This window comes from Hevea brasiliensis, chromosome 12 (assembly GCF_030052815.1).
Source record: "Hevea brasiliensis isolate MT/VB/25A 57/8 chromosome 12, ASM3005281v1, whole genome shotgun sequence".
Lineage (NCBI taxonomy): Eukaryota > Viridiplantae > Streptophyta > Magnoliopsida > Malpighiales > Euphorbiaceae > Hevea > Hevea brasiliensis.
This window is the reverse complement of record NC_079504.1, coordinates 25,757,964-25,902,142: the sequence shown is the minus strand read 5'-3', so window position 1 is coordinate 25,902,142 and position 144,179 is coordinate 25,757,964. Positions and strand designations below refer to the sequence as shown.

General features: G+C 28.9%; 12 protein-coding genes and 2 long non-coding RNA genes across 23 annotated transcripts in view; 8 read left to right on the top strand and 6 right to left on the bottom strand.

Moving 5' to 3' along the window:
* Positions 1-17,095: 17,095 nt before the first annotated feature.
* On the bottom strand, positions 17,096-18,023 carry LOC110652312 (uncharacterized). The gene has a single exon (XM_021807880.2). The coding sequence runs from the start codon at positions 17,919-17,921 to the stop codon at positions 17,310-17,312; it is 612 nt and encodes a 203-aa protein (XP_021663572.2). The 5' UTR covers positions 17,922-18,023; the 3' UTR covers positions 17,096-17,309.
* Positions 18,024-49,334: 31,311 nt separating this feature from the next.
* LOC110646387 (ABC transporter G family member 25) lies at positions 49,335-57,658 on the top strand. The gene is made up of 3 exons (XM_021799806.2): positions 49,335-49,814; positions 49,939-50,791; positions 56,301-57,658. Exons 1-3 carry the CDS (start codon positions 49,677-49,679, stop codon positions 57,320-57,322), a joined length of 2,013 nt encoding a protein of 670 aa, XP_021655498.1. The 5' UTR covers positions 49,335-49,676; the 3' UTR covers positions 57,323-57,658.
* Positions 57,659-59,942: 2,284 nt separating this feature from the next.
* LOC110646389 (uncharacterized) lies at positions 59,943-69,051 on the top strand. The gene is made up of 9 exons (XM_021799809.2): positions 59,943-60,297; positions 60,395-60,516; positions 63,362-63,569; positions 63,649-64,177; positions 64,259-64,510; positions 64,613-64,804; positions 64,892-64,966; positions 65,089-67,599; positions 68,255-69,051. Exons 1-9 carry the CDS (start codon positions 60,113-60,115, stop codon positions 68,555-68,557), a joined length of 4,377 nt encoding a protein of 1,458 aa, XP_021655501.2. The 5' UTR covers positions 59,943-60,112; the 3' UTR covers positions 68,558-69,051.
* Positions 69,052-70,024: 973 nt separating this feature from the next.
* On the top strand, positions 70,025-71,938 carry LOC110646403 (subtilisin-like protease SBT3.11). Its single transcript, XM_021799823.2, has 3 exons — positions 70,025-70,428; positions 70,555-70,652; positions 71,583-71,938. The coding sequence occupies exons 1-3, from the start codon at positions 70,217-70,219 to the stop codon at positions 71,696-71,698; spliced, it is 426 nt and encodes a 141-aa protein (XP_021655515.2). The 5' UTR covers positions 70,025-70,216; the 3' UTR covers positions 71,699-71,938.
* A 2,856-nt stretch (positions 71,939-74,794) lies between these two features.
* On the top strand, positions 74,795-79,561 carry LOC110646390 (calcium-dependent protein kinase 11). The gene is made up of 7 exons (XM_021799810.2): positions 74,795-75,501; positions 76,615-76,758; positions 76,884-77,036; positions 77,125-77,240; positions 77,983-78,150; positions 78,278-78,502; positions 79,022-79,561. The coding sequence occupies exons 1-7, from the start codon at positions 74,946-74,948 to the stop codon at positions 79,166-79,168; spliced, it is 1,509 nt and encodes a 502-aa protein (XP_021655502.2). The 5' UTR covers positions 74,795-74,945; the 3' UTR covers positions 79,169-79,561.
* Positions 79,562-80,776: 1,215 nt separating this feature from the next.
* LOC110646400 (uncharacterized membrane protein At4g09580) lies at positions 80,777-86,825 on the bottom strand. Its single transcript, XM_021799819.2, has 4 exons — positions 86,157-86,825; positions 84,900-85,170; positions 84,610-84,780; positions 80,777-81,336 (listed from the first exon to the last, which is right to left on the bottom strand). Exons 1-4 carry the CDS (start codon positions 86,420-86,422, stop codon positions 81,205-81,207), a joined length of 840 nt encoding a protein of 279 aa, XP_021655511.2. The 5' UTR covers positions 86,423-86,825; the 3' UTR covers positions 80,777-81,204.
* A 3,192-nt stretch (positions 86,826-90,017) lies between these two features.
* On the bottom strand, positions 90,018-94,235 carry LOC110646388 (NAC domain-containing protein 30). The gene is made up of 4 exons (XM_021799807.2): positions 94,045-94,235; positions 92,547-92,727; positions 91,859-92,130; positions 90,018-91,064 (listed from the first exon to the last, which is right to left on the bottom strand). The coding sequence occupies exons 2-4, from the start codon at positions 92,704-92,706 to the stop codon at positions 90,543-90,545; spliced, it is 954 nt and encodes a 317-aa protein (XP_021655499.2). The 5' UTR covers positions 92,707-92,727; positions 94,045-94,235; the 3' UTR covers positions 90,018-90,542.
* A 10,295-nt stretch (positions 94,236-104,530) lies between these two features.
* LOC110646405 (uncharacterized) lies at positions 104,531-109,194 on the bottom strand. Of its 7 annotated transcripts, XR_009142074.1 has the most exons (8): positions 108,786-109,089; positions 108,228-108,585; positions 107,837-108,137; positions 106,037-106,090; positions 105,897-105,944; positions 104,952-105,013; positions 104,709-104,805; positions 104,531-104,601 (listed from the first exon to the last, which is right to left on the bottom strand). It is a non-coding gene; the product is annotated as an uncharacterized LOC110646405 (long non-coding RNA). The 7 variants fall into 7 exon arrangements; XR_009142073.1 differs by having other exon boundaries at positions 104,709-104,801; positions 104,952-105,944; positions 108,786-109,192; XR_009142069.1 differs by having other exon boundaries at positions 104,952-105,944; positions 108,786-109,170.
* Positions 109,195-110,381: 1,187 nt separating this feature from the next.
* On the top strand, positions 110,382-112,132 carry LOC110646396 (ubiquitin-conjugating enzyme E2 30). 2 transcript variants are annotated; one of them, XM_058131354.1, is made up of 5 exons: positions 110,382-110,526; positions 111,113-111,217; positions 111,307-111,434; positions 111,565-111,669; positions 111,845-112,132. In XM_058131354.1, exons 2-5 carry the CDS (start codon positions 111,148-111,150, stop codon positions 111,986-111,988), a joined length of 447 nt encoding a protein of 148 aa, XP_057987337.1. In that variant the 5' UTR covers positions 110,382-110,526; positions 111,113-111,147; the 3' UTR covers positions 111,989-112,132. The 2 variants fall into 2 exon arrangements, with proteins under 2 accessions (XP_057987337.1, XP_057987338.1); XM_058131355.1 differs by having other exon boundaries at positions 110,388-110,526; positions 111,138-111,217.
* A 54-nt stretch (positions 112,133-112,186) lies between these two features.
* Positions 112,187-114,835, top strand: LOC110646398 (gibberellin-regulated protein 9). 2 transcript variants are annotated; one of them, XM_021799817.2, is made up of 5 exons: positions 112,187-113,691; positions 113,816-113,863; positions 113,958-114,008; positions 114,183-114,240; positions 114,393-114,835. In XM_021799817.2, the coding sequence occupies exons 2-5, from the start codon at positions 113,819-113,821 to the stop codon at positions 114,572-114,574; spliced, it is 336 nt and encodes a 111-aa protein (XP_021655509.2). In that variant the 5' UTR covers positions 112,187-113,691; positions 113,816-113,818; the 3' UTR covers positions 114,575-114,835. The 2 variants fall into 2 exon arrangements, with proteins under 2 accessions (XP_021655509.2, XP_021655508.2); XM_021799816.2 differs by lacking the exon at positions 112,187-113,691 and having other exon boundaries at positions 113,702-113,863.
* A 63-nt stretch (positions 114,836-114,898) lies between these two features.
* Positions 114,899-116,177, bottom strand: LOC110646399 (cypmaclein). Its single transcript, XM_021799818.2, has 3 exons — positions 115,972-116,177; positions 115,456-115,489; positions 114,899-115,355 (listed from the first exon to the last, which is right to left on the bottom strand). Exons 1-3 carry the CDS (start codon positions 116,029-116,031, stop codon positions 115,174-115,176), a joined length of 276 nt encoding a protein of 91 aa, XP_021655510.2. The 5' UTR covers positions 116,032-116,177; the 3' UTR covers positions 114,899-115,173.
* Positions 116,178-117,431: 1,254 nt separating this feature from the next.
* Positions 117,432-119,431, top strand: LOC131171084 (uncharacterized). The gene is made up of 3 exons (XR_009141823.1): positions 117,432-117,909; positions 118,653-118,709; positions 119,283-119,431. It is a non-coding gene; the product is annotated as an uncharacterized LOC131171084 (long non-coding RNA).
* Positions 119,432-127,573: 8,142 nt separating this feature from the next.
* Positions 127,574-134,159, bottom strand: LOC110646404 (uncharacterized). The gene is made up of 3 exons (XM_058130615.1): positions 134,099-134,159; positions 129,099-129,169; positions 127,574-128,155 (listed from the first exon to the last, which is right to left on the bottom strand). The coding sequence occupies exons 1-3, from the start codon at positions 134,157-134,159 to the stop codon at positions 127,574-127,576; spliced, it is 714 nt and encodes a 237-aa protein (XP_057986598.1).
* A 3,714-nt stretch (positions 134,160-137,873) lies between these two features.
* LOC110646392 (uncharacterized) overlaps positions 137,874-144,179 on the top strand; it is a 7,426-nt gene continuing 1,120 nt past the window's right edge. The window contains exons 1-5 of one of the 2 annotated variants that reach the window (XM_058131353.1): positions 137,874-138,417; positions 139,169-139,975; positions 140,435-140,787; positions 142,660-142,871; positions 144,012-144,179. The exon at positions 144,012-144,179 is cut by the window's right edge and continues 89 nt beyond it. In XM_058131353.1, coding sequence (XP_057987336.1) covers positions 138,180-138,417; positions 139,169-139,975; positions 140,435-140,787; positions 142,660-142,871; positions 144,012-144,179 — 1,778 coding nt within the window. In that variant the 5' untranslated portion in view covers positions 137,874-138,179. The remainder of the gene's footprint in view (positions 138,418-139,168; positions 139,976-140,434; positions 140,788-142,659; positions 142,872-144,011) is intronic. The other variant, XM_021799812.2, reaches the window with a different exon arrangement.

The window sequence follows — 144,179 nt, the reverse complement described above, 5'->3', positions numbered from 1 at the left end:
GTTATTTGAAACCTAAAATTTTAAGACAACACTCAATTTTGTTTAATTTTAATAATAAAATGCCCATATTGATATTAATTAATAAATTATAGTTTAATAAAATAAATATAAATTAATAATTTTTAATATATTTTAAATAAATATTAATTTATTATAAAATTAAAATTTAAAGAAAATTTTAGTTATACAATATATTGATTTAGTGTATAAAATTATAATTTTTATAAAATTCTCATAACAATCATATATTTTTTTATAATAAATTAATTTTAATATTATATTAACATGAAAGTGCATGTAATCGCTTTAGAATTCTTATTCTATTTGACATATTTCTATTATTCTAATTATTTAAAGAGATTCTAATGATTTTTATTTACTTTGCAACAAATATAAAATTATTCTAGCTAGCTAACTTATTTAATCATTATTTTAAAATCCTTTTTTTTTACTTTAAATTTAATTAAGGATAAATTACAATTTAATTCTTAGGTTTAATTAAATTTATAGTTTAATCTTTATAGTTTTAAAAACCAAATAATTACCTGATATTTTAATAAATCTACAAGTTAATTCATGCGGTTAGAATCTGAGTTAAATTACTACTAATTCTATTAAAAATACCAAAATACTCTTAACTATATATATATATATATATATATATATATATATATATATATATATATATATATATATATATATATATATATATATTATTTTTAACTTTTTATATTATTTTCAAAATTTAAAATAAAAAAAATTATATGTTTCTAATATAGCTTTATTATAATTTAACAAATAATATGAACATATTTTGAGAAAAAATAATATAAAAAATTTAAGAAAAACAAAAAGATATTATAGAAAACTAAAAAAATTTGCAGAAAATTATAGACTCTTGAATATATGTGTGATTGTAAATGTATAAGTATTTAAATCCAAGTGAAAAAATAAATAAATAAATCATAAAATCAGAAGAATTCATTCAATGTGTTTAACTTATCAGAATTAAAAAAATTATTCTTGTTCAAAGTTGGCTTTTTTTTTTTTTTTTCCAATTGTTCAAAGCTGACTTTACAATTTAACTTTATACTGATAAATATATATTATAGAATCCAGAAAATTTATCAGCCTATAAAATTTTTTATCTTTAGTATTATTATTATTAGTACCATTATTCAATAATTTAGAAAAATTATATTTTAATGGTATTTTAATATAATTTAATTTTATAATAGAATTTAATTATTATTAAAAAAATTTATATTTTATATTGTTATCATAAAATTAAACAAATTTAAAATAATTATATTTTGAATAAAATATTATGAATATAACAAATCACATGTTTTATAAAAATTATTAATCACATGCAACGCACATGCTAATACTACTAGTTAACTTAATTGTATATTTGTTTTTATTTGAGATATTTATTTTTTATTTTATTAATTTTTAATTTTTTATATTTTTTAATTTTAATAATTATTATTTTTAATCTTATATTATTATGTCATATAGTCTAAATATTTTGAGTTTCTTATGAATTTTATGCAAAAATTTGGCACAATAATTTGAAGTTATTAGTTTTAATAATTTGATTAATAATAATTAATTTATGATTATTTTTTATTAATAATAAATATATTTTATATTTTTAAAATAAAATTGATTATAACAATGTTTTTATTAAAATTTAGTTAATTAATAAAATAAAATATATGTTTTATTTTTTGAATTAGTTTGGCAACAACCAATAACAGAATGAATATTTTCAATTTTAATTGAATTTGATTTTCTCTTGATTTTAATTCGATTTGATTAATATTTTAGAATCAGTTAAAAAATAATTTGATAAAAAAATTAATTTAATTTAATTTTTAACCGAATGCATACTCTTAATTAATCCAAAGAAAATTTTCTAACTCTGCCTTGAATCAAACTTACGTACAAAATTCCCTAATGTAAAGAAGAAGCTCAAATATTTAATGAATGGAGATCAATCTCAAACCCATAAACAAGTCTAACCAAAACCTAATAGGTAGGTAAGGATCTGAGCCGATTTGGGAGGCTGGCCAATTTTATTTTAAGAAAATCATCAAATTAATTACCATGTTTTATAACATAACATTAGTTATTTATTTAATTAGAATAAAAATAGAAAATTAAACACTATTTGCACAAAAAAAAATTGAATTTATGAACTTTAAATATAATTAAAATACTATTACAGAGATTTTTTTTGGATCGACTGCTGCAATGAAATTGAATGTAATTAATTCACATAAATGGACTTCCTATCAATCTTTCAAAATGTCACCTTCTATTTTGACAAAAATGCTGCTTATGTCCTACCTTTTATATGAAAGAGCATTAATTATATAGAAAAGTCCAATATGAGCTACTAGTTGATTGAAGTTGAAGCTAAACAGACCCTCCTGCTAATTAATTTCTTCAAATTTAGTGGACCTTATTTTGAAATCTCACTTACTGCCAGTCTTAATTTTTCAACTAATGCTTTCTTTAATGTCTTTAATGCATTATTAATCAAGTGATTTAGAGTTCATATCTAAATGGTAGCTTATAATTATGTCCCAAGGTATAGTAAAATTCACATATCAGTATTTATTTTTTTTTTTAATAATGAGTTAAATTTTTAATTTAAATTTCATTAATAAATTAATCTTTGCCGTTTAGATAGACTGTTATTTTTTTTATTGGAAATAATTTATTCTCAAAAATTTTGTCTTATTAATAAAAAAGTTTCCACATTTAAATTTTATATTTAAATAATTATTTATTTTATAAAATATTAATTTTTATATTTATAATTATTAAAGTATAAAATAATAAAAATTATAAAATACAAATTTTAAATATAAGAACTATTTTATTAATAAAATAAAATTTTAAAAATTAAATTATTTTAAATTGAAAAAATTAATGAAATTTAAATTTAAAAATCAAATTGTTACTTAAAAAAATAAACTAGTGGCTAAGGTGTAGATTTGCTAAACTACAGGAACTTAATATTTTATTGAAAAATCCTAGAGTCATGTCAATAATTTAAAATCTTTAATGTGAAACTGATTTATATCGAACAGGGTATGGGATGAGAATAACCCCTACTCCCTTATTGGACCTCCATTATATATACTTCATTCACAAGCTTGCACAAACTTCTAATGAACTTCCTTTGCAATAATAATAATAATAATTTTTAGCTAGGCAGACAAAGAGAACAGTGAAAATAATAAGAACAAATCTTGTTTTCCATCCATAAGATACACACACAAATCACACAATCATAAGTATAGAAAAGAGAAGAAAAAGAATAACACAGGATTTAACGTGGTTCAACTATAAAGTCTACATCCACAGGCAAGACAAGAGAAAAAGTTCCACTATGATGAAAAGAGCAAATACAATCATTCAAAGTTCTCAAACCCTAACCCCAGTGTGTTTTTTTGAATATTTCACAACTCTACTGCAAAGGGCAAAATATTACAACTCTATCAGCTCGTGCCCTCGGCTACTACCACAGATCTCACTTTCTATCTCAATCGGGTCACAGCACGAAACTTTCAGGTCTAGTCACAATTCGGGTCTATGAAAGACATATCCAAAATTCAAGCCACATAAAAAAAAAAAAAACAATTCTTCCCCTTAGCTTGAATCCCCTCAATCATCAACAAAATAATCACAAAAAACACTCTATCTTGCGATATGCCCTCGCAAGGGCACTACTGAGCACTATGAACACCAACCAATGCCTAAACTTGTTAACTGAAACTCTCTTGGTCATCATATCTACTGGATTATTATGTGTAGAGACTTTCTGCACAACTACAGTCCCCTGAAATACAATGTCCCAAATAAAGTGATATCTAACATCAATGTGCTTAGTTCGCTCTTAGTACATATGATTCTTTATGAGATGTATTGCACTCTAACTGTCATAAAACATTGTTGACTTATTCTGTATCAACCCAAGATTACTCACCAAACCCTGTAACCATAAAGCTTCCTTTACTGCCTCTACTAAAGCCATATATTCAACCTCTGTGGTAGATAAAACAACTGTAGCTTGCCATATTGCCTTCCAACTGATAGCACTTCCAGAGAGAGTAAACAAATAAACTGTTAAAGATCTCCTCTTGTCTAAATCCCTTGCAAAATTTGAATCCACGTAGCCAACAACTGAATCACTCATCTTAGCCCTGTCAAATATTAGACCAATATCTGTAGTACCCTTTAAATACTTTAGAATCCATTTCACTGTCTGCCAATGCTCTTTCCAAGGACACGCCATGTATCTACTCATAGCACTAACTGCATGTGAAATATCAGGTCAGGTGCAAACCATAGCATACATGATGCTACCAATAGCACTAGAATAAGGAACATTAGACATATGCTCCATCTCCTCATCTGTTTTTGGTGACATGTCTGCAGATAACTTGAAATGGGCAGCAAACGAAACAATCATAGGCTTAGCATTATTCATGTTAAAACGCTTAAGCACTTTCTCAACATAGGCCTGCTGAGAGAAGAAAAGCTTCCCAACACTTCTATCTCTAGTAATTTCCATTTCCAAAATCTTCTTTGCAGCACCCAAATCCTTCATCTCAAACTCATCACTCAACTGCTTTTTCATAATGTTAATTTGTGACATGTTTTTAGCAGCAATAAGTATGTCATCCACATACAATAGCAAATAGACAAAGAAATCATCTGAAAGCTTCTTATGATATACACAATTGTCATATGAACTACGAATAAAGCCATTACAAACTATGAATGTATCAAATCTTATGTACCATTGCCTAAGGGATTGTTTCAGACCATATAAAGACTTCTTAAGCACGTAAACATGGTTTTTCATACTTTGAATGACAAATCCCTCAAGCTGACTCATATAAATTTTCTCCTCTAGCTCACCATGTAAAATTGTTGTCTTCATATCTAGTTGCTCAAGCTCTAGATCATGAAGAGCAACCACAGCAAGTAAGATCCTGATAGAACTGTGCTTCATAATTGGAGAAAACACTTCATTAAAGTTAATTCCCTCCCTCTGAGTAAAGCTTTTTGCTACCAATCGTGCTTTATATCGAGGTGTTTCAACCCCTACGGTGCCTTCCTTTTTTTTGATCACCCATTTGTAGCCTACTACTTTCTGTCCCTTAGGCAATGTTACAAGCTCTCAAGTTTGATTCTTGTGAAGAGATTCAATTTCTTCACCCATAGCACCGATCCACTGATTTGCATCTAAACAAGAAATAGCTTCTCTATAATTGTTGGGTTCATGCACATCAACTATCTCAGCAACTGATAAGGCAAATGCAACTAGATCTGTATATGCATATCTTTGCGAGGGTCTAATCTGTCTTCTCTCTCTACCAATTGCAATGCTATATGGTTCCTATTGCTGTTGCTCAGGTGCATCCTCTTGTTGATCAGGATCTTACACCTCATCCTTTGAATTGCTAGACTAAATTGCTGAAATATCAATGTCAAGCTTCACCTGTTCTCTGACACCATAATCTGACTCTGCTATTAACTTTTTCCTCTGACTATCCAATGAAGTAGACTCATTAAATGTCACATTCCTGCTAATAATTAATTCTAGAGACTTTGGATCATTACACCACAACCTGTAGCCTTCCACTCTAGATGCATACCCTAGAAATATGCATTTTCTTGCCCTTAGCTCACTTAGCTCAAGCTATCCCTCACATGAGCATAAGCAAGGCAACCAAATACTCTCAGTTAAGAGCAATCAGCAGGTGAACTGGACCAGATCTCAAAAGGAGTTTTACACTCAATAGCTATAGATGGAGATTTATTAACTAAGAAACAGGCTGTGTTAATTGCTTTAGCCCAGAAATCCTCTCCCAATCCTGAATGTGAGAGCATGCTTCGTATTTTGTCACAAAGCATTATATTCATGCGCTCTGCAATAGCATTCTGTTGTGGTGTCCTTGCACAAGTGCGGTGTCTCACTATTCCTTCATTGCTGCAGAATGCATTGAACTCACAATTGTAAAATTCTAACCCATTTTCAGTTTTAAGACGCTTGACCTTCTTTTCTGTCTGCTTCTCAATCATCATGTTCCACTTTACAAAGATTGAAAATACCTCATCTTTTGTTTTCAAAAATACACTCACACCATCCGAGAGTAATCATCAATCAAAGTCATGAAGTACCTTGCACCGCTCTTAGAAGGAATTCTGTTAGGGCCCCATAGATCTGAGTGAATATAATCCATCGTTCCTCTAGTTTTGTACACTGCCTTTTTATCAAACTTCACCTTAGTCTGTTTGCCAAACACACAGTGTTCACAAAAGTTCACAGATTCTATTTTCTGGTCGTTCAACAAATCCCGCTTGCTTAACATGGATAATTCTTTTTCACTCATATAACCAAGATGCAGATGTCATAATTGAGTCTGATTCTGATTATTACTTCTGAATGCTATTACAGCATCCCTTGAAACTGTACTGCCCTAAAGAAAATACAATTTTGAAATCAAACTGCTCTTCATGAGTACCATAGAGCCCTTGCACACTTTTAGAACTCCATTCTCTGCATGATATCTGAATCCATGAGAGTCAAGTGTCCCAAGAGAAATCAAGTTCCTCTTTAGTCCTAGAACATGCTAAAACTCTATAGTTCTGACAACGCCATCAAACATCTTCAATCTAATGTTACCAATTCCTTCCACAAATAATGCATGATCATTACCCAAAAACACCTTACCACTCATCTATTTGTAAGTGACAAACCAGTTTCTGTGTGGACAAATATTATAAGTAGCACCAGTATCAAGAATTTAGGAATTTTGTCCATGATCTGAACTCATGGATAAAATTTTCCCAGCACTATCATCACCATCAGAATCGATAAAACTATCAACCATATTCGTAGAACTTTCTGATTGCTTTCTCTTTTTATTTTTCAACTTAGGACAGTCTCTCCTATAGTGACCTTGCTCCCTGCACTCAAAACAGTTACCCTTTTTCATTCTCGACTTAGATCTGGCCCTAGATTTCTTCCTGCTGGAAGAACCCTCCCTTGAATGTGTTCTTCCCCTGCTCCTCAAACCTTCCCCCTCAAATCTTTCTCTATTATCTGGAAAATTCTTTTTCAACTTCTTCGATTTTAGAGAATTACTAACATCATCTAATGAAATACTATCTTTCCCATACAACAGAGTATCAACAAAGGTCTCAAAGGAGGGTACCAAAGAACATAACACAATAAGGGCCTGATCCTCACTATCTATATCAATATCAATATTTTTCAGGTCCATAATGATTGAATAAAATTCATCCAGATATTCTTTAATGGGCGTACCTTCCCTCATTCTCAGATTGTAAAGTCTTTTCTTCATATATAGGTGATTGGTCAGTGATTTAGCAGAGTATAATTCCTCCAATTTCTTCCACGCCGCAGACATTAAGCTTTCACTCACAATTTCGCATAGGACATTATCAGTTACACTCATGAAAATCACACTCAAGGCTCTCTCCTTCAGATCAGCCTTCTCCACCTCTTTCATACCTTCTGGAAAGTTATCCTCTATTGCCTTCCATAAACCTTGCACGATCAAGGAAGATTTGATTTTAATCTTCCACATACTAAAACTCGATCCACCATCAAACTTATCCATCTCATACTCTGTTGAAGACAACGCCATCTATAAACCCTAGGTTTTGCACACAAAGCTCTTATACCAGTTTGTTAAAATAGGCATGCAAATCTAAGGCACGCACACAAATTGCACAATCACACAGTACAGAAAAAGAAGAAGAATAACATAGAATTTAACGTGATTTAACCGTAAGGTCTATATTCCCGGGTAAGACAAGAAAAAAAGTTTCACTATGATGAAAAGAGCAAGATACAATCACTCAGAACTCTCAAATCCTAACTCTAGTGTGTTTTCCAAATATCTCAAAACTCTACCGCAAATGGCAAAATATTATAACTCTATAGGCCCGTGCCCTTCGCTACTACCGCAGATTTCACTTTTTATCCCAATCGGGTCGCATCGCTAAATTTTCAGGTCGGGTCACAATTCGAATCCATGAAAGACATGTCCAAAATTCAAGTTACATAGAAAAATAACATATATATATATATACTTTCTTCAATATTAAGCAAATGTTTCATTATGGCATTGGGTCCCCATTTCTTTTACATCTCCAAGAATTCTTTTTTACCAGTCGATGTCTGGACGGCTGAGTTGCTGCTTCTGGCTTCGGCTATGTGTTCCACTGCAATTAATTTTTCTTTCTTTCTTCTTTTATTTTTTCAATGGTGATGATTCAAAGACAAAGCCATGATGACCAACAATATGATAATGTTCAAAACTGATATATATATATATATATATATATATATATATATATATATATATATATATATATATATATATATATTAGAGAGATTCTTTGCTCTATTATAATGCATTATCCAATTAGATAAATAATTATTACCTACCACACGAGAGAAGGAACTAAGAAGCATCATCATGAAGCATCTAATTATAGAGTTTTAAAATAATCATCAACTCTCCAATAATATATATATATATATATATATATATATATAAAGATCTTCCTCAATGGGATCTTCGAATCTTTTCTTCGATCAATTTCCTCTCACCGCACGCTTCGATTACCATTAATCATAATTAATAAAAATAAAAATTGCACGACGCATTATTTTTTTTTTTTAATTTGTAAAAGAATATTTTCTATAGAGTGCTACCAAATATTAATTGTTGGAAATCAACTTATACTTTTTACATGTGTATATTAGAGTTTTTTTTATTAAATTTATCAATAGTTTAGGTATGTCAAATTTAATTCAATGTGCCTGTTTTAAGTTATGATATAACAATTTGATTTTTTATTATATTCAGTATAAGATGTTTAGCTTTAAAAGTAGTTGTAGAATATTTTGATTAAATTTATGAATTTGATCTGAATTTTTCCAGCTCAAAGAGACGTATAACATTTGTTCACCTATATATAATTTATAATATCAAAATTAAAAATTTAATTGATAATTAATACAAAAATTTATGGGATCCAATTTAAAATTAATCCATTTTGAGTTGATTGGATAAATTTAATTTTTTTTGAAACATTTAAATAAATAAAATTAATTTTAACAAATAAATTTCAATTATAATTTATAAATTAATTCAAAAAATTTATATATAATGATTTAATAAAAAATTTAAATTAAACCATAATTAAAAATGATTCTATTTAAATCTATTTAAAAAAACTTAAAATGCTTATAATTTAAAATAATATGAAACCAATTTCATTTGTCATCTATATAGATGTATTTTTTTTTTCTTTTGTATGACCAAATGTTTAAGTAAGGGGAGGCTATTAGTTCATATTCAGAGCATATCACTAACTTTATTAAGAGATTACAGTAGAGTTTACACATCACTTATCAAGAAAGGTGATATCAAAAAATTTAAAATGTTCTTGACAACATCTCTTTTGTGAAAAATAAATGTCTTTAAATAAAAATTTTCTAATCAAATATTATAAAGAGATGAGCATGATTCACACTTATACATTATTCCACACCTCAATAATAATGTTACATCTCCAAAATCTACATTTGATCCATTTTTCCAATTATTAAACTTAGTGAAATATACTTTATTAAGTTTTATTCCACAACTCAATAACTTGTTTGATATAAATATATTTTACTAAATTTTATAAAATTTATTTATAAATAAAGTATACACACTTATGTTCTTCATTTGTATATAAAATTTATATAGAATATTATTAATTTTATGATGATGGTTGGTAATTAATATATCAATACTAAACATGAGAATTTATTTTAATTTCTTATGAATTTCATCTAGTAAATAAAATAAGTGCAAACTTCATATATTGTTATTGTTATTGTTGTTTTTGTTTTTGTTTTGCACGTTAAAAGCTTTGAAAATATTTTTTTTAAAATTAAAATGCTGTTAAGATTTTGACAGAATTTTTAAATATAACAATAAAATTTTAAATTGGCTTTTTATTTTCGTTAAAAAAAAAAGAAAATTCTATAAAAATAAAAAAAAATCTAAAATTTTAAATAATTTTTAATTTTCTACTCGATTTCTCTCATCTGGACACATAGAATTTGAGGAACTTAGAAAAATAAAAGTTACTACTGTTAGTTTACAGAGATTTAAATATATATATTCTCTTTTTTATAAATAAATTAGGTTTCAATTTTTAACACGATCAAAATCAATATATTGCATCACGCTAAAAAGAAAAAAAAAAACGTAAATTAGCAATGAAATTTTTCGTTGTTAATCCATAAAAATATATTACTAAATGATTTAGTAACGGATTTATAGTCAATTTTTATCCGTTACAGTGAGTCTCATTGCTAATTTACTTAGCAATGGATATTAACTTCCATTGCAATTAATTACGGATAATTTTGTTGCTAATTTAATTAACTTAAAAAAATAGAAAAATGTATAAAAAAATAATCCGTTATTGTTTGTAATCGATTTAATAACATATTTGTATTGTTAATTACAACTAATTTATAATCATTGCTAATTTAATTGTTATTTAATATTATAATTTTTAATTTTAATATTAAAATTTAAAATTAAAATTTAATATTATAACCGATTTATAAATTTTAATTGATACATAAATTGTCACTAATAGTTGTTATAGGTACATTATAATGAGAGTAAAAGGTATTATTTCAAAAAAAAAAATTATGGTGAAAAAATAAATTAGGGAAAATTATATTAATGAAGATGGAAAGTAAAAGGTGAATAATAAAAGTGAAGAAAATATAAGAAAAAATAGAAAATGGGAGAAATAATAAGAGAAAATGAAAGAAAATGAGAGGAAAAGTAAGAAAATGATGAGAGAATTAGGAAGAAAAGGAAAGAAAATGAAAGAAAAGAGAAGAAATTAATAATAGAAAATGAAATAAAAAGAAAGAAAATGAAAGAAAAGTAAAAAAAAATAATTAGAGAGTTTGAAAGAAAATAAAAGAAGATAGAGAAAAATTAGAGATTTAGGAAGAAAATAAAATAAAAGGGAAGAAATTGATGATAGAAAATGAATATAAAGTAAAGAGAATGAAGGAAAGGGAAGAAAAAATTATAGAATTAGGAAGAAAACTGAAAGAACAGAGAAGAAAGATTGTAACGGAGGAAAGAAAATACGTAAATGAATAATATGAATAAATGAAATGAAAGATATGAAGAAATCTCTATATAAATTAGCAATGGATTTAAAATTCATTGCTAAATTTAAACATTCAAGTTTATTTTTTCTCTCAAAAAATAATAATAAATTCCAAAATCAGTTGTTAAATCAGTTGCTAGTTAGCAATGGGTTTTGAAATCCGTTGTTAAGTATAATTATATACATTTTTAAATTTTTATTGGTCGAATTTTTTATTTCAAAACCCATTGCTAATTATGATTTTATGAACTTTTGAAATGTTAATTGTGGAATTTTTGCCTCATAAAATTAGCAACAGTTTTTAAAATTCATTGCTAATTAGCAACGAATTTTATTCCGTTGCTAATTTGACAAAAAAATTTTAGTGATTACTAACAAGATTTATAAAATTATTATTTTTTATTTTATGAAAATAGCAACAAATTAGACCAACCGATGCTATTAAAAATAGATTTTATAAGTTTATTGCAGAATTAGCAATGGATTTCAAAACTGTTTTTGAATTTATATTACTAAATGATTTAGAAACGGATTTGTAATCAATTTCTATCCGTTATAGCGAGTCTCATTGCTAATTTATTTAGTAACGGATATTAACTTCCATTGTAATTAATAATGGATAATTTTGTTGCTAATAGTAATGGATAATGTTTTCGTTGCTAATTTAATTAACTTAAAAAAAATAGAAAAATTTATAAAAAAAATAATCTGTTGTTGTTTGTAATCAATTTAATAACATATTTTTATTTTTAATTACAACTAATTTATAATCATTGCTAATTTAATTGTTATTTAATATTATAATTTTTTAATTTTAATATTAAATTTTAATATTTAAAATTTAAAATTAAAATTTAATATTATAACCGATTTATAAATTTTAATTGATGCATAAATTGCCACTAATAGTTGTTATAGATACATTATAATGAGAGTAAAAGGTATTATTTAAAAAAAAAATTATGGTGAAAAAATAAATTGAGGGAAAATTATATTAATGAAGATGGAAAGTAAAAGGTGAATAATAAAAGTGAAGAAAATATAAGAAAAGTGAGAAAATGGGAGAAATAATAAAAGAAAATAATAAGAGAAAATGAAAGAAAATGAGAGGAAAAGTAAGAAAATGATGAGAGAATTAGGAAGAAAAGGAAAGAAAATGAAAGAAAAGAGAAGAAATTAATAATAGAAAATGAAATAAAAAGGAAGAAAATGAAAGAAAAGTAAAAAAAAAATTAGAGATTTTGAAAGAAAATAAAAGAAGGTGGAGAAAAATTAGAGATTTAGGAAGAAAATAAAATAAAAGGTAGAAATTGATGATAGAAAATGAATATAAAGTAAAGAGAATGAAGGAAAGGGAAGAAAAAATTATAGAATTAGGAAGAAAAATGAAAGAACAAAGAAGAAATATTATAACGGAGGGAAGAAAATACGTAAATGAATAATATGAATAAATGAAATGAAAGATATGAAGAAATCTCCATGCAAATTAGTAATGGATTTAAAATTTATTACTAAATTTAAACATTCAAATTTATTTTCTCTCTAAAAATAATAATGGATTCTAAAATCAGTTGATAAATTAGTTGCTAATTAGCAATGGATTTCGAAATCCGTTGTTAAGTATAATTATATACATTTTTAAATTTTTATTAGCCGAATTTTTTATTTCAAAACCCATTGCTAATTATAATTATATGAACTTTCGAAATTTTAATGGGGAAATTTTTTCCTCAAAAAATTAGCAACAATTTTTAAAATTCATTGCTAATTAGCAGCGGATTTTATTCTGTTGCTAATTTGACAAAAAAAATTTAGTGATTACTAAAAAAATTTATAAAATTACTTTTTTTAATTTTATAAAAATAGTAATAAATTAGACACTCCGTTGCTATTAGAAACGAATTTTATAAGTTTGTTGCAGAATTAGCAACGAATTTCAAAAATGGTTTTGAATTTATATTCAAATATTTTTATAATATTTTTTATTTTGTTGCTAAAGTGTTACTCCATGTAATTTTATTCCAAAATTATAATTAAATCATAAATCGATTACTAATCCATATTTTTTTTATAGTGTACAATAAATATTAAAATTAATAATAAAAATTTTACAGTACTATTAATTTTGCGATCTATAAAACTAAAATTATCAAAAATATGAATAATTACTATTAATAGTATATAAAAAAGATATAAAAATAATTATTATTATAATTAGAAATTTTTTATAATAATAATTATTACCGTCAATAATTTTTTTTATATAACAGTTATAATTTTATTATACAATACTTACCACCATAATATCATAAAAACAACATGCAACAACTTATATATTATCGCTATAAATTTATAACAATAAATTTTATACATTTAATAGTAAAAATCTTATACTAAACCTAACATTTACTAAAGTGCATTCTCATCAATCACATTTTAACTTTTTAAAATATTGTTGACATTATTATAATTAAAATTACAAATTCTAAAATTCAAATTTTCTTAATTAAAATATTATTTATTATCATTTTACTATATCTTTTTCAAAATTATTTTATAATTTAAACTGATTTATCAAACTCTAAATATAAGTAGCGATATTGTAAAATCTCATTTCAAAAATTTCTTTAGTTAAGAATATTTGAGCTAATGAAGTCTATAAGACACAATCAGCACTCCCATCTAATTAAAAATTTTGAATTTTACTTATATTTTTTTAAATAATATTATTAAAAAAAAGCCATCAAATAAAAAATGACTTTAAAAAGAACTTCACAAAATAACAGAATAAAGAAAAAAATTCTTTCTATTTCTATAATGGTCAATTCGGCCAACCATGGTACAACTTTTGGATTAAAGTTTATCTATTTTTTTCGCTTGTAATTATGATTTATGAACACAAGCTCTCCCACTTAGTTGAATTTTCCATTAAAAAAAGATGAGTAATATATAGTCTTTTATGGTGAAACTATGCTTAATCATTCCCTCTATGCCAACATAACCTTAGTGCTTTAGCAATTGACAAAAAGGAAAAATGCCTACATTAACTTTCATCATAAGGAACACAAAAGTTGAAGAAAAAGAAAAATATTGGACTTTGTCACCAACACAAGAGACCTAAAAGAAAATTACAAGACACCTTTAGAAACATATAATCCAAGAGAAGATTGCCATACCCTGTTCAAAGATTAAGCTTTGTTGAAATGGCTGTTAAGACAAATATTTTTTATTTAAATATATTAATTAGAGAACATTAAAATTAATAAAATAATATTTTTTAAATTATTTTTTTTAATATTTAAAATGAATTTTTTTATTTTAAAAAGTAGTTTTGATCTTTCAAATTATAATAACAAATAGATACTAAGATTAAGACTTATTTTTTAAGGAGATTAAGACTCTCGTTTTAATTAAAAGGAAAAAAAAAAAGATTTGTCATAAAATGTGAGAATATTCAACTTCATGATAAAATTTTGTCCATGTTAATTATGAGCATTGCTAGCTGGATATATTAATTAGACCACTTTATCAAATCGTGGATCTCTTTCATTAGAAAAACGATTAAAAAAGACTCCAAAGGAAGCATTAAAGAACTTGGTACGAGATTTGATCATTGAAAATCACTTCTGGATCATAGATAGCTCGACAAAAATAAAATCTTAAATACTTTAAATCTTCAATTAGAATTTTTTTTTTTTTTTTTTTATGGCTCACCGTAAGATACTTGAGATGATAAGTTATTTGATTTTAACACTAAACTGTAAGCAAGGTAAAATTTAAGGTCATAAATTTTAATTTAATTTATCAATTTGATCCGAATTTACTATCTTAAAATAATGTATAATTTCTCTATAAATCTCTTATTTTCACTATTTTTTTCTTTTTTGTTTTTTCATTTCTTCCCTTGACTCTTGTATTTGGATGATTATCAGAGGGTGCTTTCACCGTATATTCTTTTCTATTGGTGTTTTTATTTTTTTTAATAACTCGTATATTTATATCTGTTTAGAATAAATTTTAAAATTATCTTCTGAGAGATATTATTATTGATAGATTTTAAGTAAATAAATCTTTAAATCTATTATTGTTGATAAATCTTGAATTCTTGTAGTGTTTTCACTCCTTTAAAGGAGTTAGTATGTATTTTTATTATTGAGATATTTTATATATTTTTAGACAACTAATACTTTACAAAGTGTATATATTTTATTTTTCTTAAATAGGAGATTTAAATTTGAAAATTATCTTATGAAACTCGTAAAAACAATAAGTAGTTGAAAAGTGAAACACATAATTTACTTATCGACTAATCTATATGCACTGTAATATTATTGAATCTTTCAAATTCTTTACATTATTTTTTGTATTAATGGTTGGTTTATATATTGATTTATAATTCTCTTTTGTAGTCTACTTCTAATTATTGAAATATATGTGTATATATATATATATATGACTAATGGTTAGTTTATTATTTTTATTAAAAAATTGTTTTAATTTGTAAAAAATTTAAAATGACACGAATCCAAATGGCCTATAAAATTGAAAGTCAATCTATATGACTTGACTTATAAGTGACCCAGTAAACATAAATTTTAATCAAAAAATTAAATGATTAAAAATTTAATTTTTCTGAAAAATCATTTTAATTCGAAACGAGCTATAATCAAAATTTGATTAAAAATCAAGTAAATAAAATATAATTTTCTGAAAAATTAATATTTTGAATTGAAATAATATATAACTTATAAATTAATTAAAATTTAGAATAATTTATAAATAACTCATATTCACCTATAATTAAAATTAATAATTTTATTTTTCATAGCGTATTTAAAACAATTTCAATATGAGTAATGAAATTGAATAAAAGAATGTAATGGAAGGTTTTAAAAGGATTGATATACGCTAGTCTTATTTTTAAAAAAATAAAAGAAATTATTTTATGATTTTAATATGTGATATATGAATGATAAATTAAATAATTTTATTGCTATAAGTGAATTATAAATTTAAATTATAAGACTTAAAACTTAATTTCATTTTTATATTTATTGAAGAAGTTTAATTTAATTTTTTTTAATTTTTTATTCAAATTAGTTCAAATGTTTTAACTTAAACTTAATTTAACTCAAAAATTAAAAAAAAAACAATTGAACTTTTTAATTTTTTAGTTTAAATCAAAAAATTTAACACAAAAATAAAAAAAAAACTTTTTGAATTTTTATTTAAAATAAAAAATTAAGAAATTTAACTCATACATTTAATTTTTAAGATAAATTGAATTTAATTTAAATTTTTTAAAATAATTTAGATAAAAAATTAAAAATTGTTAAATTAAACGTCCTTTCTTTTGCCAAAAATAAGTATACCCTCTGGGGTGTATGATCTTAAAAAGCAAAGGGTATCAATTAAAATTGGTGTGATTAGGAACCTGCAGGACAGTAGAGTAGAATTCTTATAGGGCAAATGGTCGCTCAACAACCTTCATTTCGCATCCCAACACTCCAATAATGCAAGTGTCAAACTTGTAAATATAAAATTATGTAATTTCAAACCCTTCAAAGAAATATCAAATAACTGCAATAATTAAAATTAAACAAAGTCAAATTAAGCTGTCCTTGTCTTCTCGAGTGGTCCAGTGGAAGACCTAGCCCTCACATGGGGATAATGTAAGCTTCACTCATTATTCTCATTGCCCATCACATGAAATACAGCAAAGAATAGATACAAATCTTTTTAATTTGTAATTAACATCCACTATGTATGTTAAAACAGTGAAAATTTTAATTAATTGTTTCACTAATGGGACAAAAACCAGGCCACCAAATCTTAAATCTTTCAAGTTATATTAATATATTACAATAATTTATGCTTTGGGAACATAAGATTGCTAATATTGCCCTTGCATACCAATAAATTAAACAGAAAAAAAAAAGACCCAAGAAATTAAAACAAAAAAAAAAAAAAAGCAAATGGAAATACTTTAATTTGATTCACATAAGAACATCATGAACCCAAATCCCAGAAGATGATCTTAATTAATTTCAGCGAGACCGGCGAGTAATTAGATGATGATCATATGATGTTCTTGATGATCTTGGAAGGTATACTATTGACTCAGAAACATCAGAAGCTCCTTTACAGGAATTGTAAAGATTTATGAATCCAAACCTGTCACTGATGCTTCTTGACACCTTTGTAACATTCCAGAAGTTACTAACAGTAACAGATTCTTCATCATCATCATCACCCTTGGAACATTCAACTAATGCAGTGAAGAAAGGATCATTTCCAAAGCTTTCGTTAGAATTCTTCTTTCTGATTCCAACTTCCTCCAAGTTGAATCGTTTTGAGGTATGAGGAGGCAATGGAAGGACTTTCACTAATGTGGAGTCCTTTTTCTTTTGACTTGGTTTCTTGGGAATTCCTGGCGAATGTTCCCAAGAAAATGGAACGCCAGAAAATCGAAGCGGGTTGGAGGGACTAGGCGGGGAGTCGTCGGGAAAATATGAGGAAGAGCATGAAGAGAAGGAAGATGATGAAGAACAGGAATGAGTTCGAGGAGAGGGAGCCTGTTTGGTTGCCGGAATTTTAGTGTGGCATTCTTTCAGAACATTTTGGGCAAGGTGATCACTAAGAGCTGCTGAGAAATCCATAGTTTTAGAGGAAGAAAGGGGAGGCACTTAATTTCTGTGTTGTTGTGGAGATTCTTTTCAACCTTTTTCTCTTAATCTACATCGCTTCAATCTTATATATATATATATACATATATACAAAGACTAGAGGACGAGGGAGATAGTGGGAGAGTGGCATGCGCTGTTTGATGTCATTATTTTTGGAACATAGAAGGTTAGAAAAGAGATTGTGGACAAACAAAAAGGACCCCACAATATTGATGGCAAATGGGTAGGAGAGAGAAAAGGACTACAATGGCAAAATTGGAAACTAAAAAGGGTGGAGGTGGTGATAAGGCCACTTTCTTTACAAGGAGTGTTGATTTTTTTTTTTTTTTTTTAACTGTAAAAAATAGGACTCTTCAAGTGCAACAGTCATGATCTCTTTTGGTCCAAGCTCCACTTTTAGCAGTTGGTGTACTTACTCTATCCCAGTGAAGTGATTTACCACTAAATCTGAGATGAATTTCAAAATGTTAAAGAGTGTAAACAATTCACAATAAATTAATGGCCCACATATTATAGGTGGAGGCAATATCTAGTCATAACTTGTTTATATAAGGATTAAATTGAAATTGGATACATCCAACGTCAAAAGCTGCAAGTGTCACAATTCATCATATGAAAGATGATCCCAGCCAGCATGAGCCTAGTTAAACAAGTTCAGGTTCATAAAATGATAGGAATATTGGCTAGTTTTAGGGGTGAATACTATTTGATTTGAATTGAATAAATCGAATTAAATTGTCTTAATTCAGTAATTCAGTTTAGTTTTTAAAATAATTCGATTCGATTTGATTATGCTTTATGTTTAAAAAATTTTTATTATTTTGATTCGGTTTAATTTTGGAGAGAAAAAATTGATTAAACCAAATTGAACTAAATTAATTTATTAATTTTTAAATTACTTTATTTTTATAGAGAATATATATATATATATATATATAATTTTATGGATTAATGGTTATTAAGTTTAAATCAATGTTGAAATCAGACCAAATAACTTAAAAATTAAGTATAAATAAAAAAAATTCATCAAAGCCCAAACACCATTTAAATCTAATCAAACTGAATTAAGACAATTCATTTCAATTCAATTTTTCATATATTTGGGTTTAATTCGATTTCTAAAATATAATAACTCAACTCAACTCAACTCAACTAAGCCTTTATCCCAAAAATTTGGTGTCGGCTATATAAATTCTCTTTCTTCACTCTAAATGATTTTGGGTTAAATCATTGGAAATGTGTAATGCTTCTAGGTCATGTTGTACTACTTTTCTCCAAGTCAGTTTAGGTCTACCCCTTCTTTTCTTTTTATCCTCTAACCTAATGTGTTCTACTTGTCTAACTGGAGCATCCGTATGTCTATGCTTCACATGACTAAACTACCTCAATCTCCCTTCTCTCAACTTATCCTTAATTGGCACTACTCTTACATTTTCTCTAATATTCTCATTACAGACTTTATCTAGTCTAGTATGGCCATTCATCCACTTTAACATTCTCATCTCCATAACTCTTAGCTTAGACACATACGACTCCTTCAATGCCTAACACTCACTACCATATAACATGGCCAGTTGTATGACTGTACGGTAAAATTTTCCTTTCAACTTATTGGGAATATTGCGATCACATAAAACTCCCGTAACGCGTCTCCACTTCAACCATCCGGCTATAATCCTATGATTAATATCCTCCTCACATCCCTCATCTACTTGAAGGACTGAACCAAAATATTTAAAGTGATTACTTTGGGACAGTACCACTCCATCCAAACTAACTCCTTCCCTATCACCAGTTTGGCCTTCACTGAACTTGCAATGTATGTATTCTATCTTCGTTCTACTTAACTTAAATCTCTTTGACTGTAGAGTACTTCTCCAAAGCTCTAGTTTTCCATTGACTCCTTCTCTAGTCTCATCTATCAGAACTATATCATCCGCAAATATCATGCACCGAGGGACACTCTCTTGTATATGTTTCGTCAATTCATGTAAAACTAATATCAAAAGGTAAGAGCTAATAGCTGAACCTTGGTGTAATCCAACTGAGATAGAAAAATCTCTTGTGTCCCCTCCCACTGTGCGCACAATAGTAGTTGCTCCTTCATACATATCTTTCAACACTTGTATGTACCTAATAGATATCATCTTTTGTTCTAACACTCTCTATAAGACATATCTTGGAATACTATCATAAGCCTTTTCCAAATCGATAAAAACCATGTGTAGATCTTTCTTCCCATCTCTATATTTTTCCATCAAACTTTTAATGAGAAAGATCGCTTCCATAGTTGAATGACCGGGCATGATGCCAAATTGATTGGGAAAGATAGAAGTATCATGACGTAGTCGATGTTTCACAACTCTCTCCTATAACTTCATAGTATGGCTCATGAGTTTAATTTTCCTATAGTTTGAGCAACTTTATATGTCTCCCTTATTTTTAAAAATAGGTACTAAAATACTCCATCTCTATTTATCAAGCATTTTCTTTGAATTTAGAATTTTATTAAATAATTTAGTTAACCATGCCACTCCCATATCTCCCAAACATTTCCACACTTCAATTGGTATTCAATCAGGTCCACAGGCTTTACCCACTTTCATTCTCTTAAGTGTTTCCTTTACTTCTAAAAATATAATCCTTCTAGTATAATTCACATTCTTTTCTATTACTGTATAATTTATATTCACGTTATTACCATTTTGACTATTATTAAAGAGATCATCAAAATAATTTCTCCATCTTTCTTTAATGTCCTCATCTTTCACCAACACTTTTCCTTCTTTATTTTTAATGCACCTAACTTGATTGAGATCTTGACATTTCTTTTCTCTCCTCCTTGCTAATCTATAAATATCTTTCTCCCCTTCTTTAGTTTCAAGTTTCTCATATAACTTTTCAAATGTCTACGCTCTTGCTTAATTAACTGTCTTTTTTGCCTCTTTCTTTGTTATCTTGTACTGTTCATATGCCTCATTATTATCACACTTAGGTAATTTCTTATACCATTTCCTCTTTCTCTTCACTGCCTTTTGTACTTCCTCATTCCACCACCATCTCTCTTTTGAGTGTGGTCCATGTCCTCTAGACTCTCCAAGTACTTTTCTAGCTACTTCTCTAATCTTTGATGCCATCTGTATCTACATACCATTGGCCTCCATATCTAGCTTCCATGCTTCGGACTCGAGAAGTTCTTTTTTGAACTTTACTTGCTTTACTCCTTTAAACTCCCACCACTTTATTTGAGCTACATTATTTCTTTTAACCTTACTTGAATTGTTCCTAAACTTGACATCGAAGACTACTAACCGATGTTGACTTGTTAAAACCTCTCCCGGAATGACCTTGCAATCCTTGCATAGAGCTCTATTTGTCTTCCTGATTAAGAGGAAGTCAATTTGGCTTCTATGTTGTCCACTTTTGAAAATCACTAAATGTGACTCTCTTTTTATAAGGTAGGTATTTGCTAGTATTAGGTCGTATGCCATAGCAAAATCTATGATGCTTTTTCCCTCCTTATTTCGGCTGCCAAAACTAAAATCTCCATGAACATTCGCATAACTTTGCCTATCGCTTTCTATATGTCCATTCAAATATCCACCGGTGAAAATATTCTCTTCATTCGGTATGCTTTGCATTAGATCATTCACATCTTCCCAAAACTTTTATTTACTCTCACTATCTAGTCCTATTAGTGGAGCATAAGCACTAACTACATTTATTATTTCTCCTTCTAATACTAGCTTTACCAGTATAATTCTATCTCCTTCTGTTTTCAAAACTATTATAGTAACTTTCAATGTCCTGTTAATGATTATGCCCATTCCATTCTTGTTTCTCTCCTTTCTGGTAAACCACAGTTTGTATCCCGAATTACCCACTTTCTTGCTTTTCTCTCCTACATATTTAGTCTTCTGAATACAAGCAATATTCACTCTTCTCCTTTTCAAGATATCCACAAGCTTCATTAATTTTCCTGTAAGTGATCCAATATTCCAAGTACCAACCCTGATTCTCTTCTTATCCTATTCTTTCCTAATTGATCTTCTTCTATGATATCTTCTATTGTTCTCTATGCCTATCTTGTGTTCTATTCCACTATCTGTTCTACTATCTGTCCTATGGACTAACTTCTTTACCCACACCCGTCCATGATGTGGGAACCCTTGCTCATTTAACACCATACCCGGACGCCGGCATGGCGCGTCGCTTTCAGTGAATGCCTTACACCCTTACATATTTTTCACTACACCTGGGCTCCGATGTAGCATGTCGTAAATAGAAGACGCCCCAACGTTTATATCATTAGAATCCATATCATAAGGTGTGACGAAATTTTTATGCTAGTTGTCACCTACCGCAACCCTCCTCCTTTATCCGAGCCTAGGATCGACTAAGCGCAAACTACTTAGGCGGAGTTGATTTCTAAAATATAGTAATTCAATTAATTTAATTTTAATAATTTAATTTAATTCGATTTAAACCAAATGCTCAAGCCTAGCTGGTTTAGTACCAACACCTTTGTTTCATGCTCTAAGAGGGGCCTGTCCTCACCCTTTAGTCATCAAAGCATGCACTATAAAATGAGTTTTTTTTTTAATATATTCATTTTTCCCCTTCTTTTTCAAAAACAAAAAAATAGTAATATTTATAATGAATTGGACAGTAGGCACTTGGCATGCCAAGAAATAAATCATTAAAATTTTTACAGGCTAAATGTATCATTATGTATGCAATTAATATGATTTTTTCCGTTCAAAAAAATGATTTTTCCATAATAGAATGAAAGCAAATTTTTCTATATTTAAATATTATCATCTGATTATACACTTTCATTTATTATTTGAATTTATTTTTTTAATGCAATTATAAAAAAATATATTATTTATGTCGAAATTAAACATTTTAATTTCATATGAAAAAGGCTCGTTCTTAAAAAAAAAAAAAAAAAAAAAGTCAACTTAATTACTTATGGAACTCAACTTTCATAATATATAACTACTCCATATTGTCATATTCTAATCCTACTATAATTCTCATTTCAAATTTAACTTAATTTAATCCTATCCCACATTCTTAATTGTATTTATTTATATTAATTATATTTTATTAGTTGGATCAAAGTTTAAGTTGGATATAAAATAACTCCTATTTTAATTGGATTTAAGCTTCAGTTAGATAAAAATTATCCTTAATTCTTAAATGATAAAAGTATTTTAAAATTATATGACTTTAAAAATTAGATTATGATTTTTGAGAATTTATTTAATAGTTATATTATTTATAGTTTTAAATTTAAAGCTCTTTGTGAAAATATTATTTTTTGTATTTTATAGTATTTGAATTACTAAGAAAATTAATAAACAAAGAATATTTTCTTAATAAAAGAGAAAATTAAGTTATTTTTAATGACAATAACTTTCTCTTTTCAAAAAAAAAAATCATCTTCTAAACTTTAACAATTTTATTAAAATATGAAAATATTTATATGTACGTTATATAAATACATACATTTAGATTAATATTCCAACTAAATAATGAAAAAATATTTTTTTATAAAATAATTTTAATGGTAAATATTTTTCATATATAAGTTTTTTTTCACCAAATAAGCGTAATCTAAATAGGAAAATATTTAAGTATTAAAAAAATATATTAAAAGTAATAATTAAGAAGGATAGTATTTTATCAAATTTAAACTAAATAAAATCATAAATATAATTTAATTAAAGATATAATAATTTATAAATTAATAAATATTATTATAAATAAAATTAACTAAATTAATATTTTAATTTAATTAACTAAAATATTTTAATACACATGCTTGGTAAACTAGGATTATAAAAGTGTTATTAGAAGGAATAAATATATCCTTATTTAGAATTATCCAAAAACCAACTAATAATCAAGATTAATTTCTGCAAGATTATTTATGTTTTAGATAATTAAATCTTTTATTGTGGTGATGAAGAACAAGAACGTGCAAATAATTCTCTGACCTTAAATGTAAAGATTCAAAATCAAATTCATTAAAATAAAAATCCATGCGTATCACTCTCTTGCCTTAAAAAAATAAAATAAAAAAATAAAAAATAAAAAAAAATTAGAAGCCAATTGTACGTAATTTAACCAAAGAATTTTACATATTTTTTTATGTATATAAAAATTTTGGGAATTACAATAACTAGTGAGATAGTTTATATGCTCATTTTTTATTTATAAAAAAATTATTTAAGGGCATTTTAATCTTTTTATGAATTGTTTATTAAATTAGTTGTGACCCTAATAAATTAAGCCATAAGAATAATTATTTCCCTAATTTTGTATCCTTCCATATGTGAGATAGTCTATATGCTCCTCAATTTGTTGATTAATTATCAAAAAGGAGTTTATACGCTATAATAATAATAATAATAATAATAATAATAATAAATTATTTACTGAAATGAAAAAAAAATGATATATATAAAATTTTCAATATGTAATAATAATAGAGAAAAAAATTAAATATATCAAATAATAAAAATAATAATTCTCATTATTTTTTTAAATTTATAATTATACACTATATGAATATATTATTATAAATATTATATAAATTTAAAATATAGAACTGACCCAATTTATATTTTTTTATTAATTTCATTGAAATTTATTTATTAAAATTACTAAAAATATTTTATATAATATATCATTTTATATTTTTTTATAAAGTTGAGCGAATCAATTGATCATACTCATTGAAATGTGACTTTGTCATTGTGTTAGCCCATCTATTAGTAGATTAATTTTTCAGAATTTATATTCATTGTAACATATGAGTGTCGATTATATAAAAATAAGAATTTTATTAAAATTATTATAATTTTAATAATAATTTAATTTTATTCACTTATTTTATTTTTAAAAAAAATCAGATACTTATAATAGGTGAATTTCCTTCTCTTTCTCCTTAATGTAGCAAGTACTCCATAATTAATATAGCAAGTACAACTTCCCTGGCAGGAAAAAAAAAATGGTGTCAAAGCTAATTAATTATTTATTAAATAGCAAATATTATATATTTGTGGTAAATCTTGGCAATGCATTTTTCTAATTAATGTTCCAACACCCATACTTATAATTGGCGGTTGGATCCATTTTTTCAAGCACTAAATTAATGGTGAAGATTTAGCACACAATTATATAAATAATTTTTAAAAAAATTTTTTTTTTAAATATTGATTTTAAGTTAGCACAATAAAAAAATATTTAAAATTATCATTTAATTTCATATTTTAATAAAAAAATTTTAATATTTATATATATGGACTCATTTATATATACACTATTTGATAAAAATAGAAGGGGTAAATTTTAATCCAACTTGAATTTATTTGATTTAAAATAATCTATAATTTATTTTGATTTACGTAAAATTTAAAATGATTTGAACTCAAATAATTTATAAAATTAAAGTCAATGACTCGACTAGAAATTGACAAATTTAATTTAATCAATCTGATTTTTAACTCAAACATTAAATAAATAAAATTAATTTTAAAATATTTTATTATGAAATTACTTATAATTTTAGAATTTTTTTAGATAATAATTTAAGAAATAATTCAAATTAATTTATAAACTAAAATAATTAAATTAAACTTATTGAAAAAGGCAAGATATTTTTTAGATAATATTTAAAAAAAAAAAAAAAAAAAAAAAAAAAAAGATTGGCAAGATTTAAGATGAAGCAAACACAAACCCGCCCCAGTTGATGAACTCTGCGATTCCCTTTCTTCCATTTCAAAAGCATATCAGATTCACCGAGTAATTAAAGTCTTGAATTCAACTGGGCAAGGCTAGAGCTTTTCTTGGGTTAATTTCTATTTTTTTTTTATTTCTTTGTAGAAATTAATAATAATTTGATTTGATTCTTCAAAAAAAGAAATCGATTATTAAACAATATTATAATTATGAAAAAAAATTATACGATTAATTAGCAGAATCAATGATTTGATTGATATTTATATGAAAAAGTAATTCTTAATTTTTTTTTTATAAGTAAAAAATTTAGAATAATTCATGATTTATTTATAGCTTATCATATATACCGTATATTAATGTATCCATTTGACTTAACAATTGAATTTTAAATATTTAATTCTCTATTTTCATTGATTTTTAGACAGGGACAAATCAAAAAACCTTATTAAAAGCGATCGATCCTTTAAGTTATAAGAACTATGCATTCATATTTTTGTTAGTTGGAAATGTAAAGGCTCAATACAAGAAATTCATAAGTTGATCAACCATGCAGAAACGAGTCCCAGTTTTTCAATTTCATAATATTTAACACCAACTTTTTTATTAAAAAAAAATAAATTAAATTTCTTATGTTTAATAAAATGTGAGATAACGTATGATTTTCTGAGAGCCTGGGCTGGGAGGACCAGATCAGGTTTTGTCATTGCTGCAGACGGCAACAGCTAATAAAACATAATGAAAAAAAATAAAATAATAAATCAGTGGCTTAAGAATGGGTTCCCATATTTCTGTCTTAGGTCTGGGTTTTCTTGTCCTATTGTATAATTAATACATGCAAAACAGAGAGAAATAATTGAAGAGATTACGAAGAGATTATGGTATCAATTGTTAGTAGCAATAAATTGTCTTTACTACTAAATTAATTGCTACTAGTAGCATATTATTTTTTTTTAATTTGTTTACTTTTTAAAATTAATGAATTTAGTAATTAAAACTGTTGTTAATTATTATTTCTAATTAAATTTTTTATTGATAATCTATTATTGATAACAATAGAAACATTAATCGGTTATAAAGTAAATTAATAATCAGTCTCATTACAACTGATTGAATCAGTTGCATATATCATATAAATTTAAATTATTAATAAAATAAAAAAGAAAACTATGATATTGATTGAGGTAGAAATTTTCAAACAATAGAAAAAAATGCAGTGTTATCAAAGAATTTTAGGAGAAGATCAATATCATTGATTTTGGAGTTAAAACAATTTGTTATTATTAATGGCATGGGAGAATAATTTTATTATTATATTCTAGACTTAAGAGATAATTAATTTTATCATAAATATTATATTATTATTTATGAATAAAATTCAATTATTTCTTGCTCTAAAAAAGATAATTATAATAGAAATTGTAATTAGACCTTTACCATCAATAAACAATTTTTTTTTTCCTCTTAAATCTCTATTTCATATTAGTTGAGTCGAATTCAAGTAGTATAATTGGACTCAATATAATTTTTAATACCCTATTTGATAGAGCAGTGTAATTTATCAATATATTTTATGATATTGTATGGTATGTTTTTTGTTGTTAATATATTTAAAAGGATAGTATTGTAAAAAATGGTTTAATTATTTTTTTATTTGATTAGATAATATGATAAAATAAATATAAAAATTATTAAAATATTTTTTAATATTTAAAAAAATAAATAAATTTAAAATATTTATTTAAATAAAATATTAATTTACAAATAATATTATCATAAAAATAATTTAAATATATTTTTTTAATTAATCATTAAATATGTCTTATAAATATATTTACTTAATTTATTTTAAAAAGTAGAATATAATTTAAATTTTATAAATTATGTATGGGTAAAATGGAAATACAAAACATTTAAACTATTCCTACCCACCGACACTGCAACACATAATCAGTGTTACAATCGATTATTACAACAAAGTGAAAACGGCTGTCATTAACAACTTTAATTGATTTGTGGTTTTGATTTTTTTAGTAAAATAATTAATTTTAAAAATTTTAGCAATCAATTAAAAATTGATTGTTATTAGCAACTGATTTGTAATTGATTACTAAAATATACGATTAGTAACAAATTTTAAAATTACTTGTTATTAGTAACCGATTAGGAAATCGATTGCTAAAATTTGTTTCTAATAATAACTGATTTTAAAATTAGTTTCTAACAACAATCGATTTAAGAAATCGGTTACTAAATTAAAAAATTATTTTAATTGGCTTCAGAATTAGCAACCGATTTACAATCGATTGCTAAAATCAGTTGTTATTTACAACCAATTTCTTGTCGGTTGTTAATAATAGATTGCAAATGACAACTAATTTTTGCTACAAATTGTAAATTGGTTGCTAAATTTTTTCCATAAAAAATTCTCGCACATTTTTTTTTTTAATTTACAATCAATTTGTGAATCGGTTACTAACAATAACTAATTTTTACAACTAATTTTTCCTCCAAAAATTTCTCACCCAATTTTTTTTTAATGATTTGCAATCAATTTTTATAACCGATTAAAATTGATTGCTATTAACAACCGATTTTGCAACCTTTTTTTTTCAAGAATTTCCTACCTAATTTTTGTTTTTTTTTCTTTTTTATGTGTAATCGATTTGTGAATCGGTTATTAATAGCAATCGATTTTTGAAACAAATTAAAATTTACAGTTAATTTTTTCTCCAAAAAAATTTCCGCCCATGTTTTTTTATTTTGATTTGCAATTGATTTACAAATCAGTTGTCAATAATAGTCGATTTTTACAACCGATTAAAATCGATTACTATTAATAATCAATTTTACAACTAATTGTGAATCGGTTAAAAATCCCCCCCCCCCAAAAAAAAAAAAATTTCCCATTTAATTTTTTTTTAAAAAATTAATAACCGATTGCTAATTCACTTATATAAGTTACTACTCATTTTCTTTTCTCACTACACTTTTTTTTTCTCACTATTCTTTTTTTTTTTTCTCTTTCTTCCATTTTATCTCATTTTCTTCATATTCTTTTTCTTTCTAATCTTTTTTATTTAACATCTTTTTTTTAACATATTTTTTTCATTATTTTTTTTCTCATATATGTTCTTCATTTTTTTCTCATCTATTTTCATTTTTCATCTTTTTTCTTTCTCATATATTTTCTTTTTCATTATCTTTTTTTTATCTATCTTTTATTATTTTTTCTTTATCATCTTTTTTTTCTCATCTATTTTCTTTATTATCTTTTTCTTTCTCATCTTTTTCTTTCTTATCTTCTTTTTCTTTCTTATCTTCTTTATTTAATTTAGTTTTCTTTTGCATGAAATAAAATTTTTTTTATAAATATATTTATTATTAGTAAATTATTTGTAGTATTAATTTTTAATAATTTTTTGTTATAATATATATATATATCTATATTGTGTGCGTAGTGGGGGGGGAGGGGGGGAATTTTTTAATAATTTAACTTATAATATGTTTTATCTTTAATTTTTTGTTAATATTTTAATAATAGTTATTATTAGTAATTTTTATAATATCTTTATATTATTTTTAGTACTAAATTTCATTAATAATTTATTATTTCAGTAATTTTGAAATTTTTAATATTTTAATTTTTATTTAAAATTTTAAATTTTTTGGTAATTTTTTTAAAATTATTAACTGACTTTTCAATTACTAAATTAGTTATAAATTGCAATCGATTTATAAAATGACTACAAAATTATAAAATTAAAGACATCAAATTTTTTTACAACTAATTATATTTCGATTATTATTAGCAATCGATTTTGGTTGCTAAATCGGTTGCTATATCGGTTGCTAAATCGGTTGCTACTAGCGACCGATAGTTTTTTACCAAAAATTTTATTTTTTTAAGTTTAATTAATTTAGTAACCGATTTAGTGTTGATTGCTATTTGCAGCCAATTTGATTATCGTTTAATATTTGCAGTCAGGCTCATTGCAACCGACTGAATCAGTTGCTAAATCAATTAGCAACCAATTCAGTCGGTTGCTAATTCTTTTTTTCTTTTTTAGTGCAAATTGATAGTTTGAAAATCTTTGGAGACCATCATTTTACAACCTAAAATTAACATTTTTTTAAAAGACAAAAAAAATTTTCAGACAATGAAAAAAACCATACCATGTATTATGAAACCATGATCCAAACTGAGATAAGAAGACAACTCAAGTACTACTCAACTAAAACTCACTTGTAGTTATTTTCTACTTGTCATGCAGCTGCAATGGCAGCTTGATATAACTCTTTTCATAACGTATTGGCACTTTGAATAGGAAATATCACATTTCTAATATATATACCAAAACAAAATATTTGGATAAATGAAAGTAAGTATATGTAGATATACAATTAGTGCTTGTTCAATATTGTGTTTGGAGAGTAAAAATTATTTTTTTGAATAAAAGCACCATTGAAAAAAATAATTTAGAAAAAGTTATTTTATTATCTTAATATTCTTTTGACTAAAACTTATCAAATTTAATTTTAAATTATTTCTTAATACTTTCTAATTAATATGTTTAAAAAAAGTGATTTTCTCAACAGTAGTTCTAACAGTAATATCAAAGAGGCCATTAATTATCCATCATGAATAAATGAATTAAACTTCAAATCTCAATATTAAAAATGCAATTCATTCTAGTAATCTAATTGATGGGATTTTTAACCTACTTTAAATCTTTTTAATTCATTTTGGAAATGAGGAGAAAACTATGGGAAGATATATAATAAAATAATTGGCACTTTCCAATCAACCTTGGAGTGAGTGAAATGTAATACAGCTTCTTATATGGGACATTTGTTTTGTGTAGCAGATCCTCTTCTGTCCCTTGTGTACCAAAGATGGTAATAGAATTTGCAACTTGTTAATTCGTTGTATTCACCCCAATATGTCATACATGCAATTGTTTGGTATACATCATACAATTGTTGTTGCAATATTGAACCTTCCCCACCAGTAGTCCCGAACCTTGGACAAACTTCTTTAGGTTGTAGAAGTTGTCCATTATAACATTATCAAATGGTAACAACTCTTTCACAAAATGACAGAGTTCACCAATGCATCTTTCGGACAAATAATGTTCTGACTTGGTGTTCAACATCCTTGAAATAGCAAATAATTGAGAATGCTTTTCATAACTCGTTCACAACTCTTGATTAACAACCATAAGCATGTCATACAATTTCTGAGTGAAATCATTAATATGTACCTAACAATGAGTATGTACTTTGAAATAGATAATTATTTATTTATTTTTTCACGTGGTGCCTATCATAGTACTTAGTCTTTGATAAAAATACGATAAGTAAACTTTTATTGATTTTAATAAATATTTAAATATTCCATGTTAGACATATTTGGACATTGAAATATCTAGACTTTTATTATTATTATTATTATTATTATTATTATTATTATTATTATTATTATTATTATTGTAATTTTTTAAATTTCTACTTCTTTAAATATCAAGAAGAAACTTTTTTTTTAATGCAATTATAAAAAAGTATATTATTTATGTCGAAATTAAACATTTTAATTTCATATGAAAAAGGCTCGTTCTTAAAAAAAAAAAAAAGTCAACTTAATTACTTATGGAACTCAACTTTCATAATATATAACTACTCCATATTGTCATTTTCTAATCCTACTATAATTCTCATTTCAAATTTAACTTAATTTAATCCTATCCCACATTCTTAATTGTATTTATTTATATTAATTATATTTTATTAGTTGGATCAAAGTTTAAGTTGGATATAAAATAACTCCTATTTTAATTGGATTTAAGCTTCAGTTAGATAAAAGTTATCCTTAATTCTTAAATGATAAAAGTATTTTAAAATTATATGACTTTAAAAATTAGATTGCTTTTATGATTTTTGAGAATTTATTTAATAGTTATATTATTTATAGTTTTAAATTTAAAGCTCTTTGTGAAAATATTATTTTTTGTATTTTATAGTATTTGAATTACTAAAAAAATGAATAAACAGAGAATATTTTCTTAATAAAAGAGAAAATTAAGTTATTTTTAATGACAATAACTTTCTCTTTTCAAAAGAAAAAAACATCTTCTAAACTTTAACAATTTTATTAAAATATGAAAATATTTATATGTATGTTATATAAATACATACATTTAGATTAATATTCCAACTAAATAATGAAAAACTATTTTTTTTATAAAATAATTTTAATGGTAAACATTTTTCATATATAAGTTATTTTTCGCCAAATAGGCGTAGTCTAAATAGGAAAATATTTAAGTATTAAAAAAATATATTAAAAAGTAATAAGAAGGATAGTATTTTATCAAATTTAAACTAAATAAAATAATAAATATAATTTAATTAAAGATATAATAATTTATAAATTAATAAATATTACTATAAATAAAATTAACTAAATTAATATTTTAATTTAATTAACCAAAATATTTTAATACACATGCAATACACATGCTTTGTAAACTAGTATTATAAAAGTGTTATTAGAAGGAATAAATATATCCTTATTTAGAATTATCCAAAAACCAACTAATAATCAAGATTAATTTCTGCAAGATTATTTATGTTTTAGATAATTAAATCTTTTCTTGTGGTGATGAAGACCAAGAACGTGCAAATAATTCTCTTACCTTAAATGTAAAGATTCAAAATCAAATTCATTAAAATAAAAATCCATGCGTATCACTCTCTTGCCTTAAAAAAAAATAAAAAATAAAAAAATTTAGAAGCCAATTGTAAGTAATTTAACTTAAGAATTTTACATATATTTTTTTTATGTATATATAAATTTTGGGAATTACAATAACTAGTGAGATAGTTTATATGCTCATTTTTTATTTATAAAAAAATTATTTAAGGGCATTTTAATCTTTTTATGAATTGTTTATTAAATTAGTTGTGACCCTAAAAAATTAAGCCATAGAAATAATTATTTCCCTAATTTTGTATCCTTCCATATGTGAGATAGTCTATATGCTCCTCATTTTGTTGATTAATTATCAAAAAGGAGTTTATAAGCTCTCTCTATATATATATAAAATAAATTATTTACTGAAATGAAAAAAATGATATATATAAAATTTTCAATATGTAATAATAATAGAGAAAAAAATTAAATATATGAAATAATAAAAATAATAATTCTCATTATTCTTTTAAATTTATAATTATGCACGATATAAAGGTATTATTATAAACATTATATAAATTTAAAATATAAAACTGACCCAATTTATATTTTTTTATTAATTTCATTGAAATTTATTTATTAAAATTATTAAAAATACTTTATATAATATTTCATTTTAAATTTTTTTATAAAGTTGAGTGAGTTAATTCTCTACACTCAATGTAATGTGACTCTGTCATTGTGTTAATCCATTTACTAGTAAATTAATTTTTCAAAATTTTATATCGATAGTAAAATATTAGCATCGGTTATATAAAAATAAGAGTTTTATTAAAATTATTATAATTTTAATAATAATTTATTTTATCACTAATATATGTATACCTATATTTTATTTTTTTAAAAAATCAGATAATTATAATAGGTGAATTTCCTTCTCTTTCTCCTTAATGTAGCAAGTACTCCATAATTAATATAGGAAGTACAACTTCCCTGGCAGGAAAAAAAAATGGTGTCAAAGCTAATTAATTATTTATTAAATAGCAAATATTATATATTTGTGGTAAATCTTGGTAATGCATTTTTCTAATTAATGTTCCAACACCCATACTTATAATTGGCGGTTGGATCCATTTTTTCAAGCACTAAATTAATGGTGAAGATTTAGCACACAATTATATAAATAATTAAAAAAAATTTTTTTTTTAAATATTGATTTTAAGTTAGCACAATAAAAAATATTTAAAATTATCATTTAATTTCATATTTTAATAAAAAAATTTTAATATTTATATATATGGACTCATTTATATATACACTATTTGATAAAAATAGAAGGGGTAAATTTTAATCCAACTTGAATTTATTTGATTTAAAATAATCTATAATTTATTTTGATTTACGTAAAATTTAAAATGATTTGAACTCAAATAATTTATAAAATTAAAGTCAATGACTCGACTAGAAATTGACAAATTTAATTTAATCAATCTGATTTTTAACTCAAACATTAAATAAATAAAATTAATTTTAAAATATTTTATTATGAAATTACTTATAATTTTAGAATTTTTTTAGATAATAATTTAAGAAATAATTCAAATTAATTTATAAACTAAAATAATTAAATTAAACTTATTGAAAAAGGCAAGATATTTTTTAGATCAGATTGAAAAAAAAAAAAAAAAAAAAAGAACAAGATTGGCAAGATTTAAGATGAAGCAAACACAAACCCGCCCCAGTTGATGAACTCTGCGATTCCCTTTCTTCCATTTCAAAAGCATATCAGATTCACCGATTAATTAAAGCCTTGAATTCAACTGGGCAAGGCTAGAGCTTTTCTTGGGTTAATTTCTATTTTTTTTTTATTTCTTTGTAGAAATTAATAATAATTTGATTTGATTCTTAAAAAAAAGAAATCGATTATTAAACAATATTATAATTATGAAAAAAAATTATACGATTAATTAGCAGAATCAATGATTTGATTGATATTTATATGAAAAAGTAATTCTTAATTTTTTTATAAGTAAAAAATTAAGAATAATTCATGATTTATTGATAGCTTATCATATATACCGTATATTAATGTATCCATTTGACTTAACAATTGAATTTTAAATATTTAATTCTCTATTGTCATTGATTTTTAGACAGGGACAAATCAAAAAACCTTATTAAAAGCGATCGATCCTTTAAGTTATAAGAGCTATGTATTCATATTTTTGTTAGCTGGAAATGTAAAGGCTCAACACAAGAAATTCATAAGTTGATCAACCATGCAGAAACGAGTCCCAGTTTTTCAATTTCATAATATTTAATACCAACTTTTTTATTAAAAAAAAATAAATTAAATTTCTTATGTTTAATAAAATGTGAGATAACGTATGATTTTCTGAGAGCCTGGGAGGACCAGATCAGGTTTTGTCATTTCTGCAGACAGCAACAGCTGATAAAATATAATGAGAAAAAATAAAATAATAAATCAGTGGCTTAAGAATGGGTTGGCTTAAGAATGGGTTCCCATATTTCTGTCTCAGCTCTGAGTTTTCTTGTCCTATTGTATAATTAATACATGCAAAACAGAGAGAAATAATTGAAGAGATTACGAAGAGATTGTGGTATCAATTGTTAATAGCAATAAATTATCGTTTATTAAATTAATTGCTACTAGTAGTATATTATTTTTTTTAATTAATGAATTTAGTAATTAAAAGTGTTATTAATTATTATTTTTAATTAAATTTTTTATTGATAATCTATTATTAATAACAACAATAATTAATCTCATTGCAACTGATTGAATCGATTACTCAATGGCAATAAGTATTAAAATATTAATGATGTGTGATATTTACTGTTTATTTAAATTTTATAATTCTATAAAATTCTTAAGGTTAATCTATTATATCATATAAATTTAAACTATTAATAAAATGAAAAAGAAAACTGTAATATTGACTGTGGTAGAAATTTTCAGACAATAGAAAAAATGCAGTGTTATCAAAGAATTTTAGGAGAAGATCAATATCATTGATTTTGGAGTTAAAACAATTTGTTATTATTAATGGCATGGGAGAATAATTTTATTATTATATTCTACATTTAAGAGATAATTAATTTTATCATAAATATTACGTTATTATTTATGAATAAAATTCAATTATTTCTTGCTCTAAAAAAGATAATTATAATAGAAATTGTAATTAGACCTTTACCACCAATAAACAATTTTTTTTTTCCCTCTTAGATCTCTATTTCATATTAGTTGAGTCGAATTCAAGTGATATAATTGGACTCAAGATAATTTTTAATACCCTATTTGATAGAGCAATGTAATTTATCAATATATTATATGATATTGTATGGTATGTTTTTCATTGTTAATATATTTAAAAGGATGGTATGGTAAAAAATGGTTTAATAATTTTTTTATTTGATTAGATAGTATGATAAAATAAATATAAAAATTATTAAAATATTTTTTATTATTTTTAAAAAAAATAATTTTAAAATATTTATTTAAATAAAATATTAATTTACAAATAATATTATCATAAAAATAAATTAAATATATTTTTTTTAATTAATCACTAAATATGTCTTATAAATATATTTACTTAATTTTTTTAAAAAATAGAATATAATTAAAATTTTATAAATTATATACGGGTAAAATGGAAATACAAAACGTTTAAACTATTCCAACCCACCAACACTGCAACACATAATCATTTTTACAATAGATTATTATAACAAACTGAAATCTGTTGTTATTAAGAATAAATTTTCTAATTGGTTTGTGATTTTGATTTTTTTTAGTAAAATAATTAATTTTAAAAAAATTTAGCAATCAATTAAAAATTGATTGTTATTAGCAACCGATTTGTAATTGATTACTAAATTATACGATTAACAATCAATTTTAAAATTAGTTGTTATTAGTAACTGATTAGGAAATTAATTGCTAAAATTTGTTTATAATGGTAACCGATTTTAAAATTAGTTCATAACAACAACCGATTTAGGGAATCGGTTACTAAATTAAAAACTTATTTTAATTGGCTTCAGAATTAGCAACCGATTTATAATCGATTATTAAAATCAGTTATTATTTGCAATCAGTAGCTAATAATAGATTGCAAATGGCAATTAATTTTTTTTATAAATTGTAAATCGGTTGCTAAATTTTTCTCATAAAAAATTCCTGCACAATTTTTTTTCTTTTTTTAATTTACAATCAATTTGTGAATCGGTTACTAACAGCAACTAATTTTTACAACTGATTTTTCCTCCAAAAAATTTTCACCCAAATTTTTTTATGATTTGCAATCAGTTTTTATAGTCGATTAAAATTAATTGCTATTAGCAACTGATTTTACAATCTTTTTTTTTTCAAAAATTTCCTACCTAATTTTTTTTTCTTTTTTATTTGTAATCGATTTGCGAATCGGTTACTAACAACAACCGATTTTTGAAATAGATTAAAATTTACAACTAATTTTTTCTCCAAAAAAATTTCCACCCATGTTTTATTTATTTTTTTTTTATTTTGATTTGCAACCGATTTACAAATCAGTTGTCAATAACAATCGATTTCTGCAACCGATTGAAATCGATTGCTATTGGTAATCAATTTTGCAACTAATTGTGAATTGGTTACAAATTTCCCACACCACCCCCCCCCCAAAAAAAAAAATTCTCATCCAATTTTTTTTAAAAAAAATTAATGATCGATAATCGGTTGCTAATTCACTTATATAAACTACTACAAATTTTCTTTCTTCACTACTCTTTCTTTTTCTCAGTATTCATTTTTTTTTCTCTTTTTTTCATTTTCTCTCATTTTATTCATCTTCTTTTTCTTTCTAATATTTTTTATTTAACATATTTTCTTTCTAAAATAGTTTTTGGTCATTTTTTTCTTTCTCATATATTTTCTTCGTTTTTTTCTCATCTATTTTCTTTTTTCATCTTTTTTCTTTCTCATATATGTTCTTCTTCATTATTCTTTTTTATCTATCTTTTATTATTTTTTTCTTTATCATCTATTTTCTTTATCATCTTTTTTTTTCTCATCTATTTTTTTTATTATTTTTCTCTTTCTCATCTTTTTTCTTTTTTTATCTTCTTTTTCTTTCTTATCTTTTTTATTTAATTTAGTTTTCTTTTGCATGAAATAAAAATTTTTGTATAAATATATTTATTGTTAGTAAATTATTTGTAGTATTAATTTTTAATAATTTTTTGTTATAATATATATATGTGTGTGTGTGTGGTGGGGGGGGGGGCAATTTTTTTAATAATTTATCTTATAAATATGTTTTATCTTTAATTTTTTGTTAATATTTTTAATAATAGTTATTATTAGTAATTTTTATAATATCTTTATATTATTTTTAGTATTAATTTTCATTAATAATTTATTATTTTAGTAATTTTGAAATTTTTATTTTTTTTATTTTTTATTTAAAATTTTAAATTTTTTTTATAATTTTTTTATAATTTTTTTAAAATTAGTAACTGACTTTTCAATTACTAAATTAGTTATAAATTGCAATCGATTTATAAAATGACTATAAAATTATAAAATTAAAGACATTAAATTTTTTACAACTAATTATATTTCAGTTACTATTAGCAACCGATTTCGGTTGCTAAATCGGTTGCTACTAGCGACCGATAGTTTTTTTATCAAAAATTTTATTTTTTTAAGTTTAATTAATTTAGTAACTGATTTGGTGTTAGTTGCTATTTGCAGCCGATTTGATTGTCGTTTAATATTTGCAGTCAGGCTCATTACAACCGACTGAATCAGTTGCTAAATCAATTAGCAACCAATTCAGTCAGTTGCTAATTCTTTTTTTCTTTCTTAGTGCAAATTGATAGTTTGAAAATCTTTTGGAAACCATCATTTTAAAACCTAAAATTAACATTTTTTTAAAAGACAAAAAAAAATTTCAGACAATGAAAAAAAACCATACCATGTATTATGAAACCATGATCCAAACTGAGATAAGAAGACAACTCAAGTACTACTCAACTAAAACTCACTTGTAGTTATTTTCTACTTGTCATGCAGCTGCAATGGCAGCTTGATATAACTCTTTCATAACGTATTGGCACTTTGAATAGGAAATATCACATTTCTAATATATATACCAAAACAAAATATTTGGATAAAATGAAACTAAGTATATGTAGATATACAATTAGTGCTTGTTCAATATTGTGTTTGGAGAGTAAAAATTATTTTTTTGAATAAAAGCACCGTTGAAAAAAATAATTTAGAAAAAGTTATTTTATTATCTTAATATTCTTTTGACTAAAACTTATCAAATTTAATTTTAAATTATTTCTTAATACTTTCTAACTAATATATTAAAAAAAATAATTTTCTCAACAATAGTTCTAACAGTAATATCAAAGAGGGCATTAATTATCCATCATGAATAAATGAATTAAACTTCAAATCTCAATATTGAAAATTCAATTCATTCTAGTAATCTAATTGATGGGATTTTTAACCTACTTTAAATCTTTTTAATTCATTTTGGAAATGAGGAGAAAACTATGGGAAGATATATAATAAAATAATTGGCACTTTCCAATCAACCAAGGGAGAGCTAGACCTTTTGTCACAACCAAAGATTTTGATATCTAAAGACATGCTTTTGAGTAGGAAGATGTTGTTTTCCATTGCACATCAATTATGGATATATTATAGAAATTATATGCTGATTTTGTTTTCTATAAATAAATATTTAATAATTAATTTAATTCATGATATAATATAAAATGCTTAAGGGTTAATCTCAAACACCATTAATCAAATCCAATTTGTAACAGATTAATTAGATGTGTATGAATATTATCAATCAGGCAATTGCACCCTTTTTGGGTTTTTTTTTTCATTATTTATAGGTTAGATTAAATTTAAGATTTGCCCCCTTAAATTTTATTTTCAAGGGATTCTCCTTTAAATTTATTATTCTTGATAATATTAAAGATATATATTATTAATACAAAATCTAATTATGAATTTTCAAATCAAATGTGATAAAAAAAAATAGTGATCATGCTGAGAAAATTGTAAAAATAAAAAAGTATATTTTGCATCTATTAGTTTATAAGCTTAAAATTTTGATTTAGATGTTATCTGTTGCAATTGCATTCATTAAAATTTTTTTATTTTTTTTATGAAAATTGTGAAAAATCTATTACGTAATAGAATTGAATATTAATGGATGATCAATCATTTGATCACCAACATTAAAAAATATTTTTTATAAAGTTGACAATGAAATTAATATGCAATATTTAAAGATATAAAAACTCGTAGAAAACAATTGTAATTCTACTTTTGCAATTTTTATCAATGTAAATATATTAGAAATATGTATATTAATTAGTTAATTTATTTTTTTCAAGCTTGAAATCCTTTTATTTTTATCAAAATATCAAAAATTTGTCCGTTTTAACATAGTGGACTTAGTATGCGTTTAAAATAATGAGATGTGAAAATCATTTATATTAAAAAAATTTCCAAGAACTCTCGCACACAAAACTTTTTTTAAAAATTGAGTTAAAGAATTTCCAATCAAATAAAAGTCGAAGATTATACTTATTTTTTATTGGTCAAAATATGATGTTGGTTTCGGTTTAATTCAGAGTCTGTTTAGGAATCGAAATTGAATCAAAGTTTATGTATAGTTTCAATTCGATTCTTCAGTATTTCAATTCTGATTGGATATTTTCTCAATTCTTCAATTTCGATTCGATTCGATACTATTCTGATTCAATTATCGGTTTTTAAAATAATTTTATATAATTATTTCTTTAAAAAGTTATAATTAATTAATATTTAAGTTTTAAATTAGGTTATTAACAAATAATGTATCATATAATATATTTTTTAATTATTTATAAATTATATAATCTCTAATTATAAAGTGTATATATATAATTAAAAATTAAGTATATTATATAACATAATAGTATAAGTATATCATATCATAGATATTTTAACTATTTATTAATTATGTAATATTTAACTAAGAAATAAATATAATTAAAAATTAACATGTATATATATTATAATAATATATTTATAGTTAAAAATTATAAGATAATTTAATATGTTTATAACTAAAATTATTAAGAAAATATAAAAAAATAAAATATATATAATATTAGGTTGTATTTAGTTCGTAATTATATATATATATATATATATATATATATTTTAAAAGTATATAAAATATATAAAAAAATATAAAAAATCATATATATAAATTTAATTTTTGATTTGATTTTGATTTTGTTCGATTTTAGTATGATTCTTATTAAAGAATAACAACCGAATCAAATTATTAAAATGACTTTAATTCGATATAATTTTTATCGATTTAATATAATTCTTTAATTTAATTCAATTCGATTCCCCTAAAAATCGTGCACAACCCTAAATTGGATTACCAAGACAACTATATATATCATCTTTACTTAAAAAAGATAGATAATAAATTAAAATAATAAATAATTTAATATTTCATTTAAAGGTAATTGCTAAATCAAGAGAAAAATGATATGAACCGTTAATTATTTAGCCATATAATTAAAATAAGGCAGTTTAATAATGTTAATTGGCACTCCCAAAATTAATTGTCGGATTTAACCTTGAAAGATTAGTTTTCCACGGGATTTCTATAGAAGACAAAACGACAGAAGGAGACGAGCGTCGTCGTGGTCGTTTACTCTGACGCCTACAGAAAAAACTCACGTGCACATGATCACTTGTAGTTTACTAGAGGCATGTGAGGATGGGTCCTATCTTTGCAGTGTCTATTGTCTACTAGTTTCAACTTCCATCTTCTAGCACTTGTTTTATACAATAAACAACCTTGTTTCCTTTTAATAAAAATTAAAAAAAAATTCAAAAAATAATTAATTTAACCCCTCAATTATAGAAGAGAGTGAGTTTTAAAGTATTCCTAATTTTTAATTGAGCCCTAATTAAATATTTTATTTATATAAAATTAGTAGATAATTGAGTCCTTGTGAGAACACATGGGCCTCGTACAACATCTATTAAATAAATGTGAAGTTCACTTTGAAACGTATGGCTCTATGTATCAACAAGGAAAGTTGACAGAATGAGCTGAAATAACTCACGTGCTTGAAGTCATACTCACAGGAGCATTATATACTTAAAATTAATTCTTATATTTTTTTTCAAAATATATAAAAATTATTATAAAAATAATGACAATAACATGCATTTAGAAATTTTGATATAAAATGGCTGAGAAATCCACGTTATCAAGAACAGTGATAAGTCACGAGCAAAAGCATAAGCTTGTGGGGCTATTTGTTGCTTTGCACTTTTTCCTTCTCAATTGCTCGTGACTTGAGCCATCTCTAATTTGCTTCCTAATGATAAAAAAAATAAATAAAAAAATTTAGAGACAATGCTCAACCTATTATAATTAAATTTATTTTTCATATATATATATATATATATATAAATAATTAAATTATTTTATATATTACAAATATTTTTATTATATAACGTGTTTTTCTATAATGGGCATATTAAATTAATGGATATAAAAGGGTAAAAAAGACATACAAAACGATGTCATTTTGCATATTGTGCTTATGCGAAGAGAAAAGGAAGCAGAAACGGTGCCGTGCAAAAGGAGACAGAGGGGAAAAAGCCTTAGAAGGACCGATATTTATAAAATTGTCAAAAATGTGACATTGAGAATATAGTTTGGGAGGCTTTAATGGGCTTTTGGCCCATTAAAATTATAGTTGGTTCATAAGCCATTCAATAGTACTTTTGAATTCAAGTATTCAAACACATTGAATCTTTTATCAAATTTGGAACATATATAAATAATTTAAAGTGAATTTTAATTAAATTAAAAATAATAAAATTATTAAGACAAATCTTTAATTATTTTAAATTAAACTGAATCAAGTTACTTAATAAATTAAATCGATTTAATTGATTTTTTTTTATTTGAATTTGAATTTGAATTCTACTCAACCCTAGATACAATTGGCTAAAGGGGAGAATTTGTAAGATAGAGCTCATATGGAAATCTGGTAAAGTGATACAGTTGATGGGAATAATAGTTGAAAATGTGAAGGACTAGTCTCTCCTCAATAGGCCTACAATAAGCCTGCAAAGCAAAACCATTGCGCTTCCACTTGGATTGGATTTTCAATTCAGGTTACTGAATTTGAATTACAGGCTTCAAAGTTAATGTAAAAACAAATGGTTATTGAGAATGTTTAATTTAATTAATTTTTAATTTTTCTTCAAATTAATTAAAATTTAATTTAATTAAAAATTAATATTTATAAATTAAATTTCTTGATTTTAAATAAAAACTCAACAAGTTTAATTTTTAATTTTAAAACTAAATTTCGTGATTTCCTCAAAATTTTAAAAGTTTATTTTTTTATTTTCTTTATTTTTAAGTTAAATTTAGCTTAAATTTAAATTTTTAGATTAATTAAAAAAACAATTGAAAATAACTAAATTAAACTTTTCTAATGAACACATGAATGAAATTGAACTTAAAGTAAAAACAAATTAAAGAAAGAATCTAATCTAAACCATTAAAAATAATAATAATAATAATAAAATAAAGTAAAATGTAATTTTTTTAAAAGTCAAATTAAAAAGGTAAATTATTTCACATTTCTAATAGAAAAATATTTCAACCATTGAGTTGAGGATCAAAATTGAGAATAATTGAACAAATGAAGCCACCTTTAAGCTATTATATATATATATATATATATATATATATATATATATATATATAAGATTTGAATTTTTTGAGCTCTTAAAGGTAATTTTTAATTTATTTTTATTATTAGTAGATTAACATATTATTAAAATGTTAGCCATGCTATACTTATTGATAAATAATATTAATTCCTACATTATCTATAAATGTGATTTTTTTGCACTGTGAAGCACATTCACCAAAGTCCAAGAGGCAATGGCATTTGGACTTATGGTGGAGTGACTTCATTGTCGGAGAAGCACTTTTGTTGGATGGTCCGGTATGAAAATCATCTTATTTAAATTTTGATTATTTTTAATATATAAATTTATTATAAATTTAATAATTATTATTTGAATAATATTTAAACACATTTAATTTATATATTTTAATTAATAATTTACATTTTAAAAATTCATGATACTATAAAGTATTTAAATTTTATTTATTTAAAGTATAATTTATATAAAAAAATTTATAAAATAATGTTATAAAAATATATTTTTTATTCAATAAATTATTAATATTATAAAATTTATATATAATGATATTAAAAAATTTATAATTTTTTCTTTAAAAAAATTATAAATTATAAATATTAATATATATTTAATATCTAACAGAGATAAAATACGAAAAAATATTCATATAATTGATTTTAATTAATTTAAAATTAAAATTTTATTTTAAAATTAAAATTTTATTTTAAAATTAAAATTTTATTATTATATTTATATAAATAAAATAAAAAACGACCTAAATTTTATACAAATGTTATTTATTCAACTTAAACTTATTTAAAATTCGTTTTAATAAAGTTAAATCAAATTAACTAAATAGAAGTTGGTGACTCAAAAGGAGCCCTCCAAATTGCCCCACCTTCAATCCAAGGGTGGATTCTTTGGTCCAATGGGCAATGCACAAAATTTCATCTCCATACCTAATTCTTTTCACTCCTCATCTTTTGTCTCCACATTCCACTAAAGTCCATTATTAAAGCTAATTACATTTAATACCCTTACTTTATAATTAAAATTAATTCCATAAAAAAATACATCCTTTTAATAATTTATACATGCCCATTATAATTAAAATTAATCTTATATTTTAATTTTTTTCCTCTTAAAACCTCACACTTAATAACAAGTAGGCAGGTATTTCATATGAATTATTAAATTAAAATCTCTATTAGTATAATATTTATTATTTAATTTTCAAGTATGAGTAATTATTTTTTAAATATGGGTAATGAAGCCATCCATCAATGGAGACTTTATCTTTATATACGGATAATGATCTTTTATTAATAATAAAGTTTGATAAATAGTATGTTCATTAATTAATATTTGGTGATTTAATTTTTTTTAGATTATATAAATAATAAATTCTAAAATATTAGTGTTGCAAAAGAATTTTTGTTATTTAAAATAAAAAAAATTAATTACTATCAAATAATTATTTTTCTCTATCTAAAATATTTCTGAATAAAAATTTTATAAAAAAATTGTCTCAATATGGATTTTAACTCAAATTAAGGAACTCCAAAAATAGATATATCACTAAGAAAATATATAAAATTAAAAAAAAAAAAAGAGAGAGTGGGAGAGTAGGAAAAAAAAATCCGACATACAGTTGGAAAAGTGGGTGGCCAGCACGTGCCAAAACGATGTGTGGTGGACACGTGTTACTTGCTTTAGAAAAGGGTGGGACCCAAACCCATTGAGAAGGGAAAACTCTAACATATGGGCCCACACACTACTGCCACCTTTGCTCGTTAGTCGTTACGGTCCAATGCGATGCGATAAGAGGGAAATACGGAAACGTCACTTAATTAAGGGATGGTGAGAAGCGGCGCAGTTGACCAATGCAGTTCAAGTTAAATGGGACTCTTCTTACGTCACAGTCAATAAAGCAAGGCTGTCACGTTAGCCAAATATTGGCAAAGAAGGAAGGAAAAATAAAATAAAGGCTTTAAAAAAGGCAAATAAAGGTGACGTGTCGTTTCCGGAACGTACCACCTTAGAGGCAGAAATTCCGGTACACATTTTCTATTATAGATTAATAAAAAAAAAGTATAAAGTATTAGGTATTTTCCAATAATTTTTTTAATATTTCAAATCAGTTTTTATGATAATACATTAATATTTTAATTAAATTAAAATATTAATTTTTTTATATTATTTAATAATATAATATTTATATTAATATTTAAAAATTAAAAATTATTTATTAAAAATTATTTTTGTAATTTTTAAATATTAAGAGAATATTTTAATTAGAATCAATAAAATTATATTATTATTTTTATATTTAATTATTATTTTAATAATTATTTTTATCAAATAATTTATTTTAATAATTATATAAATAATTAATCATTAATAATTAATAATTATTAAAATAACTAATATTACTAACCCGGTGTATATATTGGAAATCAACTTCTGAAAGAAAATAATTAATTGAGAATAAATATTGTATTTACTAAATAAAATTTTAATAATTCATATGATTTATAAATGTAGAAATAGCAATACGTGGACGATGAAAAATGAAATTATAACAGCTTTGTTATTTTTATTGCAAAAAATAAAACCTTATTAATATTAAAAATAATTAGTAACAGATTATCTGAAATAAAATAGCAATATTATCACAAACATTTAACGATATATTTGTATTTTTAATTTTATTAATATCAAATATATAATAATATTAAAATTAATATTATATATATTATTTTTTTCAAAATATATATTTTAAAATTATTAATTAGTTTGAAAATTTTATTACATGATAGGGTAGAAATATATGTATGGTTCCAAGTCAATCACAAAATTTCATACATATTTTAATTTATATGTGTTAATTAAAAAATTTAATATTAAAAAAATATTTAACGTAACAATAAACTAAGACTATAATATAAATAAAAAATTTAAGATATTTTCCTCTCTGAATTACAGAAAGGAATATTAAGTTATGATGAGCATCACCGTTCAAAGACTGAAATTTATTGCCAACAATAAAGATCGCATATGCACATGAATTACATGTGCACATGCGAAGGGTAATATATATATATATATATATATATATATATATATATATATATATATATATATATATATATCACATTAAATTTTTTCTATAAATTGTCACGATATGTTTTTTTAGAAAAAGTTTGATTTGCTAATTAATGTTATTATATTAATATTTTAATTTTTTTAACTAATTATATTAAATTTATAATTTTAAAAAATAAAATAATAAATTATATTAAATGACTATTGATTTATAATTTATGGTTATTATTTTTAAAAATGATAAAAATGTAATTTTATTAAAAAATAAATTAAATATGTATATATTAAAAATAAAGTGTTAAATGAAAGTATTATAATTATATGTTATAAATTTTAATAATCGAATTAAAAAAAATAAAAATAATTTAAAAAAAAGCACATGCACATAAATTACATATGCACATGTCAAGACTATATATATATAAATAATGCTAAGAAGATATTTATCTTAATTTATAAGTCAATTAAAATAGCTTATAAGCTCTAAAAATAGGCTAACATATTTATTTATAAAAAATTTTAAATTTATAAGTTGAGCTCATAATATAAAAAAAGTTAAGGAAATCCAATATTTTATTTTAGTACCTATAAACTAGCTTGATTAAGTATTTTACTATATTATTCTTATTTAATTTTTAAATTTTGATAATAAATCTCATTTAATATCATTTTTAGTCATTTTAATAATAAATATGCTTATAAATTATTTTTTACTAAACATATTAACTACTTATTAATCATTTATAAATACCTTAATAAAACACGTAACTGCTTAAAATTTTAAATATTTATAAGCTGATTTTTATAAATTAAGCCAGCCACCCTCTAAGATTTTTTTTAAAAGTTGTTCTATGATACTTTGTATAAAGAGTTTGGCTTACTAATTAATATTATTATATTAATATTTAAATTTTTTTAATCAATTATATTAAATATATAATTTTAAAAATAAAATAATAAATTATTTATGACTATTATTTTATAAAAGTGATAAAGATGTAATTTTATTAAAAGAATTAAATTAGATATGTAAATATTAAAAATAAAGTGTTAAAGGAAAGTATTATAATTATATGTTATAAATTTTAATAATTAAATTTTAAAAAATAAAAATAAAATTAATAAAAAAAATTAAAATTTAAATTAATGTTATTATATTAATATTTTAATTTATTATTTAAATTAATTATGTTAAATTTAAAATTCAAAAATTCAAATAATAAATTACATTAAATGATCATTGATTAATAATTTATGGTTATTGTTTTATAAAAGTGATAAAAATATAATTTTATTAAAAAATTAAATTGAATATGTAAATGTTAAAAAAAAGATTAAATGAGAGCATTACATAAATATGTTATAAATTTTAATAATCAAATTTTAAAAAATATATATTAAAAATAATTTTAATAAGTTAAATTAAATAAATTAAATTTGTGGATAATGCAACCATTTAGCTACTTTTATTTCATATAATTTGTGGATAAACTATTCTACCGGTTGAACAAACTTTCACACAAACATTTAAATTTCTATTTTTTTAACAAAAAAATTATGTGAATATCGAAAAATAAAAATGAAAATTATTTTTAGTGAAAAGTCGTAAATTTATTAAGAAAATAAATCAATATAATAAATAAAAATGTTAAAAAAAATCATAAATGTAAACACTTAAATAACATAAATGTAAAATTTCTTGAAATTTAGTTTAGAAAATGCTTAATTAGGTATTAACATCTAAAAAATAACTTTCAAATTTTGTTTGAAATAAAAATATGAATAGCATGTTATTTTAAAATTAGATTTATAATCTTTAAAATGAGATATGGTTGATAATCTTTGAATTGTATTTACTAGTTTAATTTAAAAAATTAAAATTTTTTATTAATAATTAAGGCTATTACACTTCATCATATAAGGATAACGTTAATTAATATAATTATTGTATTACATTATAATCATCGATCATGGTCAGCCATTCAATTTAATTGATTGTCTAATGGCCATATGCAAGGGTCGAAGCCTGTTATGTTAGTGTCTTAGATCCCCCAGATGGGGATTGGGTAAAGTTGAATATAAATGGTACTTCTAAGGGACCTGAGTCGTGATGGAAGAGGTGTGAGACCCTTTAGGATTGCAGACAATTAATAACGTAAAATTATAAATTATAATATTAAAACTAATAGTTAATTATTTTTATATCTATAATTATATTATTAAAATTAGTATTTAGACCCAAATGAATGGCCAAATTCATTCAGTCTAAAAGATTTGATACTCAAATTTCACCCCAATTAATGTGGTGACATATCTATATTTATTATCCACCTCTAATCCACTCACTCATAGAAGTTTTAAATCTTGACTCTAGCATATACGTAGTGAGTGCTTTCAAATGTACATATATGAGAAAAAGCATAATTATATATATATATATATAGAGAGAGAGAGAGAGAGAGAGAGAAAAGTTGAAATAAAAGTAATTTTATGGGAGTGGTGCATAAGTCAAATTGATACTGGACCATACATATATTGAAATGCTCAATTGCTGAGCTAATGATGTAATTGATTCATAAAATACAAAATATATGTAGATGGCAATGGCATCGTACACTACAATTCATCTTCAACATATATTAAAGGAAAATATGTAACATGATTTTTAGCCAATCCAGCTATACATAATTACATATATATAAAAGTTATTATAATTTTAATTTTATATTAAAAGAAGTTTAATAATTATAAAATTAAATATTTATTTAAATTATATTAGATACTCTAACCATTTTTTATAAAGTTAAATTTATATTAGATGCTCTATCTATTTTATCATCATTTATTAGATTTAATTTTTTTAATTATAAATAAAAGGGAATAGAAGTAATATAATTATAAAATTATTATTATTATTATTATTATTATTGAAGGACTTAATGAAACGTCATCTATTGTAATAATGACTTTCACACTTTCCCCCATATCTACAATTACTACCACTTTCTCTCTTTTCAGCTCAGTCTCAGAGAGCTCCAGCTCCAACATCAACGCCAGCGAGAGAACCAATTCAATTTCTATATGTATATATTGTTGAATGGAGGGCGCTGGATTGAGAGCACTTTACTTTGAAAAGCCACCAACTAGCTCCTAAATTCGCCACGTTTCTCTTCTTTTGTAGGAGTTTTCCATTGACGTGGCAACCATTCGCCACCTTTTTAACTGAATAAATACCCCCTTTGTGTCTACCCCGCTCTGCTCTCTACCTTCATTCCCACCCCCTCTTTCTAATTCCTCTTCCCTCAGGCATAAAAGCAAACACTTACCATACAATACTTCATTTCCAATCTCTCTCTCTCTCTCTCTCAGTCCTCTCTAGCAAGTCAGGGAAATAATGCCTATGTTTGATGCTGTCGAATCCACTACCCATGGCGACTCATTGGAGGGCTCAGATCAATTCACTGGTTTTCCTCGAGATACTCGTGATCTCCCATCTTTAATGTTGTCTTCTTGTTATCCTATTACTCTCAGGGTAACTCTTTTTGTTTCTGTGTTTCCCTTGCGTTGGACTGCCCGAGTCAAACCCTCTGGACTCGGTCTTGACTGAGCTTGACTATGTTTTGACCTTTTTTTTTTTTTTTTTTTTTGCCATGCAGTTCGTCGACGTGTGTTATAGGTTGAAAATCGAGAAGAGGCAAAAGGGCAGCAGAAGTAATATCAGAAGGATTTTAGGTCATGGACCCACCCATGATCAGTCTAATCAGACGTCAATGGCTATGATTCAAGAGCGTACGATCTTGAATGGGATCACTGGCATGGTTTCACCTGGAGAAATCCTGGCCATTCTTGGTCCTTCTGGGAGCGGCAAGTCAACGCTCCTCAATGCGCTTGCAGGTAGACTCCAAGGACCTGGCTTCACTGGAACTATACTCGCCAACAACAAAAAGCCGTGCAAACAAACATTGAAACGCACCGGTTTTGTTACTCAGGACGATGTCCTCTACCCTCACCTCAGCGTCCGCGAAACCCTAATTTTTTGCTCTTTACTTCGCTTGCCAAAATCTCTGTCCAAGAAAGAGAAGACCTTGGTGGCTGAGTCTGTGATATCCGAGTTGGGTTTAACGAAATGCGAGAACACAATCATTGGGAACAGTTTTATACGTGGGGTCTCTGGTGGCGAAAGAAAAAGAGTGAGTATAGCTCATGAGATGCTCATAAACCCTAGTTTGCTCATTCTTGATGAACCCACGTCGGGTTTGGATTCCACCGCCGCTCACCGTCTGGTCTTGACATTGAATTCTCTGGCGCAGAAGGGAAAAACAATCGTTACTTCCATGCATCAACCTTCTAGCCGAGTTTACCATATGTTTAACTCAGTGTTGGTGTTGAGCGAGGGAAGGTGTTTGTATTTTGGCAAAGGAAGTGAGTCCATGGCTTATTTTGAGTCGGTTGGGTTCTCGCCGTCTTTTCCCATGAATCCTGCTGATTTTCTCCTTGATCTCGCTAATGGTACGTACGCTTTAATCGCTGTTTTTTTGTCTCTGCTATAGTTGACTCCTACGGCTAAGATTTAATTTTTGTTGGATTTAACCTATTGCATTGCATATAGTAGGAGGATAGACACATGTGAGGCTTCCACCTTCTCTTTCTAGACATTGGTTAATTTTATATTAAATTTATAGTTTTCTTTGGGTGTAAAAAAAAAAATCTCTTTATTCCCTTCTCAATCTTCAACTCTAAGAAAAACTAAGAATTTCGTATTTTGAGAGGTAAAAAAACAGAGAATTGTACAAGTTGATGATAGAGAAGAGAGGCTGAGGTGGTCCAAGAAGAGAGGATTTTAATTAATTTCTTGTATTATAAAGACGAACATCAATGTGGGCATGTTCGCAGTATATGTGCATGTACGCAGTATATGTACATGTACTACTTCTCCATACTTTTCTTTCTGTCAAGAATTAAATATCAATATATAGCTACTTGCCATCTTTAAACTGTATGATCTTGGGCCATATCCAAAAGCTTAAAAGTATCACCGAGTAACGTGTGCCACTGGGGATGCATTAAATATTCTCTGCCACACAGCATTAGCTCTAGCTGTACAAGTGGTATGCTGCAAGTCTTGTAGATTGGGTTCTTGACGTTCTTAGTTAACACTTCAGCAGTTCGGCTTGGAATCACTGCTAGCCACTACTAGCTAGTCTAGCACTTTAGCTCGATCCGGCAAGTAATGGGGGTTGAGTGGTTGTGATGATGTGGTGATTATTTTATTGTTTGGGTGAGATGGAAAATGACCGCATAGGTAATTCTGATGGAACTTTAGTGGATAAAAATTAATAGTATCCTGTTTATTTTGGGATGATCATGGGTTCTGTTCTGTTTCAGTGGAGGAAATATAATGTTTTAGTTGCTCGTAGCACGTGTCATCTTTGCTTGGACTTGGTCTCTTTTACTGCTTTTTCTTCCTCCACAACTAGACTCCTTTTGCTCTGATTTTTTTTTCCTTACATTATTAATTTATTTCCTTATAGTTTATTAAAGAATTAATCAATTAGAAACTTAAGTCGTGCACGAAGACTGGAAATTAGAGAAAAGAAGTTTACTTTTTGGTTTTAGGCTTGATTAAGAAACGAGATGATGATTTGAACACTAGAGATGTTAATAGAATCTCTAATTTTTTGCAGCTAGGTAGACTACCCCTAATAGGGACAAGTGGCTGGCTTCTATTTTTAGTTCATATTAAGAAATGTCAGCGTTATTAGTGTTATTGCCTTTTTTTTTCATGGGTGTGATTTGGCTATTACTTTGGTTTTTACATTCTAATTTTAAGAGCTAATTAATCATACACAGATCCTATGCACTTAATTAAATTGTTAATTGGCCTTTCAAGGTTGAGTTTTAGATCTTTGGGTGTTAAAATAGAAAGGGATTTTACATGTGCAAGCGCATTTCAAGTATTTTCTTCATGGAGTGATGTGACCCAAGAAAAGATAAAACTCTTGCCATCCATGAGCAGAAGAGATGATATAGTATGGAGGGTGTAGACCCTTCTCATCCATTACTCTATAATGATAAAGATTTTATGGACTATATGGGATGGAGAGAAGAAATGTACACTTGAAGTTATTATGTTGTGATGTTGAGTCCTTATCTACAATGAATTGGAGATGAATTAATGTTACATTATTAGTTGACTTGTATATTTCTGCTGGTAGGGTTGGTATGGTTACTAGTCATGGTTATGGAAAGTTTCTGAAAAGTTCCTTACATTATCATAAATACATCATTCAGTGTTGATGTCGTCCTGACTCTACATTGGTCGTGTTTCACACGAAGTAGAAGCTTTGAAATAAATTTTGAAAAGTTAGTTAAAAAAAGATAAATTTTGAAAAGATTAGAGGTTTGGCTTATTATTGCTTCTATGAGTAGGTATCATTAATTGTCATTGTCCCTTCTAAGCATAATTAATGGTTTGTTTAGGCTATTTAACAGTCGATAAATGTTAATGGTTTTGAAAAGATTGTTAATAGTTATTGTTGATACATTAAATAAATATAATTTATTTTTAAATTTATTATTATATATTTTATATTATTTTTTTTCTTTTAATAAGTTATATAAATCAAAAGCAATAGAAATAATTAATTAAGAAAATTACAATTAATATTTTGCACATTTTTGTAATAATTTTTTTTCTATTACTATGCATATCATAGTGATTTCAGGCCTTACAACATTTTAATAAATTATAATTAATTTCGTCATGTAAAACTTATTTCAAAAAGGGTATTTTTGTTATTAACAATTTTTAAAGGATAATTGATTTAAAGTATAAAAATCTTCTAACTAAAAAAAATTATAAATTCAGTTTTTTTTTTTTCAATCTGTCGTTGTTGGGTGTCATAACATCTGCTAAATAGGTGGACTTAATTGTTATGGTCAAATAACTATAAGTAGGCTTATCAATTATCTTTCAATAACTAAATCTATAGGTTTTAATTTTATAGTTCAACATATATTTTTCCTATATGTAGTCTTGTTACCATTATTTGTTCTAAGGATAGTTTATTGTTGGGGTATTTCACTAAAAGTATGTCACTAAAAACCCAATGTCTACACATAAATAAATTCACATACTAATGTAGGTTAAGTGCCCTTTGACTAGATGTTTTTATTCTTATTCAACCTCTTCTTTTTTAAGGCTAGGTATGTGCAACAACATGGGAAGGTAGATAACCATTGGATTCTTGGACACCATGATGGTAAGGTGGAGAAAGTATTAATTTCATGACGACATTGATCACGTTAGAAACCATATATTAAACTTTAATTAATATAAATACTTGAAGGTCTAAGCATCATTGTCCCTAGACTACTGCCGTGTCATTAGCCTTTGTCTCCATGAGGTCTTTTTGTTTCTTTAATTATTTGTTTATGCCTATTGATGGATAGATACACGGGTAAAGGAAGGAAATCTACCTTCTTTTCTTAATCCATAGATGAAAAAGGAGAGAGATGGGTTTTGTTTATGTTTATCTTATGTTAGAAAAAGTTGGAGTGAAGAATCTAGATAAATTAATATGGTTTCTTGACAAATTCTTGAAAAAGTACTCTTACCATTAATTTCCTTTTTAAAATTCACATAAAGCTAACATGTATTGTTAAAAGCTATCTAAGTGTCAATAATAATATCCATTTAAATAACTGCTTTTATTTTATCTTTATTTTTTTTAAGAGGAAAATTCTTCCATAGTTATCCAAATGTTTATTTCATCATGTCATGTTATTTTATTTGTCACAGTCTGTATCTGTTCATAAATTTTTTAGTGCTCAAGTAATGTGCATCAAAATCTGTGTGCTATTACATATAACTATATTTGGTCAATTCCACTTAGTCGAATCTATCAAATTGAAGAAAATTGTTTGATGATTAACTTCTTGATTCTAGCTTGGTTTTTCTTCCATTAATTATGTTAACCAAGTTGATTGGATTGAGTAACTTTGATAACACTTCTTTTATATGTCCCTTAGACTATTCCCCACTTGGTACAATTTCTTTTCGTCATGGTCAAATTTGCTATATATTCATTTGTCTTCTATAATTGTATCAAATATTGAGAGGACTTTCTTTGCATGTCAATGTGACTTTATGGTCATTGGTGACCATATGGTAGATAGTGGCCAACTACTCTGATCCTTATGGTGGTGCTAATAGTGATTTTCCTATTCAATCTTTTCATGTGAGCAGCATAAACACTAGTCTCTAGTACGTATCTCTTTCTTTTTTTGGCCGCTTGTCCATATTCCATTGGCCGATTCATATTTTTCTCCTTCCCATATTTATTCTATATTTTCAAGATTAATGTGGCTGCAGTCTTGAAAGTGTTTTCTTTGCCTATTTTCTATTCTTTTCCCCCTCCTCCTTTAGACAGCTTTTTCCATATCTTAACTCAGGACATCTTGGAGAGCAACACGTATTGGGATTCTTTGCATTTTTCATATGAATTCTTATCATAAAAGTAGAATAAGTGAACTTTGTGGATTTTAATTGATTTTTTTTTCAAAATGTTTAAAAATTGTGAAAAAAAAAAGTGGTGGCCTAAGCCTCAGTGGCAGCACCAACATTAGTGGACTCCCACCTTACCACCAAGATTGGTCAGCTTTTGTTAGCTTTGTTGTGCTACTAATTACTTGTGCTTTATTTGCATTATATTACTAAATCTTTCTCCATTAATCTGATCACTAATATTTCTTAATCTCTGGTGCGTTTCCTACTAAACATTTGTTCCGTTTGAATTCTTGATAATAATAGTAAGAAATATACATATATTTTTCGTCATTGCCTTGTGGCCCAATGAGGTTACAAGTGTCGTTTCTCAGAATTTCATTGGCTAAACATTAGTTTAGTGTTGATATATTCTTTAAGATATTTTCTGAATGATGATCCTATTCTAATATGACTTCCCTTCCTAATAAAGCAAGTCCACTCAACCACAGATTGTCTAAACTCGTATCCCTTAATTCACTGTTCTACAAAGATTCCAAGAATGCTGTGTCCTATTCTTATATCCTTGCTCATTAATTTAATAATGGAAACCTCTTTTAATTAAAAAAAGGGGGTTGCTTTGCGTCTCCACCTTCCATGTGTACAATCAGCTAAAAATTTCTTGTTTCTTGCTTTTGTGTCCCTAATAATAGACTTGAATGCTTGTAGGTCCCTAATAATCGACTTGAATTATCTTGTGGTCCAGCCAAGATAGTATTTTTCAAGTCTTTCTTGCTTTCCTGCTGAATAATCTATGCTCAAATAGTGTTGTTTAAGCAAATATTTACTGGGAATGTGCACAAATTCTCAGGGAATCAAATATCATTTAAATAAATTTATCAACACATTGCACTGTAATCTCCAAAAAAAGGCATCAAATTTGCACACACGTGTACGTATGTGGTTCCAGGAAGAAGGCCTGGTTATAATTTTACAGATGAATGTTGTTCTGTAATATTTCGTCAGATAAATATATATAAACTTTGAGTTTACCCTAGTTTCTGTGGTTTCTTCAACCTTTGCTCTGGCCTAGTTCCTGAAGAAATTTAATTCATTAAAAGTTTCAGAGTACCATGCTTGTGCCTGTCCTTTTGCTGTTATGATTACGAACTTGCCATTGCAGGATTTCCAGCTTTTACATGTTCTTTGTATATATATATATATAAAGGTTACAAATACAAATCTTGACCATGGCTTAAGCCGTATGATTTGAATTTCATAGAGTTAACGGCCAAGAAGTTGACCAAATATATACATTTTTTAATATTCAAGGTTTGCTTAACTGGTAAATTGTGTTGTATAGTTTTGATTACCAGGAGAAATTTCATATATGTTATTGTGCATTGAAGTTAAGACTCTTATCTGCAAATGCTTGATTTTATTTGAGTTCTTTTAGTATAGGATCAATCTTCAGTGAAATGATTCCTCAAAACAGATTTATAATGGCCTCTTTTCCTTGATTAACTTGTGCAGGTGTTTGCCAACTTGATGGTGTAAGCGAAAGGGATAAGCCAAACATAAAGCAATCCCTAATTGCCTCTTACAACAGTATGCTAGCCCCAAAAGTAAAAGCTACCTGTATGGAGACCACCATCACTTCAACAGAAGAAACAAATCTAATTGGAAGCCATTCTTCCAAAGGAAGTAGATGCTGCAGCAGAATTGGCTTTGCCTCTTGGTTTAACCAATTCAGCATTCTTCTTCAAAGAAGCCTCAAAGAAAGAAAACACGAGTCCTTCAATACTCTTAGAGTGTTCCAAGTAATCACAGCTGCATTATTAGCTGGTCTAATGTGGTGGCACTCAGATTTTCGAGACATTCAAGATCGATTAGGTCTCCTCTTCTTCATGTCAATCTTCTGGGGAGTCTTCCCTTCTTTTAACGCAGTGTTTGCCTTTCCACAAGAAAGAGTTATCTTCATGAAGGAAAGGGCCTCGGGTATGTACACTCTTTCTTCTTATTTCATGTCGCGAATAGTTGGAGACTTACCAATGGAGCTCATTCTCCCCACAATTTTTCTGACTGTGGCCTATTGGATGGCTGGATTAAAACCCGAATTGGTCGCGTTCCTCTTGACTCTGCTGGTTCTGCTCGGCTATGTGCTCGTCTCTCAGGGGCTTGGCCTGGCATTAGGTGCAGTTATAATGGATGCTAAGCAAGCTTCAACTATAGTAACAGTAACGATGCTAGCATTTGTTCTAACAGGAGGATTTTATGTGCATAAGGTACCATCTTGTATGGCTTGGATCAAGTACATTTCAACTACATATTACAGCTATAGGCTGCTTATTAGCGTTCAGTATGGTGAAGGGAGACAACTTTCATCGTTGTTGGGTTGCTCCCACCATGGAATTAGTGACAAAGCAAGCTGCAAGTTCCTGGAAGAAGATGTTGGAGGGCAGATTAGCCCTGGAATTTGTGTCGGTGTTCTAATATTGATGTTTGTGGGGTATAGATTATTGGCTTACCTCGCATTAAGGAGGATCAAAGCTTGAATATTTGTGTTATTTAACCAAAAGGGTACTTGTTCTTCTGCAGATATATCATCATAGGCCTCTTCTAACTGTAATTCTTGAAATGAAGCAAGAAAGGAGTTTCTTCATGCTTGGTGTAGATGCTGATGAATGAGCCGCTTTGTTTGTAGTTGCAGAGAATTGGATTCACACTAACTGTATATGAAAAAAAGAAAGAAAAAGAAAAGGATATTTGAGACAAGTTTGAGGCTATTAAATGTATAAAATCTAGCCAGAAAGCAAAGTCCTTCGTAATTGTACCTTGTTATAATTAATTATTACTTGCTAAATTTTCAATTCAAACCACTTGTTCATTGTTGCCCTTGCTTACGATAGATTATTGCCAAACTATCTAATTGAAATTTAATTTTCAAATTCCAGTGAGATAATTAATTTGTTAAACTTTAGGGAGTTTTCATTGCACTTGGAAATTGTATTTTTTGTATTCACAGCATATGGATTTATGAGAGATTATTGCGTGTTCCCATTGTGGATTTGCATGAGTTAAGATACACTCTAGCAAATTTCCATTAATTTTTGTGGGGTTTAATCTCCTCTTGATGGTAATTTTTTTTATATGCATCTCTTTGTGGATAACTCCCTGAATCTATCATCATTGATAGCTTTTGAGCGGGAGATCTTAAATTTTTATGGTGTAAGATCTTAAATATATCATTATTGAGAAATAAATCTTTCATCGTATTTATTTTACGAGATGCAAATCTTTCATCGTATTTAATTTAACTTATAAATCAGTTAAATCTATTTATAAGTAGAAAGTTATTAGGATAATATTTGATTTAGTTTATAAATTAAAAAAAATTAAAATAAAAGTTAAAAGTCATAAATAAAAATATCTTACTTTAGATTATTTACTTATTTTAAAACTACTTATTTTAAACTTACTTTTTGATCAAGTAAAATATTATATTATTATAATAATTTTAAAAAATATCAACATTATTCTATTTGAACAATCACATCACTCAATTACATATTTATTTTGGTAATTTCAATAAACTAAATTACTTCTAAGCAATTTTTAACTAATTACTTAAATTATTTAAAAATTATTTTAAAATAATTTTATAAAAAATTAATTACTTAATTTTAATTTGATTTATTAGTTAAAAAATATATATTTTAAATTAAAAGTTAAAAATAAGTAGCTAAACTAAACACTTCAATAATTTAAGAGTTATTTGATGAGCTCGTAAAAAAAGAGTATGGTGTCAAAGAGTGGAACATACAGCTTACTTATTGACCAATTTACATGCTCTATCAACTCTATTGGATTTTTAAAATTTTTTAGTTAGTTTTATTTATGCAAAAATATTATATGTTGATTTGTACTCTTTTTTACATTTTATTTTTAATTAATAAAATATTTTTATTACAGATTTTTAAATATAAAAATTATTTAAATAAAAAACAGATGAATTAATTTTATTTTTTTTTTAACTTTTAAACACGCTATGGAAATTTAAAATTAATATAATTTTATTTTTTGAGTTAAAAAATGTTACCATGGATGATTTTACAAGAATTTAACTAGCATGTTTAGAAAGCATATAAATAAAAGCATTCAATTCAATTGAATTTTATTATTCAATTATTTCTTTTGTTTAAATATTTATCCATTTCTCATCCTAAAAAATTTTAAAAAATTATTAGAGTTAAATAGTTTTAATTAAAATAATTATTTTGAAAGCAATAAAATCACGTTGACATGTTTTTATAAATTTCCAATTTATTTAATAATGCTTCCTATTAAAAATTCAAAAAAAATGCTTATTTAAATTATATTTATTTCTGAATAAATCTATTGAACAATATTGTTCAAATTTTTTTAGTGTTATATATTAAGTACATAAATTAAAAAAAAAAGAACTTTTAAACTCATCAAGTTACAATTATTAAACTTAATATTAAATTTCAATTGGATAATATTGAATTTCATATATAAATGTAAAATACCAATATATATTGTTTCGATGTAGGATTCATATTATAGGAAAATTTATAATTTGGTCCCTGAATTTTATCTTATATTATACTTTAGTAATAAAATTTTAAAAAATTAATTATTTAGTTTTTGAATTATGCACTATATTATATTTTAGTCTTTAAATTCTAAGAAATTAATTATTTAAAATTTAAATTTTACACTATATCATACTTTAGTCCCTATAATTTTAATATATAAAATAATATGAATGAAATTATTATAAATAATAAAATAACAGAGACTAAATTATTTTATATATTAAAATTATAAAAGTTAAATAATCGATTTCTCAAATCTAAAGATCAAATTATGAATTTCTCAAAAATCAGAAATTAAAGTATAATATAAGTAAAACTTAAAGACTAAATTACAAAATTCCCTCATATTATACCATTTGATTCGAATTTTATGCTTTTTTACTAAAAATTTATTATCAAAAATAATTAATAAATTATGTGATCTTTACTTCTTCAAAAATATATATTTTTTAAAAATTATCTAATACTACAATTAATCATTAAATTTTGGATTAATAAAGGAAATAAATGTTTTATTAAGGAAAGAAAGAAGAGGGAACGTGGGCTTGGGCTTGGGCTTGGGCTTGAATTCAATTCCGTCTTCTTGGCTTGAGACCAACAACCGGTAGCTTCTTGTGAGTTCCAGAAGAGAGAGAAATGAAGAAGAAGCAGTAGCGGAGCACCATCAACAGCCACGCTGAAACCTAACTGAAGCAGACGAGAGATAAAAATTTTATACAAAATTCTATGGAGAAACCATCGCCTCCATCATCACCATCGACCTCCGTTGATGGCTCCAGAGAACTTCAGTGCGTTGGGACACTCGAAATCGTTCGACCCAAACCCGTCGGTTTTCTCTGCGGTTCTATTCCTGTACCAACTGATAAATCCTTTCACGCCTTCAATTCTGCTCTCGTCCCTTCTCGCCAAACGTACATTCTCCCCTCTCTCTCTCTCTCTCTCTCTCTCTCTTGTACATGTGTATAATGTGTGTATGTGTGTAATTTTTTGTTTTTTTTGGTTGCGTAGCGTGAGTGCACCGAGGTATCGGATGCTGCCGACGGAGACCGATTTGAATACGCTTCCGGTGGTTTCCAACTTGCCAGAGAAGGTTCTTCCCATTGGTGCTGTACAGTCTAAGACCACTGGAGGTATCTTGTTTTATTTGACCTTAGTTGATAGGAGAAAGAAATTTGCCGTCCTCAAAAATTAATTTGCATTGTTTTATTATAATATAGGTAATGTGAAATATTAGAATTATTTATTTTTAATTATATATTCAATAAATTAGCATTCAATAACGAAGAATTGCAAGAAATCCAAGAAAATGTTTCTGCCATTGATGATACCGTTCAACAAGACTGGCCATCAACAGTTGTCAATGGCAATGTTCAACAAGAATGCCCACCAATCTTGCAGCCTCTTGAATGTTCTAAATGTGATGAAGAAGACAAAGATTCTGAGAATTCAACTATCACTTTCCGATGATCGAAATTTTTTAAAGATGGAAGATCATGCAACTATGCTCATACTTTTGGTTTGCCCAATGCAAGAAATTCATTATGTGGAAAAGCCATCAATTTCTGCTGAGAATCTTCGCCTTTGTACCACTGAGCCTAATAAAGTTTGGGTTAATACCCTTAATAAGAGATGCGAGGGGCTTTACCAATGTGATAAGCCAAAAATTGAGGTTTCAACTTTCTTGGATATCCATGATATAGCTGGATTAATTAGAGGTGCCTATGAGGGGCGAGAATTGGGAAACAGTTTCTCATCTCACAATTATGTAGTTGATAGCAGTTTTCATTTGTTGAAGAATGTTTTAGATTCATTTGTTGGTATTGAAATGGGTGCCATGGATCGTTATGAACAATATTTTGACGTGTTCATGCTTCAAGATTCTGGTGTGTAGTATTTTCCTAAGGCATCCAATTGGATTTTGGAGAATGTTTATCCACATTATATGCTGAGGGTTTTTTTGGGGAAGATGAGATGCAAGATGAAATCAGTATTAAATCATTCCATTGGGCATTTGAACAAGATCAAATGCAAGATGAAGGAGTTGTGCCAGAAATTTTACTTTTTTTCTCTTCAAAATTCAGCTTCCATTAGCAGAGATTTCTTAGGCATTAGAATTTGTTTTCACTTTTCCTTGAGGTCAAGGATACTTAAGGGGGAGTAATTGATATGTGTCTAATGTTGATTGGTGTTGGTTGTTAAGCTTTATGGCAGTTATTCTAAACTGATATATAAAAGAACTCTTAGAGACTTGTAAAGGGAGCTGTTATGAATGAATTCTTGAATTCTTCTCTGCAAATCTCTTCTCTTCCTGTAATTCTTCTGTGTTTTCTTCCCTTTCTAGTTCAATTCTGTTTTAGTTTGCATCACAATGCCACCTTCAAAGAAAATATTTTTTTCCTAGCTTAACTATACTCTATTAGTTAACATTAACAATTTTTCAAATCAATTTTGTATATAATATTGGCCCCTCAAAAAATAAGAATTTCTGGGTCTGCCCATTGTGAAGTTCTGTCAGTTTGGGGATTGTGTAAATTATTACATTATATGTATTACTAGAGGTGCATTGGTTTTGAGTTGATTGAACAGTCTAAGTTTCTATTGGGATTGTAGGTTCTTGTGAATAATTCTCTTTGGTTTGATAAATATGTGAAAATGTTTTGCCTTGCTCAGGTAATGAGTGATTGTAGACGCCTGTCTTTGAGAAATATATTTACAGAACAGTGATGCAATTCTGTGAGTTGAGTTTAAGAACGTTGCATATGTGATTTTGTTTGTAAGACTGTTTTTTTTTTTTTGCAAGTTTAATGTGCAAGTAAATTCAAGTTTTAATGGACTAAATATAATCTTCTTCTTTAGACTCTATCCGGGAAGCTACTCTTTTTGTTCAACTTCCCCCAGGTGTTTACCCCCCTTATCGGGGGCCTTGCGGGGAATAAAAGGGAGGTCCAAGGAGAAAAAGAAGATAAATAAAACTAAACTATAGGGTTCATTCCTACATTCGCTTAGGAGTTGAGGCTAATAACCACGTAATCCATAAAGAACTTTCTTGCTGCTGGAAGAAGATTTTCCATCTTTCCTATTTAGGGTATGAGTTGAGAATTGATTTTTTTTTTCCTTGAATTGGAATTTTCCAAATGTGGAAACTTACTTGTAAATACAGTTAAAAGCTTAAAACTGTATGTTAAACTTTTGTAATTAAATCTATTTATTTGTAAAGTAAGCTTATGAAAAATTTTCTATTGCTAATTTGCTATCATATTACTTTCATAAGAAATTTATTTGTCATACAAGATACTTGAATATATGAAAAGCAGATTATTAAAAAGTCTGGAGCATAGAGGGTTAGTGCTGCATTGGTTTAGCCTAGTAGAGATTTTTGGTTTCAGGGCTGGCCCTTAATTGGATTTGTCAGATTGCATCAGGTTACTCGTAATGGTTTTATGCACTGCATTTGAAAGGCTATATGATTCACATATCCTATGTTGGTAATTAGTGTAGTTTCAAGTGTGTGTGTGTATGTGTGTGTGTGTGTGTGTGTTTCAAAGGAAAGAGACAAATTTAGGACTTTGTTTATCATTAAATTAAGTCAGATATCCAAGCTAAGTTAATTTAGGAATTCAGAAAGTTTAATGGATTTTTTTGTCATCCCATTATGGGCAAGGGCTTTCATATAATTGGAAGAATCAGATAAGGAGTCACCCAAGTTGTTGCTCTTTGATCACTGATAATGTCTATTCTATCTGGAGTATTTGCTGACACATTCTTATTTTTGCATTGAAGTTGCTTTCTGCTTTTTTCTAAACTAACACTAAATGTATCATATTCTGACAAGATGTCTATGAAATTGTTAGTCTTATCATTTTATTTTTCAAGTTTTTTATGCTAATCAAAGGACCGAATATTTATATTATGTTTGCTTCCTTTTTCTTGAATCTGTGATGTTTAAAAGTATAATTTAAATGGTCATCTTTGCAGAATTACCTTGGGAAGGAGATGCTGTTTCATCAAATCTTACAAGGAAATGTGAAGCCCTTGCTGTGTCTGGTTTGGTGGAGTATGGAGATGAGATAGATGTGATTGCTCCCACAGACATTCTGAAGCAGATCTTCAAAATGCCATATTCTAAGGCTCGAATATCAATTGCAGTTCGTCGTATTGGACAGACTCTGGTTCTTAATACTGGGTTTGTGTCTCTATACCTGCAGCATTATTAGTTATATCTTTTAAATGTTTCAACATCTTGAATATTTTATTATGCACAGGCCTGATGTTGAAGAGGGAGAAAAGTTGGTCAGAAGACACAAAAATCAATCCAAATGTGCTGATCAATCTTTATTTCTGAATTTTGCCATGCATTCAGTGAGAATGGAGGCTTGTGATTGCCCACCATCTCATCATTCTTCATCAGGGGGCCAATCAAACTCATCTGTACTTCCTGGGGCTGATACATCACATTTTGTGGGGCAGAATGATGGTACAACTGAGAATGAGGGATACAACCATTATTCAGAGTTTCCACAGGTTAAACAAGGTGGCTTATTTTGGGAAAGTAAAAAGAATAAAAGAAATAAAGGCCATCATCCTGTGAAAAAGGCTTCACATATTGGTGAAAAGCCCAGATACTCAGTGCAAGAATCTGAAAAGCATAAAAGAGTCAGTAATGATGGATTTTTAAGGGTTCTGTTTTGGCAGTTTCACAATTTCCGAATGCTCTTGGGCAGTGACTTGCTTCTGTTCAGTAATGAAAAATATGTTGCTGTGAGCTTGCATTTGTGGGATGTCACAAGACAGGTAATGACAAGCTTCCATGTTCTGATTACCATCTTCATGCTTAGCAATTTTTTTCATTGTTTCTTCCCCCTGTTTGGACAGGTCACACCATTAACTTGGCTTGAAGCCTGGCTTGACAATGTAATGGCAAGTGTGCCTGAGTTGGCCATCTGTTATCATCAAAATGGTGTTGTTCAGGGTTATGAACTTCTTAAAACAGATGATATATTTCTCCTGAAAGGTGTATCTGAAGATGGTGCTCCCGCTTTTCATCCTCATGTTGTCCAGCAAAATGGTCTTTCTGTTATGAGGTTCCTTCAAGAAAACTGCAAGCAAGATCCTGGTGCTTATTGGGTACAAAAATATATTTTTTTTATGTAATTAATTTCTATATTTTTTCGCCAAAAAAATTGTTAGTGAGCATTGTTTTTAGTATCTTAATTCATCTTTTCACAGCTTTATAAAAGTGCTGGTGAAGAAGTTATTCAACTTTTTGATCTTTCTGTTATTCCCAAGAACCACACCTCCAACAATTGCGATGATAGCTCAAGCTCTCTACCTTCTTTATTAAATAGAGGGCGAAGTAATTCCTTGTTTTCATTGGGAACACTTCTTTATCGAATTGCTCATAGGCTTTCCCTTTCCATGGTATGGCATAATAATTCCTACCCTGTTTCGTGATACTCTAATACGTTGCTATGTTGCTAATACTAGTTCTTAATTTTTCTGATGTAGGCACCCAATAATAGGGCTAAGTGTGCAAGTTTCTTCAGAAAATGTTTGGATTTCCTGGATGAGCCAGATCATCTTGTATGTAGAATGAGTAGTTTTTTATTTTATTTTATTTTATTTTATTTTAATTTTGTTTTCCTGCTCCCTTAAATCATACTTTGTTGCAGTTTGTAATATTTGTAACTACTACTGTATAACAGGTCGTCCGTGCATTTGCTCACGAACAATTTGCAAGACTCCTTTTGAATCATGATGAAGAGCTGGAATTGAATTTAACATCTGAATCAGTTCCAGTAGAATATGAAGTGACTGTTCCAGTAGAATCCCTGGATTCTTCTTGTAGTTTCCCTGAGGCTGTTGTTTCTGAAAATTTCTCCTCACCAGTTTTAGAAGACATACTTAATGAAGCTGGAAAAAGCTTTAATCATGTAAAATCAGAAACTTCAGTAAAGATGACATTGGAGTCAAATGTATCTACCTGCAGAAATTTGATAGCATCAAGTGACGCGGAATCAAACGATTCAGAAGGACCGCAGACCACTTCCATTGATCATGAAAAGTTTGCAATTTGTAAAATGTCCCCACCATCTGCATGTGTGGTTCAAACTATTGCTGATCCAATCTCCTCTAAGTTAGCTGCAGTACATCATGTTTCTCAAGCTATTAAGTCTCTCAGATGGATGCGCCAGCTACAAGGTACTGAAGCAGAATTAATTGATCAGGTCAGTAGTACTCATGATAGGCCACCTTCATCCATAAACCTTTCTGTTTGTGCTTGTGGTGATGCTGATTGTATAGAAGTTTGTGACATTCGAGAATGGCTACCAACATCCAAAATAGACTACAAATTGTGGAAGCTTGTTCTTTTGCTTGGAGAATCTTATTTGGCATTGGGACAAGCTTATAAGGAAGATAACCAGTTGCATCAAGCTTTGAAAGTAGTAGAATTAGCATGTTCTGTTTATGGATCGATGCCACAATATTTGGAGGATACAAGGTTTATTTCCTCGATGATTAAATATTCATCCCTAACAAAATGCAATGACAAAAATGAGAAGAAAATATCATATATTGGTGATGCAAAGGAAATGGAATCCAGTTCTGATGATGACTGTCTTGCTTTTGAGCGTTTTTCTTCCACGTACCTCTTTTGGGCAAAGGCATGGACATTGGTTGGAGATGTTTATGTTGAGTTTCATTTCATAAAGGGTAAAGAGCTCTCAATACAAGCAGACAGGAATCCTTCTGCCAAAGAATTGAGAATGTCATCTGAGGTTGTGAAGGAAGTTCAAAGGCTAAAGAAGAGGCTGGGTCAGTATATGCAGAATTGCAGTTCATGTTCTTTAGTAAACTGCAGCTGCCAAAGTGATAGGGCCAGCAGTGGGAGCAGTGCCAGCAGTAGCAGTGGAGATAAGCACTCTGTAGTTTATGGCAGGAAGCATGGTAAAAGATCTTATGTAAAGAGTACCACTTCCTCACTCTGTGGAGACTCTGATGATAGCCACTGTCATCAGAGAGTGGAGAATAGGAGTTCTAACAGTGAATATCTCCAGCTTGATAGAAATGGCGATACTTCAGTAGCACCATCTGGAGTTGCAGCGGATAAGTTTGGAGTAAATTTCTCAGTAACCATTAATTCTAACAGTGGAGAGGAAGTGCATGAAGAAGGGTTCATGGTACCATTTCAAAGTGAAACCACTTCAAAAGAAATGCCAAAAATGAAGAATGGTGGGATATTTAAGTATGTTAGTGATTTTGTTGCTGGAGATGCAGAACACAATCTTTCTACTGCTTTAAGTTGTTATGAAGAAGCCAGAAAAGCATTGGCTGGAATTTCTACAGGCTCAGTTGAACTACAATCTGTAATTAAAAAGATAGGGTGGGTTTGCAATGAACTGGGTCGAAATAGGCTTGGAAGAAAAGAGTTGAAAAAAGCGGAACTTGCATTTGCTGGTGCCATATCTGCATTTAGAGAAGTTTCTGATCACACCAACATCATATTAATCAATTGTAATTTAGGCCATGGCAGACGAGCATTGGCTGAAGAGATGGTATCAAAGTTTGAAAGTTTGAAAGCCCACTCAATCTTCCATAAAACATGTAAACAAGCTTTGCAAACTGCAAAACTGGAATATTCTGAATCACTTAAATATTATGGGGCAGCAAAATCAGAACTGATTGCTATTGCAGAAGAGGACAACTTAGAGTCAAAGAACCTGATGAATGAAGTATATACACAATATGCCCATACATATCTGAGGCTTGGCATGCTTTTGGCTAGAGAAGATATTACTGCAGAAGTCTATGAGAATGGAGCCTTGGAAGTTCATATTAGTCCTGGTGATAAAAGAGCTAGGACAGAATTGAGAAAGCATGAGATTTCGGCCAATGATGCCATTAGGGAGGCGTTGTCTGTGTATGAATCTTTGGGTGAATTACGCAAGCAGGAGGCTGCCTATGCTTACTTTCAGCTTGCTTGCTGCCAAAGAGACTGCTGTTTAAAATTTTTGGAGTCAGATCATAAGAACTTGCCTAAAGGTGAAAATGGCATTATCCAGCGGGTGAAGCAATATGCTTCCTTGGCTGAGAGGAACTGGCAAAAAGCAATAGAATTTTATGGACCAAAGACACATCCCAGCATGTATATAACTATTCTTACAGAAAGATCAGCACTTTCATTAAGCCTCTCTAGTGTCTTACATCCAAACGCAGTACGTTCTTCAACTTACTTCTTATTTAACAGCAGCACTTTTTAAGAAAGATGTTGGTTGATTTTCTTTAGCATAAAATGTTTATAATTATTACAGAAGGTAGAATGGTGCCAAACATTAGTGTCTTTTGATAATCTGAGGTATTGCTTTTTGAACCTGCTAGGTCAAACTTAGAATTATAACAAAGGCTGGATGGAGTAATTAAAATATCTGAGTTTTTATATTAAGCATTTGGTGTAAATTTCGAAGTTACACTCATTTCACTCAGGTAGCATTTTGTAAAACTGAAAATTTGAGAGTTAAAGTGTTGAATGACATAAATGATGTAAATTTTAAATTATAAAGTTGTTTGGTATATGCTGAAAATAAAGTGCTAAATCTAATAAATTAGTTTGAAATATGTGACTTTTTATTTGAAATTAAAAATTTTGACTTGCTATTTTAAGAGAATTTTAACTTGATTGAAACTTTTAAACGATATGTAGATGTGCATTATCAAAACAAATTTAAAATAAAAAAGTGCTTAGTGATGTTATCAAACCCCCCCTGTGTCAACGAGTATCTAATAGTCATAAAGTGGTGAAGCAATTGACAGGTTTAATCACAACTGCTTCTATCTAACGAATATTCTACTGATGAGTAGCTATTGTTCCAGATGCTAGAATCTGCTCTATCTCGCATGCTTGAAGGACGCTTTGTATCTGAAGCGACTTCAGATTCGTTTGGAACTGATTATCCTGAGGTACATGCACAATTTTGGGGTCATTTACAGATGCTCTTAAAGAAAATGTTGGCTTCAATGCTCTCTGCAAATACAAATAGATCTCCAGCTGCTGTCCAGCCAACCTCAGCATCTAACAGGCCTGATACTGGAAAGCTCAGGGAGCTTTACAAGATGTCCTTGAAATCTACTGATTTTGGTCAGTTACATACTATGAATACTTTGTGGACATCATAATTTGACACCTGCCTCTGCACTGTATGGATTCCATCCTGTACGATTTGCTTTTTGCATCTAAAACAGAAAGTAATTTAGCATTGCTTAATTGAAGATTGCTTGCAGCCATTTCTTGACCACCCAACAATACTTACCTTGTCCAGAGTAGCTAGGATACACGGGAGCTGGTGGATCGATATGAGAATTTCATAAACGGCCGATATATATATATATATATAGTTAGAAGATGGGTGGTTTATTTTTGAGGACACAATGCAAGATGCTTTGATAGGATATGGAAAGAATTGTTGATGGATCTCATCTTGTTACCCTTAAACCTGTGAACTTGTATTCACTTAGGGATTGTTTGCTGATATTTTCCTACTGTTTCTCGGGAAAGTGATAAAGATCATGGATATTCTCAAGCTGTATATCTCAGCCAGTGAACATTATCAAGTTTGTATTTCTATATTTTGAAGGTATACTATTTTTTTAAAATGAACTGAACTTCCTTATACTGGAATGTGAATGTCTGTATATTGGCTTTGATTCTTTGTACCTTAAAATCGTGCCCTAGCTTCCAAGATTTTTTCGTGACCACCCAAAGTTTTATAGGTTTTGAGCGAACTTATCAAGGTAGAGAAGTAGTTGATGGGTTGCCATTGTGCATACAACTATATTTAAAATAAAATATATTAAAAAAAAATTCAAGGGAGTACTTATAATTGACTGTCAAAACAAATCCATGGATTGTCTTTCCTGTCATTTGAAGGGAATGCTTAAAATTTTAAACAGTAGTATTAAACATTTTGAAATTTTACCATTTATATTTTTTAATTAATAATATGAATTACGGATTCTAATTATTATTTTATTTTTATTTTATTGAAATTATTTAGTTCTCTATTTTGAAAATATATTAATTAATTTTTATATTTTTATTTTATTTATTTTTTAGTTGATTCATTCAAATTAATTTAAATTTTTTCTTAGTCAATATATTTAAAAAAGAGAACAATTACAGTTACTAAAATTAAATAATTTAAAATTTATAAAAATGATAAATTATATATAATTATGCTTTTCAAATTATAAATATTAATAATTAAATAAAAAAATTAAATAAGCTTTTACATTTTCAATTGTAGGTTAAATAAAATATTATTTTTATAATAATAAAAAATTATTTTTTAACCTTTAAATATTAAAAATTATTTATTATTTTCAGTTAAAATAAAATTTAAAAAGAAAATAAAAAATAATTTAATATGAAAATTATTATTTTAATATTTTATTATTAAAAATAAAAAATAATATTTTATTATTAAATAAAAATTTATTTGATTTTAATTAAAAAATTATAACAGTTCAATTTTTTTTTTATATTAAAATAGACTAATTAAATAGTCATTTTCCGAATTATTTCAAAAGGACCAAATGCCAATGAGTAAAAGACAAAAAGAACCGTGGGAGAAGCAGGAAGCGCAGAGCACGCCAAGCAAACCTTGAGGCTCAAAACGCGGAGTTTCCAAAAACAGAAACGCTGTCTCCTCGTAAGAATAAATTACTTTGTCGTTAAGTTCCTACAAATGCTTGCCAAGAAAAGTCTCTAATCTCTATCTCTGTTCACTTTCCTAAAACAACCTTAACCTTTATAAGTACGTGACCATTCCATTCGATATGCAGACGACGAGAAACTCTTCTTCTTCATCGTCGCTGGTGCTTTTCCTTTTGCTCACGATTCTTCTTATCAAAATGGCCCAATCTGTCCCTTCACCTTCTCCTGCTGTAGACTCGTCCAAAGCGGCGGTTCATATTGTGTACACTGAGAGGCCACAGGATGAGGAGCCTGAGGCCTACCATCTCCGAACCCTAGCCTCCGTCCTCGGCAGGTAATTGCTCAATCCATCAATCAATCAATCAATCAATTAATCAATAATTTAGCGGTTGAGGTATCAAATGTATTGTTATGTGTGTTGAATTGTATTGTATTGATTTGTTTTTGAATTGAATTGAAGTGAAGAAGCTGCAAGAGAGGCTTTGGTTTACAGTTACAAGACGGCTGCGAGTGGTTTCTCAGCCAAGCTGACCCCTGAGCAGGTTGAGCAAATCTCAAGTAAGTTTCTTCCCCCTCCTCCTCTCTCTTCAATTTCCCCCTTTTCCACCTTCTTTTTTCTTTATTATTTATCAGTGTATGCGACTGTCGAGCTATGATTACGAAATCATCATCGTTTTTACCGAATCCCTTATGATGTGTATTATTTATTTATTTGTTTGTTTGTTTTTTTTCCCCTTTAGCCAATTAAGAGTAGGATTAATAAAATAATGAATAGAAAATTTGATAGATGATGAAGAAAATATCAAACATGCCGGCAAACAAAGTGGAAAAGGTGGGGAGAGTGAAGGGAGAAGATTTGGATTTTGTAGACAATTATTATAATCTTATTACATAAATTATTGGCAAATGAGCTCTGACCTTCTACTATAGGTTCCTGAATTTGGTACAATTGTGTTCTTATAGAATGCATTGTTCCTTTTCTGAGATTGTTTTTTACAAATGGTCATCCTATGGAAATTCACATCTATAGCTTTTGTGTTTCTGAATCTGTGCTTCCAGGAGGTCTTATAGCGAGCGTGTAAACATGTCTTGATGGGTAACTTTTTGTACCTTGCTTATACTTCAAAGCTTGATTGTATTTACATTACCGGAAAGTTTGATAAAATGCAAAAAGTTATGCCATTTTCTTGCCATTTGTAATGGATTGCTATCTGATTCTCCATGGCATGGAGAAGTCTTGATAAAACAGGATGTGCTTCTAACTGATGCAATGTTTAATTTAAAATATCCCTCAAACTTAATCCCCGTAAATTGGTAGGAGTCATTTCAAATGAATGTGTGCTCCTCTCTTGCACTTTGTACTTCTGATGTATTTGATTTTATCACAAATTGTGATTATCATATATTGAAAATTTTCCAATTTCCCTCTTTTTTCTGGGAAAAATACAAACTTTAAATTTTTTTATATATTTGTGCTTTGCATTGCAGAACAACCAGGCGTTCTTCAAGTTGTCCCCAGCAGGACACTTCAGCTGCATTCAGAACCTGGGAAGCTGCACTCAGGACCCGGGAAGCTGCACTCAGGACCTGGGAAACTGCACTGAATCACCTCTATACCCTCCTGCCCATGACTGAATATATATATATATATATATATATATATATATATATATATGTTTGGTGAATGACTGAATAAATATTTTATCAAATGGTATTCCCGTGTATAAACAAGTTTGTCCCGTGTTTGTGTTCTTTCTGCAATGTATTGGGTGCTAAGAAAGCTTTGTATCTAAATTACATGTGCACTTATCTAATATGCATCTATATACTATGGTTCCCATCTACCCGTTTCAGTGTGCTAGAATTTTGGTTTATGCTTAATGCATTTGGATCTAAACTACAGCAGTACTTCCTTTCTTAAGATTCTATGTATATATATATATATTAATGGTCAACATCCATGCGGTTAAGTGTGATAAATCTTGTAGCTTAGGTGTATTCAGTGATTACTTTTATTTCAAAGTAAAAAAAAAAGAACGACGATTTAATAAAAATTTACTATTCATCTCATGTGAATTTTGTAAATAGATTTTTTTTTGGTGAAATTATTAATTATAAAAAATAAATTAATTTAATGAAAATAATAAATTTTTTTTAATGTATATATTTACTTTAAAAATTTGATAGATAAATTATATGTAATAAATTTTATTAAAAAATTATAGAAATAAATTATTTGGTCATTATAACAAATTTAGTTTAAATGAAAATAATTAATTGCATTATATATAGTTTTCTTAATTATTTTTTGGTGAGTTAATAAATTTTTATTAAATTATTTTATTTTTTTAACAAAGTAATTTCATTTTATGATAGTATAAAGTAACGTACAGCTTATAGTATGCCTGTGTTTTCTTTTCCCTCTACATTATCTAATGTTTATATAAAAAATTTCTCTTCTTTCGTCTAATTTTTTATTGCTTAAACTCATTGTACTCGATCAAAATCAATTTCTTATACAAATAAGATCTAACAAGTGGAAGATCTACCTAGGAGTAAGGTATTCTCAAATCAGCCATGATTTGGTTAGATGCATTAGCAAATATGGTTCTTGTTTATGGATGGTACTAAAGCTTCATAACTTATCTTCTGTCAAATGCTAAAAAAGTCTAATAAAATACTAAAAAAATCTCAGCCACCTTTTACTTCTATGACTTAGTCTTCGTTGAGAAATATTAACTGTTATAATAAATATTAATTATTTTAATAATTATTATTAATTTTATTAATTATTAATAATTAAATATTAATTTTTAGTAATTAATTATTTATATAATAATTTAAAATAAAATTTTTTAATAAAAATAATTATTAAATATAAAAATTATAGTATCATCTTATTAATAATTATTAAAATGTTTTTTTAATATTTAAAAGTTGTAAGAGGTAATCTCTGAATACTAGTATAAATATTATATTATTAAATAATATAAAATAATAAAAGTAATATTTTAATTAGGATTAAAATATAAAATATTATCTTGAAAACTGTTTCTCTCTGTATATATATATATTAATGAAAGGTGTGTCTAATATAAGCTTAAACTCATATAAAAATAAATTTAATAACCGTTAGATTAAATATTTATATCGAGATATGTATAAAATTAATTAAAATATATTTTAAGAGTGTATAAATCTAAATGATAATATTTAATATAATGGTAATTTTTATATGTGAATAATATTTATCATAGAAGGTAATAAATCTCTTTCCTTTTAATATAACACATTTACAACACAATGTCAACATTTAATATAATATTTTTACTCATTAAAATTTATTTAATATATTTATTAATAAAAAAATTACAATTTTAATAATAAATACACCTTAGTTTATACTAATGGATGAATCTGTCATTAAAATTATCCTCTCTTTATTCATTTTTGTCTTTCACATTAGAGTTTTGTAAGAAAATAATTGAATAATTTTAATTTTATAAAAATCTATTAGTAATTGATTAAATTATCCTTTATCTCATATAATTACTCATTGTATAAATATTTATTATATTTAGTAGAGATGAAAAATAAAATTAAAAAAAAAGATAGGTTTTGTTTGCTTCGCACATAAAATATTTTTCACATTTTCTAACATTTGAAACATTTAGAAAAATTAATTAACAAAAAATATTTTTTATTTAAACAAAAAATTTAAATCATTTGTAATCAAAAGATTAATTTATTTTTTATTTTTTAGATTTTAATAATTTTATTAAAATATAAAAATATTTATATATTTATGATACAAATATATATCATTACAATTAAATAATAAAAAATATTTTTTTATATTTAAAAAAAATTTATAAAAAAAATTTTTCATATATAAATTATTTTTTATAAAATAAATAAATATTTTTTTATTTTTCAGATGCGCTAGATAAATTTTTTAAAAAATTTTAAATATGATAAATAATTTTAAATATAATAAATAAAAATAAACAAAAAAAATAATTGCCAATGCTAGTGAAGTGCATTAATAAATATATATTTACATTAATTATAAAAATTGTAAATGTCAATACAATTATTTTTCAAAAAAAATTTGGACAAGATACGAAAGCAACGCTTTTAGAGATATAAATAATTATTTATTAAATATATAAATTTATATATCTATTTTTTATATTTATAATATACTGAATTTAAATAAAATTTTTTTATAAAATTAATTAAATTATATAAAAATAAATTTTTGATGTGATACAATACAAAAGATTTTGGAAGTAATATACATATTAAATACATTCTTTATTTGAAAATTAATTACATTGCAAATATAAATTTTAATAATTTATTATATATTAAAATTTTAAAATCAAGTTATTTATGTATAATTTATTAATAAAGTTGTCACGTCATACTACTTCATATGTTATATTATGTTAACAATAAGATATAAAATATAATTAAAAAATTAAAAATATAATTATTTTTATAAAATATAATATATAAAATTTATAATTATAAAATATTTATTTTTATATTTAAATAAATAATAAATGTCTAATCCACAAAATTATATCTTAAATTTATATACATTTGAAGTCCGATTAAAAAAATTAAAATTTATTTTAGTAGGATTAAATCAAATCAAACATTTATTGTTGAAGCAGACACTGCATGACACGTGTTGCGGACATCTGCCTGATATGATCTCAGAAATACGGAAAAGAGAAAAAGCTGATGCAAATTGCAGATCCAAGAAAAATGGCAGATCGAAAGACTTAGATCCAACACCAAAATTGATTTCAGAGATCTTGCAGCAGCACCACCTACCGAGCAATGAAGAAGCAAGCTACATCATCGTCATCATCAACAACCAAGCCCGCAAACACTGTTTTGCCATATCAAACCTCAAGACTCCGGGACCACTACCTGATAGGCAAGAAACTGGGCCAAGGCCAATTTGGCACTACATATCAATGTACCAATAAGGCCACAAACAAGCAATATGCTTGCAAATCAATCCCAAAGAGAAAGCTTCTTTGTAAAGAGGACTATGAGGATGTGTGGAGAGAGATCCAGATCATGCACCATCTCTCCGAGCACCCAAATGTGGTGCAAATCAAGGGGACCTATGAGGATTCCATGTTTGTGCACTTAGTCATGGAGTTGTGTGCAGGTGGTGAGCTTTTTGATAGGATTGTGGCAAAGGGTCATTATAGTGAGAAGGAGGCTGCTAAGTTGATCAAAACCATTGTTGGGGTGGTGGAGGCTTGCCATTCCTTAGGGGTTATGCATAGGGATCTTAAGCCTGAGAATTTCTTGTTCGATACCCCTGGTGATGATGCAAAGCTTAGGGCTACAGATTTTGGGCTCTCTGTCTTCTATAAGCCAGGTTGGTTTTGGTTCTCCCTTTGCTTATTTATTTATTTATTTATTCATTTTTTGAAGAAATGGTGCCTTTTTCGTCTCATTAGATTGGTTTTGGATATGGGATTTCTTGGATTTTTTGTTGATGATTGACTGTTTGCTGGATTCACAATTTGTTGGAATTTTGATTGATTAAAATAATGGATGGGTTTTGGGCATTTGTTGCTTTTTTTTTTTTTTTTGTATTTGTATTTTAAATTATTCTTTTCCTAGTCTTTATTGAGTAGATTATTTAGATTCATTTTGTAGGTGATGAACCTTTTGAGTCATATTCGGATCCGGTTTGCTGTTGATTGTTAGGTGGGATCAAATTTGTTTCTGTTTGGCTGAAAGCCTGGTTAATTGATGCATCATCTAAATTTCTTTGCTTGAATTTATCTTCTTTTTATTATTTGTTTTCTAGGGAAAAATTGTAGGATGTTAATTTACCTATTTTTTGGGAGCTTTTTCTGGTTTTATATATTGAATCAGGAGTCTGGTTGGCACGTTACAGTTTTTTATGGAATTATTAGTGTTCTTCTTGAGTGGAAATGTTGATGTCAGTCTATGGTTACAGGGTTTAATTTATACAAGATTGCCTGTCACTGATTGCTTTTCTTTCATTGTTTTATTTTCCTTAGAACTTTGACTAATTTTGATTGTTTCATGGTTATGTCTATCTTTCTTTTTTTCCTTGGAAAGTGATTCTACTTTAACAAAATTTTATTAAAATTGGTAGAATTTAAAAATGAATTCTATTTGATAATATATAAAGATATCATTGGCCATAAGTAAATAAGATATATGAGAATTTCATTCACTAATTAATTTTACTATGAAATTCTTTTTTAAATGGAATGAATTCCATGTTCACTTGGTTTCAACATAATTCAAGTGTCAACATTGCTAGGATTTCTGAGCATACTCAAGTGATAATTGCCTTGTAAAAATGATCAATTTTAATGGCTGAAAATATGTGGATTTCTAGAGGTGTGCCAATGCAACTCTGTCATTTGCTGAACTTTTCCCTCAATGGTTGGTGCTTTGCTAAGTATTAAGTTTCAGTTGCTTTTGCCATATGTACTTTTTCTCCCTGCAGGTCAATATTTCTCTGATGTAGTTGGGAGTCCTTATTATGTTGCACCTGAGGTTTTGCTCAAGCGTTATGGACCTGAAGTAGATGTTTGGAGTGCAGGTGTTATTCTTTACATCTTGTTAAGTGGAGTTCCACCTTTCTGGGCAGGTTTTGATTTTAACTATTATTCTCTTATTCTCATTAGTTGTAGCCATGCAGCTATATTGTTGATCCTTTGTTCTCTTTGGGTTTTGTTCATTTGAAGTTTATTTCCTTGTTTCTCCTACCTGCAGAAACTGAATCAGGAATTTTCAGACAGATTTTAAAAGGCAAAATAGATTTTGAGTGTGACCCATGGCCTAAGATCTCAGAAAATGCAAAAGATTTGATACGAAAGATGCTTGAGAGGGATCCAAGGAGCAGGATTTCTGCTCATGAAGTCTTATGTTAGTTGTTTCATTCTTATTATAATGGGAACTTAGTTATGTGAAAATTCTTGTAAATTCATAACAACTCAATTGGTTTATGCATCAGGTAATCCCTGGATTGTGGATGACAGAGTTGCCCCTGACAAACCTCTAGATTCTGCAGTATTGTCACGCCTGAAGAAATTCTCAGCAATGAATAAACTTAAAAAGATGGCTTTGCGTGTATGTTTTATCCATATTTCCTATTATTATCTTCTGTAATTCTGGAAATTTTGATAGTAATATGATATTCAACTTACTGACCCAGTGTTCAAGATAGTTGAATTATAAATTGTTTATGATGTTGACCTAATAACATGAATTTTGGAAAGTGAACAATATTGGCTTCCTAAGTGAAGTCTTACTGGCAGATAGTACAGAAAAAATTTGGTCAGTAGTTTTTTTATTTTGATTCAAGGAATCAAATTCCGAATGGCTGTGACGTTAGTTTGTGATCCTGCAATCATTAGCTTTTGAAGCCACCCCATTTTTTAAGCTTATTAATATTAGGTTATCCTTTCATGTGATTACATGAATGACACTATCTTTATTTCAAACAAATCAAAGATTAAGTAGCTTTCTGTGATGTTAAGGGAATGAGTAGAGGAGGAAAGAGAAACTTACTATCATTTAAACATATTGAACGAAATTCAGATCAATAGTTAACATAATATGCAGCAATTTATTGTGTTTTATATGTATACGTTTCATTTGGAAAGAAAGTGCGTAACACCATCAACTTTACCTGAGTTTGAATGTACCCTTCAATTCAATAAAACTTGTTTATCATAAACAATTAAACCAACTTCTCTCTGTTATTTCTGATTACATGCCTGAAAAGCCGTTGTATGTTTATAAATAGTGTAGTTTCTGTTATCTATAAAATTGTGCATGCATTTCTTGCAATGATCAAATCCTTTTGCAGGTCATAGCAGAAAGACTTTCTGAAGAAGAAATTGGTGGCTTGAAAGAGTTGTTTAAAATGCTTGATACAGACAATAGTGGGACAATAACATTTGAGGAACTTAAAGAGGGTTTGAAGAGAGTGGGTTCTCAATTGATGGAATCTGAAATCAAGGCTCTAATGGAAGCGGTAAATTATTTATTTGAAAGCATAGAATAGAAAGAAGGTTCTTTTTAATATGCCAAGTAAATGAGTTTGTTTTTGATATTATTACCTTGGTTGATTTGGATGATTCTCACATGGGGAACTTCTACAGGCTGATATTGACAACAGTGGAACAATAGATTATGGAGAATTTCTTGCTGCTACTTTACACTTAAATAAGATGGAGAGAGAGGAGAACTTAATTGCAGCATTTGCCTATTTTGACAAGGATGGTAGTGGCTACATCACAGTTGATGAGCTTCAACAGGCTTGCAAAGACTTTGGTTTAGATGATGTTCAACTGGATGAAATGATCAAAGAAATTGATCAGGACAACGTAAGTCTGTATATGGGTTTCTGTTGGGTCACATCAAATGGTTTCATTTATGCATTTATTTTCAGATTTTCATGTTTGTTCCACTTCATAGAATTATGGGCTGTGTCATTTTTTCTGCCTGGCAATGGCTTATTGCCAATTCTCATACTGACTTTACTTGCTACCACATGTGGAGAAACACTATGCTTGAAATTATTTTTGGTTCGCTATGGTTTGTTTGATGAACATTTCTTCAATTGTGGCAATTCTTTTATGATTCAGAATCCGGGCGCAGGTTTGGGGGGGGGTTGTGGTGTTGGTGGGAGGGAGATAAGATTTTTGCACTGGCAATTAGTGCTGATGTATGCAGGCAGATAATTTGAGTAACTCGGTGTCTGCTTTTTGACTTGCTTCAGTGTCCTCTAACGTGTATGATTTCTATAGAAATGAAATGCGCAACGAATCAATAATATAGATAATATTATCTCTTTCAAATTGGTTCGAGTCTCAACTTCAATGCTGTTAATGTTATTTTTCCAGGATGGACGAATAGATTATTCGGAGTTCACTACTATGATGAGAAAGGGCGATGAAGAATTTGGAAGGATGAGGACTATGAGAAGCAATCTAAACTTTAATCTAGCTGATGCCTTCGGAGTCAATGAATCAGTCCCGGCTACTAACTGAAGGCATTGTTTTGTATATTTAAGCAACATGCAGCAATGAAGAAAAGAAGGCTACAGCTAAGTTCTGAAAGCTATCTTTTACTCAGTTGGAAGGATTCTATTATTCTTAGTTTTGATGATGAAGTTTTACAAGAGCTTATTTATGCTCTTTTAGAGTTTAACAATAACATCTTACCGACCCCAGATGTTGGACAGTAACAATTCATCTATCCCATGAGGTTTTACTGCAGGATCAGCATGACCATGACAGAAGCAGCAAATTCGTCGAAGTAAATGAAGTGTAGATGCTAACGTTGTTGATTTTCTAGCCTTGGGGCCATGGTATTGTTGTAGGCTTAGTGCTTTGAAATGTGCTCGCTATTCACATTTTGTTCATAATAAATAGTTTGTGTTATATAGTGAGTTTTGTATGGTGTGTGACTATTGATTCTTCATACTTTCTGGAAAATTTATGCATCCAGACCACAGAATATGTGACCACAGAAGTGGTAGACCAGAATGCTAATGCTAATAAATATATTTATGAATACCCTTCCAAACTAAATATTTAATTTCTTGATCCAACAAAGAAAATTTTCATATGTACATTCAATTTCCCCCAATTAATCTTTGGGAACTTCTTGAATCGATGCATTAAAATGTTCCTAGAATTTGCTTTAACCTTTCTCATCTAGGTCCATGTAAGATGCATATGCATGGACGATTAAGACTAATTTTAAGGAGATAATCTTATCACTAATTCTTTTCACTTTCACCATCTTGGAGTCTTTAAGTTTTACTAATGTTCATATCCCATTTCTATTCTTCTCAAATCTAGGGTACAATAACTTATAACTTGGTGTTATCAATTTCTCTCGCATCCAGTTTCTTGAGGGCAAGTTATGTCAACCATCCTCGTAATATACACAAATTTTACAGACTTTCCCATCAATTATCTTATGTTCCAACTACATAGGTGAATGGACTTGCTTCTTTATATGCACTCATCCATTAAGACTTACGAACCTTGCTTATTTTGCAATTTGTACCACATTACTTTTTATCCACTCATCCATAATGCAACAACCCTTACAGCCTTACCTATACTCCGACACATACAAGTGGCGATAAGTGCCAGTATAGCACGTGCCTAGATAGGCATGATCCATACTCATGAAAATTGACGGAGTTTTACACCAACTGTCAATCCAAACTTGAGACCATGCCTCGCTAAACTCACATATGCAGACTTATTGAACCTTCAATAAATAAAAAGATAATAATAAATCAGTTCGCATCAAAATTAATTCAGGTGATTACACGACACAACTTTTAGACAAACAGTTTTGATATACTTGCATGACAATAGCTTCACACTTCTTGTGTGAAGGATTTTCTCGTGGCATGTCCAGACTTACGAAAAGAACCAGTTTCTCCTTTGTTTCCTCTTCTCTCTCTTGCTGTAGTAAATTTACTGGGGGAAGTTAAAATGGTAATATATATATATACACACACACACACACACACAAATAAATAAATAAATAAATTCTCATGTTCTCCAACTCATCACACCAGCCTTTCAAGATGATGTTTCTGCTTCCCCTTTTATCAAAGAAATGAATCAGCAGAATTCAAAAGGAAACCGAAGTACCAATAATGTTATTTTTTTAGGTAACTAAAACACTATTAGTTGTTACATGATCAACAGCAATGCAACCTAACAATGCTGTCATAGAGATTCAGTCTGACGAGTAAGACTATTAAGACATTTTTCCTAGGAGATTGATTTCTGGCTCCCAACTATCTAAAAATAATCCGTATTGGGAGATCATTGAATTAACATTATATTAATTATCATATATATAAAGTAATATATATATATATATATATATATATATATATATATATTCATTTGTACCATCACGTAGGAGAAGTAATCAACCCGTCGGTATCACAAGGGAAGATGGTGATCAGCCTCCATGGCTCTATTCTTTTTCAGATCCTCCAATTAGCTCAAAGTTTAGCTTCCTCAGAAGAGAGGCCTCACCAACAGAACCTTTACTCATATATCCGCTTTCTTTTAAGTAGGGTAGGAAATATGATGATGGACCCGATGAGGAAGAGCATCGACAAAGTTTTAAAATCATAAAGATCCTTGACTGACTTGAGATCCCCAAGAGCAAGGCCAGCCTGATTATTATAATAAAGCAGAAGCAGTGACAACAGTGCAATATTAGTACAATTACATAGCATGCAGTAAAGAATTATTTAGGAAACCAAAACCATCCCACCCTCTCAATACATGCACGCAGACACACATGCGCTCGTGCACACAACATTTCATCGAGTTATCAATGTCATACATGCCAAGAACCTAGCAGCCATATATGGAAGTCCTTATGAAGTTTTGTTATGCGTTGCTAATAGCAACACTTGTATGGAATACTTCTAGTCTAACTCCTAAGGCTTTACCACCTTGCCTCAAAAGTCAAGAAATCAACCACATCACACAAATCAGTTGTCATGCAGACAACAGAAAAAACGAAATTGAGCTTGACAGTGCTTGAGACTATCAAAAACAAAGGGAGCATGATAATAAGCTGCAACTGACAAAGCTGATGCAGCAGAAGCTCTGATCATATGAAGACCATTGCATGCAGTTCATTAGAAAGAGAACTTTAACTGTCTTGCTTGTTTGGTGATCTACACCAACCTTTTTTTGTAACAGTCCAAGGAAATTACAAAAGAAGAAATGGCTTGTAAATTAGAAACTATATTATTAATCGTTTGTATGAATTATCTCCAGGAATCTACTTGAGCAACAGTTTAATATATGGATCAAGTAAAAACCCACTTGTTAGGAAAAAAAATAAAAAAAGTCAAGTACATTATTCTGCATACTTAACATGGCCCTTAGCTATGACATGATGCATATAGCAACGTCATTTTGGGAAATAAAAAAGGCTCTTGTAAGCCCCCAAAGTAAAGGCTAAGGCTCAATTGAGCCCCCATACAAATTTTGGGTCCATCAAACCCCTTTATTCTCAAAACTCAACAGTTACATCCATAAATTAATAGCGTTAATTGCACTGTTAATGAAATGAGTAAAGTAATTTTGTGGTATCCAAAAATAAATAAAATATTATTAAAATAAAAACCCAGATTTTCCATCTATCTTGGTAATCAAACACTAAAGACCCAGATTTTTCAACTCAAATTTTTTTTTTAAAAAAAAAAAGAAGCAAAGTGAAAAAAAAAGAAAAAGAAAACCTTCGGCTCTCATTAAAACAAAACCAATTCAATAATAATAATAATAATAATAATAATAATAATAACAACAATCTCTTCTTCTACCGAAAAAATGTCAATCTGAGATTTCTCTAGAAATGCACGTCATCCCAAAAGAGTCGCTCCTTGGTCCAAGCCCAAGTTGTTTCTGCATGTTCCCAGTCGAATACCCACACAAACTTAACAAAAAAAATAAATAAATAAATAAAACAAATAAAATACCCAAAATTTCCTTCATTTTTCTTATCAACCAAATGCCAAACCCAAAAGAGACGAGAAGAAAGGAAAAGAAAAGAAAACCACATGTGTCAAGCCCAATTGATGAATTCGAAGACCATTTAGAAAAACAAATCAATCAACCATCTGAAGAATGCAAGCAGCCAGACAGTTAAAGTAAATTAATTAAAGAAACTACATGGCTCATCATGTGATATTAGATTAATAAAATTAACAATACAAGTTTAGCTTATCTAGAAAAAGGGGATGAAGCAGAATCAACAAGGGCAATTACTCATTAAAAGGAACAAAGAAAAAAAGAAGACATGCAAATCCTGCAATGGATTATGATCAAAACATTATTCCGAGCCAAATATACAAGTTTGTAGCTTCAAAAAACATCTGATATTGCCTCAAGAAGAGGAGAAAGGAAAAAGGAAGAAGAGAAGAAAGGAAAAGAGAGAGAGAGGGAGGAAGAGGAAGCTAGGAAGAGATAAGAACAGAGAAACGAGAGGAAGAAAAAAAAATAGATTTGAGTTTGTGTTGATAAGTTCTAGTTGTATTTATTTATTTATTTATTTTGTGTTGGGTTCTTTCTTTCTTTTTTTTTTTTTAATTTGCTTCAATTTTTTTATTAAATTCGAGTTTAAATATTTACAGATTTTTTCATAATAGTTTATATATTTTGTGGCTCCACTAATGTTTGAAACTCCGAAATTTAATGGACATTCGCACATGTGATGACCTTATGAGCCTAATTGGCGAAAATTGAGAACATAGGAGTTTAATTGGACCAAAAATTTTACAGGGGCTCAGTTGAGCCTTGGCCTTAGGGGGCTCACAAGAGCCTTTTCCTTTTTTTTCCCCTCGTACTAGAAAGACAGAAAGGGGAAACACATCTATAAAATCAGGGATCCAAAGAAACGGCAGATCCAATTTCTAAAACCATGCTTTTAAAAAAGGAAACGAAAAAGATACCAAACATCAAATTTTCATCTCAAATAACAGAGGAAAAGTATTAGCAGATTACATAAATGAAACAATCTATTTGATGAAAAAGCCTAGAAGATCAATCCAAGATTTAGATTTGATTACTCTGCTTCATTGTAGTATTATGATTTTGTTCTCTTCTTGACTACGCTTACTGTGAATAAGGTTATTTCATTATAGAATTAGTTAACAGGCATTACTTTGGAGATTGTATTATTAGGGTTTAATTTTTATTGATTGCCTACATTGTAGTTAGCTTGGTTCCTATAAAAGAAGAACTGAAATTGCATATCCTGCCTTTTATTCTCTATGTCTTCAGTCTTCTTCCTCTTTTCTTCTATTACTCTTTGACTCCCTTCCCTTGTCTCTCTTTCTTCTCCTCTATCCAATTTCCCATCTCTTCTGATATTTATTCTACATCACACCTCATGGTCAACCAATTCCTATGAAGGACAACCTTTTCCTACCATCATCTCTGTTTCCTATGCTGGCACAATATCTTTATAACTATCGGTCACAGAGAACACATTTAATGACCTTTTAGGATATTTGTATATTCTCATGCTAACATGCACAGGAAGTCACCAATTTGTACCTGGCCAATACCTAACACAGATCTACAAGGAAATTTCTCTTATAGTCTTACTACTACAGTACTACTACAAACTAATTACTATTGATCAAATCTCTAAAGATAAGTAATATGAGATGCACCACAAGATTGATCAAACCAACCAACGTATGGAATAATACTTAATTATTATATTCTTAAGATGGTACATCTCCGAACTATCAAGCACTCAAATAATAATTCAATAATAACATAAGAGAAAGGTGCAACATATTTTTTAGAAAAATGAATACAAATTCAAAGAAACAACAGGTAACCACTAAAATATCTGGATGAAAAGGAATGAAAACTTTCTAAAACAATTATAAGAGAAGCAGAATCAGTAACAAGAAACTTACCCTGACAGTAATATAGGAGGCTGGAATAAGTCCAAGCAAAGTAGCCAAAAAGAAAACATGAAATGGTATGTCAACAATTGGAGATGCCAAATTGATGAAAAGGTTTGGCAATGTTGGAGTTACTCTCAAAAAGAGCATGTAATTCAGCAGCTTTTCCCTACGCTTAGCTATCTGGGTGGAGGTAGAAAAAGGAGTGCAGCATTAAAAGAAATGGTTTGGCAATAGAAATGAGTAGAAGACAACATTTAGTAATGTTTGCTAATGTCAAGGACATGAAAAGGAAATAATACCTCAGCCTGAAAAATCCTCAACTTCTCAGGCCACAACGAATTAACTATAGGTCTGCCAATCAACTTGGACAAGAAAAAGCAGGAAGAGGCCCCAGCAGTGGCATTGAAAACAACTAAAAAAAGTCCTCTAACAACACCAAAAAGAGCTCCCGCAAGCAATGACATGAAAATTGTTCCAGGAATCATAAAAGTCTGCATGAAGATATATGTAGAGCAGTAACCCAGGATGAACTGTGCTGGGTAATCTTTTGCATATGTCGCAAGATGTTCCCTGAAACAAATAAGGATCAATCCAGTCCAGCAAAGCACAAAACATTTGAAAAAAGAACAAAAAATAAACTAAAATTCAATAATGCTTCGGTGCTAACCAGGTCAGAGATTTTATAACAAAAAAACATACTACAAAAGGCAAGAATTTTACTAAACACATGCTAAGTAGAAGGTCAAAGACTAAAAACAGCAAACATACAGATATCACATTAGAGAACTCCATGAATTGCAAACAATAATCAGGTGAAATTTTTAGAATTAGCTGGCCTCCAAATTTGAGGCAATCTAAAATAATTCACTAGAAACAAAGTTCAAAAGAATTTTTGTAATCATGACTAATCAAACTGACTTCGCTACAAAAATTAATCACTACATCACTGAATCAATGCAATTGTGCAATCCCTCATAAGCTATTCATCCTGACAGTAATATAAATTTCTAAACCTAGATACTCTCCAGATCACCATACAATATATCCCATTTCACCCATTGACATTATATCACAAAAAGTTGAACAATCCCTTGGACAAATAACATTCGGTTACCCTTTTTCCACTAAAATACAACAGTTAATGCTGGTAAACGTAGCACAGAAAGATAGAATAATCAATCTAAGTTCTAAATCTCAGCACATGCAACCATCAAATTCCATACCCATGTAAATTATCAGCAAAATTCTCAGAGACAGCATTGCAACTCTAACACAACATCTCTTGCATATTTGAATGACTATCCTATTCTACTATAATGTCTTATGTTCTACGGTCAACCCTTCATGAAAATCAGCATGTTTTTCCACATAACCCAGAAAATTAATCCACGAAACTGAAGTTTCTTAATAAAATAATGATCTTTGCATCGGTTTGTAGTTGAAATTTGAAACATCACAAACTTGAATACAAACACCTTACAATCAAAATCTTCAAGCAACCCAAATTTTTTGCAAAAAGTTGAAAAAAAAAAATACGATGCGAGGAAAATACATACTTGAGCAAGCGAAGATCTGAAACGGTGCGAGGAAGCTTGAGGTTGACATAAACAGATGTGGGCATTGTCAAGTAGATGCAAAACAAACCGGTGGAGAAGACAAAGAAGACCCCAAGAGCGGCAGCGAATTCCCATCTGGTAAAAGGGAACCTCTCCAACTTGGGCTTCTTAGAGGAAGGCGAATCGTCCTCTTTGGCCTTCTCTTCGTCCTTCATTGTTGGCCTATTGCTTCCCGCATCTCCCATCAGATTCCTCGCCGCGGCCATCAAATTCTAACAGCTAGCAATAGACTATAATTTCTTCTAAAGGGTTCAATAATGGGAAGAAGCAGCATTGTGTGGTATTGAGCCCATCTCTTAATTATAATTTGCCTGAAAAAAAAAATCAATTTAAAACAGAAAAACCAGTAAAAAATTCAGATTTAAGAAATTTGGGATTCAGGAATTTTTGGGTTTTTATTAATTTCTTGATTTCCCCCTCTTTGTGGAGAATAAATTAAACCCTAGAGCAGGGGATGGAGAAAAAAGGAGAAGTTCTTAAGAGACTTTTCTTCTGGGCTCTTTGGGTTTGGTTTGGGTAGACAAGCAGCTGATAACAAGACCTTAATTGACTCTCCAATTACAGTTTCTTGTAATATTTTGCTTTTTTCTGTATTTTTCTAAATCTTTTAATCGGATTTTGCTGTATGAAAATTGAAAAATATTGTCACAGAAATCGAGGAATTTGATAAGTATTCGTTTTGAAGTTTTCTATTTTCCATGTCTTAAATTTTTAAAATTAATAAATTAATTAATGCATTGCACAATATTCAATTTAGTCTTTATAGAAATATTAATTTAGCCCATGTATTTATTAAAAAATATTAATTTAATTATTTTTAATATTTTTATAATTTAATATAAAATTTTTAATTAAAATTTATGGACTAAAATTTTTGATTTTTTATTTAAATTAAAAATTTTAATTTCTTGATTTTAAGATTAAAATTCTTGATTTTGGATTATAATTTTTGATTTCTTGATTTAAATTTAAAAAGTAAGAAGTTTAATTTTTTAATTTTTTTTATTTTTTAGTAAAATTAAGTTTAGATTAAAGTTTTTTAACTAAATTAGATAAAAAAAATTAAAAATAAATTAAATTAAACTTTTTCAATAAGTGAAGGCATAATTGAGCTTTAACCCTTTTAATATCACTTAATTTGAATAATTATGTTTCAGCTAATTTAAAAATGTGTGTATTAATATATTTGTAGAAAGTATATAATTGAATTAGAATTAAAATTAAGATTTTTTGCACAATAATTTTTGTGACTTTCATTTGATGAAAAATATTTTTGTAATAATTATTTATTAATTTTGATGTTTTAATTATTTTATATATTATGTGTTATTCATTTTGTAAAAAAAATTCTATGAAAATTATGAGTGGTGATTTTTTTTTTATATTCTACTAATAGTTATAAAATGTATAAAGGACGATTATTATAAAAGGAAAATATCATTAATTTGTTTTCATTTTAATTATTAATTTGATGGTTATGTGAGTTGAAACTTTTTCCTATAGGATTAGGAATAATAAAATTTTAATATTATTGTAATTCTAGATCATTGTAATTAAGTAATATAAAAACACAAAAGCTAATATATAGTTTATTAATAAAAATTTTATAAATATGCAATTAAAAATGAATTAAAAATATTAAAATTAAGATAGCCTATGCCAAAAATCATAAATCAAATTCTTTATTTTCAAGGTGACACAAATTTATCCTCAAGAATCAATTTTCTCAATAAAATGGTTATTTCCTATAAATTTAATTTAGTATATGAAGCAATATTCATCAATTATTATAACCATTGGAGAAAATTTTCATTCCAAGTTTTTTTTACTATTAATGTCTCACCTGGTCATTCATTTAGCAGAACAAACAAAGCTTTGTGTACTTATATATGTGCAATGTGGGTGGATGTATCATGTTGAGAGGTAATATTTTCTTCTTCCTTTTCATGGCAATTGTTATTATGTCCAACATGACACATTGCACTAATACTAAATTTTTTTATATTCTTCCATTTAATATTCTACTAGGTTTGGTCCATTACAAATCTAATGGGCGCAATGAAGCTCATTCAGAAGAGTTAAGTGCAGAAGGTTATATAGTTAATGAGTGCTTAACATTATGTTCTAGATATCTTGAAGGTATTGAAATTGTATTTAATCATTCATCTAAGAATTTCAATCATCTAAAGAATAACGGAAAATACTTGCTCTCTAATGGTGGAAAAAATTTTTTTTTTCTAAGGTTGATACAAAATGTCACTTGATAATAAGACACTGTTACAAACACATCTCTATGTCCTACTTCATTATGATCAAATTTTATCTTATCACATGTTAATCTACTCGTAAAATGTCTTTAATTTAGATGTTGTAATCCATTAGATCGACATCAATGTGATTGAATATATTCAAGATCAATGAATTTTGGCCGTCCAAAGATAATCTATCCGACCCTTTAGATCAAACTTAACCATTAAGCTAAGGTAGCTTGTAGAAAAATTTCGAAATTGGCTTTTATCACAAGAGTGGAGGTATGGGTGGTTGATCAAATCTCCATGGAGGCATAATTACTCAATTTCAAGTCTAAGTACACAAGCATTTAAAGGAGAGGAGAAATTGAAGCTCTATTTTTTTTCTATTTTTTTTCATATTTTCAATAACAAATTGTGATACCTATTTTAACACTAGTAGTTCTATTTTAAATTTATTTGCATTTCATAGCGTTAAACAACTATTGTATACTTGATTATGCACTTTGTTAAGTTTTATTATTTCAAAGGCTAATATTTATTTTAAAATATCAAAAAAATAGAAACAAATTTTCTAACAAAGTAAAAGAGTAATAAATAATATAATTAAAGACTATTTAGTAACTCTATCAATCAACTTTAACTTAATGACATTGAAATTATTTATGAAATTATAATATTTTAAATCAAAATTTATTATTTTTATGTGATTTGAATTTTTTGAATACATTTTTATGGACATAAATTGTGACCCGATCTAAAAATTTCGTGATGCGATCCGATTGGAATAAAATATTACAATATTCTGCTATTTATAATATATTTATGAGATATTCGGAAAATATACTGAAATTAAGGTTTGAAAGTTTTAAGTGATTATATTTTGCTCTTTTTTTCTCGTCTTGCCCGTGAACGTAAATCTTAGAGTCGAATCACGTAAATTCTATGTTATTCTTTTTCTTTTTTCTATATTGTGTGATTGTATAATTATGTGTATCATAAATTTGTATGTCTATTATAATAAAATTTTAATCAAAATCAAATGATTTAAAAAAAAAAAAAAACTCGTACGTCCATAATATGCATTGCCAGATCAACATTGACAATGTTTATTGTATTGCTGTATTAATATTCTCAATGTTTTTATTGCATGGGCAACATAAAAATCGTGTTGGATTTTTTTTTTTTCAATAGAGCATAATAGAACAGTTATAACTAATGGGTGATGGGTTATACAATTGAAGGTAGCCATTTTCTTTTACTCACACAAAAATAAATAATCATAAAAGGGATATATGGGGAGAGTAGAACTCAAAACTTCGCCACTTCATATTCTTTAAAGATATTAGAAGAGAAAAAAAAATCCACTTTAATAGAACTAATTTTGGTGAGAAATATTGCACAATTTGGTCATTTCTGTAAAATTTTCAAAACAACTTTTCCCCTAATGGTTAAATTATATATGTTCAAGTCTTATAAGCTCATAATTATTAGAGCAAGATGAAAGAACATAATTGCAGATAATCTCAAACGACGGCTCTATAAAATCTTTAAAAAAAAAATTGAAAGAAGAGGAAGAAATGTCGACATAAGTACAAATAAGTAAATATAATCATCACCAAACAAAGTCTAGCAAGAATGAAAAAAGAAAGACGGCTAGAGAAACATTATGATTAGTACAGAATACAACATTGATTGTGACGAAAAACAAGATCATAAGTACATATATGCATGCAAATGCAATGATAAACCATTTACAATTATGAAATAAAAACATAATTAACCAGACGTAATTAAGAAAAGTGAGTTAACAGCTTCACCTTTTGATGACTCTAAAACTTGTGGGGAAGATACTCAATATGTGAACTCTTCCCTCTTAATCACAACAAATTCATATGTTATCTTCTTCTACTTCCTCTTCTACTTACATGATAATGATCAGCTTGCAATTTCTTCTTGGATACCTTCTACAATGGACCTTGAACTTAGCTTCTACTACAGCGCTTATTATTCTACGATATGGGGTATGCAGCAATAAGTGGTATAGGGTCTTTCCCTTAATCTTTTTGTTTTCTCGTTATTGTGAATCAGGAAAGCAACCAGGAAAATGGCTGAGCTCATAGCTCTGTGGCAATAAATTTGGCGCAGGAAAAGAGGAGGTTGAATTGTTCACTTGCGATGCAAGTAAACTATCTAAATTTTTCCAGTCAATGAACTGGGTACTGCTATTATTGCTCCTTTGTTCATCGAAATCTTCACTAGAAACACCATTGTTATTGTGGAAACCTTCTTTGGTTGCAAAGCTTGTTGAAAGTGTATTAGGGCTATCTAGTTGTGGGAGATCAATGAGCTGGTTATTCTCCAAAAATGGATGGCTGGAAACCAGCTGATCTGCTGGGTCCGAGCCAAAGGGCAGCTGCTGATGAAAACTTGCAGTTTGATTCGGATGAATGGCCATATGTGTAGTGGTTAGTGTATCTGAAAATGATGGAGGCCTAATATTGGCACAATAAGCATGATTATCCCAAGCTTCAATATAACTTGGCCTTTGGTTAGGGATTGGTTTCTTGAATGCTCGACAGACAACCCATCCTTCTTCCTGCAATTTTCATCCTAAATTACTTTAGTCTTGTTCCAATCAAAGAATATAGAGTATTCTTGTCTTTTATTTGATAATTAAGTCTAAAACAGGTAAACATTAATGCTTTTTTTAGCTAATCTAATCAATTAAGTTCATATATTCAAGTGTAAGGACTTAGAAAATAGAGATTAATTAAAGCAAGGGAGCTCAGTGCTACTCTCATTGTGTAATTTAGTTTGATGGGTACCCAAAATAAAAAGATTTTAATTTCTTAATAAGTAGGACAAGAGTTGCACTTTGATTTTCTAATAATCAGTGGGTTTCACATACTTCAAGAAAGTGTTGAGATCACTAATTTACAAAAGTACGAGAATGTGCCCTAGTCCCATCTAATAATTTTTTTTTCTCCTTTTGATGTTCCTTTTTTCCTTGCCTGTAAGGAATTAGAATGACTTTGTGTTGGCACTATGACAAACTACTCAAAATTTCAGAGGCTTGAAGTTCTAAAAAGCCAACCAATATTTAAGTCAAGGTGCATGAAGGGCTTTGGAAAACTGCACGCTAGTTGAATAATAACAGCATGCAAATAGCTATTAATTTCTATCTTCGATCTTCTATCTTACAAGAAAAGAAAAAAAATGAACCTTTTTAGCATGCCACCTTTCTTTTCTTGTTCTTTTCTTTTATAAGTGTATTTGCTACGGAATAACATTAACAACTGCTTAATCTGAAATTAAATATGTAATTTAATTACTTAAAATTTGGGGGGAAAAAAAGTTGTATTTAAATGATGTGATATCAATAGAGCTTGCCTGAGGGTGTCCATGCTCAGATGTTTGGAGTCGATATTCATGCATGATCCAGTCAGTTTTTCTTCCATTGGGTGCACGGCCCTTGTAAAAAACCAGGGTCTTTCTCATCCCTATAATTTTATTCTTTGAAAGCACGGCCTTGTCCCTTCCTGTTGCCTTCCAAAATCCAGCAACAGTGGCTCTGTTAGTCCGTGTTCCCGTTGGATACTTCCTGTCCTTGTGGCTGAAGAAGTACCACTCGTTTTGTTCATCATACCCTAGCTTGCATCTTGCTGTAAAATATCAGGGATATGTGTAGATATTAATTAGGTTAAATAGCACAAAAGCACACTTTTATGAAATCAAACCCACATTAAGAATGAATTTCTTTTAGGTCCATTCCCATTACTCTTCTTCCCTACTAATACAGTCAATTTAGGCCAATTCCCACTACTCTTTCCTTTGTTCTAAGGTGATGATAGGAGAGGAACATGGAACAATGGGAACATTGACTTTGGTAAAGTATAGTGCATCCATCTATCTTTTATTTGATTCCTTTTTTCAAAGCCCTTAGCCTGGGAGGTGGGTGCAAGCGCAACAGCAATAGTGGGTGTTGATAATTTCAAAGCTAAAGGACAAACTAATGGTAGCTATTGAGAAAGAAGAACAGAAAAAAGAAAAAAAAAAAAGGAAAAGCACTTTTAATTACCTTGGATATCCCATGGCTCTATTTTGTAGAGATCAATGTCAATGATAATATCTAAATCAATTTTCAATGAGTTAATCTTTCTCTTGAGGTAGTAACCCACAAGTTCTTCCTCTGTTGGGTAAAATCTAAAGCCTGGTGGGACGCACGATTCCATCTCCATTGATAGTAATCTTTCAGTCTCCTGAGTGATATGACAGAAGGATAATGAATAAGAAAGAGAGAGAGAGAGGCATTTCAAGATTTAACCAATGGAATTGCTTTATTTATGTATGTACATGTCACAATCTCACCGCAACTTGATGAAGAGTAAGAAGATTTATTTAATCTCTATCAGACAAAACACAAGCTTAAAGGCTCTTTTAGCCTATGCCTAAAATCAAAGGAAGCATTTAATTGAAAGTAATGTATGTGACTTTTTTTTTTTTTTATATAAGCAAGTAGATTTTATTATAGAATTCTGCTTACAAAAAAAGAAAATGATTTCATTAATAGAAGATCGAGGCCCATACAACCCCACACCACCACCTCCCCGCCCGGGGCCCGTCAGCAGCAAGACACATCCAAAACAAAGAGCCAGGCCAGTTTATATAAACACGTAATCAGTTTTGCCGTAGGTGGATATGCGTAATTTGTTATGATTCGTTTTCTAAATATCCAATATGCTTATCAACTATGATGATGATACTTTGTCCTGAGCTGGAAGTGGTCCTGGATGTTTTTCAGCTACACAATATTAAGGCATTTTACAGATAAAAATGGCAGGCCATTTGTGGGAACCCACCAAACAAAACATAGATTTTCAGCTAAGTAGCATATATTATTTGCCCTTTAGTTGCATGAACTTGGGCAAAGTTTATTGAACACAAAAGCTGGCCGGCAAGCTTGACTTTGCTGGCACAAGCATGTTAATGTTCCTTTGAGTGCAGTGCACTCTCTCTCTCTCTCTCTCTCTCTCTCTCTCTCTCTCTCTGCCTCTTGATTTGGTGGTGCAAAAACATTTTCACACACCCACCACTACCACCACCCACTTTGCTACTGTACCCAAATCAAAGGTTCAATGAAAATCTCTCTCTACCCTGATTACAGAAAAAAAAAAACTCATATTTTCTTTAAAATTATAAAACCTAGTGTTGTTTGCATTAGAACTATATATATATATATATACTTCCCTCTGCTCGCCACTTTTTTTTTTTAATTTTTTGATCGATATAAGTTCAGGTATAATGGTAATATTTTTTAGAAACCGAATTGATCACTCACATCATATATATCAAAGAATGTTTTTGAAAGATCTAGCTCTATTAAACTCCAAGAGTGTATATATATATATATATATATATATATATATATATATATATATATATATATACACTAACTTGTTTAATCACCTTTATGTGAAAGAAAACAGTTCAAAATTACAAAATAAACAATGGACTTTGAAGACTTAAGAGAAAAATACATATATGTATATAACATTGCATGCACGAATGATACTCACAGTCAGCTTGTTCTTGAACTGATCCAAGATCAGAGAAAAAGCTAGAGAAGAAGAAGAAGAAGAAGATGAGAGAATTGAAGATGTTTGTTGCGTGAATGTTATTGTAAAGAAAAACAAGAGAGAGTGAGTGAGAGCCTTTAGAATGGGAAGGAGACGAATGTGTAGAGGTAGGTTTTGTATAGGAACAGACACAAATGCATATATATTTATATATAGTATAGTACATGTTATAGAAAAAGTTAATTGATTGCGCGTGGGGTGGCAGATGGATGAAAGGTTTGTTTGGACGGCGTGACATGAAATTTTCACGCCACCCCTCCTCCCCTTCTCCCCACCGCTATTTTGTGCCCTAAGATTTATAGTTTTCTTCTCGCTTTAATTATTTAACTAAACCAATTATTTATTATTTTATTTTAATAAAATATCTTTTTTATATTTTATATTTTTATAAAATTTTATTAATGATAAAATTTTTAATTAATAATAATTTTATTTTCAATAATAATATATAAATTTTTTTGATAATAATCGATATGATATTATTTTTTATAATATATTATTTAATTTTAAATTTTAAAATAAATTGATGAACAAATTATTTTTTTTTAAATTAATTATCATAGAATAAATAAAATAAAAAAGCATATATCATGCAACGATTTTTAAATTATTATTATCAGAATTTTTAAATTTTAAATACAGTTTCATAAATTATATATTTTTATATTAAATTAAATTAAAAAAATATATACATGTCACTTATCTTAATTTTTTATTATTAAACACAATTTAATTCAATTGAAATTTAAATTCATAATCATTAAACTTAAAAAATAATGAGGATGAAATATATTTTTACAAAGACATATATATATATATATATATATATATATATATATATATATATATATATATATATATATATATATATATTGGTATTATTTTAAATTATTTTAATAAAATTAATTTTAGATGAATTACAAATTGATGTCATTCTCAATATCTCCTCTCTGGCATCTTCCACAATCCAAGCTACCTTTGTCTGTTTGGTGCGCCGCCCTTCGCCATTTTGCACCGCTCATTTTTCACCACCTGTGTTCCATGCCAATATCCCTACCTGTGCACATCACAGAGCTAATCATAGAAGGGGTTTGATCCTTTTCAACCAGGCTTTTACTTGTTTAATCTGCTTGGCAATGGAGTTCGTTCTTTATTAATTATCAATATATACTAGCTAGAGACTTCTTAGATCTAACTATATATAAATGGGTTTCTTTTTAAATTATTAATTAACCCTAAAAACAAGAATAATAGTGTATCACATGCTTATAATTCATTAAATTGATGGTTATGGCTGCGAGTTCTTTCAAATTGAATATCCATGAGCGCGAATGGTTCCTTTGGCTTGTTCCTTAATATTTAGAAATATTCAAGAAATTCAACTTCATTCGTTTTGTTAGAAATAATTTATATTTTCAAAAATTATTCATTTATATTTTTAAAAATTATTTTTTTATGAAAATATTTTTATTATTTAATAATAATATTAAATTAATAATATATATTTATATTATATATGTATAAATATTTTTATAATTTAATAAAATTATTAAAATTTAAAAAATAAAAATATTTTTTTCTTTTAATTAAGAAAATATTTTTTATTAATCAATTTTACTAAATGTTTCAAACACTAAAAATTATGAAAAATATTTTTCAAATAAATATTTTTTCAAAAAACAAATGGAGTTTTAGTCTCATTTTAATTTCCTTATCCACCTTTTTTTTGGAATAAATTATTTGTAAAAAAGGAATCCAATTAAACTCTAATACAATTATATACTCCATACTTAGAATAAGAAATTTTATAAAAATTCAATTTAATTGATTTTTTTTTCAATTCTTATATTTAAATTAAAAAATTAATTTTTTAAATTTAAAATTTTTTTATTTTAAAACAAATAAAAATCAAGCATGATTTATGAGAATTCAATTAAATTCTTTGTTTTACAAATAATTTATTCCACAACAAGCCACTAAATTTCTATTTCTTCTAAAATAAAATTTCCTTTAAGCTAAAAAAATTAAATTCTTTCATTCCAAAATATGAGAATTGATTAAAAAGAAATAATTAAATTTAATTCTTATAAAATTTTGTTTCCAAAAAATATAGAAAATGAAAGATACTAAAATTTGTATCTTCAACTTTTCTAAATTAGAGATAAATATTTAATCTAATATATATTTTATGTTCAAAATAATATTCTCAATTGTGAATTTTATTAGAGATATAAAACTATTATTAAAATTTTCACCTATAAGTTTCAGTTTTTAAATTAATAATTTTAAAAATTTTTAATTTGAATGATTATTAATATAAAAAAATAATTTTATTAAAATAAATTAAAATATAATGACTAAAATAAAATAATCGACTGACTGACTGCTTGGAAATTTATCTTGCATATAGTGATTGCTTGAACATGGAAACAAGTAAATTCTTAATCATGGAGGACAATAATTTGTGATATATACCTATGGATAGAGACAACTTAAAGTTTGAAGAGAAAATTTGTATGTATGGTACCACTACCTTATAATGGGAACTGAGGAATTTAGTCTCACAAACAAGAACCGACAAAAATTATTTCTTCATATATATTGATTTCATAACGAATTTTGGAATCTCTCTCTCTCTCTCTCTCTCTCTCAAAATGATTTGATGGATACTTCATAAATATATATTCAAATAAAAATTTAATTAATGATGATGCAACCTTTGCATAATATGTATGTCAACTCTATGTACCTTATTCATTCAAATTTCATTTTATTTTATTTATTGTTAAAATGATTAAAAATATATTAAATAAGATTTATAACGAAATTTTAAAAATTAAATAAAGATAATGTAGTAAAATACTTGGCCAAATAATTTTATAAATACAAGGCTTATAAGCATTAAAATAAAATGTTGTGTTCTTTTTTTTTTTTTTAGTTTATAAGCTTAAAATTTATTATAAACAAACAGATCAATCATTTTTTAGAGTTTGACGAGCTTATAAATTAAGATAAATATCTCTAAAATATTAACAATTCCAAAAAGGGTGAACAATATGGTAGGTACATTTTCATTTTCTGGAATCATCAGTTTCTAGAGATTATAGTGGTGTTAATTTCACACTTAAGTGCTTTATTTGCTATATCATGACCCACAAATGTTGAGAAGCAGATTTGAGCATATATAGTAGACTTTAATTAGGAAATAATTAACAACTTAATTAAGCTTCATTAATTATAGTTATTTTACACTAATGGAGAAGATGACAAGGAGGCCTTTTCTTTATCTTTCGGTTGTGTTTCTATGGGCTTAACCTGTTTCTGTTATATAGTTGTATTAATTAATTTATAAGTTTTTTTCTTAACTTGTAAGCTAGTCAAACGGGTAAATAAAATCTAAAAATAAGCTTATATATTTATTTATAACATTTTTTTAGACTTATAAATTAAAAAAATAAGTTAGGGAAGTAACTTTTTATTTCAATACTTATAATTTGATCAAATATTTTACCAACTTATTTAATTTTTAAAATTTCATTATAGGTCTTATTTAATATTTTTTAGTCATTTTAATAATAAATATATTTATAAGCTATTTTTTATCAAACACATTAATTATTTATAAATTATTTATAAACATTTCAATTTAAAATTTTAAATATTTATAAATTTAAATTAGCTTATAAACACTACGCGTTTATAAATTTAGAGAAATTTTTATCTAAATCCGATTTATCATTGATCGAGATACAAAAGACGTGATGGAATTCATTTTATGTCTTAAATCCATGATAAGCTAGAACAAAACCATGGTTGTGTTACATAGTTGCATTAATTAACTTGGAAATTAAATAAAATAAAAGAGCTAGACTTGCTATTGCATCAAAACTGTAAAGTAAAACCTTGTGTTTGTTTGTTTGTTTTTTTAATTCAAATAAAAATATTGAAAATATCTTTCACCCTAAGAGAAGTAAGAAACAAAAGTTAAAGAACACAGCTAGTACACTTGAGCAGATGGGAAGCATGCATGCAAGTTGCTTCAGAATAGTACAATGCGCATGATGATCTTTCCATGACACATAAGTAAAGTTCCATATACATGATTTACATGAGCAGAGAGCTTTCTTTTAATACAAAACATATGTCCATAATTATATATCCCTCACCTTTTTTCCACCATGAAACCATAACCATTTTTATGTTATGAAATGCTTTCATACTGTAACACCATGCTTGGATTGGTTAAAAATCTGTGAGAATATATATATATATATATATAAAGTAATTTTTATTTTTTATCTTTTTGAAAAAAAAAAAGGATTTTACCCTTTATTTACATGGAGGAAAATGGAGAGAAGAGAAGCAAAAGAAATCTATAATTTCTTTAATTTCTCTTATTTGGACATTAAATAGAGGGAAAAAAGAGAATAAAAGAGAGTGAAATAGAGAGAAAAGGGAGAATAAAAGTGTTATTTATAATAAAATTAGTTATATGTCCTTAAACATAACAAAAAAGAGAGTATAATAGTTATTTTTCCTCTTTTCATTTAAGAAAATAATTATATTTTTCTCTTATTTTAATAATTTATCAAATTTGAAAAAATTTTTAAAAAATTAAATTTCTTTTTTGTATTTATTTTTATAATTCAATTGCTCTTTATTTTTCCTATATAATTAAAGAACCAAACAAAATGTTAAAGAAAAAGTGAGGAAAATGAACTAAATTATAATTTTGATTCTGCTCCGCTCAATAATTTTATCAAAATATTTAGCGAATATATGCTGTAATAAAAATTTTTATCTAGATTTAATTTATTATGAATTCAAAATATAATATGTATGATGGAATTCATATATATAAAATAAGTAACATTTATATACTTATATTTTGAGTCTAAACTAAATCTAAATAAATTTTTATATTTATTCTGAACATAAGTTTAGATGATTAATTTCACCACTAATAAGTTTAAGGAGAGACTATTATGATAGTAATTAATACATAGTGAAACAATATTATAAAATTTATTATGAATGAGCTTTAGTTCAATAGTATTATAATTGTTTTCATGATTTTAAAGTCTTTGAGTTCGAGTTTGATCAAAGCAAATTATATAAAAAAAAAAATAATTATGAAATTAATTAATATTTAGACTATATTTAGTAATAACATTTAAAATAATATTTCACATTTCGATTCTAATTAAAACACTAACTCTTTTATTTATATTATTCGATGACATAGTATTAATACTAGTGTTTAGAGATTAAATAAGATAATATCACTATTTTTTATTTAATAATTAATTTAATAGTCATTTTTACTGAATACTTTTACTTTAAATTACTATATAAATTATTAATTATTATTAATTAAATATCTAATAATTAATAACTAATAATAATTAATAACTAGTAAAATAGCTGATGATTATTAAAACAACTGAGATTGATTCTTATCCCTCAGTGGTTAGAACTTCTTGGAAAGCATAAGAGTTCGTAAGGCAGTGCATTATTAAATATATATTGTGGACCAAAAAGTTAGCCTCTCTCGTTGACAAAATTCTAATTAAATATAAAATATATATTTTTATAATAAATTTTAAAAATTTATATAAAATAAAATTTAAATATTTTATAAAATTATTAAAATTTCAATATATAAATTATTAATAAAAAATAAATTTTATATAAATTATTAATTAAAATATATAAAATTAAATAAATTTAAATTAAATGAATTTACATCATTTTAGAGTAATAATAATAGAGTTTAAGATAAATATAGTAATTGAAAATAAATTTTAATTAAATTTAAGATAAATTCAAAATTTAAAAATAATAATCGATTTCAAATTTAAATAAAGTGATTTTCACAAGAATATCGGTTTCAATTTTCAAAAATCAAAAGACTGTTACTTCAATAATACCAAATTTATTAAGTAAAAGAAAATTCAAAGTTTTCTATCCAAACATGAAACACACTTGTTAAAGTTTTTTTTTTTTTTTTGTAATTAAAAAAAAAATTGTATGCTAAGCAACATTCCATTAGATGGGACCCAATGCATCAATTATATTCACATATAATGAAGCTAATCTGATAAAATCATAACAATCTGATGCGATCTACCGACTTTATAATTATTTATAGTAAAAGATATTTTCCATTTATATATAATCAAACATATATGGTAGTACTAGAAAATGACCTTATTGCATTTCTCTTTCAAAGCCCTTGATTACCAATTCTTTTCTTCCATCATTATTTCTCTCTTTGGAAAGTTTAATCTCTTTTTGCAAAATTAATGCAAGCAAAAACAAAAATTAAAGGTGCAATTATGCCTCATAATTAAAACAAAACAAACAAAATCTCATTATGATTTTTTTTTATGCTTTTTCCTTTTTATTTATGGATGAAATATTGTCTCATTAAAAAATTTTTACTAAAAAGAACTCAGTAATAAAAAAATATTAGTGAAGAAAAAAGAGTACAGTGTGTATTTACAGATGAAATTGAGCTTATAAGAAATCTTCAATCTTCTACTTGTGTGGTTGGATGTTTATTTTCTTCTCCCAACTAATCTCTTTTATACTCGTACCTTTCCATTTGACGAGATACTCCTCGTATGGTTGATACTTGGTGATTTTGGCAACTCATTCTGTTAGGATTTCTTCTAATCTCTACACTTTAAAGTGTAAGAATACCAATCAAACTATCTTTTTATTGGTATTTATCTATATGTATTATAAAATAATGAAAATAATTATGTAATTTTAATATAATAATTAAATATATATTTTTATAATATTATTTTTAATTAATTAAGAAAATATATTAAAAATTTTCATATTAGTAAGAGATTTTTAATTTATAATAAATAAGGGATCTAGTACTATATTCTATTTATTAACTAATGTTTGAAAGCTACTATTAATTATTATTATTATTATTTTATTTTTATTTTTATTTTTATTTTTATTTTTATTTTTATTTTTATTAAACACAATACTTATTTTTATAATTTATTTTATCACATCCTCTGTAATGTAGTCATATTATAAAGAATTCTGTTATAATTTAAGTGATTTAGTTTTCTTAATTATCGTATAAATCCTTGAATGGTAGAAATGAATAGGGTTGGTATTATAAATTGGATTTTGTATTAAATAAAAATTATTATTTAATTCTTTTATTTAAATAAAATTAACTATTTGATTATTTTATTTTAAAAAAATACATTACTTAGCTTTTATATTTTTGTTTAATTTGTTCTTCAGTCTCTCTAATTATTTTAGATATTGGTTCAAATTTCATTTGCTCTTTATAATTTAAAAAACACAATTATATAGTGTATTTATTTTTTAAAACTTGAATTATTTAATTTTTATAATAATAATTTTCTTTCTCATTTGAATATATTAATTACAAATAACTTGAATTAGACAAAAAAAATTAAAGAGTAAATAAAACAAAAATAAAGAGAGTAATTAATATATTTTTTAAAATAAAATATCAACTAATTAATTTAGTTAAAATAAAAAGACTAAATAATAAATTGTGTTACATTAAATTTACTTTCTCTTATTTTATTAAAAATAAAATGATATTACATATCAATTTTTATATAATTATATATTAAATTTATCTCCCCAATCAAGATGAAATAAACTATATATGTTAGGATTAAAAATTTATAAAAATTGATAATAAATTAAAAAAAGAGAGCAAACCCAACTATTAAAGTTATCATTTTAAAACATTGAATTGTGCAAATCATTAACCATTTTTTTTTTTACAAAATTATTAACTATTTTACTTTGCTATAATAAATTAATGAGAAAGATGAAAAAAGAAAAAAAAAAAAAAACAACTAGAGTATGCCATTTATGACCAAATCAACCATGGTAAATGAGTGCATGAGTCTTATTCATGTAACAATTGGTCGTGATCCATGGTCATCATGCTCGTCACCTTTTTCTCTTTAGTAATTACTATCTTTATTTTATTATTTTTATTTTAAAAAAAAAATTATTTGTCATTTTAAGAAAATTAAAAAATATTAGTGAATTATTTTTTTAAATTTTCTACTAAACACAATAACTATTTCTATAATTTTTTAAAACTTATCGTAATTAGGTAAAATAAATGATAAGTTAATCAAATTAGAAATATTTATTATAATTTAAGTAATTTAGTCACTTCTTTAATTACTGTACAAAAATTTTAAATAAGTTATAAAAGTAAACGGATAAAATAATATCTTTGTTTTGTTTAAATGATAAAAAATACATTAAATTTGTAAATTTCAATTTTATATAAAGAGCAAACAAAAATAAAAGCATAAATTCATGTAAAAAAAATAAAAATACATGAATCTAATTAATAATTTAAAATATAATATGATTTTAATGATATTATAATCATCATTTTGAATTTAATATTATTATAATTATTTCTAATAAATTTATTAAATTTTAAATTTGAATAAAAATGGAAGCTGAATTAAAAAATACAGGCTTAAACTAATGAATAAATATTGGTAATACCCTACAAAACTTTATTAATTTCCCTTTAAATTATTTATAAAATTAAACTTGCAAATTTTCTTTAATTACATAATGACACCTGAATTTCAGAAAGTGTTCCTTTCTTGAGAGACATAATCATTCTTAACTTTGATCAATTCTCATCCAATTGTTGTGGCCATTTCTTTTATTTTCCCATTTCTTGCTATATTTATCATCTGCCACTTCCAATTAGAAATAGGCCATATGGGTTTGGGGCCAAAATTATTATATTTATATGCAAGTTGATAAAAAAAAATTATAACAATATTGAATAGATTAATATAGATTAAAGTGGAATATTTACCCTATTAATTATTCTATTGTGAATTTTGATTACATTTGAAGCCACCTTTGTTCATAATTATATGAATTTAAAAACTTTAAATCATAGGTCCAAAACCATTTACTGCTCTTAAAATAATATATATATATATATATATATATATATATATATATATATATATATATATATATATATATATATATATATATATATATAGTTTGCTAACATCATAAAATCCCTAGTGTCTAGCTACAATTGTTTCATTTGAATTTGCTTAAACTTGTAGTATGAGCCATGGAATCCAAATGCTTTTACCTGTAGATATATATAAACTTGTAATAGTGAATTAAGCTGATATTTTTAGAGCAGTTTGTGAGATTAAGGGAGGTTGTGCTTGCGTAAAATACAAGTTATATTATATGGTAAAATTCACAGTGTCTATGATAAATCAGATCTAAGCAAAATATTTCCTATATTTATATTCAAAATTGAGGGGTGGGGTTTGGGGAGGGGAGGACAGGCGAGGAGGAGTTTGAAGTAACCTTGAAAAAGACTTATATTAAAGAAAAAACCTTCTAGAGAAATAAGGCTGTAAGCTTAACCTAGGCTGATATGAATAATGACTTGTGTTCTCCCACAACCAATGTTGTCTCCCTTTATTCCTTGTGTCCCTTCTTGTTCTTGTATTATTTTAATTTTTCTTTTTTTTTTTTTTCCCCAAGTAACGTATATTTAATTTACTTTGGACTATATTCATCTTTTATGGCTGCACATGAAACTTGCAGTAGCTAGAGAGACAGAAAGAGAAATATATATAGAGAGGAAAAAGTGGGTTTTCAGCAATTTATTTTTGTTTCTTTTTATTAGTTTATAAGTTTCCTTCCATTTCTTTGTTTAAAAGCTAGACTACATTGGCCTGTAATAATAATAATAATAATAATAATAATAATAATAATAATAAAATGACTGCAATGAATCAATTTGTATAAAGTATTGTTTATTTTTAATAGTTAGAATGTTCAATTTAATTCATATATAACATATTTATTGAAAAAAGCAACTTAACCCATTTTTTTTTATTAAATTAATTTAAATTTCAATTTAAACTCAATTTAATTCTAAAATTAAAATTTATATATTAAAATTTTTAATTTAAATAAAAAAAATTCAATTTTTTAATTTTGAGACTAAATTTCATAATTTTTTAACTTAAACTCAAAAATCAAAAATTTTAATTTTTAATTTTTCCATTTTTGATCAAAATTGAATTTAAATTAAAACTTCTTAACTCATTAAATAAAAAATTAAAAATAAATTAAATTAAACTTCCCGAGTTCAATTGAGTTTTAAGTCATTTTTAATAGTGTTAAGCTAAAAACTAATATATATAATTTTTTTTTATAATCATCAAATAATATTATAATTAACTTTCATATTTTATATTATATATAAAATTATGCAACTATTTCTAAGCACTATTTCTCCAGTTTCTTGGATTTTTTCTTTGAACGACTTGCAGCCTCTTCTTGGTGCTTTTGTGCTGAAGATTTTGATCGTTTTGCTGTACTGTGAATCAGTTTTAAAACTGCCTTTTCTTTTCTTCACTTGGTGCAAGTGCTGCAGCCTCATTATATGCTTCCAAGTAACTATGACATGAGATGCATTAGCACATCATTTTTAATCATAAATAAATAAACAGAACCAAGCAACAATTTAAGGCTCATAGCATTTTGAACATGACAAGAGATCTTACTTCATCTTTGCTTTTTGGGCTGTGTCCAAACACTAGTGTCACCATGTCCTTCTCTAGTGCTATTGCTGAATCCTGAAGATTGCATGGTCATGCCTGGCTGAGAATAATAAAAACAAGTTAGGATTTATGTTGTAAGAGAATCACAGTATCTAAAAACCTTCACTTAGTGCAAGATCATAGTTCCCAAGTGAAAGTACAACATGTGCAAGAGAAGCAAGAAAAGGTAGCATGGGAAAGCCTTACTTTCCTTTTAAGAGGCCCTGTTGTCATCCATTCATCTCTTTTTGGGGCTATAACTTCAATTTCTGCCAGGAGCTCATCATCAACCTCCCCGCCAGACCAAAAGTTTTTTTTTAATGTTTAGATGGGAAGTGCTTTAACATATTATGAAGGATTGACACTAATCAAACACACATATATACGTTGGTCTCAGGCCTGCACTGGGGAAGAGGGAGGGTTCTGAAAATCATTTTGAAATAAAAAGTATCTGCAGACGCTACCACTCAAGGACCTGAAGCTGGCTATACAAATGCATTTTGTTGACGGTTTGCAATGTCTATATAAATTGGCTATTCATATATGCCTAATGCGTATCTGAAATAGCTTTTCATAATGTCTGACCAATAAGAACTATTAGTGCTAAAATTATCATGCTGCAACATTGAATCAAAGAAAACGTCCAAAATAGCACAGCTACTGTTTGACATGACGTAGGCACATGACCAAGACATAGAAATTTCATTTCAGTTTTCAACAAAGAATGTATTGCATCATCGAGTTAATCATGTGCACATCATGGACCACCTTAAGAGTTTAATGACTGCCTTCTCCACAACACAGCCAGCAATATTGGACCAAGACAAGATTAGTATGTGCTGGCCCTCCAAAACAAACATGGGCTCACAAATATTGTTGATTAGTAAATACTTTGCATAATTTTCTCAATAAGAATTCAATCTCAACTATTTATGTGCACTAATATTTACTCAAAATGACAATTATATATATTGTTATCTCTGGCCTATTGCTATGGTCCAGTTCCGCAAATAAATTGGATTATAATATTTTTCTTGGAAAGAAAAAAGTGAACCCAGTTCAACTACAACATCAAATCTAACCTACCTCCCCAGCCCTTGCACAAGGAGAGGGGCAGGACATTTTAAAATAGAAAACTACCTACATAAGTACCTTGTGTCTTCTCCAATGTGCAGTGTCACGCATAGCTTTCAACTCAACCTGCAGAAGCAGAAATCATTTAAATAATACATTGGCCTTTAACTAAATTTAAGAAGCCACAAGGTGACCAATACTTTGTTAGAAGCACAAACCTTAAATTGTTCCTGTTCCTTTTTGAGTTTAATTTTTGCATCCTGCAATTTTCACTGCAAACAGACAAGAATGTGAAGAAATAGCAAAATCAAATGCCAAGAACATACAAGACAGTGTAGGATCCATAAAAGCGACTACATGCAAATGATAAGTACCAACTAGATCATGGTTTTAAAACGGCTGTTATTTACAGGAAAAGTAGCCTACAACTACTGTTAAGGCCTTTAAATAATGAAATTTTAGAAAATGGAGTGTCACGGCCATTACAGCTGTTAATAGTAACGGCCATTATTCATGAGAGGCAGCATCTTTTGGCTCTTTTTTGCATTGTTATCACATGAGGCAGCATCTGGAGGTTTTTTTTTTTGGGCAGAGGCAACAACTTGAGTATTTCTTTAGGGCAAAGACATCTTTTGGCTCTTTTTGCACTGTTATCATGTGAGGCATCTGCTGGAGGATCTTTTTTTTTTTTTTTTTGCAGAGGCAGCAGATTGAGTGTTTGTTTTGGGAAGAGGCAACATATAGGCTTTGTTCCTTCAACTTTCTACGCTTTCTTTCTATCATTTTCTCTCAATTTTCTCAATTATCAAGGGAAAAACTTAATTTCTTTACAATTCCTGATTTCATTGGCATTTCAGAGCCAATCATCCTCCAACCGAATGTAAGTAGACCAATATACGGTCCCTTTTTTTTTTGGGTATACAAAAGATATATCATAATTAAAGAGTCAGCGATTCCACATATAATGGTTTAACAATTTAATCAATTATAAGATTAAGTAATACTTATTACATTCAAAATCCAGATCTCATATGAGGGATACAACAAAAATACATAATATATGCCTTGACAAAGGCTTGAGTATCACAAATCCAGCCTAAATACTCAAATATCAAATTTTCATTGGCATTAAATGTTTATCAATTTGATGTTAAATCTCAAGATTAATCACCATAAAAGTCTCCAAAATATGGCATCATATCTTGTAAACTCCAGCCTATGAAGGTTCCACTAAGCTCACGAAGAGTAGAGTGCACATAATTCATCAATTTAGTTGATCAAAATCAGACAAATGAAAACCAGTAAATCTATATATCCCACCCATCCCAAAAAATCCAACAACTCATCTTACAAAGGATACGAAAATTATTCTAGAAATACATATTCCCTTTAGCATATAGAATCCCAAAATTTAGATTGGCGGCAAATGCAAGTTTCTTAGATCATTAGATGTCAATTGACAGCTTAATAGCTTAAAGGCTTCTTAGTCATGGTACCTGCAACAACAAAGCGTCCATTCAGTAAACCAGACTAAGGACCCGTTTGGGGTTGAGTTTGGGAGATCAAAAAACTCTTTTTGAAAAAGTACTATTTTAGATGTTGAAAAAAAACAATGGTTTGAAAAAAATTATTTAGTTGTTTTGAAGTTCTTGTGAATGAAACATGTCAAATTTAACTTTAACAATACCTCCTAATTAACATATTTAAGGAGGTTTTTTTTATCAGCTGCAGCTCTAACATAAATACCACACAGACCCTAAAGGGATCTATTCCAATAGAATTGGATGGTAATTTTCAACAGTCATAAATAGACAAGGATGCCAACCAGAGGTTTAAAGGAAAAAAGTTCTCACAGAAAAATCCAAGCAAGCAAGCAAGCAAATGACAAACTGTCAAATTCCATACTAGTTCGTTATTTATCAAATAACATGGACATATCATATTTCAGCAGTTTACCAAATGAAATGTAGATGTAAAAACTAGTGAACCAATAGAGCAGGAAAAAAAAATCTCATCACCTTCTTCTTGGAGCAAAAGCATCATCTCATGGTGATGGCATTGCCAAGTTGTTGTCATCTGAAAGTTGTTTACATTCTGCAAATCATCAAGCTGTTGCTCTCTAGATTTTATATGGGTCTGAATGAGGGGTCCAACAAGCTCCAGAATAGGACGATCATTTGAAGGCAGCAAAAAAACTCTTCTCCATTTTTTTGGGGTTCAACGAAATTATTTAAAAGCTTCTACAGATGCTTGATTAAAGAACTCTCAGAGATACCACATATACGTCAACAGCTTGGCCACGCCGATCATTTGGATAAGCTATGATATACAATAAAAAGGGAAGGAAATTAATTTCATATGTAAAGTAACCTCATTGCTTTGATACCCGGAAGACAAAATCACAATTACCTGCTTCAGGTCACCTCCAACATCGGGAAACTCCATCAAGATCTCATTCACTACATCTTCTGGCGTGACTCGCTGTCTCTGCGGGCTCCTCTGTGTCAAACCCAGAACCAGAGTCCGAGCCAGATCCAAAATCAACTTTTGAGTCCTAATCCTTATTCTTCCTTGATTCCCTTCTCTTTCTTTCTTTCCTCTTTCTTAACTTCTCCTCTCTCCTCTCTCTCTCTCTCTCTCTCTCACCGAGCTCCCATAGCTACTTCGCCGGTCTTTCCGCCGCCGCCGCCGTTTCGCTTCCGAGGTTTCCAAGTCATCGTCTTCAGAATTTGACGGTGAAATAGGCGTGTCCCCTTTGTGCTTCTTCCTAGTTTTGCAACGCATTTTTGCGATAAAAATAAATAATTGTTGCAGAAAAGAACAGGGAAATCTATAAAGCTATATCAAAGTGAAGAAATTATTCACTATAACATACAGTCGGTGCATCAGGAACTCAGGCTGCTGAATTTTTTTTTTTTTTTGTTGATTCAGAGGAAGGAGGAAGACCCAAAAGACATAAACACCAACCTTAGGCCAAGAGATCCCTGCATATCCATATGATGAAGCTCAAGAACATTGCGAGGAGGAGCAGCAAGTAACCGCATACCCGTGTTCGAAGAAACAGCCAGCTTATCAGCTACCATATTAGCTTCCCTGCAACAATGATTTATAATAACAACTCAGGGACGTTGAAGAAACCGATGACAATTGGTGAGCACACCCAACAATCTCAGCTTCTCCATTAACAAACTTCACAGCAACCTAACAATCCAGTTTAACCCAATTTATGAATTTATTATAAATTATTATTAATTTAAACTAAAAATTTTATTAATAAAATTATTTATAGTGAAACATTTATTTATTTATTTGAAAACTATAGTGAAACATTTATAAAATTTAGTTTATGCTCTAATTAAATTAAAATTTCATTTAAAACATTAATTACAAAAATCACAGATAATTAAAAAAATAAAAAAAACTCATTTATCAATATCAAAATAGCATTTTTTTCGTTGATTTCAATTTAGATTTAATACTTGATTAAAATTTGATTATTTGAAAATGTTAATGAAAATTTTAAGGTTAATTTAAATAAATTAAATCATATTTTTATAAATAATCATTTCTTAAATAAATTAATAATGTCTCATAATATATTATAAACAAAACAAATAAAAAGTGAATTATCACCATAAATGATTATTTTAACCAACATTAAACATGTTTTCAATTATTTTAATAATAATAATATATTAATTAATTTTAATTAATAATATTAAAATTATTTTATAAGTATAAAGTTTTTAAATTTAAATAAAAACAATTTAAAATTTTTTTCAATGATTTTATTTTCATTAATTTTCTTTCAAATCAATTCATAATTAATATTCGGAAAATGAATTAAATTTTGAGCAATAGATTCTACATGACAAATATTTGGAAAACAAATTTAGGCTACGTGTACAAAATCATAAATATTTTTATTTTTTAAATAAAGATAATATATTTTATTATATTAATTTTATAAAATAATGATTCCTAATACAAAATTTCATATATTAAAATTTTAACAATACTCTCTTATATCATAAAATTTTAATATAAAATTTTAATCTTTTTAAAAAACACTTATAAGAGTAGACATTCGAATTTAGCTCTGTAAATGAAATATATTTTGCTTTTGGATAATATTTTTTTTTTAAATTCAATTCATAAGAATTTATATATTTATATTATAAAATAGGCTAAATTTTATTAAAAATTATTACGTGACACTTTTAAAGAGAATTTATCTTGTTAGTTTATATTATTATATTAATATTTTAAATTTTTTAATTAATTATATTAAATTTAAAAAATTAAATTAAATATGTAAATATTAAATAAGAGTATTATAATTATATGTTATAAATTTTAATGATAAATTTTAAAAAAATATTGAAAATAATTTTAATAAAAATAAAATATTAAAATTTAAATTAAATATAAAAAAAATAATTTTTATTAAATTTATGAATAACATAAACATTTAATTAATTATTATATAAAATATAATAAAATTTATTTTCACATATAAATTTTACATATTTATAATTTAATATAACAAGAAAAATATGCAAATAAAAATTATGCATGTAGAATTTTCTAAAAAAAAAAAAAAAGGTGCATGGAAATGAAGTCAATATAAGGACTCCACTTGGATTGACATTTTGAATCATCGTATAACGCAATCTCTTCCTCTCTTCATCTATCAAACCCTAACCAGGTCAGATATTTTCATCTCTTCAAGATCTCCTTTTCTTATTATAGTGCCTATTCTTTTTTTTTTTTTTTCCTTGAGATTTTGAGGGTTATTGGATATGCTGTGATTGATCTACTGGTGGCTGATTAGGTCTCTGTATTTGGTTTGGGTCAGAGGTTTTTGGGTATATATGTAATCAATTATTTGGTTGATCATCGATCTTGAAGGGATTTTTGTATTTTTAATTTCTCCCCTTTTTGTTAAACCCTTTTTTTGGGTTTATGAGATAGGTATCTTTGATCATGGTGACTGAATTAGGGTTTGTTCTAGCTGATATGTATGCATGTTTTGGAAATGTAATATAGTGTAATTCTTGAGATTATTTTTGTTTTTATAGAGAAGACATGAAGATTTTCAAAAAAGAAAATTGTGTTCAATGTTTTCAATGTCATTTCACAGTTTAATTATGATTGATTAATTAGAAACCTTATTCCCAAATTTGAATAAACTTTTTCCAATCAATTCATCATGGGGATTGGGTATTAAGAGTGATTAGAAAGGGTTTGAATTATACTATCATATTAATTTTGTGTAATGAATCTCTTTTCAGAAGTTTATTTTTTCTGAAGTTTTAGAGGATTTGGGATGGCTTCAAAACGAATTAACAAGGAATTGAAGGACTTGCAGAAGGACCCTCCAGTCTCCTGCAGTGCAGGTTTTGTTTTTACTCTGTCCTGGCAAATAGAAACAAGGGCTATGGGGGTCTTGAATTAAGTTATGTTAAGCTTGGCTTATTTGTTACAGGTCCTGCTGGAGATGACATATTTCATTGGCAAGCAACTATTATGGGTCCAGCAGACAGCCCTTATGCTGGTGGTATTTTCTTGGTATCCATACACTTCCCTCCTGATTATCCATTCAAGCCTCCCAAGGTAACAAATTTAATTCATTTTCTAAATTTCAGTAGCAATCTCTAGTTTCTCTAAAATTGCTTGTTTGGACATGAACTCTTGTTTTCCAACAAAAATAAAGGATGAATCTGTTTTTTTTTTTTTTTGGCAGGTTTCATTCAAGACAAAAGTTTATCACCCGAACATCAATAGTAATGGCAGTATCTGCCTTGACATTCTCAAGGAACAATGGAGTCCTGCACTTACAGTTTCAAAGGTACTCATTTTGCTTGTTTAGCCCTCTTTAACATCATATTATATGTCTTTATTGAATCAATTCGACTTTGATTGGTGACTGTTTTGAATCCTGTGACATCAGTTTGGAAAATTTAACAAGGCAGGAACTCTATCACTTAGCTATATATTGGTAATGTTTTAATGTATATTTGCAGGTGTTATTGTCGATATGTTCACTGCTGACAGATCCAAACCCTGATGATCCTTTGGTGCCTGAGATTGCTCATGTCTATAAGACTGATAAAGCCAAGTATGAGACTACTGCTCGATCCTGGACACAGAAATATGCTATGAGCTAGCTGCACTTTATTTTCTTATGGTATAGTTGTTAAGGGTATAAATTAAAGGGGTGTTTTTTTGAAATCTTATAGTTTTGCAATTTGATAGCATATGCAAACTAGAAATTTGAATAATCTATGAGAAATTACTGTTTGATTGGGTAATGCATCGTTGATCTCTTATTATGATCCCATTAAAGGGCCTAGAGCTTGATTGTTTGAAAACGACATGTCGTTGAAATATGAATACAAACATCACCAGAACAATCTGTTTTAATGCGGAAACACAGAAATATTTATTCTCATGTACCTGTCTGGGAATTTACCTGACATGGGCAATTTTTCTATAAAATTTCTTTGTAAGAGGTTCAAGATTGGGCATCAGTTTTCCTGCCATTTTCCTTCGTTAAACCCGAAAATGCTTACAATTTCTGTAATTTTCAACTTCTTTTACTCCAAATTTCCTTCCTCTAATCTTGGTTCATGAACCTTCCCCAAAATGGCACAAGAACAGAAAATATTACCAACCATTTTCTACTGATTCGTATTCTCTTCTCAAAACCACAAAAATATTATATTATTTCTTGTGGGGTGATAATCTTGATTACTAGAAACAGATGATCTGCTACTGTCCCAACCAACATTTGCATCAGTAGCTCATGTAGTTCATGCTTGTTCTTCAATCCTCTGGTCTTTATGTGAAATTTTTATATTTTAGCATTCATAGCCTGAAAGGTTTCACTTTCTTGAACATCATGAGGCAATTTGCGGACATTTTTCTTTCAGTTGAATCACAAAAAGGGCAGCTAGAGCATGGACTACTTGTTCTAATTAATTAATGACCTTAATGTTGATCCTATTTTACCAACTCATGAAGGTTTCATCTACTAAATTAACGTTGATTATAATCACCATTAGCTATGTGGAGAGCATTTTTTAATGTAGCTAATGACCCATTAAGATGCAAGATGAAGTGAAAAATTGAGTACAAAAAGCATATATACCATGTCCTGTGATGGATCTCATAAGTTCATTTTTTTTAGTCGAGCTCTGATTGGGGTTCAAACTCATGACCTCACAATTCTGAAGATGATTCTAAGTACTATTAAGCCAAATTCACAGAAGTTATTTGGCTACTCTAGAACTGGATGCTTCGGCTGTAGCCAAAAGAGCAGTTTCTTTGGCTTGTTTCTGATTCCATTTTTACTTTCGGCTACCTTTCTCCCTTATACTAATGCATAAAAACAAAACAAATATCAGGTTTTCCCTTGAGAGAGAGAGAGAGAATCCAAAAACATAATAAATGAAAGCCAACCTAGCATGTCAAGCAAGCATAAAAATTCAAGCAATAAAATATTACTTTATAGAATCCTCAAGCCCTTTTTGTTAATTAGGTATGGAATGCATTATGGGTTAATGCCCTCATACTACCTTGTTGCTCATCATTCACAAGATGAAATAGTAACTTGAGAACATTTTTGCCCCAGCTAGAGAGGGGACCATCCTCTTTCATTGTCCATACATCTACCATGCAAAGAATCCACAGCTGTATAATGTGCTCACACCATTTAGCAATTAGCAAAAGAGAAAGAAAGAAAGAAGCCTCCAAAAAGGCCTAGACTAGAATATATTTTCTCTCTCTCTCAAGCATTTCCCTCTGGCACTCAACTCAAAATCTGTGATTTACCCACACAATCTTTGCATGTGAGTCATTAAAGATAAAGGTAAACAAAGGGCCAACTCTTTATGTCTATTTAAAGTCATCCTTTTCCTTCACCTAGTCTCAACCTAATTGCCTCTCTCATTACATTTCATCAATCTTATCATTTTCCATTTCTTGATTGCCAGAAGATGAAGCTGTTCTCAGTTTTTGTTATAGTCATTCTGCTCCTTCAGGTACATATACAGTTGAAAATTAATTATTGTATAACAATGCTAGAAGTACTTTAAAATCTAAATGTGATTTTATACTTTGATGTACTTTTTGCAGGTTTGTTTGGGCCATTCATTTCTCAGTAATGCTGCAAAATTTTCAGCAAATGTGAGTCTCTTTGCTTACTACTTTTAAATTTCTGAAATTGGGTCCAATGATTCCTTTATTTTTCACCAGTCCTGTGAGGCTAAACAAAGCTCCAAGTAGAAGGAAAAAGAAAAGAGGTGAAATGATTTCAATTGGGTGTCACATTTTGTAATTAAATTCCCCTTTTGGATGCAGATTGATGTAGGAAGTGATGTAATTGCCATTGACAAGAAACATCACTATAAGAAAATCAGTAAGTTGATCTCCCATGAGTTGTTGCCTCAAATTGTAATATTATTTTCTATTTTATATATATATATATATATATATATATATATATATATATATATATATATATATAGTTTTCTATAAACTAATATTATTTTCTTGCTGCCTGTGATTCAGATTGTGGCTATGCATGCTCAAGGAGATGCAAGGATTCATCAAGAAAGAATGTGTGCCATAGAGCATGTAGAACTTGCTGCCAGAGGTGCCAGTGTGTTCCTCCAGGTACCTATGGCAACAAGCAAGCGTGTCCATGTTATGCAAGTCTCAGAACCCATGGAAATAAGCCCAAGTGCCCTTGAATTTCATCCCACTATTTATAAATAATATAATCTTGATCAAATGCCTTTTTATTAATCTCTAGATAATAAAATAATTATACGATCAATAAGGGAATAAGATCAAGCTATATGTGCTTGGATTACCTTTCAATCCTACTTTGTGAAAGGGATTGTTGAAGAACTTGAGAAGCAAATTTTATTCTTTTTTGTAATTAATTTATATATGTATATTATATTCCTTTCTTTATATAAGAGCAAAAGAGCTGGATCCATCTTATGCAATTGCTATCTCGTTCTTGAAATCATTCACTGCTAGAGGATCAGTAACTTAGAAAGAAGCAGAAGTGTAGAAAATGCTATCATGATTAGAAAAGAGTTGGAATACTGAATCCAGAATTACAAAAAGGGAAATGCTTTATAGTAAAGAAATATTGATTTAGTTTTGCTGATTCCTAGCAGTCTTTTCAGTTCTTCATATTCTTGGAAATATAGCACTGACAAGCATGCAAGTCCTTTCTCAGTGTCTGTTGTGTTCTCCAAGTCTTATTCTTCTTCTTCTACTTGTAGTATAAAGAGATAGAGATGTAGTTATGGAAATGGATTTATACATATAAATTCAATTAAGGGCACTTCTTCCTTCCTCCATGGGTGGTCATATTGGCATAGCAAGGGCAAACATCAGCATTTCCGGCAGTTCCTGGAGGGACACAATTGCACCTCTGACAGCATGTATTGCATGCCCTTATGCACATCTTGTGCCTTGATGCCTTGCTGCACCTGTAATCACATTTGGACTTGCAATCTGTAACGCCAAACCAAAAAAAAAAGTTTCATGATGACCTAAGTTCATTCTCTTATAATAATTATGTAACATAATAACATGGAGGAATGTGAAATCTTACCTATTTTTTGAGCTTCAACTGCATTGATCTTGAGCTGAAATTTATACAAGAAACGAAAAGATTCAGCTGCAATTGTGAAAGAAAAAGATACGTATAATCAAGAAATACACTCTCTATTTCTGCATGTCCCCTTCTTTTCTGCATAAATTAGCACCAATAATTAATCAAGTCCATAATCCCAATTGTGATCAATTGTTATGGATTTTTCTTGTCTAGACTTAGTCGAACATAAACCAAGATACAAAATATTAAATACATGAGTTTTAAATGTTTATATTCTGAGTTCATAATAGACGGGATTTAAGCAAGAATTAAGGTTGAAGCATAGCACCCACTAACTTAAACTGAGAGAGAAAGAGAGGATATAGTGATATCTTCCTTTGGACTAACAAATTTGTATACGTTCAAAGTGAAATCCAGACTATAAGCACATAAATTTATATATGATCTCAATATATCATAAGTAATTATTAAATATATAACAAAAAGAACACTTAAATTAAAACAAATGAATACCTCATGTAGCAGAAGGATGCAAAGGATTGCAAAGATGAGAGTTGTCTTAGGGATGGACATTGGGAAATCTTCTTAGAACACAAATGAAAACACAGCTGAAAATTAGCTTATATAGGAAGAGGAAGAGAAGAAGGTGCCTTGAGTGCATGCCTTAATAAAGGTGATGCCAAGGCTTTCATAAAAATTAATTTGCCATCTTATTCCAAAACCACAAATTCCCTATTCCATAGTTCTCTTGCAAAATTTTAGCCCTAGATGACCAAGTATCTACATGAATATGCATCATATGTGATGTGATTGATCACCCTACAAATGGGTATTTTTTTTGGTGCATTAATTAATTGAATGTTTATTAATAAGTAATAAAAACAAGAGAGACAATTATTTTCTTTTTTTTTTTGGCATAAATTGTATTTTATGCTTTTTGATATTGCCTTCAATTGAAGTTTACAGTTGTGAATGCGTTTTCCTTGTAAAATGATAAGCTTAATATATCAAAATAGATTGCCATAATTTATTTTCAATAGTTGAATTAAATACTTTCCAAGAAATTTATAATAATTTTTATTCAATTTTAATGGATTTCATGAATATGTAGCCCTATAAATCCAACATATTATAAATTAACAGAAACATATCTCATGGACTAAATTATTTATTATAAAAAATAAAGAGACTAAACCTTAATTTTTATAATACATCAAGATTAAATTATAAAATACCCTAATTCTTATGCTCTATACATATGTAATTTGAATAAATCAACACATTTATTGACCACAGTCAAATTTATTATTTTTTTCCCAAAATTATAATAAGTTAGAAAAGATGGTCATCTCTTGATTTTTGCAAAGCAGAAAGAAAATCTCCTACATTATTTTTTTTTAATTACAATCAAATAATACATATTACCCAAAAAAAATCCATAAATGTAGCAAGTTTATATAATGTAATTGGGATTAAGTTGATAATTACACATGGATGTTGTTGTAAATTGAAAGATTAATCAAAATTATTTATGTTCTAGAAGAAAACCAATAAATGACCAAAATAAAAAGGAGTTGAAATTGATTGCTTATGAATTATGAATTGTAGATAGGGGGCTAGAGGCTTTCTAGTTCTAGGGTTCTTTTTTGGTCAAATTTTCAAATATTAACACCTACTATAATGTTGTGATTCTGACTTCACATTGGTGACAAAGGTAACAACTACAAAAAAAAAAAAAATTTGATCGTTGTCGTGACAAAGGGGTTTCCAATCACATCGCTAACATTTAAATATATATATATATATATATATATATATATATATATATATATATATATATATTCAAAAATGGGAGGAGGAACCCCCCCCCCCCATTTTTCTCTTCTCTCCTCTCTTCCCCTCTCTTCTTCTTCTTTCTTTCTCCGGCGACCGGCCGGCGACCTCCCAAGCAGCTCCCCACCCAGCCGGCGACCCTCCAGCGACGGCCAGAGCCACCAGAAACGGCGGCAAGAGAGGGAGAAGAGAGAGAAAACGCGCGCACAGTGGGCAGTGGCTTTCCGGCGCGATTCTGGCTTCATCCGACGTCCGATCGAGGCGATTCAGGTGGCGTTGGAAAGCTTGTTCCGAGAGCTTTCTTTTGATACCAATTTTGCAACAAATGGAGGTCGGATGAGTGAGATATGAAGGAGAGAAGTTTCGGGTTTTTCAAGCTTTTTCGTCAAATCTACGACGATCCGACCGTTGGATCGACGATCCGAGACCAACTATGGACTGAGGAAGAGGAGAGGAACATGGTGGTATGATCAGATCCGGCAAATGTCGCCGGCGATCGACGGCCGGCCACCGTGCGCGGTGGTTCCGACGGTGGCTCCGGTGGGCTATGGAAATGATTCAACTTCCAGAGGCTTCCTCGTAAATTTTTGGAATTTTTGAGACACAGATAAACTTCGGGTAAGACTATTTTCAATATTTCGCTGTCTGTGGAGCATAAATACAGTGTTTCTTAAACAGGAAAAATTGGAGAAAAATTCTAAGAAAAATATATGATGAAAGTAAAATTATTTGGAGATATTTTATGGTGTTTGTTGAATTTTTGAGTGATTGTAGAATATTTTTGAAAAATATAGATGGAATTTAGTTAGATTTTTAGCATATGGGCATATAAGATTATTTGAAATTAAGATAATTAAATTTTATATAATTGGTTGAAGCTTGAGGATGAAGGTTTAAATATGTGAATATTTAATTAGATTGAATTAAGAATATGTTAGATGTTGGAAACTTATGGAATCGAGTAAAATTCTTGAATAAAATATTCATGGGTGATTAGAAAATTATAATTTATTTTGCAATAGCCTTATAATATTATTAAGGACCGCGAGACAAAATTTTAGAATTTTTAGAGCTTGTTTGAGTGGATTTTTGAAAAATGTCAATTATAGGAACTAAAACGTAATTTTTAAGATTTTGAGTATTGTCTGATTTGGAGGGCCCAGGAGGGGCCATGTGATATTGATGAGATGTGGTTGTGAAAATTGAGAATTTAGAAGTGTTATTTGAGCCTTTTTGCAGGTTGGGTAAGTCCCAGGTATAGGGAAAACTCTGCTGGATTTCCGGCATGAATTAGGCTGTCTATTGCCTCTTTAGAGTTTTACCTTAACTTAGTACTAATAAATTTATAATTTAATTATTAGGTGATCGAGGTCAGTTATTTTTCTGCATCCAGCAGCCACAATAGTCATCGGTGTACTGTGAGTAAAATATTAATTTTAATTATAATTTCGATATTATTATATGTTTAAGCATGCCCATGCATCACTTATATGTATGTATCTATGTAGTTAAACTCTAGGCACGTTTTATGTTGCATTCACAACTGTTAAAGTGCCATGGATATTGTTGTGGTAATTTGGAGCAGTGTGCGTGCGTTAGCGTGCGTGTAATGTGATGTGGACTATGGATAGGACGGGTAGACACGGCTTGAGATCTTCGCTGGGACCCGATCCTTCGAGGGTAGTCACGGCTTGAGTTCTTTGCTGGGACCCCGATTTGGTTTATTAAGCGAAAGTCCGGCTTGAGTTCTTCGCTGGCACCAGGTTGGATTTAAGAGAGCTATATAGGGGATCAGCTCCCATATATTACTGAGTGTTACTGAGTGTGTGAGTGCTCCAAATTACCTTTTTGATGTTATGATGTGCAATTATTGTTGATGTTGCATTTCACTCTACAGGGTGCATTAGCTTTAGATAGTTATAGAGATTATGGTTAAAATTGATATTTTACTCTCTGAGTCGAACGCTCACTCCTGTTCAATATTTTTCCAGGCCACAGGAGGAGTTATTTTACAGAGCAACCTGTTTTCTTCCTCGCAGGTTTAACGTCGATTATTTAATTGTTTTACTATCTTTTCTAAATTTAAAAATCTAGAACTCCGCATGTGATAGTAATAGTGTGGACCTTATTAGGAATCGTGTTAATTTAAATTTTGAGATTAATAAATGAAGATTTGTATGGTATTTAAACAGTTTGTAAAATGAGGTAACAGGGTTGAGCTGGGCTCCCCTAATTTTAGTCTCTGATGATTTCTGGGCTAAGTTGGCCTGAAATAAAATTATAACAGTTTATTTTAAATTATTTTTATATGCATATTGGGCCTAAATTGTGGGCTTGGTTATGGGTTGAGGAATAGTTAGGCTTACTACAGGCCTCGGGGGCTTTAGGCTGGCCCAGGTCCTAGTGCCGGTCCGGCCCATAGGTTGGATCGTGACAAAGTTGGTATTAGAGCTTAGGCTCTAGATTTATGGGAAATAAAATACTTGGGAGTGTAAAAGGAGTCTTGTTAGGATGTTACATGCGGAATATAGGATTCTGTTTCGTCTTTTTCTGTAATTCTTTGTTTCTAGATTCTGCGTTATACCTCGGGAAATATAAAAGTGCCTCAATTAGTGTCTTGATTTTCATGGAGTACACAGAAATGTGAAATAGAGTTAGTAGACATGTGAGGTCTATCATGAGGATACGTACTCCAAGAAACACTGTTTCTGTTTGTATGGGTTTAAATGGTGTGCCCATTTCGTGCAAGGCAAGAGTACATAAAGGTGAGTCTTAAAAGTACAGTTGCCCTAGATAAGGATGAGGATACCACTGCTGGCAGTCATCAGTAGATGACCCAGTCAGAATAAGTTTGTGATAATAAAAGATTCAGGAGAGATAAGAAATTAGGAGACCTAGTCTGTCAGGACGTATCTTAGTAACTATACAATGTTCTCGATGTCTGCTCTGTAAGCTGCAGATTACAGTACTGACATGAGATTATTGTGTAGAGCTGCGTGCATCCCCGTGGTACTCCATAATGAAGGTGTTTGCGGATGGCTTCTGTTTTGGTACAGTTATGCCAGAATAGAGTTTTATATCTGCAGAGGAGTTGGGAACTCGTGGTTAGGGGTCTAGAGTTAGAATATTGAAAGGCCACAGTTAGGTGATAACTAGAGTCAGTGACTCAGTTACCCTAGCATGAGCTAGAGTTGCATTAAGAGTTGCCATCAGACCAGAGGTTTTGGACTAGTTGCAAAGTAAAGGTGACAGTTATAGAGTGAGATCATCTAGTCTTCAGTATGGAATTTTGGATCATTTTTGTAGTATGACAAACATTTTGCTTAGAGCTTAGTGAGAATAGTATACCTTATGTGTGTCAGTATGGAATAAAATACAACCCTACTACCTAGAGAAGGTCAAAATTATGAATTGATGATTTACAGAGCCATAATATGATAGGAGAGTCATTGATTTGACATGGTTTAGGCAAGGTGGTAAATATAGTACCTTTGTTGCAGCAAGTTAGGGTATAGTCCTATCTTTTCAGAAGGGATCGAAGGTTATTGCTGATAATGATGACTTATGGAATAGTGTCCCAGATGGGGCTGTAGAGTGTGGTAGAGAGTAGTTGGCTCGGGTATCCTGCAGAGGATACAAGTTCTATTATATGAATCCTATATAATCAGATCACGATGGATGTAAATCCTTTGAATTGGATGACGGGTTTGGGTTCTCGGAATCTTAAGTTTTGGCTAATTGAGTAAACATAGAAAATAATAATAATAATAATAATAATAACAAATAAATAAAATTACTGCAGAATCAGTTCTCGAGGTAGTAAGGGTATTATGTAAGCTAAAGGATAAGAATAGAAATCATACGATAAAGGTATGACTGCAATTTCCTGAGTTCCTTTCTAACTTCATATTGTTCCAGACAATAGTATAATCTAATTATAATAGTGTTAAGAGTAATAAATTAGCGAAGATAAATCATAGAAGGCCAATGGATAGAGAAAGTGCAGAATGAAAGATTGGACAATTGATTGCAGATGCAATATAATCTAAATGCTAGTGGAAGTACTAACTAGAGTGGTCAAAGGACCAAATCTGAGTAGCACAGATATGTGATAACGCGGTAGAGACTTTAAAAGATATAGTCAACAAGTACAGCTGTCATGTTAGGAAGAAGAATGGAATCAGGGATAGAATAGTCAAGTTCTATTTTGGGTAAGACAAAGGAAATAAATAAAAGGACAACCTGAAGGGCGCGTAATAAAAGGAACAAAGTTAAGATATAGGGTAGGCTAAGTATTATTCTTGGCAAGGTGAATGACAAGGATGGAAAACCCAAAATGAGACCACATTAGTGAAAATAGTGATGGAGGTATGGAATCTAGTAATGTAATACTCAAAGCACGATGTAGTTGAGATAGTGACATGGGCAAGATTCTTTTAACTTGTTAACAATATCAAGAAGATTAGGCGAGGAACACAATAATAATGAGCAAAAGCTAGAAGGTGTGCGATGATATTGCGGACTATCTAATTAGGCAGAGAAAAAGAAGTTAGTAAGTAGTAAGTTGAATAAAAGTTAATCTAAGGGATCGAATAGGTATGATGAGTGGAAAGAATTATAGATAATGACACATAGGTTTTAAGTTAGACCTTTGAGATAGTGAAAAGGTAGTTGAGGTTCATTATAAATGTCAGGCAAACATTTTTAGTGTGACAAACATAATCACTTTGCAGTGAAGCAATAACGACAGAACAACAGTAGCGGTAGAACGAGAAGTGACAAGTCTGGGTGGTTATAAATCACTAGAAAGTTCAAGGACCAAATTAATGACCATAGATAAGGGTGGAATTAGTGTTAGAAAAACTATTAGTAAGAGAAATCTTTCAGAATTCAACAAAAGTTAAGGGCACAATATAAACGATGATAGATATGAATCATAGGTCGAGTATAAGTAAAGTTAATAAATTATAAAATATTATGTCAGGAAGGACAATGGTACGGTAAAGGGTTCATGCAGATGATGCCTTATGGGTAGAGCACAATTGTGCTAGGAGATGATGAAATTTGAAGAGAAAGACTAAGAAACATAGGTTAAACGTTATTATATGGACAATCGGGCGTAGTTGAATATAAGAGGATATTTTTCTTTCTTTTCAAGTTTAGTTTGTGCTATTGGTTCTAGAGGGTTATATAAGGGTCAGAGACTGAGTCAAGGAGACCGAGTTATTTGAGAGTTTGGTAGGCACCAATTCATACACAATTTCTTGATATGAGAATGACAGTAAGTACATACCTAGTGTTAAGTATGAAAGGACGATCAGAGTAATGACAGGAGTTAAATTGAGATAGCTACTAAGGCTTGCGACTGTTTTAAACTATGAGCTAGATGAAGTACTATTTATGGATGAGTTTCAATAGATGAAATTGTTGCTGATGGGTAATTTGAGGTTGAAGTTTAGAAAGCTATGGGCAGTATATGTGATTATATTAAGGAGAATGAACACGTGAAGTATCTTGTTTGGAATTAAGGCATGACACATATTTCTCACAGTCGTGTTAGTTCAGATGGAACTTATAGTTTATGGGGCTCCTATTCATCCAGGATAAGCAATTTCCTACTAAGGCTGGTAGGGAATGATAATGTTCTGATAGTTAAGTTGGAAAAAGGGGATACAAGAAAAATTTTCTATGGTTAATTATAAGTGTTACAAAAGGTGAAGAATGTGCTGGTAGGAGAAAATCGTAAGGTTAGAATTCCTGAAGTAATAAAACTAATAATCAAGATAAGACTAAGAAATAAAATGAAAGTTAAAGTTGATGATGGGATGGACATTCTTGAAGGAAAAGGTGTAAGGATGAGATAGGACTAAAATTAAGGAATAAGTACAGCAGGTTGAAAAGATATCAACAATACCAAAAATAGGAAAAGGGAAGTGGATAAGATGCAAAGGACAGGAAGAAAGCTCGATAGAGCCAGTTATGATGATGAGGATAAGGAGGAATAGGTATGCTAGGAACACATTAAGGGATGTTTAAAATAAGTTATTATGAGATGATAGATTAAAGGAGTAGTGGAGCCTCGATCTGAGTGCCAATGTGTCAGAAGTAGGCCATGTACTAAGAAGCTAAAGGAAGAAGTCTAGATATTTCCATTCCAGAGAAGGAGTGAGAATTGATAAAGTCGTATGGATTGAGTTGTCAGGGAATATAAACACTTTTGTTACCTAGAAGGAGAGAACCAGTTCACTTTCCAATATTGATAAATGATACACTTGGCCCTTGGAGGAGACTCTACCTGACTGGTTACATAAGATGGACAGAGGTTGGTCTAAGTACCTTAGTAATGACACAAAAAAAGGAGATTAAAAATTTAAAATATCATGGGAGTGAGAAGATTTATAGGTATTGACCACTGAGGTCATAAGAAGAGTGAAGATCTCGAACAGGATGCCTAGATTAGGTGCTACAGGAAAGCTACTCATAAGATACCATGGAACAAGGAACATAAGTTATGTCATTGGGAAAACAGAGATTATTAAAACAAAGGAATGATGACTGAAGTCACCAAGAGACATGTTAGGGCGCAATAAAAGTGAGGTAAGCACCAAAGTCGATTGAAGTTATGAGACATCAAGTCAAGAACAGTGAGGTATGGCGAATACTTGAAATGTCAGAAAAATGATCAATGAATAGTTACAAGATAAAAGCCTTTTAGGAAGAGATGATGACAAATAGGACACTATAGTAGAATCAAAGAGCGGTAGAATGTCATATATAATATACGAAGAGTTTGAAGAACAAATGTTTTACCAATCTCTGCATAGCTGAAGGAGTAATGATTGCACTTGTTCTAATAATCTTCTTTTCCTCATTTCTTTGTTTATTCAAAAATTCGAGAACGAATTTTTCTTAAGGAGGGAAGAATGTAACAACTATAAAAAAAAAAAAAAAGATTTGACTGTTGGCGTGTGACAGTGGGTTTCCATTGTCACTGCCAACATTTAAAAAAAAAAAAAAAAAAAAAAAAAATATATATATATATATATATATATATATATATATATATATATATATATATATATATATATATATTCAAAAACGGGAGGAGGAACCCCTCACCCCCCCCCCCCCAATTTTCTCTTCTCTCCTCTCTTCCCCTCTTTTCTTCTTCTTTCTTTCTTCGGAGACCGGCCGGCGACCTCCCAAGCAGCTCCCCACTCGGCCGGCGATAGCCAGAGCCACCAGAAACGGCGACAAGAGAGGGAAAAGAAAGAGAAAACGCGCGCACAGTGGGCAGCAGCTTTCCGGCGTGATTCTGGCTTCATCCGACGTCCGATCGAGGCGATTCAGGTGGCGTTGGAAAGCTTGTTCCGAGAGCTTTCTTTTGATACCAATTTTGCAACAAATGGAGGTCGGATGAGTGAGATATGGAGGAGAGAAGTTTCGAGTTTTTCAAGCTTTTTCGTCAAATCTACGACGATCTGACCATTGGATCGACGATCCGAGACCACCTATGGACTGAGGAAGAGGAGAAGAACATGGTGGTATGATCAGATCCGGCAAATTTCGCCGGCGACCGGCGGCCGGCCACCGTGCGCGGTGGTTCCGGCAGTGGCTCCGGTGGGCTATGGAGATGATTCAACTTCCAGAGGCTTCCTCGTAAATTTTTGGAATTTTTGAGACACAGATAAACTTCGGGTAAGACTATTTTCATTATTTCGCTGTCTGTGGAGCATAAATATAGTGTTTCTTAAACAGGAAAATTTGGAGAAAAATTCTAAGAAAAATATATGATGAAAGTAAAATTATTTAGAGATATTCTATGGTGTTTATTGAATTTTTGAGTGATTGTAGAATATTTTTGAAAAATATAGATGGAATTTAGTTAGATTTTTAGCATATGGGCATATAAGATTATTTGAAATTAAGATAATTAAATTTTATATAATTGGTTGAAGCTTGAGGATGGAGGTTTAAATATGTGAATATTTAATTAGGTTGAATTAAGAATATGTTAGATGTTGGAAACTTATGGAATCGAGTAAAATTCTTGAATAAAATATTCATGGGTGGTTAGAAAATTATAATTCATTTTGCAATAGCCTTATAATATTATCAAGGACCGCGGGGCAAAATTTTAAAATTTTTAGAGCTTGTTTGAGTGGATTTTTGAAAATTGTCAATTATAGGAACTAAAACGTAATTTTTAAGATTTTGAGTATTGTCTGATTTGGAGGGCCCAGGAGGGGCCATGTGATATTGATGAGATGTGGTTGTGGAAATTGAGAATTTAGAAGTGTTATTTAAACCTTTTTGCAGGTTGGGTAAGTCCCAGGTATAAGTGAAACTCTGCCGGATTTCCGGCATGAATTAGGCTGTCTATTGCCTCTTTAGAGTTTTATCTTAACTTAGTACTAATAAATTTATAATTTAATTATTAGGTGATCGAGGTCAGTTATTTTTCTGCATCCAGCAGCCACAATAGTCATCGGTGTACTGTGAGTAAAATATTAATTTTAATTGTAATTTCGATATTATTATATGTTTAAGCATGCCCATGCATCACTTATATGTATGTATCTATGTAGTTAAACTCTAGGCACGTTTTATGTTGCATTCACAACTGTTAAAGTGCCATGGATATTGTTGTGGTAATTTGGAGCAGTGTGCGTGCGTTAGCGTGCGTGTAATGTGGTGTGGACTATGGATAGGACGGGTAGACACGGCTTGAGATCTTCACTGGGACCCGATCCTTCGAGGGTAGTCACGGCTTGAGTTCTTTACTGGGACCCCGATTTGGTTTATTAAGCGAAAGTCCGGCTTGAGTTCTTCGCTGGCACCAGGTTGGATTTAAGAGAGCTATATAGGGGATCAACTCCCATATATTACTGAGTGTTACTGAGTGTGTGAGTGCTCCAAATTACCTTTTTGATGTTATGATGTGCAATTGTTGTTGATGTTACATTTCACTTTACATGGTGCATTAGCTTTAGATAGTTATAGAGATTATGGTTAAAATTGATATTTTACTCTCTGAGTCGAACATTCACTCTGTTCAATATTTTTCCAGGCCACATGAGGAGTTATTTTACAGAGCAACCTGTTTTCTTCCTCGCAGGTTTAACGTTGGTTATTTAATTGTTTTACTATCTTTTCTAAATTTAAAAATCTAGAACTCCGCATGTGATAGTAATAGTGTGGACCTTATTAGGAATCGTGTTAATTTAAATTTTCAGATTAATAAATGAAGATTTGTATGGTATTTAAATAGTTTGTAAAATGAGGTAACAGGGTTGAGCTGGGCTCCCCTAATTTTAGTCTCTGATGATTTCTGGGCTAAGTTGGCCTGAAATAAAATTATAACAGTTTATTTTAAATTATTTTTATATGCATATTGGGCTTAAATTGTGGGCTTGGTTTTGGGTTGAGAAATAGTTAGGCTTACTACGGGCCTCGGGGGCTTTAGGTTGGCCCAGGTCCTAGTGCCGGTCCGGCCCATAGGTTGAGTCGTGACAGACAGTTTGACTGCATTAGGTGGGTACTTAAATGGGTTTAACACCCAATTCTTGCATATGTTACTGACTTGCATTTTAATATCACATTTTTATTTATTTATCAGAAATTTCAATTCATAGTCCAAAAATGCCTCCTTCAAAGATTCTCTTCTTTAATATTATAGTAAATTTTACCACTACACTAAGCACTTATTAATCTATTGTATTTAATATTTATTAGTTTTAATATCATAATTTTAAAACAAATTTCAATATGCACTTTCCCTCTAAATTTGCCAATACAATAAAAGAAAATATTCAACTAATTCTAATTGATCCCCTTATTAAAAAGGTTAAAAATTATCAATTTTATCAAATTTAAAACATATAGCTATTTATAGCAATTTTATCATCAAGAAAAAGCCCTTCAAATAGATATTGTTTAATTGTGTGATATACATCCAGGTGACCATTTATACAAATTCATTCACAAGGTTTTACTGAAATTTTTTAAAGTTGAAATGGTGAGGCTTATTTCATTTTAGCCCAGCCTGTTGCCATCCCTAAATGATCAAGTCAGCATCATCCATTAAGGTTAATTTTAATCTAACTCAGTAAAAACAATCAACTTAGCTAAAACATTGTTGCAACAGTGAAGTAATACACATTTATTGATGGAAAGTCAAGAATGTATTTAACTTGAAACATATACAAATTGTATAACAAGGAACAATATTGTTTGATGTTCCCTTTGGTATAAGAAAAAATGATTTAACATTCCGCGACGCCTAAAACCGAACCCAGCACCGTGTGCATTGTGCCATACAATCACCCTTGCAATCAACATTGTACCCTAATACTTTAGGATTTCGAAGAAGAAGATTTCGTAATGATTTTCCTTTTATCCCCCAATCCTTTTCGAGTATCTGCACATTAGTCCTTAAATCATGTTCAAGACTACAACCAAGAACTTCAGGAAACTTTTTGACCAACTTGTAGAGATCATCATCAGAAAGACCAAGACCCCTCAGATAATCTAATATATCACTTACAATTTCAAATTTTGGGACTTCTTGTTTTCGTTCTTCGCCCCAGTAAGGTGAATGCACATGACCAAATGCTTTTCCAAGTATCTTGTCTTTCTCCTTAAGGCTGAACTCAAATGCAGACAGGGCTTCTCTGCATGTTTCCCACGTCTTCTTGTCTCCATCACTCAAAGTTAAATTACCAATTTGTGCAGAGGAATGTATTATCCATTTCTTACAAAGAAAATGGGACGTCCAGGCTCCCTGGTTTACATGTGATGGAAGAGCACCAGAGAAGTTCACATTCAAATGAGCAATATTAGGGGTAGCTGTTGCTATATTAGGCTGCAATGAAAAGGCAGTTTAAGTATCAAAACCATTGGGCTAAATACATAATGCATTAATGAGGAAAATTATGCTCCTTCTTGATCCAATGTTTATCAGCCTGAAATCAAAGCTGACAAAGATGCAAGTAGTAAAATACAATGAAAATGGAATACTTCAATATATGTAAAGCAAATCATTTGGATGTCAACACCATATACATCTAATGAGAAATAATTTTTTTCCCAGAAATTAGTCCTAACAAATGCATATGCATCTTCAAACCATAGGACCAAACCAAGAACTGAACCTAGGGCCAAACCAAGTAACAACTCCACCATCCAATCATTGGATCATGTGACTAGTGCTTAAAATAATTTGTCATAAAAAGCTGGATAAACATTTCCACAACTTTACAGCAATTTGCAAGCAATTTGAAAAGATACAAGGGCATGTATTTGGGAACATTGCAGAATGCGAATGAGGTACAACAGCTAATTAATAGTCATGCACTTCTTAAATTTTTGTGGAAGTGCTAGGTGAAACAGCATTTACAGGTGTTTCTGCGACACTGATCAAGATTGCATTATGATAAATGAGGCAGCACAGGTTGAAACCGAACTTCATGGGTAGTTCTTACTTGTTAGTTTACTAGTTAGAAATCTTGATCCTTTCCATTTTAAGATTTTGTGTCAGAAGTTTACATTTTAGCTTACATTCTAGGCCAACTAGCCAGACAAGAAGCATCAAGTAATGACACATAAAATAGAGTAGGTAGAAGAAACCAAGCTATCTCAATGCAAGAACATAATTTGAAGCCTGAACCCATTTTAAAAAGGAACAATGTTGCCACATTTATGATGCTGTTTTATTGCCTTCAATAACTAAAATAAGCCCACTCCAAATCATGAACTGAGTTCCTTTCCCCTAATAAAAAATGATGTGATATAAGAAAAGTACTTACAGTTGAAAAGCTTAAACGTGATTGAGAATCAAAGGTTAACAAAGGACAAGCCAATGATCTTCCCAGCATACCTGTAATACCAAAAAATGTTAAAAACAGGAAAAAAAGGACTCAGATTTAAAAATGGAAAAAGAAACAACAGGAAAAAAGCTTCATAATTTAAAAAAAAAATAACAAAAAGGATTTTAAGACTTAATTTTATTACCATTATTTACATGCTAGCAATTACTTACCATGAAAAACCTATTACATTTGCTAAGCATCTGACTTTATTTTATCAGTAAGATATTGTCTTATATCCTTAAACTAACTTAGCTGTCTCTTCTGCTAATTTAAATGTTTGTGCATCATATTAGTTACATAAAAAGTGTGCATTTATCTCTACATATAAGCATGTAAGACCCATTCCCTCCCAAGATCCTATTGGCAGGCCCATGAACTGGTAACCGTCTTTGCACTAATTTCATCTTGGGCAACAACATTAATTTTATAGATTTCACTGTAAGATAAGGTAGCCCTTATCTACTGATAGTAAGAGAACTCACCAAATGACCAACCCAACTACAAAGCTCAAAATGTACATGCATAACCAAAACCGTGGTACACAATCAAAACCAGAAAACTACATATTTTGATTCATTAAAAAATGCAAACTTTTAGAGAGCATAATTCTCACAACAAATAATGGATAACAACAGAACACCTTATTCTCCATGGATGCAACAAAATGGTTACCTTACCATGCATAACCAAATCAATAATGATGCAAAAATACTCTTGAAAAGATAAATATTTGCTGAATAGGAGTGAAGACCACACTAGAGACCACTGCTTAAATGAGGAATTGTCATCTTAAGGACGAGAAATTATATAATAAAGTGGCTATTCTATGTCAGCATTTGACATAAAATAGCAACCCAATAGTAGTTAGACATATATATAAATGTGGTTAAAAAAACTATAAGGTGGTTATAAATTTTTGAGACCCACCCATGTATACTTGTAGACCCACTCATGCATATACATCTATTCACTATTGGATTCCCATTCCATATAGGATATCTTATATGGAATAACTATTTTATTGTATACTTGTAGACCCACTCATGCATATACATCCATTCACTATTGGATTGCCATTCCATAAAGGATATCTTATATGGAATAACTATTTTAATGTATAATTACTCCTTAAGGACAGCAAGTTCCATATCGATTTTGAGAAAACCAATTAAAAAGAGAAAAAAAAAGAAAGAGGGACACCTCCGGAAATCAAGAATTGTTAAAAAAAAAACATATAATTAGAAATGAAGATCTCCCTCTCTCTCTCTCTCTCTCTCTAAATATTTGAAATATATCCCCCCCCCCCTCTCTCTCTCTCTCTGTGGCAAAAGGGAAGGGGGGAAAATTACTTAATCAAACATTAGAACCTTTTTAAATATTTCAAATACATCCATGTTTTCAAATATAAATGTGCTTGAGAATTTAATTTTAATTCACCAAATAAAAATTAAAATCAATCAATGAGTTTTAGTTCAGCAGCATTGATGTCGTCCCTAAGATTGCAAAGTCTCAGTTTCGAGTTCGAGTTTAGGTAAGAGCCATATGAAGAAAAAAAAAATACAAATCAAACACAAGTTGTTTAAATTTGAAGAGAAAAATCCAATCCTTTAAAATCCTTTTGTCCAAGACTTTTAGTTGCAAGCAACAAAACCACCAAAAATATGTGTTCAACACCTTTTCACGTAGTCTTATTGACTTGGAGTGAAAGACAAAGCCTTGTCAACCTAAAAAGGAAAGAATGCCAAACAACGCTAATCCCATTCCACTAAAAGTCAACAACAAACAATCAAGTCATAAATTAGGTACTATGCATGGCTGCAAATAAAACCTCAGATATCTGATCACTAATGAAGCAACATTAAACTTAAAACAATGATAGTGGACACCAAGAAAACAAAGAACAATCACATAGACCAATCGCATGTCTGTGTATAAGTCATCTTTCAGCATCTACAATCCACTGGTTTCAAGGGGAAACTTCCTTTCAGGAAGCAATTTTTGTGTGCAGATTTTTGCATCCAAGGGAAGTGCAGGAAAATCCAACCCAACACAACCCACTACCCATCTTCATTCCAACACAAAGTTCCAATCTTGCACAACTATATTGATGTTTTGACTGTTTTTAAAACGAATATTTACTGAATCAATTAGTATTTCTACCAATTAAAACTTGGAAACTACACTGCACAACTCTTCAACTGAAAAAATTTATGAGCAAATAGCAGGTGAGGGATTACCTGAGCAAGAAGAGAGATAATCAATTGCCACCAAGTCGACACTCAGAGAGAGAGAGAGAGAGAGAGAGAGAGAGAGAGAGAGAGAGTGTCTGTGGGCAGAGATAGCAGGAGACAAGTCAGTCCTTGAGATGTATCCAATAGCTACCTTAACTAACGACCCTCGTTTAAGCGCGGCATCCTTCCTTCTCTAGAACCTCTACCTCTTTTGGCGTGGAACCAGAACGTTTGGTTGTGGGGATTTCTGTAACCCTTCCGTCTATCAGGATTGAGGATTCATCTCCATGAGAATTATTTTTCGCCAATCCAAACAACTACGCTTTAAATAATTTAGGGTCAATTTGACTAAAAAAAAAATTAGAGTGCAATTTAATTATTGGGCAATTAAATCATTTAAAAAATATAGTTAAATAAATCTTTAAAATTTTAAATTAGATTTAATAAATCTAAATTTTAGAGCATTACACACCCATTAGCCTTTTAAAATTAAAAAAAAAAAAAAAATTGAAGACATCACTCTCAAACTAAAAAGTAGATATAAAAAAAGTTGAACCCTTAAAATTTTAAAATTTTAAAGGGAAAATGATAATTTTTAAAATTAATATCTTTTATTGTTATTTATCACATGTTACCTTAAAATTTTTAAAAAATTTATTAATAATTAAAAAAAATTAATAATTTTTATTGAAAGAATGACACTAGAAAAAGAAAATTCAAACCGTTGTTATTTCTCTTCTCTTTTATTCTATTTGATTGTTTTTCAGTAAATTTGTAATCATGAACTTCTATTTTTGAAATTTAAATTGTTAGACAACATCATCAGCGGTAAGTCTAACATATAGTTCCCTTATCATTTTTTCATTAATTTAAATTTTAGTGATTTTATTATTTAATCTCATTGTTATTGTTAAAATTTCTTCCTTATTGGAATTTCATCATTCTTAAATTAGAAAAAAAAAACTTTTTGTTTCATAATAGTAAAATTTAAAATCAATTATTTAATTTATTTAATTTATAATTTTAATTGAATTTATTGTTCAGAATTATTTTTGAAAAAAATTAGATTTAAAATAAATTAAATGAACTTTTTAATTTTAATCCCTCAATATATTATAATTCAGTAATTTATATCATTAAACATTCATTATTTGTTGGATTAACAATAATTCTATTTGATTTTTAGCAAGATAATCTTGTCTAAAAAAAAATCTATTGGCAATATAATTTTGGTGCACCCAATTCTCTATTCAATAGCATTCATATTGCAACTATTAAAAAAAAAATTACAAGGAAAAATATCAATTAGCTTTAATTTAATAGTATTGAACTCATTTATATAATTATAAAATCTCAAATTTAAGTTATATTCTCCATTTTAATTCGTTAAATCAGCTTATAAATTCTAAATATAAATTGACTTATTTATTTATAATAATTTTAAATTTATAAATTTAGCTTATAAGTTAAAAAAAAAAAAACTGAGTTCAAATTTTTTATTTTGGTGTTTATAAACTCTATGCTTATAAGCTGATTTACTTAATTTTTAAAATTTCATCATAATCTCATTTAATATTATTTTTTATCATTTTAATAATAAATATACTTATAAACTATATTTTACTAAATACATTAATTGCTTATCAATCGCTAAACATTTTAATGAAACACGTAATTGTATAAAATTTAAATACTTATAAGTTTAAATTAGTTTATAATCATTAGTTAATTTTCATAAATTAAATCAAATACTCTCACATATAATTCATCACATCACGACATACTTGCAACAATCTAGTACGAACATAATTCTTGAGATTTTGGATTTGTATAGCCCAAATATATTAGCTTCTTCACTGATTTTTATTAGCATTTACTTAAAAAATATATATATATATATATATATATATATATATATATATATATATATATATATATATATATATATATATCTCTCTCTCTCTCTCAGCTCATCGATTGGCAAGAGATTGTTGTTTTTATGTCTATTTCGAATGAGTGAAGTTTCTTCTGTCCATTATTCCTACTTGATTTACTTTCCTATAATTCATATGTGGTTGTATGCGAACTGAACTATAACACCCCTAATTTTTAAATTTATTATTTTTGGGTAAATATTGATATTTTATTTTATTTGAATTTTAGGAAAGTATTTGAAATTTTTCGAATTTTAGAAATCGGGTCGATTTTTCTGGAAAAAAAAACTTTGATGATTTTTAAAAATTAATTTAAAGACCACGTGATAAAACTAAAAATATATTTGGAGTCTATAAATTTTTTTGAGTTTTCTAGAATTTTTTCGAAATTTTTGGACCTCGTTTTCGGTCCCAAGGCAGAGTAAAAATTTAAAAATTTATTTCCTGAATCGAACCGGCCGAATCGAACCTAACCGGATATGACTGGTCGAATCAGACCGGCTCCTTCTTCCTTTTTCTTTCCCCCGCGCGCGTCCAGACCTCTCTCTTCCTCTCTCCTGTTTTCTCTCTCCTCTCACCTCCCATCGCCGGCCAGCCGCCCCACCTCGTCGGCGCGCCTCCCTAGCCACCCCAGCTCGCCGGCCGCCACCTGGAACGCCGGGAAACGTCGCACGACTCTCTCCTCTCACCTCCCATCGCCGGCCAGCAGCCTCCCCAGCCTCCCCACCTCGCCGACGCGCCTCCCCAGCCACCCCAGCTCGCCGGCCGCCACCTGGAACGCCGGGAAACGTGGCACGAAGCGACGTGACGCGCAGCACAGCACGCCGCTTCATCTTCCCGGCCGAAATCCAGTCGATCCGGCCACCATTTGGGCCGGGTCTTGTGTCAAACACCATCTACACCTCAAGAGCTTTCCATAGACACCAAGAACACCAAAATCCATCAAGCGGTTTGTCCAATTTTTGTCCGGGAAGTTTTAGCTCATTTTGACTTTTGGGCTAGATTTCTCGCAAACCGTAAACCCCACGAGAAAACCGAGAGTACCAGAGCGCTCCACTCGTTGAGACCTTCGCGGGAATATAAATTTTAAAATTTTTCGACATCGTTTTTCGGTGAGTCCCACGAAACTTCGTAGTGTTTTTCCGAGCATTAAATGAGCTTAGAAAATTCCGTAAAATTTATGTACTAACCCCCGTGTTGTGGGCTTCGTATAGGTATCTTCAATTAGCGGAAATTCGACAGTTGTCCGGGTCTGTGAATTTCTAGCCAGACAGACTGGCTACCGAAAAAGTCTTCGAATTAGATCGGGATTTTGGCTACCCCACCATTTTCAGACGTCCCGAGCGCGTCCCCAAAGTCAGAATCGGCATAGGTAAACCCGAACCTTACTTTTTCGTAATTTTCTAGTACTTAAATAAGATTAAAAATCCATAAAATATTCGTGATAGCTTAGAAAGTTATGATTCTTTTTGTATTAGCCTAGTAATATTGCTAAGGACCGCGGGGCAAAGTTTTAGAATTTTTAGAGCTTATTTGGGTAGTTTTTGCAAAAAGGATAAATTATTATGGCTAAACTGTAATTTTATATATTGTGATTGATGACTGTTTGGATGGGCCCAGGAGGGGCTGTGTGATATGATTGAGTTGTGGGTGTATGGTTGGTGGATATAGAAGTGTGTTTTAAACCCATTTGCAGGTTGGGTAGGTCCTAGGTATAGGGGAGACTCTGCCGGATTTTCGGCACGACTTAGGACGTATTTGGTCTTTTCTTGGTTTGTATTGAGTCAATTGTATTAAATAATTGTAATATAATTATCAGGTGAGCCGGGACAGCCTTCTTCCTCCGCTCAGCTGCCTCAGTGACCGCTATCAAGTCTGTGAGTAAAATATTAATTTTAATTGTAATTTCACTATTATTATATGTTCAAGCATGCCCATGCATCACTTATATGTATATATCTATGTAGTTAAACTCTAGGCACGTTTTATGTTGCATTCACAATTGTTAAGGTGTCATGGATGTTGTTGTGGTAATTTGGAGCAGTGTGCGTGCGTTGGCGTGCGTGTGATGTGGTGTTGGCTATGGATAGGACGGGTAGTTACGGCTTGAGATATTATTGGGACCGGTCCTTCGGGTAGTCACGCTTGAGTTCTTCATTGGGCCCCGATTTGGTTTATTAAGCGAAGTCCGCTTGAGTTCTTCACGGCACAAGTTGGATTTAAGAGAGTCAGATAGGGATCACCCATATATTTATGATTTGACATTTCTGGGTGTGTGAGTGCTCCAAATTACCTTTTTGCTGTTATGATATGAAAATATTGCTGATGTTGCATTTCACTCTACAGGGTGCATTAGTTTTAGATAGTTATAGAGATTATGGTTAAAATTGATATTTTACTCTCTGAGTCAAATGCTTACTCCTGTTCAATATTTTTCCAGGCCACAGGAGGATATTTTTGAGGTTAATCTGCTTTTCTCCTTCGTAGGTTATTTATTAATGTTTGTGTAATTTTATTAACTCCTAGAATTTCTGCATGTGCTAGAAGTATTTATTTGATTTGGGTCTGTAATATAATTATCATGTTGGACCTGTAAACGAATTATTATATGCATGTTTGATGGACTGGATGAGGGAGCTGAGCTTCCATTTATTTTTATGACATTGAGTATGTGGAGGGTGAGCTGAGCTCCCCAATTGATTATATATTGTGTTTACAGGTCGGGTGAGTCAAAAACTCCTCATTGAAAGGTCCACTTTATGGCCAGACTCTGTCCGGTTGAATTCTTGAAATTAGGCCCAAATGGGCCTTAGAGTTGGGTTAAGGAATAGTTAGGCTTACTATGGGCCTCAGGCGCTTTAGGTTGGCCCAGGTCCTAGTGCTGGTCCGGCCTATAGGTTGGATCGTGACACGAACCGAATTATTAAAATCGAATTAATTGAATTATCATATTTAAAAATCTAATTGAATCAAAATGAATGAAAAATTGAATTGAATCGAGCTGCTCTAATTTGATTCAGTTCGAATCAATTGATTTTTTAGTTTTGATTGTTTTTAATTTAGACTTAATTTTTTAAATTATTTGATCTGATTTTGATATTGATTTGAACTTAATAACCATTAATCAATGAAATTAAACAATTTATATATATATAATTACATATAATTTATAAATTCCTTATAAAAATAATTAATTTAAAAATCAATAAAGCAATTTAATTTTATTCGGTTCAATCATTTTTTTCTCTTTAAAATAAAATTGAATTAAAATAACTAATATTTTTAAAATACAAAATCGAACCAAATAAAATCAAATTATTTTAAAAATTGAATTGTATTACCTAATTAAAGTGGTTCGATTTGATTTATTCGGTTTAAATCGAATAATGCTAACCTCTATATTAATATTTAAAATGTTTATGTTGTTTTAAAAATAATTATTCCAAAAAGTATTAATTTAATTTAACTTAAATTTAGGGATTACCACAAAATTCATTAAATGGGTGATATTTGCATGAATTTTTCATTGATTGGCTAATGACAACAAATTGTATTTATTAATACATATAAGTCAGCTGCATTATTTGAACTTTTCATATAGTTAGTAATAACATTTACATTATATATTATTATTATATGCATAAGTTTAAAATAATATATTAAAATCAGGAGGAGAGTCATAATTTTTTTTTAGAAAACTAATGTTATATATAAAAATTAATTTAAAAATAATTTACACTCATCGTTTACAATATTTTATATTCAAATATTATTATAATAGAATATAATTAAATTATATATTTAAAAAAATAATATTATAAAAGTTTATTTTATATATATATATATATATATATATATATATATATATAATAATTTTAAAAAGATTGAGAGGGCAAGTTTACCGTTGTCTCCCAGCCTCCGCCCTGATCAAAATGATTAAGGGCGCCGCATGATGATAGGTTTTGATGAGGTGTAGCGAGACACCACTATCTGACACAAAATCATTATGTAAGTATTCCACCACCATCACCGTGGTGACCCAATAATTACTTATATTCCATGTTGCATATTGGGTGTATAAATTTAATTTTATACCATAAAAATAAATTAAATAATTATTAAATTAAATATTTATATTTTAATTTATATATTCATTAACCATTGATAAATATATAAAAAAATTAAAATTCTATTAAATATTTTTTAAATAATATTTAATAATAAAATATAATTTCTTTAATTTTAAAGTTTTTTAATTGAAATATAATGCTATTAACTTATTTTTTTTAAAGTAAAATTAAGTGTGTTCATATTATTTAGTATCAGTATCTCACTGTACAGTTCCTAACATTTTTTGAGGGAGATCAGAGCAAACAAGTTACGATTCTGAATGCTTCACGAGGACTTTATCGTCATTATATATTATTTTATTATTAATAAAAAAACAACTTGGTAGTGAAATTTTAAGTATTTACACATGAGCCACCAGCAAACTAATAATTACCACACGCTGCTGTCCACTAATTGGGGAGAAAAATAACACGGATCCGGATCAGCAATAAGCCTATTTAAGTAATTTCAATACGCATCGCTACGTCTGCACATTGAAAATTTGTTTAACGAGTGTCCACCACCGGCCACTCCACCGCCGGTGAAGCTCCTCTCAACTGGGTTCGCTATCCCTCTCTCTATCCCGTCGCTCCTAAATTTCTTTTTCTACTAAAAAGTTAAAAAAAAAAAAAAACCTATCAAATCTCAAAAACCAAATCTATTCCTTATCTCTCACGCCCAGATCCTAGATTGTTGAATTTGGTGTTGATTGTACTGCGTGAGCATATGATAAATGCGTAGGAATGGCGCAGTACAGGCAGTCCGGTCACCATTACTCAAACGGCACGTCGGATCATGTCTCCATTGGGATTCGTTCTCCGCCTTCGCAGCAGCAGTACAAGCCGGTAAGGGTTCGCCGATCGGCTCGATCTGATAAGAGCCGAGCTGCTGCTTTCTCGATCGGAGCGGTCATTGTGGTTTTGTGTATTGTGCTTGGTGTAACTGTTTTAGCTTACTATTACCTTTCGGTCGATGATAAAGGTTAGATAGTTTGAATTTTGTTGTTTGGTTTTTGGAATTTGCAGTTTTATTTTTCTTTTATTTGTTTGTTTGGTTGCTATGAAAGTGTAGAGAAAATGAGACATACATTGTGAAAATGAAGTTTGGATTCTGTGCCTGTTCGTTGAAGACAATAGAGCTCTCTATGAATTAATTGACCAACACTTTAGATTGCTTCGATTCATTTTTTTTTTTGTTAAAGGAAAAAACGAGTTTAATTTCTAGTTATTGCACTCTTGGTTGGATAGAATTTCTGTTTGGTTTTCATTCTAATATTTTGATATTTTACTGTTCAGTTTCATTCTAAATGATCAAACCCGTAATTGCAACATTAAAAAGAACAAGGAAGAGAAAGGAACGTTTGAACTTGGTTTCCTCTGGTGTTTAAATAATGAAACGCATGATAATGAGTCTTTTCTATACTTCAGTTCTTTGCAAAATGGAGCTTAATGGGAAAGATCTTCTTGGCTAACCAAAATAGTTGTCTGAAGCTTAATTGAGTATAGATGTTTGTTATCTGAGTTCTGAAAGCTGAAAAATGTTAGATATGAAGCATAATCTCTTTTTTTTAACTGCCTTCTATCTTAGCATGGATGTGCATTGTGTTTGCTATAGTGAATTGTGGTGGCATGGAATTTTAATTTGTTTTGCACTTTAAATTATGGGCATGCATGGATTTTCCCCTCTTGGGGTTCTGCTTTGATGCAGATATATGATGTCTGTACTGCTGCAGAAATAAATGCTCATAATGTTGAAGATGATGCGATGAAGAATGATCTTGATTTTCTCACAAATGTTACACGAACAGACAATTTTAGAGTCCTTGGGTTTGGCCAAGGTTCAGTGGGACATGGACGGGATTCTAGGTATTGGGATAGGGATGATAGGAGAAGGGATGGAGATTATAATGAGGATGATGTGGACCATGACAGTGAGGGAGCTAGGGATGAATCTGCTGAAAAGGACCATGATCCAATGGAAGTGAGAGGTGGAAAGGAAAAGATTTCTCAAGATGATCCCTTGAAGGGTCTAGACCAAAGAGGAGTTGCGTTGTACAATGAAGATGGGCGTGATGAACTAAAAAAATATGAAGCAGAGTATGAGGCCTCTCTAAAGAATACTGGCCAATCAAGAAAGGAATATGACATTAAAAATCGGGTACTTGATGATGAGGATCATGCAGAGCGGAATGAGCTAGTGGATACTGATAATGAGTATGATGATGGTATCGATTCTCATGATCCTCATATGGAGGAATATGGCGATTCTGAAAATGAAAGTAGGGACCACACTGCTCTAGGAATATCCCATGACAAAGATGGTCGAGAGTCCTCTAATTTCCATGACGCTGAAACTAAGGATCAAAGTATTGCCAAGGACAATCAGGAAGTCTCTGAGAATATGTCAGAGAAGTCTTTGAGTTCCAGAGCTCTGGATAATGTCGACACTAAGTCTCAACATGTTCGTACCAGTGGCAGTCAATCTATTACTAAATCAAAGTCAGATTCAAAAAGAAAAGCAAGGCGCAGGAAATTTTCTGGTAATTTTCTTCTCTCTCTCTCTCTCTCTCTCTCTCTCTCCCCTCCTTCTCCTCCTCTTCTTTGTCCTTATTGTTTTTCAATGTTATTGTGCATGTACACATTTGATACCTTGATTTCAATTGAAGTTGGTTAAATATAGCTTTATGCTTCTGAAAATTTTATTTAATTTTTATTTCCCTCTTGAAAGACTCATTACAAGCATCTTTAATACCTTAATAAGATAACTTTCTGGAGATGCTAAAAGTTTTTATTGGATATGGTCATTTCTATTTCATTAAATATTGCTTCAAGTATTTATGTTTGTTGGTTCCCTAATTTATGTGAAGGTGGTTTCTTGTATCATACCTAGGAGTTATTGAGATGAAATGCTTTTTACTGGAATATTCTATTATCATCTAAAAGAAAAACTTTTATGTGTATATGTCTTTTACTTGTGCCTAATATGCCTTTTGTGACAGGGTCTTGTGAGATGAAGTTTCTAAATTCTACTTCACAGCTTGTGGAGCCTTTTGAAAGTCATAAATTTTCAAGATTTTCCTTGCAGTATGTGGAAGTGGAGGAGAGGCCCAATGTGGAAGAACAATGGGAGCCCAGATTTGCTGGTCATCAGAGCTTTCAAGAACGGGAAGAATCATTTTTGGTTCATGATCAAAAAATAAATTGTGGCTTTGTTAAAGGTCCCGAAGGATCCCCAAGTACTGGATTTGATTTGGCAGAAGATGATGCAAATTATATCAGTAGATGCCACATTGCTGTGATCTCTTGTATCTTTGGAAATTCAGATCGCTTGAGGTCACCTGCTAGTAAAATGGTATGCAGACTTATATCCTAAAATTATGTATACAGAAACGTAATGGTGTATTCTTTGCTTTGGAGATATCATTTTTTAGGTTTGACATGAGGCACTTATTCACTGTGAACATTGATGTGTGTTTAAACTAGCAAAATCCAAATATAATATATATACACATATTTAAATAGTGTCCCGGAAAGGCCAGAATTGCTTAATGGGTTTCAGAATTGTGGTTTACGGGGATGTTGTGATGTGTTGGAAAATTAGTTTTTTTGTGTGACATTTTCTGCTACAGGTATGAAAGGGCAAAGGTCTCTTTTTGATTGGCAGAATGTTCCTGGCTAGTAGTTCCCTCATTTATTTTTATCTTTTTCATTGACTATGATATTGAGGAAAAATGCCATAAATCTAAATTTTTATGTTAAACTTTATAAGTTTACGCAATGTATTACTTGAAGATTGATTTAGTGCAAGCTAGCACTTGAAATAATGAATGATTATAGTTAGCATCTTTCAGTTTGCAGAACTATATTACTAGTAATGGCTCAAAGTTCAGCTAGAGGCCCTTTTTCTAGATGGCATGTTGAATGTTTATTGAAATGCTAATCATTGATGTGGCATTTGGATCCATCATTGTGAAGCCTAACCAAAGAAGTGGGTTTTAGTTGCAGTCCCCTATATATAAGGACTAATTAGTGGCAACCAGGTATCTTGAGCTCCATATCCTTTTTTGTTGACTAGTCCATAGTTTTAGTGGAGTCCTACAGGTACCTACGTGTAATATAAGCAATAGTCAACAATTTTATACATATTAACATGCTGCTCGGACAGCAGGTCTCCATCTTTACACTAAGTTATTACTATTCATATTTCTCTGGTGAGCTATTTTAGGGACTTTTTTGCTTGCACCAGATCATATTTTAGAGACTTTATTGCAAAATTTACAAGCTTTTGGGTAAAAGTCTAGACTTATGGTGAGGGAAATTATTGTGGTAACAAATTTATCAATGATGAGATTGTTGGCGGTATATCATACGTGAAAGGGATGGAGATCTGGTGGATCATTTAACCTTTCCCGCTGCTCCTGAGATCTATCCTCTCTCTCTGCGCAGGGGGATTGGGGTACAATGCCTCAATATTTGATTAATATTACTCATTTTGTGTATGCCGAAGCAACAGAAGTGGATATGCTTATAACACATTCTTTGTGGTTATTGTTGTCCTTTCAATTTCTCACTTTATTTGTTTGTTTGGAGTTCCTTTGATATATCGAATCCTAGATCATAGTTAGTGGCAGTAAAACATTGCAGTAAATGGGGTTGCACTATCATTGATCTTTTTCAATATTTTTATCTGCTGGAAAATAGTCCTAGACTATTCTTTACAGCCTTTATTTGTTGTTTTTCTGATTTCATCCAACTCCCATCTTCTATTCTGTACCTGTTTATCTCCGTGTGACTGGACTCAATGCATATGATATAATAGGAGTATAGTGTGTTTTGAGATATCATAATTTTTTGTTTTGGTACTTTCTGAGTCAAGCTCTTTTCTTATGTGTTATGCTAACGTGTGTCAGGATTGAATTTGTGTTTTTCTTTAGGATAGCAGTGATGTCTTTTAGGAGTGGCTTAAGAACAATTCAAGGGAAGACATTAGGTGAAGATCTTAGAATCTTGGACACTTGAGCAGCTTGTGTTCCACCAGCCTCTTTTGTTGCATATTATGATTAATGCATTTGTGTTTTCATTGTTTTTTCCCCCCACCCTCTTTTCTTTTTCCCTCACCCTGCTTGTCCATAGAGATTTGATCCTGCATTATGTTTTCTGCAAATTTATCATGATCTTGCATGTCACAACCCATTTTAATTGCGAATTTTTGTCCCTTTTTCAGGTCTCTCGTTTGTCAAAGAAAAATGTCTGCTTTGTAATGTTTGTGGATGAAGTTACTTTTCAAACACTTTCTTCAGAAGGCCAAATGCCAGATAGAGCAGGTTTTATTGGTTTATGGAAGATTGTGGTGGTGAAGAATCTTCCATATACTGATATGCGGAGAGTGGGCAAAATACCAAAATTGTTGCCACACCGGCTTTTCCCTTCTGCTAGGTAAGAGTTGGAGTTTATGATTAAAAATTTGGCATTGTAATGCATTTTATTTTGAAATACCCAGCAGTAGGTGGCTTACTATTTTTTGTTAGCATAGTTTCTATTGCTTGTGACACTTTTAGCTGCTTATTTATTTGGTGACCTTAACGGAGGAGGGAAAAAAAAGGAACTAACAACGATGCTGCATTCTTGGAGATTCTGGAACAGTTTGAGAGTTTAATGGACATCCAAATGCAAATTGAAATGGAACTTGCATCTTTTTCTTGGAGATTTAGTCTAAATAGAGATTTATGAAGAGGTTTGGAGAATAGTTGTGTCTCTGGTGCCACTAAGTGGAACTCACATCTTTGTTCTTCACTGTTGGATTCCCTTCTTTTTGTTCTTTTTTTTTTTTCGAGAAGTTATTGTTTTTTTTACTCTGCCACTCTTACCTTTAACTAGTTTCTTTAGTTTTTCTCCTCTTGTTTACCAAAAAAAAAAAAGTACCATTCTAGGAGTCACTGATACTGAAATCCTGGAACAATGGGTAATGGTATTGCAATAGTGATTCTCCTGATTATAAGGAAAAATTGAATGTGCCTATTCTGGATCAGGGTATTTACAAAAAGAAAAAAAAAAGGTACTGTTCTAGGAGTCGACTGATACTGAAATCTTGGAACAATGGGTAATGGCACTGCATTAGTGATTCTGCTGATTATAAGAAAAAATTGAATGTGCCTATTCTGGATCAGGGTATCCCCTGACCTGAATTTGAAGAACATGCACCCTTTGTTTTTTGCTTTAGTAAAAACAAATTGACTCTATCCTTTTAATTTCTTCATAGCATCATCTTCTAGAAATCTAACTTTTGGGTTTCTTTAGTTGGCTCCATTTTGGTTGGTTCTGGGTACTTTGCTTTATGTCCTTGGAAGTAGAATCTATGTTTTATGCATGCGGAAAACTGTGTCCTAAAACTCTGTCCATGATGCTTGTACAGTTTGGTTCAAAGTTCAGAGCGGTACTGCTTATGCAACTGTCATCTTGAAAGAATATTGAGCTAGTTGCTCATTGAAATCATTAGCTTTATGGATAAGCAGGAATTCCATCCGATCTTGCTGTGTCACTTGAATATAAATCTTTACCATATAAATATTTTCTCAGGTATTCAATCTGGTTGGATAGCAAATTACGTCTTCAACTTGACCCTTTGCTCGTTCTGGAATATTTTCTGTGGCGTAAAGGTCATGAATTTGCCATCTCTAATCACTATGATCGCCATTGCCTGTGGGAAGAAGTTGCACAGAACAAGAGATTGAACAAGTACAATCA

Excerpts from the sequence above, each read along its gene's own strand:
- LOC110646390 (XM_021799810.2), top strand. The coding sequence starts at position 74,946 with ATGAAGAAGCAAGCTACATCATCGTCATCATCAACAACCAAGCCCGCA. Across the intron at positions 76,759-76,883 it reads AGTTCCACCTTTCTGGGCAG|AAACTGAATCAGGAATTTTC; the intron begins GTTTTGATTTTA and ends TCCTACCTGCAG. Across the intron at positions 77,241-77,982 it reads TTAAAAAGATGGCTTTGCGT|GTCATAGCAGAAAGACTTTC; the intron begins GTATGTTTTATC and ends ATCCTTTTGCAG.
- LOC110646388 (XM_021799807.2), bottom strand. The coding sequence starts at position 92,706 with ATGGAGATGGAATCGTGCGTCCCACCAGGCTTTAGATTTTACCCAACA. Across the intron at positions 92,131-92,546 it reads AGAGCCATGGGATATCCAAG|CAAGATGCAAGCTAGGGTAT; the intron begins GTAATTAAAAGT and ends GATATTTTACAG. Across the intron at positions 91,065-91,858 it reads CTGAGCATGGACACCCTCAG|GAAGAAGGATGGGTTGTCTG; the intron begins GCAAGCTCTATT and ends TGAAAATTGCAG.
- LOC110646389 (XM_021799809.2), top strand. The coding sequence starts at position 60,113 with ATGGAGAAACCATCGCCTCCATCATCACCATCGACCTCCGTTGATGGC. Across the intron at positions 60,517-63,361 it reads ACAGTCTAAGACCACTGGAG|AATTACCTTGGGAAGGAGAT; the intron begins GTATCTTGTTTT and ends TCATCTTTGCAG. Across the intron at positions 64,967-65,088 it reads TGGATGAGCCAGATCATCTT|GTCGTCCGTGCATTTGCTCA; the intron begins GTATGTAGAATG and ends ACTGTATAACAG.
- LOC110652312 (XM_021807880.2), bottom strand. The coding sequence starts at position 17,921 with ATGGATTTCTCAGCAGCTCTTAGTGATCACCTTGCCCAAAATGTTCTG.
- LOC110646403 (XM_021799823.2), top strand. The coding sequence starts at position 70,217 with ATGCAGACGACGAGAAACTCTTCTTCTTCATCGTCGCTGGTGCTTTTC. Across the intron at positions 70,429-70,554 it reads CTAGCCTCCGTCCTCGGCAG|TGAAGAAGCTGCAAGAGAGG; the intron begins GTAATTGCTCAA and ends ATTGAATTGAAG. Across the intron at positions 70,653-71,582 it reads GCAGGTTGAGCAAATCTCAA|AACAACCAGGCGTTCTTCAA; the intron begins GTAAGTTTCTTC and ends TTTGCATTGCAG.
- LOC110646404 (XM_058130615.1), bottom strand. The coding sequence starts at position 134,159 with ATGAAGCGGCGTGCTGTGCTGCGCGTCACGTCGCTTCGTGCCACGTTT. Across the intron at positions 129,170-134,098 it reads CACGTTTCCCGGCGTTCCAG|GTATGCTGGGAAGATCATTG; the intron begins GTGGCGGCCGGC and ends TTGGTATTACAG. Across the intron at positions 128,156-129,098 it reads CACGTTTAAGCTTTTCAACT|CCTAATATAGCAACAGCTAC; the intron begins GTAAGTACTTTT and ends TTTTCATTGCAG.
- LOC110646398 (XM_021799817.2), top strand. The coding sequence starts at position 113,819 with ATGAAGCTGTTCTCAGTTTTTGTTATAGTCATTCTGCTCCTTCAG. Across the intron at positions 113,864-113,957 it reads TAGTCATTCTGCTCCTTCAG|GTTTGTTTGGGCCATTCATT; the intron begins GTACATATACAG and ends TACTTTTTGCAG. Across the intron at positions 114,241-114,392 it reads ACATCACTATAAGAAAATCA|ATTGTGGCTATGCATGCTCA; the intron begins GTAAGTTGATCT and ends CCTGTGATTCAG.
- LOC110646396 (XM_058131354.1), top strand. The coding sequence starts at position 111,148 with ATGGCTTCAAAACGAATTAACAAGGAATTGAAGGACTTGCAGAAGGAC. Across the intron at positions 111,218-111,306 it reads TCCAGTCTCCTGCAGTGCAG|GTCCTGCTGGAGATGACATA; the intron begins GTTTTGTTTTTA and ends TATTTGTTACAG. Across the intron at positions 111,670-111,844 it reads CTGCACTTACAGTTTCAAAG|GTGTTATTGTCGATATGTTC; the intron begins GTACTCATTTTG and ends GTATATTTGCAG.
- LOC110646399 (XM_021799818.2), bottom strand. The coding sequence starts at position 116,031 with ATGTCCATCCCTAAGACAACTCTCATCTTTGCAATCCTTTGCATCCTT. Across the intron at positions 115,490-115,971 it reads GCATCCTTCTGCTACATGAG|CTCAAGATCAATGCAGTTGA; the intron begins GTATTCATTTGT and ends TATAAATTTCAG. Across the intron at positions 115,356-115,455 it reads AGTTGAAGCTCAAAAAATAG|ATTGCAAGTCCAAATGTGAT; the intron begins GTAAGATTTCAC and ends TTGGCGTTACAG.
- LOC110646400 (XM_021799819.2), bottom strand. The coding sequence starts at position 86,422 with ATGGCCGCGGCGAGGAATCTGATGGGAGATGCGGGAAGCAATAGGCCA. Across the intron at positions 85,171-86,156 it reads TCAGATCTTCGCTTGCTCAA|GGAACATCTTGCGACATATG; the intron begins GTATGTATTTTC and ends TATTTGTTTCAG. Across the intron at positions 81,337-84,609 it reads CCTCCTATATTACTGTCAGG|GCTGGCCTTGCTCTTGGGGA; the intron begins GTAAGTTTCTTG and ends TATAATAATCAG.
- LOC110646387 (XM_021799806.2), top strand. The coding sequence starts at position 49,677 with ATGCCTATGTTTGATGCTGTCGAATCCACTACCCATGGCGACTCATTG. Across the intron at positions 49,815-49,938 it reads GTTATCCTATTACTCTCAGG|TTCGTCGACGTGTGTTATAG; the intron begins GTAACTCTTTTT and ends TTTGCCATGCAG. Across the intron at positions 50,792-56,300 it reads TCTCCTTGATCTCGCTAATG|GTGTTTGCCAACTTGATGGT; the intron begins GTACGTACGCTT and ends TAACTTGTGCAG.